The 141,386-nt window shown below is 47.5% G+C and overlaps 1 protein-coding gene across 2 annotated transcripts; it reads left to right on the top strand.

Moving 5' to 3' along the window:
* Positions 1–19,747: 19,747 nt before the first annotated feature.
* On the top strand, positions 19,748–77,456 carry LOC144479649 (insulin receptor-like). Of its 2 annotated transcripts, XM_078198622.1 has the most exons (18): positions 19,748–19,879; positions 21,014–21,228; positions 28,554–28,680; positions 31,539–31,783; positions 33,970–34,137; positions 38,112–38,313; positions 43,726–43,761; positions 53,738–54,012; positions 57,117–57,256; positions 59,563–59,728; positions 63,657–63,753; positions 67,688–67,755; positions 68,253–68,482; positions 69,111–69,221; positions 70,730–70,889; positions 71,907–72,036; positions 73,667–73,801; positions 76,598–77,456. In XM_078198622.1, exons 2-18 carry the CDS (start codon positions 21,102–21,104, stop codon positions 76,956–76,958), a joined length of 2,778 nt encoding a protein of 925 aa, XP_078054748.1. In that variant the 5' UTR covers positions 19,748–19,879; positions 21,014–21,101; the 3' UTR covers positions 76,959–77,456. The 2 variants fall into 2 exon arrangements, with proteins under 2 accessions (XP_078054748.1, XP_078054749.1); XM_078198623.1 differs by lacking the exon at positions 43,726–43,761.
* Positions 77,457–141,386: the final 63,930 nt, after the last annotated feature.

Raw genomic sequence — 141,386 nt, 5'->3', positions numbered from 1 at the left:
TGCTGGCTGATCAGAGTGCTGTTGGCAGCGATAGTGTGTAATGTCTATGACCTTAATTGCACTGCTGAAGGAGAGCTGGAACTATGGAGCTCCTACATAGCAACGTCCAGAGCTTGTATCAATATCAAATGTTCCTTTTCTTTTACACAAAGGAAAGATAGTTCCTTGTGCGTTTTTTTTTCAAATATACATTGCCCTTTATTCTCTGGTAGTTTCTACAGAACCTTGTGTTACCCGGGTCAGTAATGTTAAAATCAAGTCATCCAGTACCGGAGAGATCGCACATCCAATCATTAAACTGTGTAAGGTGACTGAGTGAGTGGGTGGGGGGTGGGGGGGGGGGGGGCCGAGTGAGTGGGTGGGGGGGGGTGGGGGCTGAGTGAGTGGGTTGGGGGGGGGGCCGAGTGGGTGGTGGTGGGGGGGCCCGAGTGTGTGTTGGGGGGGGGGGCGAGTGAGTGGGGGGGGGGGGCGAGTGAGTGGGGGGGGGGTGCTGAGTGACTGGGTTGGGGGGGGGGCCGAGTGAGTGGGTGGGTGGGGGGGGGCCCAAGTGAGTGGGGGGGGCCGAGTGAGTGGGGGGGGAGGGGGGGCCGAGTGTGTGGGTTGGGGGGGGGGGGCTGAGTGGGTTAGTGAGGGGGGCGAGTGAGTGGGTTAGTGGGGGGGGGCGAGTGAGTGGGTGGGGGGGGCGAGTGAGTGGGTGGGGGGGGGGGGCCGAGTGAGTGAGTGGGGGTGGGCTGAGTGGGGGTGGGGGGCCGAGTGAGTGGGTGTGGGGGGGCCGAGTGAGTGAGTGGGGGTGGGCCGAGTGTGGGTGGGGGGCCGAGTGAGTGGGTGTGGGGGGGGGGGGGGCGAGTGAGTGGGTGGGGGGGGGGGCTGAGTGAGTGAGTGGGGGTGGGCCGAGTGTGTGTGTGTGGGGGGCCGAGTGAGTGGGTGTGGGGGGGCCGAGTGAGTGGGTGTGGGGGGCCGAGTGAGTGGGTGTGGGGGGGCCGAGTGAGTGGGTGTGGGGGGGCCGAGTGTGTGGGTGTGGGGGGCCGAGTGAGTGGGTGTGGGGGGCCGAGTGAGTGGGTGTGGGGGGGCCGAGTGAGTGAGTGGGGGTGGGCCGAGTGTGGGTGGGGGGCCGAGTGAGTGGGTGGGGTAGGGGTGGCGGGTGATAGGTGGTAGGAGGTGCTAAATGACTGCCATTCCCCTTGGCTAAAGAGTGGGGAAATCATCGAGGGCTCCCACTAGCTACTGGATCTGGTGAGAATTCTGCGGGAGTACGTGTCTGCTGAATGCAGAATTGGACTTCTTGCTGTGGTTGGAGGAGTTGCAAATCTGGCAAAGTGAGCTCGCACAAGAGGTCGGTGTCTCAACCCCAGCGTGGCAATGGTCTTTTAAGAACATAAGAACATAAGAAATAGGAGCAGGAGTAGGCCATCTAGCCCCTCGAGCCTGCCCCGCCATTCAATAAGATCATGGCTGATCTGACGTGGATCAGTACCACTTACCCGCCTGATCCCCATAACCCTTAATTCCCTTACCGATCAGGAATCCATCCATCCGCGCTTTAAACATATTCAGCGAGGTAGCCTCCACCACCTCAGTGGGCAGAGAATTCCAGAGATTCACCACCCTCTGGGAGAAGAAGTTCCTCCTCAACTCTGTCTTAAACCGACCCCCCTTTATTTTGAGGCTGTGTCCTCTAGTTTTAACTTCCTTACTTTTCACCAAGGCGGTGTGTGCGTTGGTGGGGGTTTGAAGTGAAGCCTTTATTTCTCTTTGCATAATGTCCGACTGGTGTTTAACACCTGTCTTGTGTTCTAGTCTGGTTGCAGATTTTCTACAGATTTTATTTCCCACAGGTGCTGTGTCCTGATTTGATCATGGTTGCCTCTTGCTGTCCAATTAAAGCAGATTTATGCTGTCTGCTTCTACACACGAGGCTGTGAGTTAATGCTCCAATATCCGTACAGCTGGCAAAATAAACTCGTTTTATCCCTACAACCAGCATCAGATTCTCAACTTGCTGCTGTAGCCAATCCCTGTCGATTTCTCTTCACTTTCAACATCAGAAATTAGTTAATCTTTTATCTTTTGCAAGATGACAGCATATCCTGTCCAGCCTATCATAAAGGCTCATTTACTCAACTATAAATTGCATTTAATTGGGTGGTGTGGCAGCAAGGGAATGGTCATTCTTTGAGCATCTTCTACAGAATGATGACAAGCTAAGCTGATGGGGAAATTCAGCGCCTGGTCTGATTCTGACCATGCAGCCCAAAGGTTTCAGTTCCTGATCTGCCCCGAGTTAACAGATGCTGAGAGTCACCCCGAGGTAGAGAGGGGACAAATTGACTTTGGTTCTTGCTTCTGGTTGTGGGTGAAGTGTGTTTGCGTGTCGAAGGAAAACCCCAGCCAATCTCCAAGCATCCGATTCCACATGTTCCATTTCCTTTGTCATTTGCTGAAATTCCGTGTTGAAGATTTGAGTTTATGTAGCGCCTTTCACAACCTCAGACCATTCCAAAGGACTTTACAGCCAAGAACGTTCTCTTAACATAGTTTGAATGGGGAAAGCTTCCCTCCCTGGTGGGGAAGCTCCTCATTGGGCGGCACAGCGGTTTTCACGGCTGCCTCACAGCGCCAGGGATCCGGGTTTGAATTCCTGGCTTGGGTCGCTGTGAAGTTTGCACGTTCTCCCCGTGTCTGCGTGGGTTTCCTCCGGGTGCTCTGGTTTCCTCCCACAGTCCGAAAGACGTGCTGGTTAGGGTGCATTGGCCATGCTGAATTCTCCCTCAGTGTACCTGAACAGACGCCGGAGTGTGGCGGCTAGGGGATTTTCACAGTAACTTCATTGCAGTGTTAATGTAAGCCTTACTTGTGACACTAATAAATAAACTTTCAAATTTTCCTAAACAGCAGTGTGATAATGACCAGTGATTTTTTAAAACATCCTGTTGGTTGAGGGATAACTTCTGGCTAGCACACCAGAGAACTCCTTTGCTTTTCTTTCTCATGAGGTCTTTTGTGTCCACCTGGGAGGACAGACGGATGGCTTCATTTCAACGCATCGTCTGGAAGATGGCACCTCCAACGGTGCAGCATCCCCTCAGTCCGGCACTGCCTCAACTGAGATTTTGTCCTCCAGTCTCTGGAGTCTTCTGACTCAGAGGCAAGGGTGCTGAGACACATCAACCTGCTCACTCGTGAAGTAGATATGGCCACCTGGGTGAGGCACTGGTCTCACTCGCAACTGGACCCTGACCAGAGTCAGTGCCATAAGGATAGTAAATATTGGGCAGGGGGATGGAATTGAACTCAAAGAATTATGAAGACAATCCAAGTGGAGCAGCCTGGGGTGGCTGAGCGCTGCATCAGTGAAGTCGGTGTGGTTTTTATTGGAATGAATTTTTCATAACTTGTCAAATTTTAATATGATAATCAGAATTTATATTTTTAAATTCAGAAGAATGGAATTTGGTTGCTGCCATATCTCTTTCTAAGGTCGGGAAGCATTGTAGACAAGGCTATTCTTCTGGGACTGATGCAATGTGTTTATTTGGTGGGGAGCGTGGAACGGGGCGATGAGGAATTTATACCAATGACCCAACATGTCTGGGCTGGGGGATAGTCAGAAGCAAAGAAGCTCAAGGTTTTCACAGGGATCTTGAGTGAAAGTGGTTTGTAACATGAAGTGTTAGCAATTCTGTAATGCTCGGCTTAGAATCATAGAATCCCTGCAGTGCAGAAGGAGGCCATTCAGCCCATCGAGTTACCCCGACCATAATCCCACCCAGGCCCTGTTCCTGTAAACCCATGCATTTACTTTGCTAATCCCTCTGACATGAGAGTCAATTTAGCACGGCCAATCAACCTGAACCGCACATCTTTGGAGTGTGGGAGGAAACCGGAGCACCCGGAGAAAACCTACACAGACACGGGGAGAATGTGCAAACTCCACACAGACGGTGATCCAAGGCCGGAATTGAACTCGGGTCCCTGGCGCTGTGAGGCAGCAGTGTTAACCACCGTGTAGTTAACTCTACCTGAAGAAAGAACTTGAATTAATAGAACATCTTTCACGCTCTCATACTCTTCAGATGAGGGTCATTGTTATTTAGGAAACAAGTACCAGTAGTTTACGCAAGGAAATATCAACACAACCGCAACTTGTATTTATATTATTTTTTTCAACGTAATGAAATGTCCCAAGGTGCTTCACAGGAGCTTTACGAAACAAAGTATGACACAGAGCCACGTAAGGAGGTGATAGATAGGTCAGATGACCAAAAGTGAATAGTTTTAAGAAATGTTTAACTGAGGTAGCGGACGGCGAGGTGTGGGGAAGGAGCTTGCAGCCGAAAGATACAACCTTCCGATCTCACTAACCGTAAAATAAATGACTAGTTAATGTGTTCCGGTGGTGTGGTTGAGGGAGGAATGTCAGTAGGGTTTCTTTCACATTTTGCAGCAAAAACTCTCAAGTGGATGTACTGAGGCCATGTCAGGGGGCCACCGTGCGGGGCCAGAATGTGACTGCGATGGACACCCAGGGTACAGGACCCGCGTGTCCTTTGATATGCTGCTGGATGCCTTGTGCTGCCTCGGGCTCTGGCTCATGGACCTGGCACCTCGTGGCACCTGCACCCGGTGGCAGGGAAGGTCATGGCGACCCCCAACTTTTATGCCACCTGGTCCTTCCAGGCCTCCAGTGGGGGACTCTGCGGTATCTCCCAGCCTGCTGTGTATAAGTGCGAAAGGGGCGGCACGGTGGCACAGTGGTTAGCACTGCTGCCTCACAGCGCCAGGGACCCAGGTTCAATTCCTGCCTTGTGTCGCTGTCTGTGTGGGGTTTGCACGTTCTCCTCGTGTCTGCGTGGGTTTCCTCCGGGTGCTCCGGTTTCCTCCCACAGTCCAAAGATGTGCGGGTTAGGTTGACTGGCCGTGCTAAATTAACTTTAGTGTCGGGAGATTAGCAAGGTAAATATGAGGGGTTATGGGAATAGGGCCTGGGTGGGACTGTGGTCGGTGCAGACTCGATGGGCCGAATGGCTGCTTTCTGCACTGTAGGATTCTATGGATTACTAATTCTAAGAAATGTTGCAAATTTGTCCAATTTGGAAAAAATGCTTTTCCTGGAAGGGGATTGTAGCTGAGCTGTGTTCCTGAGTGACTCTGTTGACGTAGGGTTGGTTGGGTACTGGATTGAGGTCATGTTTTACATTTAATTTCCCTCTGGAGATGTGTCTAGCTTCTGCCTGGCAGCTCCCCACTGAGAACAGTAACTATCTCTGCGAGGAATCGCAGTGTAACCGCCTTGTGGTGAATGGCATCACGTTCTGACTTCCAGTGCGTGCTGCAATTAACCCCGTGCACGCTCTCCGCCTGGGCAGCCTTCTCCCCACTCTTGTTTGAAAGTTCATTGTGTTGTTCTGCTCCATTCCCACATCTATGGAAAGAAAGATTCCATCTGCCCGTAATTGCGTTCATCTTGTCCTGCGGGCAATGTTGCTTCTGAAACGTTTAGCTAATTTGTGGTTTGTGTCTAAACAGCCTTAATTTAAGCCAAGTTCTGGTTTTAACATCTGTGTAGACTGTAAAACAAGGGCAGGAACTAATCCCCATTAAGGCTGGGATTGCACCAACCTCCAGGCTTGCTTCTGTTTTTTTGCGGGGGGCTGTGGAGGTAGTTGTGGGGAGGAAGCTAAGTGGGGTTTTACTGACTCCAAGAACCTAACCTTCTGATAGAATTAGATAACAAAAGCCCAGCTCTCTCATGGCAAGCTCACTATGCTGACTTAACAGAATTGAACGCAAGGGTGCTTGGCCAGTCAAAACCACCGAACTCTGTTCAGATCAGCAATCTCCAGCCAGGGCTGCTGTGGCAAAACCAACTTTTTTGAAGTTTAAATTTTATTTATTTGTCACAAGTAGGCTTACATTAACAGCGCAATGAAGTTACTGTGAAAATCCCCCTCGTCGCCACACTCCTCCTCCTGTTCGGGTACACTGAAGGAGAATTTAGCATGGCCAATGCACCTAACCTGCACGTCTTTCGGACTGTGGGAGGAAACCGGAGCACCCGGAGGAAACCCACGCAGACACGGGGAGAATGTGCAGACTCTGCACAGAGAGTGACCCAAGCCGGGAATTGAACCCAGGTCCCTGGCGCGCTGTGAGGCAGCGGTGCTTGCCACTGTCTTAACTTAAACTGTGCACCGGCTAAAGATTGTAGGGAAAGGATTAGAAGATGGACGTGAATATGTGCTTGTGTCATCAACTTCACAACCATTGCTGAATCTGTTGCTGCTATCACCACCCAGTTCACTTGCTGTCTTTTTCCAGTCGATTCCCACCTGCAAAAACCACCTGCAAACCATCTTGCTGACCCTTTCCCCAGTGTCACAAGGAACCAGCATCTCATAGAATCATAGAATCCTACAGTGCAGAAGGGGGCCATTTGGCCCATCGAGTCTGCACTGACAACAATCCCACCCAGGCCCTATCCCCATGCATTTACCCTAGCTAGTCCCCATGACTCTTAAGGCGCAATTTAGCATGGCCAATCCACCTAACCTGCACATCTTTGGAGTGTGGGAGGAAACCCAGACACGAGGAGAATGTGCAATCTCCACACAGAAATCTTAGAAACCCTACAGCACAGCAAGAGGCCATTTGGCCCATCGAGTCTGCACCGACCACAATCCCACCCAGGCCCTACCCCCATATCCCTACATATTTACCCACTAATCTGTCTAACCTACACATCCCAGGTCACTAAGGGCAATTTTAGCGTGACCAATCAACCTAACCTGCACATCTTTGGACCGTGGGAGGAAACCGGAGCACCCGGAGGAAACTCCCGCAGACACGAGGAGAATGTGCAAACTCCACACAGACAGTGACCCAAGCCGGGAATCGAACCCGGGTCCCTGGCGCTGTGAGGCAGCAGTGTTAACCAGTGTGCCACCGTGTTGCCCCATATCCTGGGATTTATGTAACACCTTTAATCCGACGAAGACATTCCCCACACTTCACAAAGGTGTGAGAAAAATGGGTGGGGGGGGGGGGGGGGGGGCAAGGGAAAATTGGGAAGGGGCTGGTGAGTCAAACTCTAGCCCACAGAGGAGCTTTGGAGAAAGATCTTCACGGAGAAATCCGAGTTTGTGGATTTCCACTCATTTTAAGAATGTTTGCAGCTGTGGTCCAGGTTTTACGAGCAGTCCCGTCCTCTGTATGTTTAAGACCACTGGGGTTTGCAAAGCTGCTGATTTGCATCAGTCCGTTTGGAGCTGTTCCAGTTGTATTACTATAGAACAGTTTAATCTGCTTTTGTGAAAGTCAGACAGGAACATCTCCTTCTTAGGAACAGGTCTGATCTGTTGAGCAAGCTTGCCTACTTACATAATCGAGTTTTTTTTAGACTCCTTTTTTATTGGCTGCAGCACGTACAGTGAGTTGTTGACCAGTTGGTGACGTTAACTGCTAGTTAATGTCTTGCTGTTGTTTCCAAAATGAACTGCTGATGGTGGTGAGATGGGAGGGGTTTATTTTTATATTTTTTGCACAGTCTTTTCATGATCAAGACTTTCGGTTGATTTTTAACAGCACCAAACGTCAGAACTGGAGCAGCAATTTAATCTGTCACACAGCCCACCTCAGCAGAGCTGAAGCAATCAGCAGGCCGACCCAGCAGCAATTTCAACAAAAGTTAATGCCATTAACTCGTACTCCAACCCCCATCCCATTATTTTCCTCATACTGAACCGTCTCTCACTCTGACTTTAAGCCCCGATTGCAACCTCTCCACCTTTCACTTCATCATTGGGAGATCTGCCTTCAGCCCAGTGTGACTTCTCGCACTGAAATTTCCTTCCTAGAGCCCTCCACTTCTGGTTTCCTGGGGGAGGCACGGTGGCACAGTGGTTAGCACTGTTGCCTCGCGTGCCAGGGACCCGGGTTCGATTCCCGGCTTAGGTCACTGTCTGTGTGGAGTCTGCACGTTCTCCCCGTGTCCGTGTGGGTTTCCTCCGGGTGCTCCGGTTTTCTCCCACGGTCTGAAAGACGTGGTGGTTAGGCGCATTGGCCATGCTAAATCCTCCCTCAGTGTACCCGAACAGGCGCCGGAGTGTGGTCAGGGACCCGGGTTGGATTCCGACCTTGGGCGACTGTCTGTCTGGTATTTGCATGTTCTCCCCGTGTCTGCGTGGGTTTCCTCCGGGTGCTCCAGCTCCCAATCACAGTCCAGAGATATGAAGGTTAGGTGGATTGGCCATGCTAAATTGCCCTGTAGTGTCCCAAGATGTGTAACTTCATTGCAATGTTAATGTAAGCTTGCTTGTGACAGTAATAAATAAACTCAAACTCTGATGTCCTCCTTTAAAAACCACTGCTTTATCAAGCTTTTGTAGTCATTCTTTCTGATATCTCTTCCTTTGGCTCCAGATCTATTTTATTGCGCCTTACTGCTCAGTCATAGTTTAGTTGCTGCACTCTCACCTTGGGACAGAAAGTCCCAAGTTCAAGTCCCACTCCAAGACTTGAGCACAAAAATCACTTCAGTGCAGTACTCTGAGAGTGCAGCAGTGTCGAGGTGCCACCTTGCAGATGAGACATTGAGCCGAGGTCCTGCCTATGGTCTCAGGTGTACCTAATAGATCCCACGGCATTGTTGTGACGCAGAGCAGGGGTGTTCTTCCTGGGCCAATATTTATCCCTCAAAGGACTTGGCAAAAAACAAGATTATCTTGCATTTGCCTTACTTTGCAACGTCAGGGACCCGGGTTGGATCCCAACCTTGGGTCACTGTCTGTGTGGAGTTGCATGTTCTTCCCGTGTCTGCGTGGGTTTCCTCCGGGTGCTCCGGTTTCCAGAATCGCCGAGCAAAAACTGATAGCCAAGTTCTGCACACATAAGGACGGCCTCAATCGGGATCTTGGGTTCATGTCACACTATCTGTAACCCCCACGACTTGCCTGGGCTTGCAAAATCTCACTAACTGTCCTGGCTGGAGACAATACACATCTCTTTAACCTGTGCTTAACCCTCTCTCCACTCACATTGTCTGTACCTGTAAAGACTTGATTACCTGTAAAGATTCGCATTCCAACCATTATCTTGTAAATTGAGTCTGTGTCTATGTATGCCCTGTTTGTGAACACAACCCTTCACTCACCTGAAGAAGGAGCAGCTCTCTGAAAGCTTGTGCTACCAAATAAACCTGTTGGACTTTAACCTGGTGTTGTGAGACTTCTTACTGTTCCAACCACAGTCCAGAGATACGCAGGTCAGGTGGATTGGCCATGCTAAATTGCCCTGTAGTGTCCCAAGATGTGTAGGTTAGGGGGATTAGTGGTGTAAATGCGTAGGTTTCCGGGGGTAGGTTGGGTTGTGAGCCTGGGTAAGATGCTGTCGGAGAGTCGGTACAGAATTGATGGGCTGAGTGGCCTCCATCGGCTGTCTTTCTCCACTAATAAAACCAAGGTCCTGTATAATTTTTTAAAACAAACTTCTCAACTTGTCCTGCTGCCTTCAAACATTTGTGTACATCTGCTTCCGGATCTCTCAGTTCCTGCACCCCCTGAAATTTGTACCATTTAGTTCACATTGCTTCTCCTCATACTTCCTACCAAAATGACTCACTTCACACTTCCCTGCATTGAATTCCATCTGCCATGTGTCTGCATAATTCACCAGTCTGCCTATGCCCGACTGAAGTCTGTTCCCATTCTTCTCAATGTTTACGGCACTTAATTATTAAATGTGCAGATGACTTAAAACTATGTCCCAAGTACAGATTATTAATATTTGTCAAAAAGAGAAGTGGTCCCAATACCAACCCTCAGGAACAGCACAGAGCTTCCCCAGCACGGTGGCACAGTGTTTAGCACTGTTGCCTCACAGCTCCAGGGACCCGGGTTCGATTCCTGGCTGGGTCACTGTCTGTGCGGAGTATGCACATTCTCTCCGTGTCTGTGTGGGTTTCTTTAGGGTACTCCAGTTTCTTCCCACAGTCTGAAAGACGTTAGGTGCATTGGCCATGCTGAATTCTCCCTCAGTGTACCCGAACAGGCACCAGAGTGTGGCGACTGGGGGATTTTCACAGTAACTTAATTACAGTGTTAATGTGAGCCTACTTGTGACACTAATAAATAAGTGAAGTAGGTTAGGATTGTATTCATTGGAGTTTAGAAGAGTGAGAGGGGATCTTGTAGAAACTTTTAAAATTTCAACAAGATTAGATGGGATGGATTCAGAAAGAATGTTCCTGATGGTGCGGGAGTCCAGAACTATGAGCTATAGTTTGTGGATAAGGGGTAGCCTTTTAGGATTGAGGTGAGGAGAAATTTCTTCACACAGAGGGTAGTGAATTTGTGGAATTCGTTACCGTAGAATGTAGTTGAAGCCAAAATGTATGATTTCAAGAGGAAATTAGATATAGCTGTTGGGGCTAAAGGGATCATAGAATGGAATCATAGAATCCCTACAGTGCAGAAGGAGGCCATTTGGCCCATTGAATCTGCACCGACCACAATCCCACTTGGGCCCTATCCCTGTAACACCACATATTTACCCTGCTAATGTTGATGACACTAAGGGACAATTTATCATGGCCAATCAACCTAACCTGCACATCTTTGGGTATTGGGAGGGAGGGGGAGGGGGCATCAGGATATTGATTTTAATGATCAGCCATGTTCATAATGATTGGCGGAGCAGGCTTGAAGGGCCGAATGGCCTACTCCTGCTTCTAGTTTCTATGTTTCGATTATGTCTTAAGAAGAGGGCTTGAACCGACAATCTTCTGATATGGAAGGTGGGAAGCAACCATGGAGCTAAGTTAACGCTTGGGATTCGGCTACGCAGCTCCAGTGGGAGCAGACATTTCTCTCGTGACCAGATCTGAACGCAGTGCTCTAAGGTGCAGCCTGGACAGACTCCCTCGATCCCGAATGATGACCTCAGACTTGTGCAGCTCCTGCTAATCAGTATTTCTTTGTTGCTCTTTTCTTTGCCAGCCTCCTGTGTGTGCCTTGCACTGGTCTTTGCCCAAAGATTTGCTTGGTGAATGTGAAGACCATCGAATCCGTGACGGCTGCTCAGGAGCTGCGAGGTTGTACTGTCATCAAAGGCAGCTTGGTCATCAACATCCGCGGAGGAAGTAAGTGCCCCAAATCGTGTCGGTGTCTCAGAATGTTGTTTACGTTTCTCATCCACAGGTCTTCCCAACGTGAGCGAGCCTACAAACCAGTTTCTGAAGAAAACCTTCCAACTGCAAATGTCTAAGACTATAGCTAAGAGATGGTGTGCTGAATATAAGGAACAGAGATGACATATAATTTATTTTAATGGGGATGGAAAGTGGAAGAAGCAAACACTTTCTAACAGAAATCGAATCACAATTTGTGCTTTTAATTAAAAGCAGTTAATTACCTTTACCATTTAATTTGCTAACATTCCGATGATGTTGTCTATTCTGTGAAGATTTTCCATTGACGGTTGGATTGGCATCTACGCCTGGCAGGCTTCTTGTAACATTTGGAGGGTGATTCACACAATAACATTGAATTGAGTGCAAAAACCTCACGCTTGCTTTGGCTCCTGCCAGGAGTTTTTACTGTGATGCCACCAAATCATGGCCTATGTTCATGATGGGGACAGGAGTTTAAAGTTTATTTATTAGTGTCACAAGTTAGGCTAACATTAACACTGCAATGAAGTTACTGTGAAACTCCCTTAGTCGCCACACTCTGCTGCTTGTTCGGGTACACTGAGGGAGAATTTAGCACGGCCAATGCACCTAACCGGCATGTCTTTCAGACTGTGGGAGGGAACCGGAGCACCTGAAGGAAGCCCATGCAGACACGGGGAGAACGTGCAAACTCCACACAGACAGTGACCCAAACCGGGAATTGAATCCAGGTCCCTGGCGCTGTGAGGCAGCCGTGCTAACCACTGTGTCACCGTGCCAACCCGGGAGGAGGCCATTCAGCCCCTCAAACCTGGTCATTCATTCAGTCACCGAGTTGCCACGGAACAGAAAGAGGTTGTTGAGTCCATTGCTAGCTCCTAGTCACTCCCATTCCCCTGCTCTGTCCCAGTAAGTGTAGGTTGAGAACCTTTGAGTGACCGAAATCTCTGAGTGTAGTCCCTATGCCAATGCCTCTAGGGTTGACTTTATTTTTCATATGCGGCATTTGGGCATCGCTGGCTCGCCAGCATTTTTTGCCCATCCCTAGTTAAGAGTCCACTTTGCTATGGATCTGGAGTCACATGTAGGCCAGACCAGGTAAAGACAGCAGATTTCCTTCCCTAAAGGACATCAGTGAATCAGATGGGTTTTTCTGACAATCGACAATGGTTTCATGGTCATCAGTAGCTTCTTAATGCCAGATATATTTTATTGAATTCAAATGCCACCATCTGCCGTGGCGGGATTTGAATCCGGGTCCCCAGAACATTAGCTGAGTTTCTGGATTAATAGTCTAGAGATGATACCACTAGACCATCGCCTCACCTTAGTCAATAGGACTAAGCAGGTAGAAACCTTCCTCTGATTGGTATGACTCTGTTTATCTGCCTGAGCTCTATATCCTTTGATAGACTTACCTAACAAAAACCTGTCAGTAACAGCCTTCAAAACTCTAGTTGTTTCAGAATATGAATATTGAAGTTTGGTCAGATAAGTTTTTATAATTAAAGAGTGTGTGCAAGTGTGATAAGAGTCAAGACTGGGATGCTAAGTGAAGTCTCACCTCTGAGTTGTGTCCTTCTAGTGGGTCAACGTGAAGCTAGGCTTGGAGGGTGAAAGTTCAACAGAGCTCCAGCCCCTCAGTGTGAGGGACAGGGTGGATGTGCGAGACCGATGGGCAGATGTGGCTCACTGACTAAGAGGAATTAGAACAGAGCTGTCACAGTGAGAGTGCACAGGCCACCAAACCCAACCAGGACCTAGGTGGGATTGCACTGGACAGGAACAATGTAAAGGCTGTGCACAATATCCTTGATGGCCAGCTGATGGCAGTGGGTGGAGTCACTGGAAACCTGCGCATTGTTACTCTGTCTTAGTCAGGTTAACACAGGAAGGTTTTCCGCCAACCTGTTTGAGCCTTGTCAACCATGTGGTGCGCTTTCATAAGAGACACGCTCGGAAACTTGGATCACTCGAAGGTCCTAAACTTATCAGTTCACGGGGATGGACTGACTGGATTGTTCTACTAAGAGCCGGCATGGATTTAATGGGCTGAATGGCCTCCTCTGTGCCGTAATGACTCTGGCGAAATGAAGGGGAAAGGGCAGATACATTGGCAAGAAGGCAGAGAATCATAGAATCTCTACAGGGTAGAAGGAAGCCATTCAGCCCTTCGAGTCTGCACTGATAGAGCATCTGACCCAGACCCTATCCCTGTAACCCAATGTATTTACACCACCACTCCCCCCCTAACCTACACATCTTAGAACAGTAAGGGGCAATTCAGCATGGCCAATCCACCTAAACCACACATCTTTCGGACTGTCGGAGGAAGCTGGAGCACACGCAGACACGGGGGGAATGTGCCAACTCCACACAGACGGCCACCCAAGTCCGGAATGGACCATGGGTCCCTGGCGCAGTGAGGCAGCAGTGCTAACTCACCAAGGAGCTAGATCAGCTGGAATAAGAAAAGAAAATTTTAGGATGAAAGGTACAGCATGGCTTTAAGTAGAAGATACCTTAGGACGTTTAACAGATAATTAAAATTATTAAAGGCTATTTAAAATCGTTAGAGGATAATTTAGGTTTCTTAAAGGATATATGAAAATTGTGCGAGATTTGTAATGTCATTAAAATGAGGCTTAACATTCTGGAGGAGAGGGAAGGTGAAACAAGGGCAGTAGTGTTTGTGTGAACTGGAGTCTGAAGTCACTACTTACAACTGATCAACAGTAATTGTTTGCCAGACCTTTCTCGGTGTTCAAAAAATATTTTCCTTTGCAAAACAAATTGACAACTCACCAGGACCCTGCTATTTAATTATCGTTTCAGAACCGTAAATAGTCCTTAAGTGCTATTTGCCTTTGGTGACGGTATCATGACGATATCACTTTTAAATTGGTCGAATGTGTCACAGTTCAAACGGGGACAGTCATTAGAGGGGATCCGGCAAAGGTTTGAGACTTTAGATGACTATGCGTTTGGATAGGCAAATGGAAAACTGCCTAAAAGGTTTCTCATCAAGCTAAATAAGTTTAAGTTTATTTTATTAGTGTCACAAATAAGGCTTACATTAACACTGCAATGAAGTCACTGTGAAAATCCCCTAGTCTCCACACTCCAGCAGCTGTTCGGGTACACCTGAGGTAGAATTTAGCACGGCCAATGCACCTGACCAGCACGTCTTTCGGACTGTGGGAGGAAACCGGAGCACCCGAAGGAAACCCACGCAGACACGGGGAGAACATGCGGACTCCACACAGAGAGTGACCGAAGCCGGGAATCGAACCCGGGTCCCTGGAGCTGTGAAGCAGCAGTGCTAACCACTGTGCTACCGTGCAAATTTAATGGAATACGTGTGCATCTTCTAAATGTGTAATGAATGAATTGACAGAGCAGGACTTGAAGGATCCAGGAAAGAGGGCAAACTATATGCTTTCAGTTGTTATTTCAGTCCCAAGCCAGTTGAAGTATGAAGCTAGACATTAATACTTCTCTTGAAAAAGGGTTTATTTAGAGAATGCAGCATTGCACAAATCTGGTTCCACCTACTAACCCAGTGTCTCAGCGTGCTCTCTTTATAGGTGTCTGAGTACTTATTTAAAGAATAAATGGGCGGCACGGTGGCACATTGGTTAGCACTGCTGCTTCACAGCGCCAGGGACCCCGGGTCCGATTCCCGGCTTGGGTCACCATCTGTGTGGAGTCTGCACGTTCTCCCCGTGGCTGCGTGGGTTTCCTCTGGGTGCTCTGGTTTCCTCCCACAGTTTGAAAGATGTGCTGGTTAGGGTGCATTGACCCAAACAGGCGCTGGACTGTGGTGACGAGCGGAATTTCACAGTGACTTCATTCCAGTGCTAATGTAAGGCTTACTTGTGACTAATAAATAAACTTTGCTTTACTTTACTTAGAATGCCCTTCACCTATGTATTTTAGCAATGTAAGAGTTTTAACAACACCAGGTTAAAGTCCAACAGGTTTATTTGGTAGCAAATGCCATTAGCTTTCGGAGCGCTGCTCCTTCGTCAGATGGAGTGGAAATCCATCTGACGAAGGAGCAGCACTCCGAAAGCTAATGGTATTTGCTCCCAAATAAACCTGTTGGACTTTAACCTGGTGTTGTTAAAACTCTTACTGTGTTTACCCCAGTCCAACACCGGCATCTCCACATCATATCTTAACAATACCGTTAACATACTATAAACATCTGTGAACAGACAATGTGATGGAACAATTGCAAAACTCTGATGGCCTTGTATTTCACAGTTTTGCCATATTTCCTGCAAGTGTAGAGATTAGTTGCTGTGCGTTGGTTAGACTTTGCTTGAATTTCAGTGTTCAGTTCCTGTCACCTCACAAAGAGTAGGGAGTGAACAACAAGGGGAGAAAGGGTGATGAACTTTGCGTTCTAGAGAGATGGTGGCCAGAGAGGGTCCTCGTTAAAGGGTATGAAACATTAATTGGGGTAGAAAGGGAGGCACAGTACATTTTCAAAATAAACCAGGAGGGGAGAAGAGGATCAAAGCATTTTTAAAATAGTTATTAGGGGCAGCTAGTTTACACAGAGTGATGAATGTTTGGGGTAATCTGCCGAACAGGTTAGCAATAAAACGACTGTAGAACGACATTCCAAATGCAGTTGGATGCTGTAATGAACGAGTTTGGGTACGAGGGGTGAACTTTGAAGGGCAGGCGGTTGTTTCTTGTCCTTGCCTCTTGTACAAAGGGACGTTTATGTGACAAAGTCCTGGATTGCAAAACACTTTGGCTTCTCCTTTCAACGGCTGAACTATTTGGGGACTGAAAGCGCTACCTGTCCCCTGGTGTTTGATTGTGGAATTGCGGCTGATATGTGAAGATCGAGCTCTGTGGAGCAAAAACTGTTGTCTCCTCTCCTGAAGCATTCATCATTCTGCAATAGAAAAGAGCTTCATAACATTCATGATTCTATGAACATTCACTTTACCCCGTTCTCCCCTCTCGGTTTGTTTTGGAGCTATATTCTGCATTTACCTCCCTACCACATTTAATATCTCATGAAATCATAGAATCCCTACAGTGCAGAGGGAGGCCATTTGGCCCATCGAGCCTACACCGACAACAATCCCACCCAGGCCCCATGCCCATAACACCATGTATTTACCCTGCTAATCCCCCCTGATACTAAGGGGCAATTTAGCATGGCCAATCCACCTAACCTGTGTATCTTTGGACTGTGGGAGGAAACCGGAGCATCCGGAGGAAACCCGCGCAGACACGGGGAGAACATGCAAACTCCACACAGACACAACATTTTATATTGCTTAAAGAGGTTGCTACCCCTTTATCCACCTAAAAAAAAATCTACATTTGTAGCACTCACCCCAACCACTGGGAATCCCAAAGTGCTTCGGAGTTAGTGAAGTACCTTTGAAAGTCTCGTCACTGTTGCAGCGTAGGAAACAGGGCAATCGATTTGTGCACAGCAAGCTCCCACAAATGGCGATGATAATCCTTTTTGTGATGTTGAATGAGGATGAATATTGGGCAGGACACTGGGGATAGCTCCCCTGCTTTTCCTTGCAATAGTGCCCATGGGGTTTGTACATGAGAGGGCAGCACGGAACCTCAGTTCAACACTTCACCCAAAAGATAGCACCTCTGATAGTGCAGCACTCCCTCAGTACTGCACTGGAAATGCCAGCCTTAACTTTTGTGCCCAAATCCTGCAGTGAGATTTGAACCAACAAACGTCCGACTTGGGTCAGAAACTATGGGGAGATGGTGGCATAGTGGCAATGTTACTGGACCAGTAATCCAGAGACACCCCGGCTGGGGACATAGGTTCAAATCCCAACAGGGCGGCTGGTGAAAGTCAAATTCAATTAATTTTTAAAAAAGAATCTGGAGTTGAAAATTACAGAAATCATAGAATCCCTTCAAGTAGAAGGAGGACATCCGACCCATCGAGCCTGCACCGACAACAATCCCATTCGGGCCCTATCCCCAAAACCCCACATATTTACCCTGCTAATCCCCCTGACACAGTAAGAAGTTTAACAACACCAGGTTAAAGTCCAACAGGTTTATTTGGTCGATCCCCCTGACACTCGGGGACAATTTAGCATGCCAATGCACCTAACCTGCACATCTTTGGACTGTGGGAGGAAACCGGAGCACCCGGAGGAAACGCACGCAGACACGGCGAGAACGTGCAAACTCCACACAGACAGTGACCCAAGGCTGGAATCGAGTCCAGGTCCCTGGAGCTGTGAAGCAGCATTGCTAACCACTGTGCCACTGTCGCTGTAATGGTGACCATAAAACTACCCTAAAAACCCATCTAGGTCACTAATGTGCTTTTGGGAAGGAAATCTGACTTTCTTACGTGGTCTGACCTAAATGTAACTCCAGATCCACAGTGAAGGACCCTTAGCTGCCCACTGAAACGGCCGGGTAAGTCAGGCTTTTGGAGATGGGCAACACATACTGGGCTTGCCAAGTGACACCCACTTCTTGAGTGTGACTCACGCATCGCAGGTTATTTAGGGGTTCACCATCCTTTCCCTTATTTCCTCATTTTTATGGTGGGATAATTGGGAGTCGAGCAGAGAGGTTCACGTGAAGTCTGAGTCTCAAATCAGAGTGATTCCACTTCGCATTTCAGACCAAAATTTTTTTTTAAAATGTAGCTTTTGTTTATGATTTGTTTGTTTATTTGTTAGTGTCACAAGTAGGCTTACGCTAACACTGCAGTGAAGTTACTGTGAAAATCCCCTTGTCGCTATACTCCGGCGCCTGTTTGGGTACACTGAGGGAGAATTTAGCACGGCCAATGCACCTAACCAGCACATCTTTCGGACTATGGGAGGAAACCGGAGCACCCAGAGGAAACCCACGCAGACACGGGGATAACGTGCAAACTCCACACAGACAGTGACCCAAGGCTGGAATCGAACCTGGGTCCCTGGCACTGTGAGGCAGCAGTGCTAACCACTGTACCACTGTGCTAACGTTGTGTCACTGTGCTGCCCTGAGCCCACGTTCCACAGTTTTTTCCTTAGTTAACCTGCTCCCTCCGCTGTAAGTCACCCTGCTGAAGAGGTGTGGGAGAGTAGCATGTCTGCTATCAATTCCCAATGTATAACATCTGTTTCCATTTCCTACAACTGTTATGATCAGGAAGTGCTGTATGGAGCAGCATTTGGAGTGAAATCTCTCTCTCTCTCTCTCTGTCTCTCTGTCTCTCTCTCTCTCTGTCTCTCTCTCTCTCTGTCTCTCTCTCTCTCTGTCTCTCTCTCTCTGTCTCTCTCTGTCTCTCTCTCTCTGTCTCTCTCTCTCTGTCTCTCTCTCTGTCTCTCTCTCTCTGTCTCTCTGTCGCTGTCTGTCTGTCGCTGTCTCTCTCTCTCTCTGTCTCTCTGTCTCTGTCTCTCTGTCGCTGTCTGTCTCTCTGTCTCTCTGTCTCTGTCTCTCTGTCTCTGTCTCTCTGTCTCTGTCTCTCTGTCGCTGTCTGTCTCTCTGTCTCTGTCGCTCTCTGTCGCTCTGCCTGTCTCTCTGCCTGTCTCTCTGCCTGTCTCTCTGCCTGTCTCTCTGCCTGTCTCTCTGCCTGTCTCTCTGCCAGTCTCTCTGCCAGTCTCTCTGCCAGTCTCTCTGCCAGTCTCTCTGCCAGTCTCTCTGCCAGTCTCTCTGCCAGTCTCTCTGCCAGTCTCTCTGCCAGTCTCTCTGCCAGTCTCTCTGCCTGTCTCTCTGCCTGTCTCTCTGCCTGTCTCTCTGCCTGTCTCTCTGCCTGTCTCTCTGCCTGTCTCTCTGCCTGCCTCTCTGCCTGCCTCTCTGCCTGCCTCTCTGCCTGTCTCTCTGTCTCTCTGCCTGTCTCTCTCTCTCTCACACACTCCTACATGTACCTGCACACATACTGGTGTGCACAGACGCAGACCACATATACTCTCTCACACATACCCTCAGACACACTGGTGCACATACACCCTCGCGCGCACTCTCTCGTGCATGTGCATGCTCCCTTACTCGTACATCTTCGGTCTAATTGTATGTTCCACATGTCTACATGTTGTACCTTGGTAGTATCTCACATTAACTTCGGCTTGGTAAGCAAAAGTATATAATACGATGGTTCCCTCACATTTGTTTTGGCTTGCGAACCACGAAAAGTCTTATCAGCTGCTGTAGCAAAGAATACTAGCAACGTTAAGTAAGCAAAACCAAATCTCTCTCTCTCTCCATCCTCTCCCTCTTTGTGCTCCTGTTTCTCCCTCTCCTATCTGCACCCACACCAGGAACTCCTTTGCACGATTCTTTCTGTGTCTCACTGTCCTCCCTTCACTGGGCATTCATTCCACACTTTCTTTTCTCTCTCTCTCTCTGCCTCCTCTATGTTGATTGCTGCCAGGGGTAACAATTTACAGCCTGGGAGAAGTGAAGTTTTAGAAGATCCTACTCTGCTGTATTTCTTTGAAGTCCCGCAGATTTAGAGCTTGCTCTGTAAACACTGCCATCTGCGGTCCCTCCTGTCTGTGCGGGCCCTGGCGCTGTGGAAGTTGAGCAAATTGTAATTTCCTTGCTTGCCTTTTCAGCTAACATCGCGGCGGAGTTGGAAGCAAACCTGGGTCTGATCGAAGTGATCACCGGCTACCTAAAGATCCGCAGCTCCTACGCTTTGGTATCGCTATCTTTCTTTCGCAGCCTGAGATTGATTCAAGGTGAAACTCTGGAACCTGGGTAAGTTGTGGGACTCATGATGTGGAGATGCCGGCGTTGGACTGGGGTAAACACAGTAAGAAGTTTAACAACACCAGGTTAAAGTCCAACAGGTTTATTTGGTAGCAAAAGCCACACAAGCTTTCGAGGCTCTGAGCCCCTTCTTCAGGTGAGTGGGAATTCTGTTCACAAGTTCTGTTTGTGAACAGAATTCCCACTCACCTGAAGAAGAATTCTGTTCACAAGTTCTGTTTGTGAACAGAATTCCCACTCACCTGAAGAAGGGGCTCAGAGCCTCGAAAGCTTGTGTGGCTTTTGCTACCAAATAAACCTGTTGGACTTTAACCTGGTGTTGTTAAACTTCTTACTAAGTTGTGGGAACCAGTGGCCTTTTGGCTACACATTAAAAAAAAAAAGTACAAATATAACCTTTGTGCAATTGTTCGTCTCTTCCTTCATTTTCTCTTGCTACTGCACATTTTTCCTATTGGCTTATTGATCCCCAAGTCTGGATCCCTGTCGTACCTTTCACAGTTTGATAGCTGATAAGCCCTCGGTGTTAATTTGGCTTTTTACCCTGTCTGCTTGTCCGTACACAATACGATGTGAACACTGAACTTAAGATGGATAATTGACCAGACACTCCTGCTTCTGTTTAGCTCTAACCCCCCCCCACCCCCATGCTCCCACGGCAACCCCTCCCAGTATCGACAGTTCCAGTTCCATATACATGCTTGCATGTTAGATGCTGTTGTACTGTGCACCAGGTACATGTTCTCTCTATGGCAACTATTTGCCTTCAAGTCTTTGTGGCAATCACCTGATGTATAAAGTTTAGCTTATTTATTAGTGTCACAAGTAGGCTCACATTAACACTGTAAGAAGTCTCACAACACCAGGTTAAAGTCCAACAGGTTTATTTGATAGCACGAGCTTTCGGAGCGCCGCTCCTTCATCAGGTGGCCTGCTGCTGCATACAGCACGCAAAACGTTCACTAAGTTGCTGAGGAAGCTTTGATATTTGTCTCCCGATTCTAAATTTTTTTTTCAAACTTTTAAAATCCATTCAGATGTTGAACTTACCCCCTATTTTGGGTTCGCTGAGAATTGAAATTTGTTTTCAACGTGCCTTTTCCTTTTGAACCTGACATCCAGGAATTACTCGTTCTACGTCCTGGACAATCAGAACCTGCAGCAACTGTGGGACTGGAAGAAACACAACCTGACCATCTCCCAGGGCAAGATGTTCTTTCACTTCAACCCCAAGCTGTGCCTGTCCGAAATATACAAGATGGAGGAGGCCACAGGGACCAAGGGGCGACAGGAGAAGATGGACATTGCTCAGAAAACCAATGGAGACCAGGCATCCTGTAAGATTTCGAAACCACAATATACGGCCGAGTTACGAATGGCATGTTCGGAATAGTTGCGTTTCTATGTTTCTCTGGGGTGGGCACAGTAAGAAGTCTCACAACACCAGGTTAAAGTCCAACAGGTTTATTTGGTAGCACGAGCTTTCGGAGCGTTGCCCCTTCATCAGGTGAGACTCCGGTTGGACTGTAACCTGGTGTTGTGAGACTACTTACTGTGCCTACCCCAGTCCGATGCCGGCAACTCCACATCATCTCTGTGGTTGACAAGAGTACAAGTATCGCATTGTTAGTAATATTTACAGTGCTACTAATCCTTTGGTGTTAGTTAATCTGTATTGGGGTGGGCAAGACCGTTTGTTTTCTGTGGAAAAATTAAGATGGATGGATACCTCTTAGTAATTACATTGCCCTCAACCTGAACTCAGTTACTCATGCTGGGTGTTAGTCAGTTGATTTCAATAACCCTCACTCAAATGACCTCACTTAGTTTTAAAGTTTATTTATTAGGTTAACAAGTAGGCTTATATTAACACTGCAATGAAGTTACTGTGAAAATCCCTCATCGCCACACTCTGCCGCCTGTTCGGGTACACTGAGGGAGAATTCAGCATGGCCAATCCACCTAACCAGCACGTCTTTCGGACGGTGGGAGGAAACCGGAGCGCCCGGAGGAAACCCACACAGACATGGGGCGAATGTGCAGACTCCGCACAGTCAGTGACTTAAGCCGGGAATTGAACCTGGGTCCCTGGCGCTGTGAGGCAGCAGTGCTAACCACTGTGCCACCGTGCCGCTGATCCCCTAGCCAATCAAGAACCTGTCTATCTCTGTCTTAAATATACTCAATGATCTGGCCTCCACAGGCTTGTGTGCTAATGAATTCCACAGATTTACCACCCTCTGGCTGAAGAAATTCCTCCTTGTCTCCGTTCTAAAGGGTCGTCCCTTTATTCTGAGGCTGTGACCTCGGATCCTCGTCTCTCCTACTAATGGAAACTAAGATAGGGAGGAAAGGTTCTTAATCAGCAGGTCATGAGACAGCGTCCCCTGTTATCTCCCCTCTGGAGAATTCCTTGGCGGGCCAGAGATGAGGTTCACCGACTGGGAAAAGTCCCCGATTCAAATCCCTTTCTGTCCTGAGTTCGCTGAGATGCTCCTTGTGTGGACCGAGCGCCCTTCAAGTATTTTGCTTGGCATTTGCTGCCTCTCTTCCATTCTCCGCTAGCTCCTTAGCTCGTAATCGTCTGCCACTTTCTGTATGTGACTTGGCACCGAGGTTATTTTTTTCTAAAATGTTCTTTCAATTTAAGGTTTTGGCCGTGTGGTTTAACTTCGAGTGCCTGATGGTAGTAATTCTTGAAGTTTACTTTTTAGAAAAATAAAACTCATCGGGGCGCCTGTCAGGATCCTGTAGACGTCTGGGTTTGCAGCCAGGATGGCCATTCTCTGTCTCCCCTTGGATATAAACTATGTTTAATTATTCCAGGTCAAACCTGTTACTATTTTGAGCAACTGGAAGATGGATTTGATGCAAACGGCCGGAAAATACCTTGAATTTCTCCCTTGCTGCCATACCTGGATAACTCAGTGGTTTGCTAATTGAGTTGAGTCTTGCAACGGAGGACGGCTTAGCATCCAGCGAAATTCGCCCGGAGTGACAGAATTGTTACAGCGCAGGAAGAGGCCATTCAGCCCGTCGTGTTTGTGCCGGCTCTCTGAATGAACAGTTTACCTGGTGTCACCCCCCCCACCTACTACTCGTGGTAACCCTGCACATTCCTCCTTGGTTGTCCAGTCCTCTCTCCAGTGCCTCGATTTGAACTTGCCTCCACCACGCTCTCGGGCAGTACCGCGCTGCGTGTGAAGAAGTTTCTCCCCCTGTCACCATTGCTTCTTTTACTGAACACTTTAAATCGGTGCCATCTGGTCATCGATCCTTCCACCAATGGGGGCAATTTCTCTCTATGCAGACCCCTCGTGACTTTGATGACCCCTATCAGGTCTCCACTCAATTTTCTCTTTCCCGCTTCATACCTCTGAGACTTGGAGAGGGAAAAAACCCTTTCTAACTCCTGTTGTGAGGTGCCTGTATGAGGACATCCAATGAGGCGAATATGGGGATGGCTAATGATGCCCCGTTCCATGGCCCCACAAACCCTTTTGGCTCTCACGCATAATGAATAATCACTTGGATGTTTGAAGTTAGCAGTTAGAAAGAATGATAAAGAAGGAAAAAGTGGCATTTATGTATTGCTTTTCAACACCATCGAACATCTCAAAGCATTTAGGGACAAAGGAATTCAGGAATTAGGAGCAAGAGTAGGCAATCCAGCCCTTCGAGCCCGCTCTGCCATTCTATATGATCATGGCTGATCTCCATCTCATCCTAACTCCACTTCCCTACCTTTTCCCCATCGCCCTTTATCCCGCTTTTGATCAAATATTTATCTATCTCTTTCTTGAATCCATTGATTGATTCTGTATCCACTGCGCCCTGGGGCAGTGAGTTCCGTAGATTCACAACCCTCTGTGAGAAGTAGCTGCTCCTTATCTCTGTCTTGAACCTCCCCCCTCTTACTCTGCAACTCTGACCTCTTGTCCTAGACTGTTCTAGAAGGAGAAACATTTGGTTAACATTTACTTTATCAATCCTGTTGAGTATTTTTATGTACCTCAATCAAATCCCCCCTCATTATTCTGTACTCCAGTGAGTACAAGCCCAAGATACTCAACCGCTCCCCATACGACAGCCCCTTCAAACCTGGAATCAATCCAGTGAACCTCTTCTGAACCGCCTCCAGTGACACCACATCCTTCCTCGAAGAAGGTGACCAAAACGGAACACAATATTCCAAGTGTGGTCTCACCAATGCTTATACAATTGTAACAACACTTCTCTATTTTTATACTCTAAACCCTTTGCAATAAATGCCAAGATTCCATTTGCTTTCCTTATAACATTCTGTACCTGCCTACCCACTTTCTGAGACTCACGCACAAGGACACCCAGATCCCTCTGCACAGACGCCTTTTGAATCTGTTTCCCATTTAAATAGCAATTTGCCCTTTTATTTTTCCGGCCAAAATGGATAACCTCGCATTTATCCACATTAAACCCCATCCGCCAGATTCTGGCCCATTCCCCTAGCCTGTCAATATCCATTTGTAAACTTTTTATCTCCTCATCACATCCTGCTTTCCCACCTGTTTTCATGTCGTCAGCAAATTTCGCCATGTTACACCCTGTCCTGTTTGTAGATCATTGATACAGATTGTAAGTTTGAATTTAAATTGCTGTTGAAATGTAGGAAGGAAGGAGAGGAATTTGCTCACAGCAAACTCCCACAAACAACAACCTGATAATGAGCAGGTCATCTGCTTTTGTGATGTCAGTTGAGAGATAAACATTGGCCAGCCACAGGGGATAACTCCCATTCCTCCTCTGCGAGGTGGTCCCTCGGAACCTTTTAGATCCACCTGAGCTAGGAGACCCTCGGTTTAGCCTCTCATCTGAAAGATGGCACCTCTGACAATGCAGCACTCCTTCGGTATTGCCCTGGAGTATCAGCTTTGATCTTTGTGTCCAAGTCCTTGAGTGGGACGTGAACCCGGAACCCTCCGACTCCGAGGCGTGAGTGCTATTAGCTGAGCCACTGCTGTCGTCGTTGTCCCACAACCCTCACCAAGCATAATTCCGCACGTTGAAGGTGGAGGAACTTTAAAATAGTGAGGTTGGCTGAAGTCCAACATTAGAACTGTGCACCATTAAATATGAATGGAGAAGTGTCTTCTACAGAATAGGCTTTCTGCTCATTTCCCAGATGATGACCGTGATTGATGTCCCTGACATCAACGCAAGAGGAAGAAACACTGAGATTCACCCTCGCGGGTGGTCTAAAGGGTAGAATTAATGTTCACAGGCAGAATGTAACTTTGAACAGGAAGCCTGAGTTGAAATTATGATTTAACGTGGAATTGCAATATTGAGACATCGTGTGTAGATTTGGATCACCTCACCAACCTTGTTTGGGGAAAGGGCTGAGGATGATAGTGAAAAATCTGCAGCCAGAATGTGAAGACTGTTTGATCAAGACAACAATGGTGGCACAGTGGTTAGCACTGCTGCCTCATAGCGCCAGGGTCCCAGGTTCAATTCCAGCCTCGAGTCACTGTCTGTGTGGAGTTTGCATGTTCTCTCCGTGTCTGCGTGGGTTTCCTCCGCTCCTACAGTCCAAAGATGTATGGGTTCGGTTGATTGGCCATGCTAAATTAACCCTAGTGCCAGGGGGATTAGGAGGGTAAATGCATGGGGTTACGGGAATAGGGCCTGGGTGGGATTGTGGTCAGTACAGACTTGATGGGCTGAATGGCCTCCTTTTCGTGCAGCACGGCAGCACAGTGGTTAGCACTGCTGCCTCACAGCTCCAGGGACCTGGGTTCAACTCCAGGCTTGGGTCACTGGCTGTGCAGAGATTGCACATTCTCTCCGTGTCTGCATAGGTTTCCTCCGGACGCTCCAGTTTCCTCCCACAGTCCAAAGATGTGCGGGTTAGGTGGATTGACCAAGCTAAGTTGTCCATTAGTGTCCCAGGGTGCGTAGGTCAGAAGGATTGGCAGGGTAAATATGTGCAGTTACGGGGATAAGGCCTAGGTGGCATTGTTGTCGGTGCAGACTCAATGGGCTGAATGGCCTCCTTCTGCACTGCAGGGTATCTATATACGTTCTGTATACTATCGCCATAATTTTGCCACCACGCCATTCCCAATTGCGGGGCGGGCAAAGCTCGCAGAATGGGATTCTCCGTTGGCCTCGGGCAGGATTTAACGAGCCTGGTCCACCACGGTCATAAAATCCCGGCCTGTAAGTCAGTGTGAATTCAAGGCAGCTGTGCCTGATCCACCTTCAAGTGTTGACGGTGCAATTCTGGAGTAAGAACACCTGGATTGTGTCAGGGACCCGTTTTTATTTGAACCAGTGGGAGGGGTGTAAGTGTTACAAATCATCTTGCAGGATCACTAAGAAAAAACGTGTGTCTCTCACAATCACAGGACCTCCCAAAACTCCTTCCTGCCTGTCGTCACGGACACATGGTTATCCTCAATCAGTGATGCAGCGCTGACTAAAATTAAGCTTCTGTTTCAAAAAAATTTGAAACATGCTGGCGGTGGGAAGAAGGCTCTATTGACATGACTGTTGGAACCACCGTGCCTTCAAATGTGGACAAAATACGAAATTGGGTTACGTGGGGAGTGAACTGTTGCTTATGTTGTGACAATGAGAACATGTCAGAGGCTGTAAATTCTGCAGGGTGTTATTCACTTCCTGACCCACCAAAACTGTCCACCATCTACAAGGGAGAAGTTGGGGAGTGTGATGGAATACTCTCCATTTGTCTGGATGATTGTAACGCCAACAACACGCAAAAGTTCTGATGTGGAGATGCCGGCGTTGGACTGGGGTAGGCACAGTGAGTAGTCTCACAACGCCAGGTTAAAGTTCAATCGGTTTATTTGGTAGTACGAGCTTTCGGAGCGTTGCCCCTTCATCAGGTGAATGATGAAGGAACAACCTGATGAAGGGGCAACGCTCCGAAAGCTCGTGCTACCAAATGAACCTGTTGGACTTTAACCTGGTGTTGTGAGGCTACTTACTGTACTCAAAAGTTCAACACCAGCCAGGACAAACAAGCCCACTTGATTGGCACCCCATCCATCATCTTAAACATTCACTTCCTCCATCACCAATGCACAGTAGCAGCTGTGTGTGCCATCTACAAGATACACTGCAACAACTCTCCAAGGCTCCTTCAACAGCATCTTCCAAACCTGTGACCTCCAGCACTTTGAAGGATAAGGGTAGCAGCACCACTCCCTGCAAATTCCCCCTCCAAGTCACACACCACCCTGACTTGGAACTATATTGCTGTTCCTTCCTTGCTGTCACTGGGTCGGACAAGTGGAACCTGCTGTGGACCAGGCGATCTCTGAAGCAGGCTAATGCAGATGAGGGTAGGATGCTTGGGCATAAGGATCTAGGTTTATGTCAGAAGGTCGTCTGTAATATTATGGTCAAATATTAAATGATTTGGTGTAGACATGTTAAAGTCCCTCTATTCCCAAGTCACATTGAAAACCAATAAGTGTTCCAGTCCAGTCTGTTACGAACTGGCTTATGTAATATATAATAACTATCATAAATGGGTTATTTGTATCAGTAATTGCATAATTGAATTGAATCACTGTTGTAGTGTAGGGAAATGTGGTAGTTAATTTGGACATAGCATATGTCCTGTGAACAGCAATGGGTTGCATGACCAGGTCATCTGTTTGTGACGTTGGTTGTAGGATAAATATTGGCCAGGACACTGGGCGAATTTTCCTTGTCGTCTTCTGCCGCAATCTTTTACGTTCACCTGAGAAAGCCTCAGGTAATGAGCCTCATCCAAAAAAAAGGGGATGCCTCCAACGGTGTGGCACTTCTTTCAGTACTGCACTGAAGTGTTGGCCTGGGTTCAAGTCCCGCTCCAGTCTCTGGAGTGGGACTTGAACATTTTGACTCTGAAGAGAGAGAGTGCTCCCAACTGAGCCAAGACAGACGCCTGGGTTCAGATTACAGCCTTGACTAGCACTGGCTGGTGTCTAATCGATCGTAAGATGCCGGTATTCTGAAAACTAGTCAAGATTTTGGCATGTGGTCTGACGATTTTTTTTTTTAAAGCCATGTCTCTGACACAGCTCCAGTTCTTTTCATAATTACCCCCCTCTGCCGCAGGCGTAACCAAAGCAGATCGGTACGGGTCGTTTTGTGAGCCTCGCGACACACTCGTTTACAGCAAGTAGTTGTCTATAACCCTTTACCACTGAATCTTGACCTCAGGACTACTGGAACTTTGCAGACCTGCCCCTTTGACCTAATACGTCCCTCCCTTGAGAATCAGTGGCCCTGGGATTAGATCCAAATGACATTAGCTTATAAATAGATCTAACCTTTGAGTTAACATCTTGATCGCTCATTATTCATTAAACATTTCAAGCAGTCTGTGTTTTTATTCCACTTTAAAAAATTTTTAAAACAAAGGAAAGCGATGCAAAATTTTCCGCTGAAAGCCCTCTGGCTGAGTTACAGTTCCTCCAGAATCTTCCAGTTCTTTATCCATGTGCTCCTTTGGTATCCTGAGGCTATTCGACCAGGGCAGGCTTGACACTTTCTCCTTTGGGATTAGACGGAAAGTTGGTCGCTGCGTCGATTTCAGAGCAGATTGATAAGCACTGCAAAAGAGAAAGGAAATTCATGGTTGTTTTCTCTTCCTGTCCCTACTCAGGTGAAAGCCAGCTCCTAAGGTTCGTTTCTAATAAAACTGGGATTGATAAAATTATGTTGAAATGGGAGCCATACTGGCCCCCGGACTTCAGAGACCTCTTGGGATTCATGGTGTTCTTCAAGGAAGCGTGAGTATTGCTTTGGGGTTGTCTGTATGTTGAATATATGTTGGGCGGCACGGTGGCACAGTGGTTAGCACTGCTGCCTCACAGCGCCAGGGACCCAGGTTCAATTCCCAGCTTGGGTGACTGTCTGTGTGGTGTTTGCACATTATCCCCCGTGTCTGCGTGGGTTTCCTCCGGGTGCTCCAGTTTCCTCCCACAGTCCAAAGATGTGCGGGTTAGGTGCATTGGCTGTGCTAAATTGCCCCTGGGTGTCCTGGGATGCGTAGGTTAGAGGGCTTAACAGGGTAAATATGTGGGATTACGGGGAAAGGGCCTGGGTGGGATTGTTGTCAGTACAGACCCGATGGGCCGAATGGCCTCCTTCTGCAGTGTAGGGTTTCTATGCTTAAAGTTAGAAGTAGATCCAATGCACTCAGAGAGAGGGGGGAAATCGCGTTGTGGGAAACATATTGCAAATAACCACAGCTCCGTGCCTACGTTCTGATGGTGCACACACTGCTGTAAACAAAAAAACCACAATTTATAACTTGCCGTTGCTACTGCAGGTTAGTATTTTAATATTGAGCTAAAGGATTGATGAGAACAGTGGGTGGTATGGGAACAACATCACCTCCTAGTTACTCCTACACATTAACACAACAGAAAGCAAAGGCCTCAAACAAAAGCAGGAGATATGTTTGAAAAAGATTTCACAAGATCACACCTCCCTCAAAATGGGCATTCTCGGTATATTGGGATGTTAGTCAGCGGCAGCTAGCCAGGTACTGAACTAGACTAGGTACATAAATTGTGTGGCTACAAAGCAGGTCAGAGGGTGGGTATTCTATGGCAGGTGCCTCACCTCCTGACTCCCAAAGCCTTCTATCTGCCTGGCACAACAATTGTGTGATGGAATATTCTCTAGTTAGAATCATAGAAAGCTCACAGCACAGAAAGAGGCCACTCGGCCCATCATGCCTGCACCTAATCCCACTGTCCAGCGTTTGGTCCCTTGGCCCTGCAGGTTACGGCACTTGAGCTGCCTATCCAGACACCTTTTAAATGAGTTGAGGGCTTCTGCGTCCACTAATCTTTCGGCGCAGTGGGTTCCAGACCCCCACAACCCTCTGAGTGAAAACATTCTGCCTCATCTCCCCCCTAATCGTTCTCCCGATCACCAGTCATTGACCATTGGCTGAAGTAAATAGGCCCTTCCCATCCACTCTATCCAAGCCCCTAACAATGCATCTCAATCAAAACTTCCCTCGGCCTCCTCTGTTCCAAGGAAACTGGCCCCAGCCTATCCAATCTTTCCTTATCGCTGCAGTTTTCCAGTCCTGGGTGACAAGATCCTCGTAAATCTCCTCTGCACCCTCTCTAACGCAATTCCATCCTTTCTGTAATGACCTGACCAGAACTGCAAACTGTAATTGTGGCCTAACTAATGTTTTATGTAGTTTCAACATACCTTTCCTGCTCTTACATTCCATGCTTTGGCTAATAAACAAAAGGATTCCATTTGCCACCTTAACCAAAATATCACTCTGGCCTGCTGCCTTCAGGGATCTGTGAACATTCACCCCAAGCTCTCTGGCTTCCTCTACGCCTCTCAGTATCCTCCCATTTATTGTTTAATCCTTTGCCTTGTTTGATCTCCCCAAATGCGTCACCTCACACTTGCTTGGATAAGTGCAGCTCTACATCACTCAAGGAGCGCAGCACCACCCGGTACCAGTAGCCTGTTTGATCCACTGCTCTGTCATTCTCTTAAATTTCACCATCCCCTTCTCTTCTTAGACAGTCTTTTAGAGTGCAGGATGACTTGCTTCCAGGCTAAAAATGAGCTCCACACTAAAAGAGAGTCCACCACCCCCAATAAACGTCCATATTGGTGCACTGTGGTGGCACAGTGGGTTAGCACTGCTGCCTCACAGCGCCAAGGACCCCGGTTCGATTCCTGGCTTGGGTCAATGTCTGTGCGGAGTCTGCACGTTCTCCCCGTGTCTGCGTGGGTTTCCTCCGGGTGCTCCGGTTTCCTCCCACAGTCCAAAGATGTCCAGGTTAGGTGGATTGGCCATGCTAAATTGCCCCTTAGTGTCAGGGGGAATGGCAGGATGAATACGTGGGGTCATGGGGATAGGGCCTGGGTGGGATTGTGGTCGGTGTAGACTCGATGGGCTGAATGGCCTCTTTCTGTACTGTAGGATTCTATGATTCTACGTCTGCGTGGGTTTCCTCCAGGTTTCTAGTTTCCTCAACACAGTCCAATGATGTTCAGGTTAGGTGCTAAATTGCCCCTTAATGTCCCAAGATGTATAGGATAGGGGAATTAGTGGGGTAAATAGGTGGGGTTACTTGGATAGGGCCTGAGTAAGATGCTGTATCAGAGAGTCGGTGCAGACTTGATGGGCCAAATGGCCTCCTTCTGCACTGTAAGATTCTACATCTAAGATGTGTCCTATCTACAAGATACACTGCAGCAACTTACCAAGGTTTCTTCAACAGCAACTTAATGCAGCTTCCACCATATAGAAAGGCCAGGGCAGCAGGTACATGGGAGCGCCACTGCCTGTAAGTTCCCCTCCAGCGCTCACACCATCCTGGCTTGGAGCTATATTGTCATTCCTTCACTATCACTGTGTCAAAATCTTGGAACTCCATCACTGACGGCGCTGTGGACTCCAGTGGTTAAAGAAAGTGGAAGGGCAACAAGTGTTGGGTAATAAATGCTGCCTTTACCAATAACATCCACAAACTGAGAATTTCTTTTCAATGTAGGGGGGCATTCAGGTTATACCGTTGGGAGTGGGTGATGAAGAGAACCACCTGTCTTCAGTTGGGTGATGGGCCTGTCTCTATTTGTTTTCCGCTCCCTGGAACAGCCCCTATCAGAATGTGACTGAGTTTGATGGGCAGGATGCCTGTGGATCAAACAGCTGGAAGGTGGTGGACGTGGAGCCCCCCGGACGCTCCGAAGGGAAGCTCCAGAACCCGGGGACTCTGCTTCGCGGCCTTAAACCTTGGACGCAGTATGCGATCTTCGTCAAGACGTTGCTCACGATAAGTGATGAGCAGCACAATCATGGAGCCAAAAGTGAGATTGTATACGTTCGCACCATTGCAGGCAGTAAGTTTTTAAAACTCTACGTATTTAGTTTATGCAACTTTCACTGATGTTCACCTGCAAAGAAAAATAGTGCCATCGGCTTTCACTATCACAAACTCCAGTGTCCACATGCAAACTTGTGATATTTTCAGCCTCTTGCACTGTAACACCACAGTTTGACATTATCTAGCTCCTCTGCAGGGAATGTGCCATACCCAGAAGATATAGGAGCAGAATTAGGCCATTCGGCCCAGTGAGTCTGCTCCGCCATTCAATCATGGCAGATATGATTCTCATCCCCATTCTCCTGCCTTCTCCCCGTAACCCTTGATCCCCTTATTGATCAAGAACCTAGCTATCTCTGTCTTAAAGACACTCAATGACCCGGCCTCCACAGCTCTCTGTGGCAATGAGTTCCACAGATTCACCACCCTCTGACTGAAGAAATTCCTCCTCATCTCAGTTTTAAAGGAGCGTCCCTTCACTCTGAGGTTGTGCCCTCGAGTTCTAGTCTCTCCCACTAATGGAAACATCCTCTCCATGACCACTCTATCCGGGCCTCTCAGTATTTGGATTATTCAACTTATTCAACCTGAGCAGCAACGTTTTCCTGCTTATTTTTGCTGAGGTTCATTTAAACTGCAACCCAAGGGGAGGGCACAGGGAAACGAGCTTACAGGGACTAAAGTTGGGCACGGAATGAAGCACAACTGCATTTTCAACGGAACAGCCCAGGACGATGGGCCGAAAGGGCTTCTGTGCCCTCAAATTGGAAACATCCTCTCCACATCCAACCAATTTTTCTTTCCAAATTCCTGCATATTTTTGCTATTTAACTATAAATTGTATATGATTAAAGTTATGTGAAACTACATAGCTAGAAAGTAAGACTTTAAAATGTTGCCACAATATATTTACGTTCCTAAATATGCAGAATGTGCAGACTCCACACAGACAGTGACCCAAGCCGGGAATTGAACCCGGGTCCCTGGCGCTGTGAGGCAGCAGTGCTAACCACTTTGCCATTGTGCTGCCCCATTGCGTTGTTTATAGGTTATCTGTGCCTTGCACCTTTTAAACTCTTTGATGAGCTGTGGGTGTCACTGGCAAGACCAGCACTTGTTGTCCATCCCCAATTGCCCTTGAACTCAGTGGCTAACTGGGCCATTCCAGAGGGGCAGTTTAGAGTCGATTACATTGCCGTGGGTCTGGAGTCGCAGGTAGACCCGACTGGGTAAGGACAGCAGGTTTCCTTCCCTAAAGGACTTTGGTGAACCAGATGGGTTTTACTGAGACTGGAGATTATTGGAGATTAGTTTATTACTGAAAGTAGCTTTCAATTCCAGGTTTTATTAATTGAATTGAAATTCCACCGGCTGTCAAGATTTGAACTTGGAGAATTAGTCTTGACCTTTGGATTACTAGCCCAGTGACATTACCACTGTGTCCCCTCGTAGTTAGTAACTTTCAGCCCAACTGCATCAGAACCTTTACAATATTATTTTGTTTCGCCTTCCTTTCTTGTTGTCTTACAAATCCCACAGGACGGCACGGTGGCACAGTGGTTAGCTCTGCTGCCTTACAGTGCCAGGGTTCAATTCCAGCCTCAGGTCACTGTCTGTGAGGAGTTTGCATGTTCTCCCCATGTCTGCGTGGGTTTCCTCCGGGTGCTCTGGTTTCCTCCCACAGTCCAAAGATGTGCGGGTTAGGTGAATTGGCCGTGCTAAATTGCCCTTAGTGTCAGGGGGACTAGCTAGGGTAAATGCATGGGGTTGTGGGGGTAGGACCTGGGCGGGATTGTGGTCGGTGTAGGCTTGATGGGCTGAAAGGCCGTCTCCTGCATGGTAGGATTCTATGATAAGTACCAGCAACTCCCCAGCACTGTGTCTGTACATGTGAGCTTCAGATACTGTGTCGAGGCATGCTCAAGTAAGGCTCAGTCTGGCTACCCTACCTCTGATTATCATTAGGGACCACTGAATAGCAAATGGAAGCCCTGTATAAAGCAGTGTAGGTTTGAATAAAAGAAGGAAAATATTTATAACCTATTAGGTTATAACAAACTTGCTGTTAATAAGGGCGGATGTATTTACGATCAAGTTCGTGACAATGCAGGTGCCGTCAGATAGGTTACTTCTAATGGCTGCCATCCCCCCCCTCCCCCCCCATTTTGCACATGTTCATTAACCCCCTTGTTCTCTCTCCAGCTCCATCAGTCCCACTGGATCCGATATCCGTGTCCAACTCTTCCTCCCAGATCATCCTGAAGTGGAAGCCTCCGACGGATCGCAACGGGAATATTACCCACTACCTGGTGTTCTGGCAGCAACAGCCAGAGGACAGTGAGCTGTACGAGTTTGATTATTGCCAGAAAGGTAAGTGGCAACGTGGGCGTAAATTGTCAACGAGTATCGGGTGAGTGGGTCCCAGAGTCTGAGTGGGACCCAGTAAATCTGTTTCTGAGCTCGGCTACTGTCTGTCATGCAGCCCAAAGATGTAACATGTTCTTGTCCACTTGCCCATTTTTCTGCCTCCATTTTGCAAACATTCTTTTTGTAGTTTTGCAGGAACACGGGTGTAATCCCACCGAGTAAAAGCTGAATTTTACTTATTCAACCATGATATCATAGAAATCGTAGAGTCCCTACAGTGCAGATGGAGGCCATTCGGCCCATCGAGTCTGCACCGACCACAATCCCACCCAGGCCCCATCCCCATAATCCCACATATTTACCTTGCTAGTCCCGCTGACGTTGAGGGTCAATTTAGCACGGCCAATCAACCTAACCAGCACATCTTTGGACTGTGGGAGGAAACCGGAGCACCCGGAGGAAACCCAAGCAGATACGGGGAGAACGTGCAAACTCTGCACAGACAGGGACCCGAGCCGGGAATCGAACCCAGGTCCCTGGAGCTGTGAGGCAGCAGTGCTAACCACTGTGCCGCCCTGATGTATCAATGGTTGACCTGCCATTTTTACCATGTTTGTGCCCATGTCTCACTGATGGTACCCTCAAATCTGGCTCAGAAAGTCATGGGTTTAAGCCCCACTTCAGAGATTTTGGGTGGCACGGTGGTTAGCACTGCTACCTCACAGCGCCAGGGAACCGGGTTTGATTCCGGCCTCGGCTGACTATCTGTGTGGAGTTTGCACGTTCTCCCCGTGTCTGCATGGGTTTCCTCCAGGTGCTCCGGTTTCCTCCCACAGTCCGAATGATGTGTAGGTTAGGTGAATTGACTGCGCTAAATGGGGAGGTGGGGGAGGGCCTGCGCGGTGGGGGAGGGCTTGGGTAAGATGCCCTTTGGGAGGGTTGGTGCAGACTCAATGGGCCGAATGGTCTCCTTCTGCACTGCAGGGATTGTATGGAACACATAATCCAGGCTGGCAATTCAGTGCAGTACTGAAGGAATGCTGCATTGTCAGAGGTGCAGTTTTCGGGATGAAGCATTGAACCTTGCCTTCCCTCAACATTGGACAGTAAACATCCCATGGCACTGTGACAAAGAACAAGGAATTTCTTCCTGTTATCCTGGCCAATATTCATCCCTCAAACAACACGCAAGATGGACAATATGATTTGATAGATTCTTTACTGACAGGGGAGTCACAAAGTCCCGACAGTGCAGAAGGAGTCCTTTCGGCCCATCAAATCTGCACCAACAACAATCCCATCCAAAGGGAGAGTCAAAGGGTATAAAGGGGCACATGGGAACATAGAGACTGCCATGATCTTATCAATGGTGCAGCAGACCAGAGGGACCGAATGGCCTGCTCCTCCCAATTTGTATATTTCAGTGGTGTTTATGGGATCTTGCTGTGCAGAGAGCCGCAGCTGCATTTTACACAGTGACTGCACTTCAGAAGTGCTTCATACGTAGAGAGATGCATGGAAAATAGAAGCAGGAGTGCCCCCCCAACCACCACCACCATTGGCTGGACATCACAGCTCCAGCGTCCCGGGTTTGATTCCCAGCTCGGGTCACTGTCTGTGTGGAGTTTGCACATTCTCCCCGTGTCTGCGTGGGTTTCCTCCGGGTGCTCCGGTTTCCTCCCACAGTCCAAAGATGTGCGGGTTAGGTTGATTGGCCAGGTTAAAAATTGCCCCTTAGAGTCCTGGGATGCGTAGGTTAGAGGGATTAGTGGGTAAATATGTGGGGTGGGATTGTGGTCGGTGCAGATTCGATGGGCCGAATGGCCTCCTTCTGCACTGTAGGGTTTCTAAGATTTCTATGATTTCTATCACTTTGAGACTTCCTCAAAGGTGTTAAATAAATCCAAGCTCTTCTTTCTGTCAGCGTGGAGGTTTTTAGTGATAGATGGACACCTGCCATGTATGTACCGACCTTCCATCTGACCCCAGTGTTTCCTTCTCAACGATTGCATCTCTCACTTTCAGATTTATTGCTGGATAGGGACAGCATTTTGGTTTTTTGGAAGCTGTATCAGCCCACCTGGGTTTACGCCTGCTGTCGATGCCATTGACGAAGCACTTCTGCCGTCTTCTGACCTGTTGCATACATTTGCCACTTCATAGAATCATAGAGCCCGGAAGTAGGCTATTCAGCCCATTCTGTCGCTGCTAGCTCCGTGAACAATTCGGGCCACTGTCGCTCCAGCCAGGGAAGAGTTGTACACGGTGCCTTTCACATCCTGGGGACCGAGGGTACTTTACAACCAGAGGGAACTGTAATCAAAGGCATCATAGAATCCCAACAGCACAGAAGGAGGCCATTCGGCCCATCAAGTCTGCACCAAGCACAATCCTATCCAGGCCCTATTCCCGTAACTCCTCATATTTACCCTGCTAAGCCCCCCCGACACTAGGGTTAATTTAGCATGGCCAATCAACCTAACCCACACATCTTTGGACTGTGGGAGGAAACCGGAGCACCCGGAGGAAAGCCACGCAGACGCGTGGAGAACATGCAAACTCCACACAGACAGTGACCCGAGCCGGGAATCGAACCCAGGTCCCTGGCGCTGTGAGGCAGCAGTGCTAACCCACTGTGCCGTCGTGCCAGCCGCAGTTTCAGCTTTTTCGTATAGCTGGGTTCCACAAAGCTCGGTAAGATGAATGATCGACAGCGAGACAAGAGCGCTGCCGTTGATCCAGGATGGTTGGTCGAGATTCCTGAGTTCACTCAGTGGCTTGGGAAGTGACCAGAAGGTTCTGGTTCAATCCCCGACCTGTCGGGAGGCGGCCAGGGCAGCAGGTGGGGGGGAGTAGGAGAAAGATCTCCTGTCCAGGGTCGGAGTGTGTGTCAATGTCAGGTAGGGACAGGGTTCTGCAGTGATTCCCTGGGTTGAAACAACGTGCAGTGTGAGCTCTGCAATGAAAATGACCACTTAGAACCATAGAATCCCTGCTGGGCAGAAGGAGGCCATTCGGCCCATCTAGTCAGCACTGACTCCAAAAGGACATTTTACTCAGGCTAGTCCACTGCTTTGGACTTCTCACATCCTGAGATAGTCAGGCAAATGGAGCCACAGAACTCTTAATCAGAGACTGCTGGTGAAGCTCAGCAAGTCTGGCAGCATCTGCAGGGGGAGAGAAACAAGAGTCAGCGTTTCTGATGACCTGTCTGTTTGGCTCTTCAGAGAGAGGGAGGGAATAGACTCTCAATCTCTCTGCTCTCAGGTTCACTTTAGTGAGGAAATTTGATAGAGGTATTCAGAATCATGGAGGATTTGGACAGAGTAGATCGAGGAAAATTGTTCCTGTTGGTGTATTTTACCAAATGGGGCGACACAGTGGGTTAGCACTGCTGCCTCACAGCGCCAGGGACCCGGGTTCAATTCTGGCCTCGGGTCACTGTCTGTGTGGAGTTTGCACGTTCTCCCCGTGTCTGCGTGGGTTTCCTCCGGGTGTTCCGGTTTCCTCCCACACTCCAAAGATGTACAGATTCGTCATGCTAAATTGCCCCTTAGTGTCAGGGGAACTGGCTCGGGTAAATATGTGGGATTACGGGGATAGGACTGGGGTGGGATTGTGGTCGATGCAGACTCGATGGGCCGAATGGTCTCCTTCTGCACTGTAGGGATTCTATGAACAGTCGAGAACTAAAAGGCGTCGATTTCAGACGATTGGCAAAAAAAATAACGCTGCCTTGCGGGGAAACTCGGCGAGTGCGATCTGGAATTCACTGCCAGAGAGTGTAATGAAGACAGATTAATTTGTGGCTTTCTGAAGAGATTTCGCTAATTAGGTGAAGGAAAACAATTTTCAGGGCTGCGGGGAAAAGGCGGGGAAGCGGGAGTAGCTGAGTTGCCCTTGCTAGCACGGAGATGATGGGCTGAACTGCCTGCCTCCTTCTGTGCTGTAACCACTCTCCGATTCACTGATTCTAGGATTAAAGTTGCCATCACGAGCGTCGACGACACACACTGACCCTGAGGACAACCAGAAGCGGAACCAGACTGACGCCGGTCACATCCCCGGGGAATGCTGCGCCTGCCCGAAAACGGAGTCGCAGCTTAAGCGGGACGCGGAGGAGGCCGCCTTCCAGAAGACGTTTGAAAATTACCTGCACAACGAGGTTTTCATGATCAGGTAACTGCAGGCAGAGAATCAACTCTTTACGCCTCAGAACTCCCGAGGGTTAGAACGGCGCTGGGAGCACCTAACCAGTGGTATTGCAGTAGCTGCTTCCTGGAAGCGGTGCCCGGTACCCAGCCCTGATGTGGCCTTCCTGCGTGATACCACATTGCTGCCCGAGGCAGGTCTCCAGCCAACAGTCTCCTGATCCTTGACGTGACAGACTCTGATTTACCCACTGACAGACGACACCTCAGATCATTGGCTCGTTTCTAGGGGTCAAACCTAGAGAAGAAGAGGAACCATAGAATCACTGCAGTGCAGAAGGTGGCCATTTGGCCCATCGGGTTTGCGCTGACCACAATCCCACCCAGGCCCGATCCCCGTAACCCCACATATTTACCATGTTAATCCCTCTAACCTACGCATCCCAGGACACCAAGGGGCAATTTAGCACGGCCAATGCACCTAACCCGCACATCTTTGGACTGTGGGAGGAAACCGGAGCGCCCGGAGGAAACCCACGCAGACGCGGGGGATAATGTGCAAACTCCACACAGACAGTGACCCAAGCTGGGAATTGAACCTGGGTCCCTGGCGCTGTGAGGCAGCCCACCCAGTCCCTATTCCCATAATCCTAGCCAGTTCCCTGACACTACGGGGCAATTTAGTATGACCAATCCACCTAACTAGCACATGTTTAGAGTGTGGGAGGAAACCGGAGCACCCAGAGGAAACCCACGCAGACACGGGGAGAATGTGCAAACTCCACACAGACAGTGACCCGAGGCCGGGAATTGAACTTGGGTCCCTGGCGCTGTGAGGCAGCAGTGCTAACCACTGTGCCACCGTGTTGCCCATAGAAAAGGCACAGAAAGGAAGCACTGTCTTTCTATGCAGGGCATTGCATCCTGGGCAGACCACGGTCATTTTTATTTTTTTTTAGCAATCCCTCAGTATCGTCAGGTTTACTCAGGATGCCCCCGTCGTAGTGCTGCTCATAACGCGGATCTGAATTGGTTTGTTTCTGGTGTTAGTGTTCCCTCTTGTGTCTGTAATAAATACTGCAGCGATTCTGGGTTTCTGACGGGCCATTGTGCACCTTTCACCAGCAATTTTAAAAGGAGGTTCCTTCCTGCACGCTGTATCTCAGACCTAGTTACAGCAGGGAAAAGTTAGCGGAAGAGTAAGTAAGGTTTGGATTCGCAATGTTTCTCTCAATTGTGCGTGTGTTCATTCAAATGCAAGATGGTTAAAGTTGCACACAGGCGTGCACACTGTTTTAAAAAAAGAAATCACTTTATGAATCAATCTACAGAATAGCCAGACAGATTACGTAGCGGCCAGACTCCATACCACCCACTTACTTGCTTTCCCCATTCTGTAGAGATAAGCATTCAGGATGGCTTGAACTTCACAAAATTCGGATTGATCCAAAGCCAAAGTGGCGAGAGAGAGAGAGAGAAAGAAAAGTTTGGGAAGGCTCAGAGTTTCCCGTAGACAGACTGGAAACAAACAACACAGAATGGGACTTGAGCTGCTATGGGACAACATGACAAATATGCAGACAAGACACAGAAAAATTGATGTTAAGATAAATTCCGGGTTGCCGCTGTCCACACAGCTAGTGGCACAATTCCATAAAACACTAAGTTGCCAGCATCTTTCCAAAATGTATCGCAAGTGCAGAAAGGCAAATGCTCCACCGCTGTTTCATTGTATATTTATCTCCATAGCAATCACCGCCCATTGAAGTAATGCACAATGTGTTAATGCTTTGGCATCCCGATGTGTCTGCTTGCGTAAACAGATCTAAGTGAGGGGGTATCCCAGCGACCCCAGGTGAACTGTTGACAGGGTCTTAATATTTGTGTGGCAGGTTCAGGAGGTTGCAGTGAAAATGAATCTCTGAGTTTTCGTGGTGCAACTAAATATTTTGACCTGTTTTTTTTGTGTGTTGTTTTCTGCCCATCTCCTGACGCTCCTTCAGCACCTCCTTCCTCTGTCCAGCAGGGTCGATGGTTTGACCTGCTATACAGACTGTGAGCCGTTGGCTGGGGTGGGAGAGGGGTCAGGGGGTGAAAGCAGGGGAGACTGTCCTTTAGAAGTGGATTTTTTTTCTGAGTGAAACAGCTGAGTGAAATGTTGAGCATGGGCAGTAGAGGGACAGGAGAGAGCCATTTATCTCCTATTCACACCGCTGTGTTAGATCCCCGACCCCATTTCCGAATTTCCGCCATTTCTTGAAGCTGATGCCAAATGTCCATCTCGGCGTCGAAAATTCCCACTGATCCACAGTGATTTTGGGGGAGCGGGCATTGCACTAACGGAATAGTGAACGAAAGCTTCACTGCACCAAGCTGTAGAGTGCTCAGACTCAAACTTGCACCTTGCTGTGTTTTCCAAGATTCAGCTAAACTACGCTTAGGAGTCCATGTGCAATCTTCCAAAGTGTTGGTGGGGGTGAGGGGGAGAATTTGTAAGCCCTTGGTCCTATCTAGTGTAAGTGGAGGTGGTGGCGTAGTGGTATTGTCACTGGATCAGAGACCCTGGGCAAGATCTGGGGACCCGGGTTCAAATCCCACCACAGCAGAGTGTAGAATTTTAATTCAATAAAAATCTGGAATTAAAAGTTTACAGAAGACCATGAAACCATTGTTGATTGTTGTAAAAACCCATTGGATTCACTAATGTCCTTTAGGGGATGGAAATCTGCCGTCCGTACCCGGTCTGGCCTACATGTGACTCCAGACCCACAGCAATGTGGTTGACTCTCAACTGCCCTCGGGCAAATAGGGATGGGCAATAAATGCTGGCCAGTCAATGACGTCCACATCCTCTAAATGAATTAAAATAAAATATCTCGGGTCAACTACACAGAGTCAAACCTGAACTTCAGACACAGCTGCACAAAAAGCCACATGGGGATTAATAAGCAGAGGCCCCCAACAAATCTTATAATCACAAGAGGAGTCTCCGTGCCGAAGTTAATAACCCACAATATAATTCTGTCCGACAGTTAAATGTTTGTTACTGGTTGCTGAATCTGTCATCAGCTAAAGTATGTCTCTGCCTGTTTTTTAAAAAATTAAGTCCACTGTCTAGACTTAACTATGGCATTGTACAATAAAACACACATCTATCCAAACTAAAGCCTAGTCATACAGCGCAGAAAAGGCCTTTTGGCCCATCGGGTCTGCAATGACAATAACTACCACTAGTGGGCGCACTAATCCCATTTTCCTGCACTTGTCCCGTATCCTTGAATTTTAGGATATTTCAAGTGCTCATCCAAATATTTTTTAAAGGTTCTAAGGTTTCTGGCCTCCACCACCACCCCAAGCAGCGCATTCCAGATCCCCACCCACCCTCTAAGTGAAAAAGTTTTTTCCCAAATCCCTTCTGAATCTCCGGCCCCTTACCCTAAAACTATGCCCCCTCGTGATTGACCCCTCGACCAAGGGGAACAGTTGTTTCCTACTCACCCTGTCTATTCCCCCTCATAGTTTTATACACCTCAATCATGTCCCCCCTCAGCCTTCTCTGCTCTAGAGAAAACAATCCAAGCCTATCCAGTCTCTCCTTGTAGCTCAAATGTTCCATCCCAGGCAACATCCTGGTGAACCTCCTCTGTACCTGTCCTGCACTTTCTTCTCAATGGGAACTCACTTAGCTGAAAGTTGATATCGTACAGTACAACGAGATTGCGTCGTGGTTCAGTTAACCCTTTCCATAAATGGGTTTGGCAGAGTGTGAGGAGCAGGCTGAGCTGTGGAGGCACCGGGGATTCATAGATCATAGAATCCTACACTGCAGAAGGAGGCCATTCGGCCCATCAAGTCTGCACTGACCACAATCTCACCCAGGCCCTATTCCCATAATCCTAGCTAGTTCCCTGACATTAAGGGGCAATTTAGTATGACCAACCCACCAAACTAGCACGTCTTTAAGAGTGTGGGAAGAAACCGGAGCACCCGGAGGAAACCCACGCAGACACGGGGAGAACGTGCAAACTCCACACAGACAGACCCAAGCCGGGAATTGAACCTGGGTCCCAGGAACTGTGAGGCAGCAGTGTTAACCACTGTGCCACCGTACTGCCCCTGATTGTGGGTATAGAAGCCTTCTGCCTGCCTGTATTGGTGGATACTGCCATCTCTGTAAATGGGCTGAAAATTTTGAGATAATTTTCTAAGATGCTAGCTTGTTTGGGTGTTTTGAACATGACAAGACATACAGGTATACTGCATTCAGAATTCAGAAGAATGAAGAATGGGGGGAGATCTTATAGAAACATACAAGATTATGAAGAGAATAGATGAGATAGAAGTAGGGAGGTTGTTTCCACTGGCGGGTGAAACTAGAACTAGGGGGCATGGCCTCAAAATAAGGGGGAGCAGATTTAGAACTGAGTTGAGGAGGAACTTCTTCACACAAAGGGTTGTGAATCTGTGGAATTCCCTGCCCAGTGAAGCAGTTGAGGCTACCTCATTGAATGTTTTTAAGGCAAGGATAGATACATTTTTGAACAGTAAAGGAATTAAGGGTTATGGTGAGCGGGCGGGTAAGTGGAACTGAGTCCATGAAAAGATCAACCATGATCTTACTGAATGGCGGAGCAGGCCCGAGGGGGCAGATCGCCTACCCCTGCTCCTAGTTCTTATGTTCGTATGTAAATGACCACATGTATCTTGCAATTTTGAACTGGGACTGCCCTATAACTCAGAGATTCACTTTACAAGATGGTAGGTAGCTCAGAATGTCTTGGGTTTACTACTACAGATTGCTTCTTGAAAGGACATTCCTTTATGCTGTGTCACAGATCACCTGACCCTGATAAGTGATGGTTAGGGCAAGTTTGAGTTTGGTCGGGTGCAACGTCCTTTATGTTGCTGCAGGGAAGGGGTGGTGCAGTTCTGTACATGGAAAGTCCCGGAAGCAGTGAAAGTGCCAGTTTCTGAGAATGCAGAAGGGATTTAAGTTTAATTATTAGTGTCACAAGTATGCTCACATTAACAGTTATGAAGTTACTGTGAAAATCCCGCCACACTCCGGCGCCTGTTCAGATACGCTGAGGGGCAATTTAGCACGGCCAATTCACCTAACCAGCGCGCCTTTCGGACTGTGGGAGGGAACGTGAGCACCCGGAGGAAACCCATGCAGACACGGGGAGAAGGTGCAGGCTCCGCACAGACAGTGACCCAAGCCGGGAATTAAAACCTGCACCCCTGGGGCTGTGAGGCAGCAGAACAAGTCACCGATACTAACACAAGTATTTTCACTTGCCCTGGATTACTTAGTGTTTTTTTTTAATGAATGCAACAAAACCAGAAACTTCGGCCATCCAGGAATCAAACCCCAACGCAAAAGCTTTTTTTAAAAAAAAAAACACAAAACCCGTTTAAAGTGGATGTTTTACTTTTACAGACCTACACCTCACGAGAGTGGTGCTAAGGACAGTAGGTAAGGGAGTGTCTGAGTTCTGTGCTTTTGAATCACGCTGGGTGGTGTGCAGGTGACCATGTTTATAATTGTTAATAATTTTTAAAAGAATGGGGGGGGGAATCAAAAGGAATAAAAGATCAAGTTAAAATTGTTTCGACAGCCCTTTGTTTGAAAAGCGTTTAATTCTGCTTTTGCTTTACATTCTGTGAATAATCAATGTTATAGATAAATATAACCCGAGAACTGTTGTCTTGGCCATGGTTATTTACACAACTAACTGCATCATTAAATGAATTTTAGGCTCCAGTTGTATGTATGTCAAGAGCTCCCACTATTCATGAGTGGCAAATGCCTCATAGCAGCAGCTTCAGCATCTTGGTGTTTGAGCTGGACACCCAATCCCTTCCTTTGCTCCATCGCAGCCTGCCCTGCAATTCGAGAATCATACAATCTCTACAGTGCGGAAGGAGGCCATTCGGCCCATTGAGCCTGCACTGACAACAAACCCAGATCCTATCCCCGTAACCCCACATATTTATCCTGCTAATCTGCCCTGACAACTAAAGGGGAATTTAGCATGGCCAATCAACCTAACCCGCACGTCTTTGGATGTGGGAGGAAACCGGAGCACCCGGAGGAAACCCACGCAGATATGAGGAGAACGTGCAGACGCCACACAGGCAGTGACCCGAGGCCGGAATCGAACCCAGGTCCCTGGCGCCGTGCTGCTGTGCCGCTCCTGAAGTTAATCCCTCTCTGGGGTACAGTGCTGTCAGCTCCTCACCTCTGAGCCCGGGCAGTCTGTGCACGGCAGCCGACTGCTCACCCCTTTGGGAGCAGAGTTTGGAACCGGAGTACACCCTTGCCCAGTGATTCTCCTGAACTCGCTTTCCAACAGGATTCATTGACCAACAGCCGGAGACTGGAGCTCTGGCTGATCCCAGGTGCTCAAACTGGAGCTGAATATCTAAGTGCTCTTGAATAACCCTGCCACCTTGATCATGTACATCATTTCCAAGCTTCTTTGTGCCAAACTCGGCTGGAAAAGCCTTTGGCCCAGGGGAGAGAAACAATTTTCATGATTGATGCTGGATTTCCCTTGTACATATTTTTATGGCTTTTTTTTTCTGAATTACGTCTTCTAAGACAGAGCTGAGCAGTGCACCTGGACAATTATTGGCATCTCTCACTCCACTTGTGCTTAACCGTAATTTAAAACGATGGCTAGGTGTCAGGGTGACACTTTATGTGATAGTAAGCTTGTTGGATTAACCCTCCAGCCTACTCTTTTCTTCTCTCCCCCCCCCCCCCTTTTGTTCATTCATGGGGTATGAGCATCGCTGGGAAGGCCAGCAATAATTGCCCATTCCTAATTGCCCTTGAGAAGATGGTGGTGTGTGTCACCTTAACATACCGCTGCAGTCTGAGGTGTGTGGGTACATGCACTGTTAGGAGACAGTTCTAGGATTTTGACCCAGCGATAGTGAAGGAACGGCGATATAGTTCCGAGTCAAGATGGTGTGTAATTTGGAAGGGGGTGTTCCCGCGAACCTGCTGCCATCGTCCTTCTAGATCAGTGGTTCCCAAACTTTTTTCACTGGACCGCACTTTCGGAAAAAAAATTTGCTCGCACCACACCAAATCTTTTATTGATAAGAAATACATTCAAAAACAAAAAAAACCCAACTCCAAGCAGTGCTTGATTCATAACATAGAACACAACTACTTTATAATATGTTCATGGGACATCCAGAAAGTATAAAACAATGCTTGTTTAAACCATGTTTAAATGCTTCTTTGAGTGTCCTTGTATCTTCCCGCCACACTTGCCATCCTCTCTCGCCGCACCAGTGTGGCGCGCCGCACCCTTTGGGAACCACTGATCTAGATGGTAGAGGTTGCTTGTTTGGGCTTGTTGTTGAAGGAGCCTTGGTGAGTTGCTGCGGTGAATCTTGTAGATATGGTGCACAGACGGCAGTCACTAAATAAAGCGATAAAGAAAGGAAGGATAGACTATGAAGCTAGGCTAGCAATTAATATAAAAAATGATAGTAAAAGTTTTTATAAATATATAAAAAGGAATAGAGTGGCTAGAGTGAATGTTGGACCCTTGGAGGACGAGAGGGGGGAGTTAATAGTGGGAAATGAGGATATGGCTGAGTCTTTAAATACGTTTTTTGTGTCGGATTTCACGGTGGAGGACACAAATAGTTTGCCAAATATTAACGATAGAGGGTTGGCAGCAGGAGAAATACTTGATACGATTAATGTTACCAGAGAGGCAGTGCTGGGTAGACTAATGGGACTGAAGGTGGACAAGTCCCCGGGTCCGGATGGAATGCATCCCAGGGTATTGAAAGAAATGTCAGAGGTAATAGTGGATGCGTTAGTGATTATTTATCAAAACTCGTTGCATTCTGGGGTAGTGCCGGTTGATTGGAAAACGGCTAATGTTACGCCGCTGTTTAAAAAAGGAAGGAGACAAAAGGCGGGTAACTATAGGCCGGTCAGCTTAACGTCTGTAGTAGGGAAAATGCTGGAATCCATTATTAAAGAGGAGATAGCAGGGCATCTGGATAGAAATGGTTCGATCAATCAGACGCAGCATGGATTCATGAGGGGAAAGTCGTGCTTGACGAACATGTTGGATTTTTATGAAGATGCGACGAGGGCGGTTGATGGAGGAGAACCGGTGGATGCGGTGTTTTTGGATTTCCAAAAGGCGTTTGATAAGGTGCCCCATAAAAGGCTGCTGAAGAAGATTAGGGCACACGGAGTTGGGGGTAGTGTGTTAAAGTGGATTGGGGACTGGCTATCCGACAGGAAGCAAAGAGTCGGCACGGTAGCACAGTGGTTAGCACTGCTGCTTCACAGCTCCAGGGTCCCGGGTTCGATTCCCGGCTCGGGTCACTGTCTGTGTGGAGTTTGCACATTCTCCTCGTGTTTGCGTGGGTTTCCTCCGGGTGCTCCGGTTTCCTCCCACAGTCCAAAGATGTGCGGGTTAGGTTGATTGGCCAGGTTAAAAATTGCCCCTTAGAGTCCTGAGATCTGTAGGTTAGAGGGATTAGCGGGTAAAATATGTGGGGGTAGGGCCTGGGTGGGATTGTGGTCGGTGCAGACTCGATGGGCCGAATGGCCTCCTTCTGCACTGTAGGGTTTCTATGATTTCTATGAAATGGGTGTTTTTCCGGTTGGAGGAAGGTAACTAGTGGCGTGCCGCAGGGATCGGTACTCGGGCCGCAACTGTTTACCATTTATATAGATGATCTGGAGGAGGGGACGGAGTGTAGGGTAACGAAGTTTGCAGACGACACAAAGATAAGTGGAAAAGTGAATCGTGTGGAGGACGGAGAAGATCTGCAGAGAGATTTGGACAGGCTGAGTGAGTGGGCGAGGATATGGCAAATGGAGTATAACGTTGAGAAATGCGAGGTTATACACTTTGGAGGAAATAATAACAAATGGGATTACTATCTCAATGGAAACAAATTAAAACATGCTACCGTGCAAAGGGACCTGGGGGTCCTTGTGCATGAGACGCAAAAGCCCAGTCTGCAGGTACAACAGGTGATCAAGAAGGCAAATGGGATGTTGGCCTATATTGCGAGGGGGATAGAATATAAAAGCAGGGATGTCTTGATGCACCTGTACAGGGCATTGGTGAGGCCGCAGCTGGAATACTGTGTGCAGTATTGGTCCCCTTATATGAGGAAGGATATATTGGCATTGGAGGGAGTGCAGAGAAGGTTCACCAGGTTGATACCGGAGATGAGGGGTTTGGATTATGAGGAGAGGCTGAGGAGATTGGGTTTGTACTCGTTGGAGTTTAGAAGGATGAGGGGGGATCTTATGGAGACTTATAAGATAATGCGGGGGCTGGATAGGGTGGAGGCGGAGAGATTCTTTCCACTTAGTAAGGAAGTTAAAACTAGAGGACACAGCCTCAAAATAAAGGGGGGTCGGTTTAAGACAGAGTTGAGGAGGAACTTCTTCTCCCAGAGGGTGGTGAATCTCTGGAATTCTCTGCCCACTGAGGTGGTGGAGGCTACCTCGCTGAATATGTTTAAAGCGCGGATGGATGGATTCCTGAGCGGTAAGGGAATTAAGGGTTATGGGGATCAGGCGGGTAAGTGGTACTGATCCACGTCAGATCAGCCATGATCTTATTGAATGGCGGGGCAGGCTCGAGGGGCTAGATGGCCTACTCCTGCTCCTATTTCTTATGTTCTTATGTTCTTACTACTCTAATCAGGCAGCGCTGTATAAATTTAAACATTCTTTTTCTAATGACGAGTGGAGTTTGTATGGGCTCTCTGCTCTCAATCTGCCTTTGATCATTTTTGAGTTGCTGTTGACTGTAGGCACCTGGTTCAATATCAACCGAGTGGGTCCCATGGTAGGTCACTGGTATACTAGCGTACCCTTTTATAATGTCAGAAATGTGAAACTGTGTGTAATTCCTCTGCTCAGGTGTGTTTCAGGTGGTCTGGCCCTTTAGAGCAGTGGCTTAATTCCTGTTAGTAGACTTGACGTTGGTGGGAGTTTAGTTGTTTGGTGAGGGAAGCTTACAGATTGGAAGGTGCTTGCAGATTCCTGGCTTGAGGTCAGAGGAAAACAGACCAGAATGACAGCTGTTAATTGTGTTAAAGCCTTTTTTTATTAAGTGTGATATCTGAAACGTGTCAAAGTGCTCTCAAAAGCTAAACCATGGACCTGACAGCCGAAAAGCACTGAGCGGATTCTGTTCCCCCTAAATCTTAGGCTAGACTAGAAGCATGAATGAAAAGACAAATGAAGCAGGGGAGAGTGGTCCATGGAGGATGCAGATCTTCATTCAGTTCAAACTATGGCGAGGGCCTGCTTGGTTTGATGTGCCATAGAGAGCAGTGAAAATTAACTGAAGATTGAAAAAAAGAAAGTCACCCATCACTGAAGTTCCCTTTTTTCCCTTGCTGCTGCTGTTCATTTTACGGCACAGTTCCTATATGTTTTTTTGTATGGCCACAGGACAATTTGAGAGTGGTCTGCGAGGTTATCTTCCCAGTCGCTGCACATCAGTGCACAGACGCACCTTGGAGGGAATCTTTCTCACCATATTCGGGGTGGGGGGGGCGGGATGGCTGGGTGGATACAGAACTGGCTTGGTTATAGAATAAACCTCACGATGCTCCGCTTCTCCATCTTCCACCCCAAGCATGTTAAAGAAGCCATCCCCTACGGACAAGCCTGTCATTAAAGTGCTTGGTTTGAGGTTTGGGATGAACCCTGTTGGAGGTGAGAACATTGGGATTATTTAAGGAACACTTGAATGCTGTGGTGAGGAGACCAGGTTTCTTTTTGAATAGACAAACTGCGTTGGGCCAGATAACATCGTATCTGTCTTGTGATATTTGCAGGATGGCCTGAATTAGATCTAACTACTCTGTATCTTTGTCCTTTTGCCCAGTTGGGCCTTGGCCAGTAAACTGGCTTTTAAAATGCACATTTCAAGGCATTACCACAAGCTGCAGTAGGTCTGTTTGTTTCCAGAGATGCTGTAGTGACATGACCAATGAGAAGACTTGGGTACAGTGTTTTTGTGATGTGATGGGGACATATGGAATCAGCTCTGGGCTTATTTTGCAATCAGTCAGCTTTGGAGAACACCACACTGAGCTGGGCACATTGTACCTACATAAAATTCAATACCTTTCTTATTAAAAACCCAGACCCCAGTTTTGTTAACTCCCTTCCAATCACGGCAAAATTCAAGATGGCCTTTTGCTGATTTCTCCTTTAGTTTGGGTTTGGATGTTCTTGGCAAGACTGTGGCCTCTGAGCCAAAGGGTAGTGGGTTTGATTCCCATTCTAGCCCCTTGAGATCTTGTATTCTGGGCTCACATTCCATCACGGTGCTGGAGGAGTGCCACATTGTCAGAGGTGCTCCTTTCAGATGAGACAAGAAATCGGGGCCCCGTCTGCTTGTTGAGCTGGATGCCAAAAGTTTGAAGTCCTTATCCAGAGAAGACAGAAAGTTTTCCCGATGCCTTGCACAGTGTCAGTACCCTTGGCCAACATCAAGAACAGCTGAATTGGCCATTTGATGTTTGTGGGATCTCCCTATGTGTAAATTGGCTGTCGACTTTTCCTGCGTAACAGTGACTATTTCAAAAGCAATTCGCGATTTGTAAATGGTATTCGGCGCCCTGATAAGACACTGATTGATTTGATTTGATTTATTATTGTCACATCTATTAACATACAGTGAAAAGTATTGTTTCTTGCGCGCTATGCAGACAAAGCATACCATTCATAGAGAAGGAAACGAGAGAGTGCAGAATGTAGTGTTACAGTCATAGCTATGGTGTAGAGAAGTATCAACTTAATGCAAGATAGGTCCATTCAAAAGTCCAATGGCAGCAGGGAAGAAGCTGTTCTTGAGTCGGTAGGTATGTGTTTTCAGATTTTTGTATCTTTTTCCCGGCGGAAGAAGGTGGAAGAGAGAATGTCCGGGGTGCGTGGGGTCCTTAATTATGCTGGCTGCTTTGCCGAGGCAGCGGGAAGTATAGACAGAGTCAATGGGTGGGAGGCTGGGTTTGCGTGATGGATTGGGCAACGTTCATGACCCTTTGTAGTTTCTTGCGGTCTTGGTCAGAGCAGGAGCCATACCAAGCTGTGACACAAAGAATGCTTTCTATGGTGCATCTGTAAAAGTTGGTGAGAGTCGTAGCGGACATGCCAAATTTCCTTAGTCTTCTGAGAAAGTAGAGGCGTTGGTGGGCTTCCTTAACAATAGTGTCAGTCTGGGGGGACCAGGACAGGTTGTTGGTGACCTGGACACCTAAATACGTATTTGAAAGCACGGTCTTGAAGCTTGTTTAACAAGGATGAAAAATAAGCAAGTTTGTGCTGGGCTGTCGCCAGAACTCCAAGCTAATCGTTCTTATAATTAAGTTATGTGATAGTTGCTGTTGCAAGTAAGTACAGGACCCCAACCATATCACAGTACATTGCTCAAGTGAGTTTCAACAGCCGTTTAGCCATGGAGGAGGCAACACAGCTAGGTTTGATCATGTCCTTCTGACTTGTCCACTCTCGCGCACTCTAGCCAAAACCTCTGAATAGTGATTGGAATCCTGGCTGGCTTTGTTTCCCTATGTATCTCTCCTTGCCATGGAGCACTAAGGCATCGCTCCTGTCTCCTACTGGGGGTGGGGGGGGGGGGGGGGGGGGGGGGGGTGGATGCAGGGGGTGAGTGCAGGGGGGAGCGAAGTCTACTTTTTCATTACAAAATCATGCTGGAAATTTGAAATGTAAAAAAAAAACCCAGGAAATGCTCAGTAGGTCAGGCAGCGTCTGTGGAGAGAGAAACTGAGTTTATGCTTCAGGTCAGTCAGTGACCTTTTTATCAGAACTTGGTACAGTTAGGAAGGTGATAGGTTTTGGGCAAGTGAAGGGGGAGGAAGAAGAACTAAAGCGAAGGTCTGTGATAGGGTGGATGGTAGGAAATTTTAAATGAGACAGAGGTTTCATTGTACAAAGCCAGAGGGAGTGATAAAGTAAAGTTTATTTATTAGTGTCACAAGTAAGGCTTATATTAACACTGCAATGAAGTTACTGTGAAATTCCCCTAGTCGCCACAGTCTGACACCTGTTCGGGTCAATGCACCCTAACCTGCACGTCTTTCAGAATGTGGAAGGAAGCCGGAGCACCCGGAGGAAACCCACGCAGACACGGGGAGAATGTTCAAACTCCACACAGACAGTGACCCAAGCTGGGAATTGAACCCGGGTCCCTGGCGCTGTGAAGCAGCAGTTAATCACTGTGCCAATAATGGGACAAGAAGCAAAATATGTGTCTAGATGAGGTGTGGATAGCCATATTCTGAACACAAAGGAATTAAAAGAGGTGGGGGAGAGAGAACCCAACAAATAAAAATTAAACAAAATGGGGGCAGAGGTTATGATGTTAAAATGTTGAACTCACTGTTGAATCCAGATGGCTGGAAATTATTATTAGCTCTTGTTGGTAGCTACTCTTGTCTTTTGTTTTTGGGGAAAAAAAGTGCTTTTAATCAATTCTGCTGATGTTGACCAGTAATGTATTTGCAATATCACCTTGATTAGTAGGGGCAGCTGTTGTAAATGACCTTCTGTATGAGACTGAGATAAGCACATCCGGATGTAAGCTCTTGAGATCCCACATTCTACTCCAGGGACCACTGGGGTTTAGATCTGCGATACTGAGTGAAGGTGTTGCACAAGGGAACGGTTCTCACTATAACTTGTCTAATTGATGTCAGTTGATTTGATAAGTGTTGCTGTCAGAACCGCAGCTTACCATGTGTGCATTTCGAAGAGAAAAATTAATTATCGCGGAATCTCTCCTCGCCATAGCGAAGGGGGCTATTCGACCACAGTAGCCTCTATCTTTCCTTGCCTGATGGACGCACTTGTGCACATTTCATTAAAGGTTGCCGGTTCGCAATTGGTTAAAAACCCGGAAGATTCATTTCCCCTTCCCAAGCCAAGGCACGGAAGGCATTCAAAGCATTGAAGCTGCCTCAGATGAGGCCCATAAATCTAAATAATTGAGTGGTGTACCTCCTGGAGTTGGCTGTCCATTTCCATGCCATGCTCTGCCCTTGGCCATTGAGCAGAGCCCCACCTATCTGTTAAATAAAAGTGACATGCTGCATTGATTAATGAAACATGCCAGAGACAGAAACACATGCAAGTGTACCTGCCTTTTCAGTTTATATTTTCAGTAAAGTCTACATATCCAGTTAGTTCCTTTTTTAAAGGACGCACTGCATCAGAGAAAGCAACTTTGCATTGCCATGACCTGGTTTTATCTATACCCTATAGCACTTTAACATGGAAGTTTAAAACTGTCCTTAAAACATTTTAAATATCCAGACAACTGTGCTTTTGGTTCTGAGTTCCTTGATTTGTGTGTCTAGTTTATCCCATTGGATTACCTGATTATTACCACTCTTGCCAGGTTAAGTTGTTGCAGGGTATAAAGGCTTTAATGTGTCGCTTTTGCCACTCATGCACTTGCACCCTTGCTGTTGTGTTCTCACTGGCTGGAAGCCCCTCATTCACTCGGCATAGCTGCAGTAATAGCGCTGCCTGGCACCCTGAAAGGGGCAAGTTAACTGCACTAAGAATGAACCAGAGTGGCTCGTTGGTCTGTGATGAATTCATTCAAGCCAAAATACTTTAATCCTGTGTTTTTCTTTTAAATGAATTTTATGGGTGAGGATGGCAAGAGAGCGAAGGTGCAATCCAGGATTCCCATGCTCCCTGTTTCCCCTGTGCAGTGTACTGCTGTACCTTGATGGACTTGGAGGTGACTCAGTCCTGCCTCGGAACTCTGAGATTTTGTACCGCTGTCTGCTCGGCAGATTCCAAAAATATTTGGGCCTTGGGTGCCATTGGAGTTGGGAATTTCCATTGTTTACCTTGTCCAGTGCTTGGAATGCTTTGGTCGCCACACTATTCAGGCAGAAACCACCACAACTATCCTCTTACTTCCCAAAAAACATATTGTATGCTTTCCTACCTTTCCCTGGACATGGTAGTATAGATGTAACATGACGTGTTTCTAATCCGGAGAAACAAGAGTTCATATTCCACCATGATATTCTGAGAAATTTAATCCAAAGCACATTCCTAGCTGTAGAAGTGACCTTGAGGCTCTTGTAAAGAACCCAATTGGTTCATTAATGTTTTCGACAAGAAGAAACCTATCCTTATCCAGCCTGGCCTACAGGTGACTGGAGTCTCTCACCAGTGCGGTTGAACCTTACCCGTCCTTTGATGTGGCCTAACAGGCCTCCCAGTTGTAATTTACTCCAGGGAACATAGTGATGGAAGCCTTTCCAAGAGTGAATTTTTTAAGCTATTCTGGAAATCACGTTGCCCCCCCCCTCCCCTCCTCCGCTGCCATCTCTGTGCACGCTTATAGCATTAAAACAATGTTTTAAAGCTTCCTCCTTGTTGGTTTTAGACCTTCGCGGAAACGTAGGGAACTGGGAATCTTTGCGAATTTTAGTGTTCCGGACGTGACCACGCCGACCTCCACGAGCAACGCGTCTGCCACAAAATCGCCGGAGGAGGAGTATCCAAAATTATTGGAGAAGGTTTGGATGAAGGAGTCTCTGGTGATCTCCAACTTGCGTCATTTCTCGGGATATCGGATTGAAATCCATGCGTGCAACCATGATGTGGAGACCGGAGGGTGCAGTGTTGCAGCCTATGTCAGTGCAAGGACCATGCCTGAAGGTAGGGGAGAAACTATTGTTCAAGTTCCTGTAGCTTCTACTTGGTTGCGAGTGAAAGGAGTTCCCAATGTACAATGATACACAAATTTTTACTTACATAACGTCCAAGCTGGCAACCGAGTTGGGGGAGAAAAAGAGAGATGTCATGAATTCACAACACAGAACCACAAGTGGGGAGAGACTGCAAGTACATTGTGACTGTTGACAGAGCAGCATTGAATAGTGAATGTTGATATAATAATTCAGAATAAGTAACGTTGGCAGCGAACCCTGACCAAAGGTTAAGGTTTGTGATGTTGTGCATCTGTCTTACAGAAATCTCAGGACTGCCAAAGATTGGTGGGGGGTCAATGAATCAAACTGCAGTGTGATTAGTAGACAAGTGGATAACACCGCTGTTTGGGTTGCTTCCTCTTGAAACGTACAGGATTATTCTTGTAAAAGTAAAGTTTATTTAATAGTCGCAAGTAAGGCTTACATTAATACTGCAATGAAGTTACTGTGAAATTCCCCTAGTCACTACAGGCCGGTGCCTGTTCGGGTCAATGCACCCTAACCAGCACCTCTTTCAAAATGTGGGAGGAAACCGGAGCACCTGGAGGAAACCCACGCAGACACGGGGAGAACGTGCAAACTCCACACAGACAGTGACCCAAGCCGGGAATTGAACCCGGGTTACTGGCGCTGTGAGGCAGCAGTGCTAACCATTGAGCCACTGTGTCACCCCTACACTCTGGGCTGACCCTGAGGCGTGTCCAGGATATTAGCAATACAGAATGATGAATTTAATTGAACATCTTGGTGGCATTTTTACTTGATTAATGCTGATTTAAATTTTATTTTTAATTCAACTTGCTGGTAATTGGGTCATCACACACAAGCTAATTTTGCTCTCTGTGGAAAGAATGAATGAGCTTACATTCACAGTCATTCATGTTTCCGGAGTCTATGAAATACCTATGAAATGTCAGCAGATGCAGGAGCCTGTTGATGAGGTTCCTCAAGCAGTAATGACATTTTTATTATTGGGTGACTAAGGTGAGTAACCCAGTTGTAAAGTCCAGGGCATCACACGTGGCAGAGATGCCCAACTAGCTCAAGTAGTAGTGTACATCTTGAACTTTAAATGTTTTCTGGAATATTGGAAAGACGATAGAAAGACTTGCGTTTATGTAGCATCTTCCAGAAGTCTCAAAGCTCTTTAACAGCCAATGGAATACTTATAAGTTCATAAGATATAGGAGCAGAATTAGGCCATTCGGCCCATCGAGTCTGCTCTGCTATTCGATCATGGCTGATATGCTCCTCATCCCCATTTTCCTGCCTTCACCCTTCACCCCATTACCAATTAAAAATCTGTCTAACTCCTCAAATTTACTCACTGTCCCAGCATCCACCGCACTTTGGGGTAGCGAATTCCACAGATTCACAACCCTTTGGGAGAAGTAGGTTCTCCTCAACTCTGTTTTAAATTTGCTACCCCTTATCCTAAGACTGTGACCGCTCGTCCTAGAATGCCCCACAAGAGGAAGCATCCGCTCCACGTCTACTTTATCCATACCCTTTGTCATCTTGTATACCTCAATTTGATCTCCCCTCATTCTTCTAAATTCCAGAGAGTATAGGCCTAAACTGTTCAACCTCTCCTCATACGACCAACCCCTCATCTCTGGAATCAATCTAGTGAACCTCCTCTGAACTGCCTCCAATCCCGCTACATCTTTCTTCAAATAAATGAACCAGGTTCCAAAAGGACCTGCTACGGGTCTGTTCCTCATGTTTAACTGGTGAGTTTGTGGTTGCATTATCCACACAGCAAGTTCCATCCCCAGTTGCAGAGCTGTCTGGAAGTGTTGAAAAGGTCTCCCCTCGGGGATTGTGGTCCTGGAACCATGTTCCGAGTCCCTGTAAACAGGGCAATCTGCTCCGTGTGATATGATGTGCTGTGTCCAAACAAATTCCCCAAATGGCTATGAATGTGCACCAAATGTACTGACATGTCGAACCATAACAATCGGACTCACTCCTGCTCTTCAGTCTGTTTTAGAATCACTCAGTTGTACAGTTTCCTATCTTCCCTCAGCAAGAAGTCTCACACCCCAGGTTAAAGTCCAACAGGTTTATTTGGTATCACGAGGTTTCGGAGCGGCTTTATTCATGGGTTCAAGCCCCACTCCAGGTCTTCTGCACAAAAATCCAGGTTGACACTCCAGTGCGGTACTGAGGACGTGCCCGAGATGCCGACTTTTAGATGAGACTGGCGCTGTCTGCCCCTTCAGGTGGATGCCAAAGATCCAGCGGCACTATTGTGAAGCAGAGCAGTGCAGATATCCCAGGTGTCCTGCTCAATATTCATCTCTCGACCAACTTCACACAGTCAGATTATCTGGTCATTATCACACTGTTGTTTATGTGAGCTTGCCATGTGTAAATTGGCTGCCAGGTTTCTGATATAACAGTGACTACACTTCATGTAAGTATTCCATTGGCAGTTAAAGCACTTTGAGACTTCTGGAGGTCGTGGAAGGTGCTATACAAATGCAAGTCTTTCTGTCTTCTTTCCAATATTCCAGAAAACGTGTTCAAGATGTTTTTTAAAAATAAGTTTATTTATTAGTGTCTCAAGTAGGCTTACATTAACACTGCAATGAAGTTACTGTGAAAATCCCTAGTCGCCACATTCTGGCACCTGTTCGGGTACACTGAGGGAGAATTTAGCACGGCCAGTGCACCCTAACCAGCACGTCTTTGGATTGTGGAAGGCAACTGGAGGAAGCCCACGCAGACACGGGAAGAACGTGCCGATTCCACACAGACAGTGTCCCAAGCCAGGAATTGAACCCGAGTCCCTGGTGCTGTGAGGCAGCAGTGCTAACCACTGGGCCACCGTGCCGCCCTACATGTACACTACTACTTGAGTTAGTTGGGCATCTCTGCCACCTGTGATGCCCTGGACTTGGTTACTCACCTCAGTCGCCTAATAATAAAAATCTGAATTTGCATCTTGAGAATGCACCTGATTTGTTGCTGAACTGTGGTTTATACCGTGTCATTGTGTCCTTGGGGCTGTTCAGTTGAAGTGAGATATTTTGTTTTCTTTTACAGCAAAGGCTGATGACATTGTGGGCCCAGTCACACACGAGGTAATTGACAAAGTTGTTCATATCAAGTGGGAGGAACCGAAGAATCCGAATGGCCTCATTGTGCTTTACGAAGTGCATTACAAACGCCTTGTGGACTCTGAGGTGAGTGAGAAACATTCTGAGTATAATTATCGTGTGCCAGCTATTGAGTTAATCGGACCAGCCGTGCAAGTACAATGGCAAGTCAGAAGCTTTGGAGCGACTAACGCGCTGCCGTTCTGCCTAAAGTCTGATCATGATGTGGAGATGCCGGCGTTGGACTGGGGTAAACACAGTAAGGAGTCTAACAAACACCAGGTTAAAGTCCAACAGGTTTATTTCACAGCGTTTGCTACCAAATAAACCTGTTGGACTTTAACCTGGTGTTTGTTAGACTCCTTACTAAAGTCTGATCACCGTGTACGAGATACATGACAGGAGTGGTGATGGAATGATCTCCAGTGACCAACAACACTCAAGAAGCTCCAGGACAAAGCAGCCTGTTTGATTGGCACCCACACACCACTTTAAACATTTATTCCCCCCATCACCAACACACGGAGACAGCAAAGGAAAAAGAACAATACAGCACAGGAACAGGCCCTTCGGCCCACCAAGCCTGCACCGATGCACGGTTACTATCCCTCCGTTCGCCTCCTGTTCATGTGTCCATCAAGATACTCTTTGAACGTTGGTAGTGTGACTGCTTCCACCACCTCCATTGGCAGAGAGTTCCAGGCACCCACCACTTTCTCTGTGGAAAAACATGTTTCTCCTAAACGTACCACCTTTCACCTTAAACCTGTGCCCTCTGTATGTCAGTGCTCTTAAGGGTTCTGTCATTTAACGTATAATTCGCACCTGATTTGATCTTCTAAAATGCATTACCTCGCATTTGTCTGGATTAAACTTCATCTGACATTTCTCTGCCCAAGTCTGCAATCTATCTATATCCCACTGCATCCTTTGACAATCCTTGTTACTATCTGCAACTCCGCCAATTTTTGTGTCATCCGCAAACTTACTAATCAGAACGCCTGCCTTTTCCTCCAGATTATTTATATATACCACAAACAACAAAAGACCCCCGCATCGATCCCCGTGGAACACCACTAATTACTGATCTCTATTCTGAAATGCACCCTTCCATCGCTACTCTCTCTCCAGTGTGTACCATCTACAGGAAACACTGCAACAACTCCCCAAGACTCCTTAGACAGCACCTTCCTAACCCGAAACCTCCAGTGACTAGATGAAGAAGGGTAGCAGATGCATGAGAACGCCACCATCTGCAAGCTCCCCTCCAAGGCACGAACCATCCTGACTTGAAAATACATCACTGTTCGTTCACTGTTGCAGGGTCAAAACTCTGGAATTTTCTCCCTCACTATATTGGGGTGTACCTGCGCTGCAAGGGCAGCAGCAGTTTGAGAAGGTGGCTCATCTCCTCAAAGGCACAGTAAGAAGCCTCACAACACTCACCTGATGAAGGACCAGAGCTCCGAAAGCTCGTGATACCAAATAAACCTGTTGGACTTTAACCCGGTGTTGTGAGACTTCTTACTATGCCCACCCCAGTCCAACGCCGGCATCTCCACATCATTGTTCTCAAAGGCAGTTAAGGGAGGGCATTAAATCCTGCAGCGGTACCCATATTCTGTAAGTAGATTTCAGAAATGTCCACATGGTCAGTTTATTTTCCTAAAATGATGGGAGTGGAGTTGGGAGACGTTTTTCAAAAACTCAACTGCACACTGCCATTTATTGGTCAGAGGACGCAACTGCACCTTACTGACAAGCGTCTACATGTGTGCTTTGTGTTTTTAATTCTTGCGTTTAAGTTTATTTATTATTGCCATAAGTTAGATTTACATTAACACTGCAATGAAGTTACTGTGAAAATCTAGTTGCCACACACTCCGGCGCCTGTTCGGGTACACTGAGGGGGAATTTAGCATGGTCAATGCACCTAACCAGCACGTCTTTCGGATTGTGGGAGGAAACCGGAGCATCCGGAGGAAACCCACGCAGACACGGGGAGAATGTGCAAACTCCGCACAGACAGTGACCCAAGCCGGGAATCGAACCCAGGTCCCTGGTGCTGTGAGGCAGCAGTGCTAACCACTGGGCCAACATTTCACAGTCGGATATTGATATGAAAGTATAACCAAAACTTGTGACAGCAGGAAATTGAACAGGAATTGGGTTAATGTATGATTTTTATAATGTACAGATCATTATCAATAAAACTTCCTGCTGTCTGCACCATGTGGAGCTGCTGTATGTTATTATGTCGCTATTAAATGCGGATCATGTGTTGCTGCTGCTGGTTACTGAACTTGCTTTTATTAAGCCCAAAGTGAAAACACTTGTTTCTTACATCCATGAGAACTGACATTCAGTATAGTTTGCTTTGGTCTTTAACGCAGGAGATGCAACAATGCGTGTCTCGCAAAAGGTACCTGAACGAACAAGGCTGCAAACTGAAAGTGCACCATCCTGGAAACTACACTCTGAAAGTACGAGCCACCTCACTGGCTGGAAATGGCTCGTGGACTGAACCTATCTCCTTCTGCATCCAAGATTCAAACACTAGTAAGTTTCCTCCGGGAAGCCAAGTGGCTCTGTCCTTAACCCTGGCTCAAACTCCGATTTGCAGTGCTGTGATAATGAGATCCAAGTCTTCCTAATAATAACTCCTGAGGGTTCCCAGTGAAATCTATGGGGCAGCATCTCCCTTGATCCTGAGCTTGTTCATTATTCCGGCATGAATGTCCTTGATTTGATTTATTATTGTATTAGTATACAGTGAAAACTATTGTTTATTGCGCGCTATACAGACAAAGCATACCGCACATAGAGAAGGAAAGGGAGAGTGCAGAATGTAGTGTTAAATTAACTAGCTAGGGTGTAGAGAAAGATCAACTTAATGCAAGGTAAGTCCGTTCAAAAGTCTAATGGTAGCAGGGAAAAAGCTGTTCTTGAGTCTGTTGGTACGCATCCTCAGACTTTTGTATCTTTTTCCCGACGGAGGAAGGTGGAAGAGAGACAATGTCCGGGGTGCGTGGGGTCCTTAATTATGCTGGCCGCTTTTCCGAGGCAGCGGGAAGTGTAGACAGAGTCAGTGGGTGGGAGACTGGTTCAAATGATGGACAGGGCTTCGTTCACGACCCTTTGTAGTTTCTTGCGGTCTTGGGCAGAGCAGGAGCCCATACCAAGCTGTGATACGTCGAGAAAGGATGCTTTCTACGGTGCATCTGTAAAAATTAGAGAGAGTCGTAGCTGACATGCCACTCCCTCTATACTGCTAAGAGGCAAAATGTTATTGGGAATAATGGTTATGTTTTCTGATCAGCTCTTAAGAACTTTGAGCCAGTGAAGGTAACTTTTAATTTGTAACTGATGGACATCAAAACTTGCATAAGAAAATAAATTACAGGCCCATTATATGTTCATTCTGGTTCATCCAGGGTCTGGAGCGGAATTGAGTAGATGACCCTGATCCTGCTGAAGTGCTTCCTGAGGAAATCCTGGCTAAATACCGATTGTATGTTAATGGCCACTAGTTTCAGCTTCCTCCACAAGTGGAAACATCTCAATATACACTCTCTGGAACCTTTTTATAGCCTTAAAGACCCCTATCAGGTCATCGTTTTCTTGAGAAAAGTGTTTTCCTGTAATATCTTCATTCTGGTAGCAGTGGTAAACCGAGCTGTATGTTAACAGTGGATTGCTGATGTCAAATTGCTTGTAGATTTCAAGTTCCCAATCAGAAGAACCCCGGATGATATATCAACACCCCCCCCGCCCGCCCACCCAACCCAACCCAACCCATCACTCCCAATTTTAAATTATGTACCAGCAGATTTTCTATAGCATTATTTATTGTAAGGCACAGTGGTTAGCATTGCTGCCTCATAGTGCCAATGACCTGGGTTCGATTCCCGGCTTGGGTCACTGTCTGTGTGGAATTTGCATGTTCTCCCCCGTGTCTGCGTGGGTTTCCTCCGAGTGCTCCGGTTTCCTCCCACACTCCAAAGATGCGCAGGTTAGGTGGATTGGCCGTGCTAAATTGCCCCTTGGTGTCAGGGAAAGTAGCTCGGGTAAGTGCATGGGGTCATGGGTGGGATTGTGATCAGTGCAGACTCAATGGGCCAAATGGCCTCCTTCTGCACTGTAGGGATTCTAAGCTGAATAGAATGACCGTCTGAAGATGCTTTGCATTGCAGTGGCGCCTGCGCCCTTCATCCTGTATGCTGGGTCAATGGATTGAAATGCTTTTAGTATGTCCCCTGTGCCAGTGTAGCAACATCTTGGTTACTCACTGGAAGAGGGGGAAGGGGGGAGCTGGATCTGATGGATTCTGGCTAAGTTTACGAAGCTGTTGCAACACTCACGGTTAGTTCACACTGGACTTGTGCCAATCCACCTAACCCACACATCTTTGGAGTGTGGGAGGAAACCGGAACACTCGGAGGAAACCCACGCAGACACGGGGAGAACGTGCAAACTCCACTCAGACAGTGACCCGAGCCGGGAATCGAACCTGGGTCATTGGCACTATGAGGCAGCAGTGCGAATGACTGTGCCATCGTGCCACCCCCACTGTGCCTTACCATAAACAATGCTGTAGAAAATCTGCTGGTACATAATTTAAAATTGGGAGTGATGGGTGGAAGGGGGGGGGGGGGGGGGGAGCCCGATATATCATCCGGGGTGCTTCTGATCGGGAACTTGAAATCTACAAGCAATTTGACATCAGCAATCCACTGTTAACATACAGCTCGGTTACCACTGCTACCAGAATGAAGATATTACAGGAAAACACTTTTCTCAAGAAAAGGATGACCTGATAGGGGTCTTTAATGCTATAAAAAGGTTCTAGAGAGTGTATATCGAGAGTGAAGGGCTGTGCTGCTTTAGAAACACAGGTCAAGACATATGTACTGTGTAATACATGATACTTTCCTCTGCTGCAGTCAGCCTGTGTCACTTTAAAGCCGCTGTGTCTGATTGATGGCAGCTTCAGTTCGCTTGTCAATCGGAGTTTAAACGTTTGCTCTGGAAGTTTTGCGGACTGAGCTTACCTGGCTTGGGTGAAACCGTGATCAGGCAGGGGGCGAGGCTGGCCCATTGCACTGGGGGGTGTGGTGACGCCTGCGATGGTGGTTTGCCCAGGCGAGGGTAGAGTAAAGGATCAGGGTTAGCCAATGAGGTTAAACTGAGGCTTTACCTGAAACAATTTTTCAAAGCCATCTCGGCGTTTTGGCTCAGATGCAACTTTAGATCAAGCCCGAGTGGGGATGTCTCTTCAGAAGGAACTCTTCAAATGCAGACAATAAAAATATAACAAAGCTGACTCCAACTTACAAATCAAAGAAAGGGTTTAATAAAGAAACTTCATTATTCCAAACCTCAGGCCTTGCTCTGGGCCAATCCAACCTCTTCACAAGTCCCAACATGTTCTTATTTATACTGATTCAGCTGGTCAGCTGACCATCACATCATTCGGTAATTGGTTCCATGGTTTACTGGGTCAGCTGACTCTTACAGCGCGTTACCATTGGTCACATTACATCCAATACAAAGTTGTCATCGGTCACATTCTGACAGGAGGTGCAATGCCTCATCCTGTCGGCTTGGATCGTGTTTGATCGAGCCCAGATCCCCCAGGCTAGGGGAGAGTCAATGATCAGGTAGCCAATGAGGTTCAACCGAGGTGCCACCTGATTCAATTTTTCAAAGCCATCTCGGCCCTTTAGCTAAGATGAAGCATTGGATGAAGCCCAGGATGGGAGGGCAATGCCTCATCCTGTCAGCTTGGATCTTGTTTGGGACTCTTGTGAGGATCTTGAATTGGATTCAGTTGGAATTTGAATTTGGATTTAATAAAAACGGGGGGAGGGGTGGGATTCTCTATCGGGTCATCTTTTAATCTTCTCTAGAGAAAACGATCTTTCCTGACAGCTGTAATCAGGTATCTGTGGTAATCTGAGTTGGATATATGCTTGGTACAATGCACCAGCTTCCTGTGTCCTCTCTCCTAAAGCTGGCCCTATTAATTCAGTGAATGGAACTCACGTCTACAACAGGGAAATTGCTCATTCTCCTCCTGCCTCGCGAGATGATGCAGTAGATTTTACCAAATGGGGTGGCAGGATGGCACAGTGGTTAACGCTGCTGCCTCGCAGCGCCAGGGACCCGGGTTTGATTCTGGCCTCGGGTAACTGTCTGTGTGGAGTTTGCACGTTCTCCCCGTGCCTGCGTGGGTTTCCTTCGGGTGCTCCGGTTTCCTCCCACAGCCCAAAGATGTGCGGGTTAGGTGGATTGGCCATGATAGATTGCCCCATAGCGTCAGGGGGATTAGTAAATATGTGGGGTTACGGGAATGGGGCTTGGATGGGATTGTGGTCAGTGCAGACTCGATGGGCCAAATTGCCGCCTCCTGTAGTGTAGGATTCTATGATCTAAATCAAGTTCTGACCTACTAAATATTTTTCTTTCCTCCTGTGTTTGTCCACAGACCGTGACAGTGACTACTACAAGATAATTGGACCAGTAATCTTCATTGGTCTGCTCGTCATCCTGGTCCCAGTCGCCTTCATGGTAGTGAAGAAGAGGTAAGGACAAATTAGAATGTAGTTTTCCCAGTGTTATATTAACATTTTTATTGTGGCCCACCTTCCTCGCGTCTTTGTTCCAGGCTCCCAGCTCGCTCAACGTTCAGGTGTATGACTGGGTCCTTACAAGGTCGGAAACTGGTTTCTGGAATATGTCAGTACCATAGGGGACCTAATAAGGTGCTTTGAATCAACATTGCACTGCTGCACAGTATCACCTTGAATATAGACTTTGCTCCAGAGGAGTGAGAGCAGAACTTTATTTTCCCCAAATAAAAGTACATTACGTGACCGTTAAAAGTTGACATTTACAGAAAGTGCAAATCAAAACTGTAGTTTGCTTACTACAGAGAAAGCTAGCCTCAGTTATGGTGACTGTGACAACTATCAGGGAGGTGACGGCCTAGTGGTATTATCGCTAGACTGTTAATCCAGAAACTCAATGAATGTTCTGGGGGCCCGGATTCGAATCCCACCACGGCAGATTTTATCATTGAATTCAATGATAAAATATCTGGAATTAAGATTCTACTGGTGACCATGAAACCATTGTCGATGTCGAAAAAACCCATCTGGTTCACTAATGTCCTTACCTGCCGTCCTTACCTGGTCTGCCCTCCATGTGATTCCAGAGCCACAGCGATGTGGTTGACTCTTAACTTCCCCTGTGAAATGGTCAGGCAAATCGCTCAGTTCAAAGGCAATCAGGAATTGGCAACAGATGCTGAACTTAACCAACAGCACCTACATTCCAGGAAATAATTTTTAAAAATTAAAAGCATGATAGCTACAAGATTCACTGCAGGAACTCTCCAAGATTCCTTAGACAGCACCTTCCAAACCTACAGCCACTACCATCTAGAAGGGCGAGGGCAGCTAATACCTGGGAACACCACCACCTGGAGGTTCCCTTCCGAGTCACTCACCATCCTGCCTTGGAATATATCGCTGTTCCTTCACTGTCGATGGGTCAAAAGTCTTGAACATCCTTCCTATCAGCACTGTGGGTGTACCTACACCTCAGGGACTGCAGCGGTTCAAGAAGGCAGCTCACCACCACCACCTCAATGGCAGCGAGGGGTGGGCAATAAATGCTGGCCTAGCGTTTTCTGTTTTTCTGACAATCGACAATGGTTTCATGGTCATCAGATTCTTAATTCCAGGTTTTTTATCATTGAATTCAAATTCCACCATCTGCCGTAGCGGGATTCGAACCCAGACAGAACATTAGCTGAGTTTCTGGATTATTAGTCAAGCGATAATACCACTAGGCCATTGCCTCCCCGATAGTTGTCATGGTCACCATACCTGAAACTAGCTTTATATGACACCCCCATCCTGTAAATTAATAAAATGAAATTCATTACGTTCAAAAAGCGCAGCCTAAAGAGCTGTACATGGTTTCCACCCCCTCAGTCTACTCTGGGTTGGAAGTCTTTGGCATTGCCCTGTCCTCGTTGCACCTCTTTGGTGGCTGCCACAATCTTCAGTGCTTCCCTCAAGCACCTGGGCCTCGAAATGTGCAAATTGTCACCAGCAGCTTAGCTGCATCTGAAAACAAATAAGTTTTGAGTAGCCAAAAGACCGTCTTTCACTGAGTCGCTGGCCTTCCAGCAGCAGTAGATGTTTATCTCATTGTGTGCTGCTGGGAAGAGCGCAGAGTTCTTTATTATGGAGCTGCTGGAGATGAACTTTGACAACATCAACTGCAGTGAATCCAGAAACTGCCCACCAAACTGAGCGGAGTAAAGAGGGTAACGTTTCAGGCATACCCCAGCATCAGACTGACAGAGTCGAGCTGAACTAGCCCTTTCGTTTTATGGGATTGACAGTAACAATTCATCACTGGCCAAAAATGTGCGTTAATCATACACTTCTTAGAATTAAACTTTAAATTTTAGTGTTAAGGGCTTTAGATTTTCTTAAATAATAAAATCTGACCTGCCAAAATCGGCTTGGTTTCTGCTGAAACTTTTAACTTAAGAACCTTTGTTATCATAGAATCCATACGGTGCAGAAGGAGGGTATTTGGCCCACCGAGTCTGCACCGACTCTCTAACAGAGTGTTTTACCCAGGCCCTCTCCCTCCCCCTATGCCCGTAACCTCACGTATTTACCCCCCCCCCCCCAATCCACCCCAACCTATACATCTTGGGACACTAAGGGGCAATTTAGCTTGGTCAGTCCACCTAACCTGCTCATCTTTGGACTGTGGGAGGAAACCGGAGCACCCGAAAGAAACCCACGCAGACACGGGGAGAACGTGTAAACCTCACACAGACAGTAACCCAAGGCTGGAATTGAACCCGGGTCCCTGGCGCTGTGAGGCAGCAGTGCTAACCACTGTGCCACCGTGCTATATGTGTTCGAAGATGATTGGCAAAAGAAGCAATGGTGACATGAGGATTTCTTTTTGGCGTAAGGAGCACTTGGGATCTGAAATGCACTGCCCCAGGATGTGGTGGAGGCAGGATTTAATCATGGCTTTGAACGGGGAATTGGATAGTTATCTGAAGAGGGAGAATTTACAGCGGGGAGCGGCAGTGGTGAATTTACTCTTTCAGAATGCCAGCTCAGTTACGATGGGTGAAATGCAAACCTTATGCTCTGAGCATTCTATTTTGTGCAAGATCCAACTCCCAAAGTTGCAACTTCATGCGGGTTATTATGACCTGGGAGTGCAATTTCATCGCCAGAATGACGCAATGAGCTTCTACCATCAGTGACGCAACCAACATTGCTACCAATTATACAGTGCATTTCTTTAGTCAATTTCCTGCTGTGATGTTCCTCCAGGAAGCTACTAACTACTTCACACACAGCTTAGTGAATGTGTAGAACAGGCTAGCCAGGAAGGTTGGGTAGTGACCATAAAACTCGGGAAAGAGATGGTTAGTTTTTCTTTCAGGCAGAGGGAAACCGCTTGGTGAGGTCAAGACAGAGTGAGGGAGTCAGTCTGGTGGAATAGGCTGTTCAACTTGAGCAGTAAAAACAGAAAACGTTTGAAAGGCTTCTTAGACAGCACCTTCCAAACCCACAACCAGAAGGACAGGGCAGGGAATGCATGGGAACACCACCACCTGAAAGATCCCCTCCAAGTCACACACCATCCTGACTTAAAGTTTATTTATTAGTCATGAGTGGGCTTACATTAACACTGCAATGAAGTTACTGTGAAAATCCCCGAGTTGCCACACTCCAGCGTCTGTTTGGGTACACTGAGGGAGAATTTATCACGGACAATGCACCCTAACCAGCACGTCTTTCGGACTGTGGGAGGAAGCCGGAGCACCCGGAGGAAACCCACGCAGACATGGGAAGAATGCGCGGACTCAGCACAGACAGTGACCCAAGCCGGGAATTGAACCCGGGTCCTTGGCGGCAGCAGTGCCACCGTGCCCACTTGGAAATATATCGCCGTTCCCTCAGTATCGCTGGGTCAGAATCCTGGAACTCCTTCCCTGACAGCGCTGTGTACCTGCAATACATGGACTGCTGTGGTTCAAGAAGGCAGCTCACCCCCACCTTCTCAAGGACAATACATTCTGGCCGAGCCAGCGACACTCACATCCCTTGGGTGAATAGAAAATATACTCAAAGTCTGGCAGCATCTGTGGAGAGAGAAACCGAGTTAATGTTTCAGATCTGTGACCTTTCATCATAATTACAGGGGGGCCTTTTGTAATCTATTTGTCCTCGTGCCACTAAATATTGTTCACTGGCCCTATTTTTAAAGGATTATTGTTGAAATTTGCGTGTCTCATTATTTTGGGGACTGAACAGAAACTAAAACATTCAGATAATAAAATGAATCAAATGATAGAGTGATGAGAGAGTTGAAAAGTCAGTCAACTCTAAATGTGTTCTGCTCATTGGGAAGTTCTGTTACTCTGTGGTTACTGCAGATGTTTCATTCAGCATTTCTTGCTTTCAGACGAACTGAAGGACCCACTGGAATATTTTACACATCTTCAAATCCAGAATACATCAGTGCCAGCGATGGTAAGTTTCTGAACTCTCTCAGTTCCCCCAACCTACCCCTCTTCCAACTCCCCCTCTCCTTCCCCCTTCTTCCCCTTCGTCCCCCTCCCCCGCCCCCTCCCCCGCCCCCTCCCCCGCCCCCTCCCCCACCCCCGCCCCGCCCCTTCCCCCACCCCCGCCCCTCCCCTCCCCCGCCCCCTCCCCGCCCCCTCCCCCACCCCCTCCCCCGCCCCCTCCCCCACCCTGTAACATTCTTATTGAGTGTCTTAGAATGTTTTACCTGCATAAAGGTGCGATCATTAGGTGGCTCTCTCCTCTATAAATCAATGAATGCGTATTAAGAACTTGCTTCTGAGCAAAGCTTAGTTTCAATTAGGTTGATTCTCATTCTGGCTTTTCTTATCTTCAAAGATCTAGATAGGATATATTAGTGACTTCCAGCATTCTCACAGGCTGTCTTTATTGTGGATGTTTGCTCAGTGTAATGACACTAAATGTTTGTGACGTTATTTCTCCAGTCTACGTTCCAGATGAGTGGGAGGTTTCACGCGATAAGATAGAGCTTCTGAGAGAGCTGGGACAGGGTTCCTTCGGCATGGTCTACGAAGGAATTGCAAAGGATATTGTGAAGGGCTGCCCAGAAACTCATGTGGCAGTGAAAACTGTGAATGAGTCGGCCAGTCTGCGAGAACGCATAGAGTTCCTGAACGAGGCGTCCGTGATGAAGGGGTTCAGCTGTCACCATGTGGTATGAGCTTTATATTCTCTCCAGTGTTTATCAATGTATACCTGTGGCTAATCGTGGAATCCCTACAGTGCAGAAGGAGGCCATTCAGCCCATCGAGCCTGCACCAGCAACAGTCCCACACAGACCCTATAACCATAACCCCACAATTTTACCCTGCTAATCCCCCTGACACTAAGTGGTAACTTAGCACGGACAATCAACCTAACCTTTTACCCTCTGGGGCCCCTTCCCTCTGGGGCCCCTTCCCTCTGGGGCCCGTTCACCCTGTCATGTACACACGGGCACACAAGTGCATTTTTTAGATTCCCAGCATCTATGTCCTGCGTGGAAGCATTTCACAGATGCCTAATCAGACGACAACACAGACCGAAGTTGTGTTGGGTTAGGAGGCGCATGCTTGTAATATGTAGCTCTGCAAATAAATGCATATAGAAGTATGTAAAGATTAGCTCCAGTTCTCTCCTTCTGGAGAATAACATGGATCCTCCTTTCCCCCCATTCATTTTTTGGAGTTTCTATTAAAGATGGGGTTGTTGCTGTCTGGTGGAGTTCAGGCTGCATGGAGCTGTTATTGAGCATTTTTCTTGTTGCGTGCGGGTTGTGCTGAAACTTGCGTTGGCCTTTACAGGTGCGTTTACTCGGCGTTGTATCAAAGGGGCAGCCGACTCTCGTTGTCATGGAGCTGATGACTCACGGGGACCTGAAGAGCTACCTGAGATCCTTACGGCCAGATGCTGAGGTAACCTCCCAATTTCATCCCCACCACTTTTTTTAAAAAATGTTAAATTGTCCAGAGAAATGCTAAGTGAGGGAGCAGGTGAAAGGGCAGTTGAGAATTAAGTGAGGGAGTGGCTGAGAGGAAAGGGAGAATGATATGAGGGAGCAGGTGAGAGACACACCGACAGTGCAGCGCTCCCTCGGTACTGCATTGGAATCACAGCACTAATTTCTTTGTGCTGAAGCTCTGGAGTGGAATTTGAATCAGGAACCTTGTGATTCAGATGCGAGAGTGCTACCAACTGGGTCATGGCTGCCATTCACACCTGAGGGCGGGGAACTACGCAAAAGAGAAAGGGAGCGGAGAGTGGGGATTGATTGGAGGGAGTAACGGGAAGGATAAATGTGAGGTGATTCATTTTGGTAGGACTAATTTAAATGTGGATTACAGGGTCAAAGGTAGGGTTCTGAAGACTGTGGAGGAACAGAGAGATCTTGGGGTCCATATCCACAGATCTCTAAAGGTTGCCACTCAAGTGGATAGATCTGTGAAGAAGGCCTATAGTGTGTTAGCTTTTATTAACGGGGTTGGAGTTTAAGAGCCGTGGGGTTATGCTGCAACTGTACAGGACCTTGGTGAGACCACATTTGGAATATTGTGTGCAGTTCTGGTCACCTCACTATAAGAAGGATGTGGAAGCGCTGGAAAGAGTGCAGAGGAGATTTACCAGGATGCTGCCTGGTTTGGAGGGTAGGTCTTATGAGGAAAGGTTGAGGGAGCTAGGGCTGTTCTCTCTGGAGCGGAGGAGGCTGAGGGGAGACTTAATAGAGGTTTATAAAATGATGAAGGGGATAGATAGAGTGAACATTCAAAGACTATTTCCTCGGGTGGATGGAGCTATTACAAGGGGGCATAACTATAGGGTTCGTGGTGGGAGATACAAGAAGGATATCAGAGGTAGGTTCTTTACGCAGAGAGTGGTTGGGGTGTGGAATGGACTGCCTGCAGTGATAGTGGAGTCAGACACTTTAGGAACATTGAAGCGGTTATTGGATAGGCACATGGAGCACACCAGGATGATAGGGAGTGGGATAGCTTGATCTTGGTTTCAGATAAAGCTCGGCACAACATCGTGGGCCGAAGGGCCTGTTCTGTGCTGTACTGTTCTATATTCTATGATATAGGAGAAAGAGGAAGGAAATGAGGAGCAGCAGGTGGTATAAGAAATGGTGCAAGTGAGTAGGAGAGAGGCATCCATAGCACGGTGAGACTGAGCCTGGACAGGTGAGTTCACAGTCTTCCACCACACTGACTGACGGGTGAGACCACTTTGAACCTCAAAATAGTACCTTAGAAAACTTCTATGCAAATAAATGCAATAAATAGGTGCCCTTAAGTTGGTCAAAAGGTCCTTGTTCAGGTCTTTTTCAAGTCCTTATCAACAAAGCTTTTGGAGCCTTAATGATCTATTGTATCTGTAAATGGGTGAATTAGACTGTTGAGCGTTGTGCATTTTGTTGCCCTGTCAGAATAACCCAGGACGCCCACCACCTACCCTGAAGGAGATGATTCGGACAGCAGCTGAGATTTCGGATGGAATGGCTTACCTGAACGCTAAGAAGTTTGTCCACAGGGACCTAGCAGCTCGTAACTGCATGGTGGGAGAGGATTATACGGTGAAAATTGGAGGTAGGAATTGGTGGGAGACTTTTTAAAAATTGTTCAAGGGATGTGTTCGTGGGTGGCACAGTGGTTAGCACTGCTGTCTCACAGCGCCAGGGACCCGACCTCGGGTCACTGTCTGTGTGGAGTTTGCACATTCTCCCCGTGTCTTGGTGAGTTTCCTCCCACAGTCCAAAGATGTGCGGGTTGATTGGCCATGCTAAATTGATCCTAGTGTCAGGGGAATTAGCAGGGTAAATATGTGGGGTTATGGGGATAGGGCCTGGATAGGATTGTGGCCAGTGCACACCTGATGGGCCGAATGGCCTCCTTCTGCACTGTAGGGATTCTGTTCTATGATTCTATGTGGATGTCGCTGGCTTGGCCAGCATTTATTACCTATCCCTAATTGCCCTTGCAAAAGTGGTGAGGAGCTGCCTTTTTGAACCGTTGCAGTCCACATGTTGTAGGAACACCCACAGTGTTGTTAGGAAGGGAGTTCCGGCGACAGTGAAGGAGCATGGTTCAAACGAGGATGCAGTGTGGCTTGGAAGGCAACTTGCAGATGGTGGTGTTCCCCAGCACCTGCTGCCCTTTGTCCTTGTAGGTGGTCGCGGGTTTTAGAAGCCGCTGTTGACACAATGCAGGTTTACAGCATGGGGAGGAACTGAAGAAGCGATGCTTTAATATCACTGGCTGCCTGGTAAGAGAAGGAAAATGTGGGTTATTTACTAAAGAACTAAACTGGCGTTGAAGCAAATGAAATGAGCCAGGCACCTAGGAAAAGGAATTAGATAAAATCGGCAATTGGGCGAGTGGTCTGAGTATGATTGAGCAAGACACAATCTGAGACCCGCTCGAGAGTCAGCTAGGTGACATGAAAGGAGAAAGTAGGTTCCTTATTCTCGCTGAGGAGACAGAGAGGGTGGGCCCAAATATCCTCTATTTAACTTGCAATCTAGTTGGCATATGCAGACAATCTCATAGTGGAGCTGGTCGCTTCAATGTGATGTGAATTGTGATGCATTTATTTTATTTAAATAGATTTTGGAATGACCAGAGACATCTATGAGACGGATTACTATCGTAAGGGTGGGAAAGGGTTGCTGCCTGTGCGATGGATGGCTCCGGAGTCCTTGAAGGACGGAGTGTTTACTACATACTCTGACGTTTGGTGAGTTTGCCTTGCTGGATGCAACATGTCTGCACTGTGATCGAGAAGCTCTTGATTTTCCCCAAGCCTTCACAGGGTACGGCTTACCTTGGGCCACGACACACAATCTGAATTGAAACGCAACTCTCCTTTCTCAAGGCAGAGCATAAAGTTTACGATTATCCAGCGTCTTATTTAGTGTCTCACTTCTTGGACAGTGAATTGCGTTGAAGCATATTGACTCGTGCTTTGTGCAGACATGGTAGACGGTTTGCACACGAAAAGGTCTCTTAAACTGTAGTTTCACGAAAGAATACTTGATCAGTTTTTCTGAAACGGTGGAAGGTGCTGCATGCGAGTTGGTGTAGGCCGTTCAGCCCCTTGAACCATGTCTCTGGTTAGCACTGCTGCCTCACAGCGCCAGGGACCCAGGTTCGATTCCCGCCTTGGGTCACTGTCTGTGCGGAGTTTGCACGTTCTCCCCGTGTCTGTGTTGGGTTTCCTTCGGGTGCTCCTTTTCCTCCCACAGTCCAAACGACGTGCTGGTTAGGGCGCATTGGCCATTCTTATTTTTCCCTCAGTGTACCCGAACAGGCACAGAAGTGTGGCAACTAGAGGATTTTCAGAGTAACTTCACTGCAGTGTGAATGTAAGCCGACTTAAGACAATAATAAATAACCTTTAAACTTTATAAAACCAGCACGGTGGCACAGTAGTTAGCACTGCTGCCTCACAGCGCCAGGGACCCGGGTTCAATTCCGGCCTCGGGTCACTGTCTGTGTGGAGTCTGCACATTCTCCCTGTGTCTGCGTGAGTTTCCTCCGGTGCTCTGATTTCCTCCCACACTCCAAAGATGTGCAGGTTAAGTTGATTGGCCGTGCTAAATTTCCCCTTGGTGTCAGGGGGATTAGCAGGGTGAAATATATGGGGTTATGGGGATAGGGCCTGGGTGGGATTGTTGTTGGTGCAGACTCAATGGGCCGAATGGCCTCCTTCTGCACTGTAGGGATTCTATGATTTGACATTTTAGTAAGATAATGGCTGATCTACGTTCTAATTTCATCCACGGCTTTTAACTCCACATACTAAAAAAAATAAACTCTTTAAAGAGCATTACTAGTCATTATGGCAGTCATGGTAAACTTTCATAAATCATTGGTTAGGACCCACCTGGAGAGTCGATATAAACTAAAAGGTACAGCCCTGGACAGGGTGTGGACGAGGTTTGCCAGGGTGATACCAAGGATGTGGAGGAATTGGAGAAACCGATTAATCTCTGATGCGAGAAGATTGAACCTTATAAGGTTATTCAAAATTATGAGCGGAGTGTTCCGTTAGGCCAAGGAGGGAGAAACTGTTCCCTCCGACAAGTGGAGCAGCGACTAGAATCAAAGATTTAAAATAATTGGCAAAAGATCAGAAGGGGATTGCAGAGGAATCTTCTCACATACGGGTTTGTTGAGATTTGGAATGCACTACTGGAAAGATTGGAAGAATCAATTTCCATGGGAACTTTCAAAGAGCTGTCCAAAGTACAGTGGGCTGAATGGCCTCCTTCGACAATATCTGATGAAAAGAGCATGGAACTTAGCAGGGTTTTCTTTTAGTCTTATTTTGTCTTTTTTAAACTCTGTTTTTGTTCCACTGTCAGGTCTTTTGGAGTTGTGCTTTGGGAAGTCAGCACTCTGGCAGAACAACCGTACCAGGGGCTGTCGAATGAACAAGTTCTGAAGTTTGTTATGGACGGAGGCTTTTTGGATCGGCCAGATAACTGCGCGGATAGATTGTGAGTATGATTCATTTGGGCTGTTTTTTTCCCTCACCAACTTTCTCTTCTACCCGTCTTCTCCTGCCAGTGTTGACCGCTGACTTACTGTGCTAGTAATGATTTTTGATTTGATTTATTGTTGTCACGTATTAGTATACAGTGAAAAGTATTGTTTCTTGCGCGCTATACAGACAAAGCATGCCGTTCATTGAGAAGGAAACGAGAGAGTGCAGAATTTAGTGTTACAGTCATAGCTAGGGTGCAGAGAAAGATCAGCTTAAAAGTCCTCAGACTTTTGTATCTTTTTCCCGATGGAAGAAGGTGGAAGAGGGAATGTCCAGGGTGCGTGGGGTCCTTGATTATGCCGGCTGCTTTGCCGAGGCAGCGGGAAGTGTAGACAGAGTCAATGGATGGGAGGCTGGTTTGCATGGTGGGACTAACATTTGTTCACGACACTTTGTAGTTTCTTGCAGTCTTGGGCAGAGCAGGAGCCCATACCAAGCTGTGATACAACCAGAAAGGATGCTTCCTATGGTGCATCTGTAAAGGTTGGTGAGTGTCGTAGTTGACATGCCAAATTTTCTTAGCCTCCTGAGAAAGTAGAGGCGTTGGTGGGCTTTCTTAACCATAGTGTCGGCATGGGGGGACCAGGAACAGTTGTTGGTGATCTGGACACCTAGAAACATGAAACTCTTGACCATTTCCACTTCATCCCCGTTGGCGTAGACAGGGGCATGTCCTTCACTACGCTTCCTGAAGTCGATGACCATCTCCTTTGTTTTGTTGACATTGAGGGAGAGATTATTGTCATCGCACCAGTTCACCAGATTCTCTATCTCTTTCCTGTAGTCCGTCTCGTCATTGTTTGAGGTCCCACCCGCTATGGTAGTAATGCCAGTTATGGCAGCCTTGGCATTGCCCTGGATTAGATGAATAAGCGTATCTCACTGTGCAGATCAAACCGAGGATGTTATTTGTGATTAGGGTATCCCAGCGCTTCACTCATCCAAGACTGGGCTTTTCATGCAATCCAAATAATTTGCAACCCTAATCTGCAATTTTCTTCCCCCAAAGGGCGGCACGGTAGCACAGTGGTTAGCATTGCTGCTTCACAGCTCCAGGGACCTAGGTTTGATTCCCGGCTTGGGTCACTGTCTTTGTGGAGTTTGCACATTCTCCTCGTGTCTGCGTGGGTTTCCTCCGGGTGCTCCGGTTTCCTCCCACAGTCCAAAGATGTGCGGGTTAGGTTGATTGGCCATGCTAAAATTGTCCCTTAGTGTCCTGAGATGCGTAGGTTAGAGGGATTAGTGGGTAAAATATGTAGGGATAAGTGGGTAGGGCCTGGGTGGGATTGTGGTCGGTGCAGACTCGATGGGCCAAATGGCCTCTTTTTGCACTGTAGGGTTTCTATGATTCAAACTCTTTTTCTCCCCCACCTGCCCCTCCCCCCAACAAACAAACCTTCCCTCAAGTTTGACACTCTTGCCCTTCTCCTTGCCTCCTTCCTGTAAAATCCTCCTTTCCTGACCCTTAAACTGTTTTGCAAGCAATGAAGTACCTTTCATGTGTAGTCACTGTGGTAATGTAGGAGATGCAACATTTTGCATAGCAACTTGAGACCCTGCAACATGAAAATCTAGAGACCCTTTTTTTAATGGTGTTGATCAAGGGTGCATATTAGGCAGAACATCCAGGGAGAAATCCTTCACTCCTTCAGAAATTACCGAGGAATGTCTTGTGTTCACCTGAGAGGGCAGGTGGGGGCCGCCGCTTAATGTCTCATCCGACAGACAGCACCTCTGACCATGCTGCACTGCCTCGCCACTGCACTGAGGGTGTCTCCAGAGTGGGCCTTGCATCGTACTGAACTCTCAACCTTCTGACCCACCAACGGAGCTGACACGGCTGCAGCTGGAAGTGAAGAACTTCTTCACCTTAAACCATGCACAGGGATGAGAGCGGGGAATTGGGGCCAGTGTTGGATTGCTGTAACAAAGAACCATCATTGACAGTAATAGGCCAAAATGATTGATCTCACTCTTGCTCTGTAAAACTCTACAATTTTATTTATCACGGTCATAGGGCAGCACAGTGGTTAGCATTGCTGCCTCACAGGGTCCCAGGTTCAATTCTGACCTCGAGTCACTGTCTATGTAGAGTTTGCACATTCTCCCCATGTCTGTGTGGGTTTCCTCCGGGTGCTCCGCTTTCCTTCCACAGTGCAAAGATGCGCAGGTTGGGTTGATTGGCCATGCAAAATTGCCCTTTAGTGTCAGGGGAATTACCAGGGTAAATACATGGGGTTACGGCTTGATGGGCTGAATGGCCTCCTTATGCACTGTAGGGATTCTATTCTATGATTCATAATTGCAGACTTTAATCTCCACGCCCTGAGTGGCAGCACAGTGGCACAGTGGTTAGCACTGTTGCCTCAGCTCCAGGGACCTGGGTTCAATTCCTGGCTTGGGTCACTGCCTGTGTAGAGTTTGCGCATTCTCCCTGTGTCTGTGCGGATTTCCTCCGGGAGCTCCGGCTTCCTCCCACAGTCCAAAGATGTGTAGGTTAGGTTGATTGGCCGTGCTAAATTGACCCTTAGTGTCCTGGGATGTGTAGGGTCAGAGGGATTAGTGGGGTAAATGTGTTGGGTTGTGGGGATAGGGCCTGGGTTGGGGATTGTTGTTGGTACAGACTCGTTGGGCCAAATGGCCTCCTTCACTGTAGGGTTTCTATGATTCTAATAACGTTTTGTTTTTAGTTCCTTCTGTATCTGCCATGGTCCAGTAACCGTTTCCTGTGTTCCTTCTGTTACTCCAGACACACCCTGATGCAGATGTGTTGGCAGTACAACCCGAAAGCAAGACCCACTTTTTTGGAGATCATCGAGATGTTGAAGGACGATCTCCACCCAAGCTTTCACGATGTCTCCTTCTACTACAGCGAGGACAACAAGCCCCCCGACACGGAAGAATACGACATGGATTTTGAGAACATGGAGAGCATTCCGCTTGACCCCTCCTCATACTCACAGACAGAGACTCCCCTCAGTCACAGCCGGGACAATGGGCCCACCATGGGCCTGAGAGGCAACTATGATGAACACATACCGTACACACACATGAACGGAGGGAAGAAGAACGGGCGAATATTGTCCTTGCCAAGGTCAAGCCCTTCATAACATTTCTTCTACCTCCCATTTCTTTCTGGTTTTCATTTGTTGGGCCCGTAGAATCTCAGGACTCGATTATGGCTGCCACAGTTCACTGCACCAGGAAAGGACCTTTGCCTCTGTCTAAAAAAAAAACCCTAACAAGTGGCTCGTTATCAATGAATCAAACTGTGAAGAAAGAAAACACACATTCTATGACAGTCGAAATACGTACACGGACATACTGTGCCTACATGCATGTACAGATATTACATCATGCAGACATACATGTGCACCCGTACAATACAATGTAAACAGTACACACACACGCACACACGCGCATGTACATAGACACACAAAATCATATCAGTGAAGCATTTCCAAGGCTGCTATCAACATAGCTGTGGTTACCAGCCAGCAGGCGACCTTTTGAACTTTCATCTGTGGAGTGCTTGAGGCTGAGGTTTAGGCCCAATTTTTGGGGAGAAAAAAAACTTTTTTTTTTTCTTTAAGAGGTTAAACACAAAAGGCACCTACAGTTCAAAACGACAGAAGTCCAATTTTATTTTCCTGAAACGTGAACTTTATTACAGTGGGAATCTCGCGGAACACAGAAAAAAAAAAGCAAAGTAAACCCGAAATCTTCTTTCAAATTCCAAACGCCCAGACACTGATGTATGCTTCTAAAAAAAACACAAGAAAATCACAGCTAGAAGTCATTTTAGATGCAATGGTTGGATAACAGTTCCTCAGACCAATAGCTGCTGCTGTCTCTCTTCTGTGTGTTTTAGGAGACAGATTGTGTACTTTTAATGTTTTTTTGTACATAATTGATGTTTGTTGTATTTTCTCTTCACCAAGAACAGCTTTGCAATAACCAGAAGTGTGTTTCTGAGGATCAATAGTCCAAGAGGCACAATTTATTTTTGTAAAGTTCGGACTAGCATACCTGAGGTGGTTTCCTTCCCTGACTTGTAAGGGATATTGTGTCAGGGGACGAAATATTGACAAGAACACAACTCTGGGTTTCAGATTCTGCTCTCCCCAGGCCCCTTGGAAGCTTTATACCGCTTGCAGCTTTTGAGATGCCACAAAGTCGGTGGATGATCTCAGCGGCGAGGCTAGTGTGTCAAGCGATCTGATCTTAAGGTCATCTTGGTGCCTAACCATGTTGAAGGGGCTGCAGCTGAGCAGGAGGAAGCATGGGGGGGTGGGGGTGGGTGTGTGCTTGAAAGGAGATTAATTCTGTCTCGATTAGGGTGGGCGAACCATGTGTCGGGAAAGCAAGAGGACAGGAAGGTGCAAAAAACTGGAAGAGAAATTAAACTTGCGGCTTTTGGTGATGTTTCAGGTGTTTTCGAGGGTCCCAGTGAAGACCGTGGTTCTCTTAGGATTGACGATGTGAGCAGGTCAGGGGAGAGAGGGATGACATGCCCTATTGTAGTAAGAGTCAGCACATCCCTCAGTGGCAACGTAAAGCCAATTTGGTTGCCTTTTGTCACTCATTCTAAAGCCACCAAGTGACAATCCAGGCTGGAGTCAGAGTTGAAGGAAGGGTTGGGTCAGTATGAAAGTATCTTGCAATTAATATTGTGACGCCAGCACAGATAGATTCGGAATAAGATTATTTCCCGCTCCAGAATAACTGTTTGCCAGCTGTTTGGCTGGCTGTTTATTCTAGACGTGGGTTTGGTTGGAGCTAGGAAGAGCAGAGGGAAGAGGGAGAGGCGAATAAGATCTTGCCTCTGTGAGAGGGAGAGAGATGTTGGCATTTTAGTCCCTTCATCAGTGGAGAAGGGATGAACATAGTCCCAGATGTTTGCGCCTATCTAAAATCTGAAACCCGGAGAATTAACTGGTCATTGGCTTGCTCAAATTGCACATCACCTCATGGCTTGTAAAGCTTCTGTTTTTTAGTAATCTACTAGCCCGACAGAGGAAGAAAATGTGTGGCTTTGAGTTAAGTACATTGTAGGGTCAGAGACTTCTAAACACCAAGGCCTCAATCTTACCCAAAATCCTCACGGCCAAAATTGATTTTTTTTATTTTGCCTGAACTCTCCGGCTGTGTTGGGGGGACAGTGTTTCCGTACTCCCCAATCCAAGATCTCTCTCCTTCTCTCACCTCCCCCACCTCACCCCCACCCCTACTGCTACCATCAAGTAGCGGGGGGGTGGGAGGGACTGAAACAGAAAACCCCCTGGCCTGTGTGCCCTGTGGATGATGGGGGAGATCTTGTGTTGTTCCTGATAACCAGTGGCAGGCGTGTGTTGGGTTAATGGTTTCAGGACAAGATTGGATGAGCTCCCGGTGGGGGATGAGACTGCCTGGATTGCTCGACAGAGAACCAGCATGGATTCGATGGGCTGAGTGACTCCCTTGTACAGGTTAGAGTTGGGGCTGGGGTGTGCTAAAAATAACATCAAGTGGGAAGCTATAGTTGAGGCTCAGAACATCACTGTAGCATGTACTTGTATTTAATGCAAAGACCTCCAAAACAAGCAGCCACAATCGTGAAGACAAAACAGGGAGTGGAATAACAAGCACGGTGAAAGCTTTTAATGTAAATAAGACTGATGAAGTGCCACATGCTTCTTGTATCAGTATTGTGCTTTACCTCATGTCCAAGCTCCACTGATAGCTACGTTCCGGCAATGTCTCTGTCTTTGTAAATAACTTTCCTGCTTTTGCTCGACACAGAGCCTGTCCAGGGAACCCCCTCACAACCGGGAATTGTGCGATTAATGTCCTTGCCCAGCTCAGAGTGCAGGGATTTGGATAGGGGGAGGAGAGAGTCTTGTGAGAGAGGAAATGTTGATTGCCACCTTAGACAATGCATTGACTGGACAGGCCGAACGGCCTCGCTCCGGGCTGTTGATGACTCTGTGCCCTGTGTCCAGATCGACTGGCTCGCGTAGGGTTTGAAAATCTGACTGGATCATTCGAACCTGAACGTCAGTCGTTGAGACTTTTGGTTCCTCTGCGTGTTCAGGTTAAGCTCTTGTTTTTGTTTTTGTCGAGTGTCGGGTTGCATTTCCCAGGACTCCAGATTCTGTCGGTTTGAAATGGGGTTTGTTCCACCGCGGGGTTTTTTTTGTACATTTTGAGCGTCAGTAACGTTGGCCTTCACTGCGTTATCCTCTCCTTAATTTACAAGTGCATCTGTCACCGGTTGCTGGATACTGGTTTCCACCAGGAATCATATAGAACAAAAAAAACGTTCATGTCATTCAGACCGCCACACTCCACAGTCTTCCCTGAACACCCAAGCAGGGATTGTAAATGTTTTTCCGTGACTGTGCTCAGATTCCAGTTCAAGCCCGATGCAGGGAGTGTGAAGCAATCACTCTGCTATCAGGCTTCACCCTAGATCCTCTGCAGCAGCAGAGCTGGTTCCAGGACACCAGATTTGTACTCCCGCACACTGCTACCTGACTTGTCCTCTTAATCTATAATCTGACAGGATTTAATCACCTTCCTTCCCGATCTGCAGTAGCAATTTTCTTTGCTCTGAAAAAAATCCGTAACAATATCTTACCTCCTGTCATTGTGAAAGCAATCCACAGATTATAGTCAACCTAGTCAGCATTGCTTGGGACTGGGGAAGGTGGGCAGCAGGGTCTGAGTGTAGCTGAGGGAAGGGATCCGGTGCTGTAAGAGATGCAGGGAAAATGGGAAATTGAGGCTATTTGCGAAGGATGTTTTACTCCCCGCTGTGGCTCAGTCTGTGGTCACTTTTTCTCATCCCTTTAGCTTGTTTGAAAGTACTTGTTGCATTCCTCCTCTCTGCTTTACTTATTCAAGCTAAAAAGTACCCAACCAGCTGGTCAGTTTTTTTTGGACTGACCAGGGACCAGTTGGGAATCTTGCGCGTAGGGTAGCAGGGGCAGACGCTGGGAAACTGGCACTTTGAGACAAGACTGATGACCTGTGTGCTCGTAGATGCGGGGATCCTTGGCGAGGCCTGGCATCTAGTGCCCACCTCTAGTTGTCCATTGATGGTGGGCCCGGTAGCTGCTTCAGACTGTGTGGAAAAGTTGTTTTCACCGCGCTGTCAGGTGGGGAAGGGTGGCGTTTGGGCGTGGTGGGTGGCGGTTGTTATACCATCGAGTGAAACTTGCCCCTCAACAAATCAAACCCTCGAAAAGCTAAAGGGAGATTGGGGTGGTGTCCGCAGCTGTTGAGAGTTATTACATCCACTGAATCGAAGCTGGTGTGCGGCTTCCATAGAATATAGAATCCCTACAGTGCAGAAGGAGGCATTTTGACCCATCGAGTCTACACCGACTCTCTGAGAGAGCTTCTTACCCAGGCCCACCCCCTTACGCTATCCCAGTAATCCTGCGCATATACCATGGTGAATCTATCTAATTTATATATCCTTGGACACTAAGGGGCAATTTAGCATGGCCAATCCACCTAACCTGCACAGATTTGGACAGTGGGAGGAAACCCACGCAGACATGGGGAGAACGTGCAAACACCACACAAAAAGTCACCCAGGGCCAGAATCGAACCAGGGTCCCTGGCGCTGTGAGGCAGCAGTGCTAACCACTGTGCCACAGTGCCGCCCTTACCTCACCATTCTGGGCCAGACTAAAATGCGTAAATTTCTTGAGGGGTACGCTAGAGGAAAGGAGAGGGGAGGGACAAACGACTCGAGGTCGGGAGGGGTGGGGGGGGGGGGGGGGGGCTGGGTGGTCTTTCAAATGTATAAATTGTACTGCCTTTGGGTGGGTGGGTGGGTGGGGGTTGTCAATGGTTAATAGTGAATGGGGGGGTGGGGGAATAATGAGCTTATTAACACAATTTGCTTTGTTGTATATAGTGTGAAGTTGTTTGCTCTTAAGGTGCCTAGATCTCCTTCTGTGTAGCGTTAAAAAAAATACCTAGCAGAAACCAAGACAGCCCCTCACTCTGTACACCGCGTGGCTGTTTCACACTACAATAACCAGAGAAAAAATTCACACACTTTTGTAATTTTGAAGATTTTCTTATATTCAAAAAATTAATATTTTATTTATTTTTATTAATGTTATAGAGATCACTGTACAGAATCCCAATTTACAGTCTACACAAAACAAAAACAACAAAAAAAAAAGGTTTAGGGTATGAAAATGTATTGTTGCTGATGAGGAAGTGGGGAGAAGGAAGTGGTGCGATGTAATTTTCTGGGACAATCTACCTCAGTGTTTCTTTTGGATATTAGTACATGTTGCTACTCTCAGCATTTCTCACAGTATTCTGTTCTGGATCTAAATACATTTACAGTTTGTTTTTTTTCTCTTCCTCCTGGACGTTACAGGGCTGACTGATCACTGATCTAATCGGCACGCACGGTGCTTTCTGTTGCATTTTGGGAGAATGCCTCTCGTTTTCGGCCAAAAGTAATTCCACCTGTGTGTGTGTGTGTGTGTGTGTGTTCGAACCGGAAACGGCGGGAGAGGGAGGTGGGGAGTGAGTGAGGAAGGAATTAAATATTCCCACTCAGAAATGCAGAGGTGATTGTAAAGGGCTGAATGGTAGCGTAAAATACAAGGGGGTGGGGGTGGGGGTGGGGGGAAACATGTCCCTGGACTTTAAACATATATGTTTTTGTACTTTTAAAAAATAATTAGAAATTTTGGCGCAGAAAGTCACATTTTAAGGTTGCAATGATTAAGTCAACAAAAGAGACACAGTAGGATTCAATCCTGTGGCTTGTTTTGTTCAGAAAAATTGTCAAGAGGGAAAAGATGCAGATTGTTTAATTTTTAATTGTCAGGGGTATGAGGTAAAATTTGATAAATTTCCAGAGAACAAGTTTAGATTCTTTTTCCCCCCATGAATGCTTTCTCCATGGCAACACCTTGGCCAATCAAAGTTGATTTGCCAGCCAACCAGCAGCACTCTCTTCCCCTGTAGTAGGAATTGTTGTGACCGTTTGAAATTTGGTGTTCTTGGGTTTGTCCTGATGAGTGAATGACGGAAAGCTTCAGCAACATGTCTCTCTCTCTCTAGCCAAATTGATTTGTATTACCTGGTCCAAAATTGGAGAGGCAGCAACGCTGAACACCTGGGGGGAGGGAGTTACTTAACGAAACTCAGTTGAGGGAGGAGGGGTGGGGTAAAGAATTTGCAGATGTTCAACTGCCGGGGGGGGGGTTCTTTTTTGTTTGTTTTCTAAAATGAGTGGTGCAGGTAAATCATCAGTTAGCAAAAAGCAAAATAAAGAAGCATATTTTTGCCAATTATGTAGCAGTCGAGAGCCCAGTGATCAGTCAGTCCTCCTGTACTCCAGCGTGTGCTGTGATCTCCAACAGCTCCAATAGTGAAGGAGAGAGTGTAACCGTTGCGTTAACCTCTTGTGAAGCAGGCAGTCGATACACAGCGTGTGTCTCAGTATAGACAACACACGCCTACAATTGAACAACACCAGTTGAAACAGCATTGTTCCTTTGCAAATAAAATTATACTCTTAAGTGTGTGTTAAGACTTGCTCCAAAAATCCTTCTCTTTTTTTTTCATTGCTGCTAACTACCCTTGCTCCAGTTATACAACCCCACTAACAGGACTTGATCAGATTTTTCTTTTTGCTCCAACATATCTGCTTTCGATAAATTCCTCAACTTTAAAAAAAAATTGTGTGCCATTGACCATGCAAATTGTGCCATATCATCAGAAAGCTGCATCTCATCATCACAAAATTTCCTTCATTCAGCTTTTCTTTTTAAAGAGATACAGAGAAAAGAATCCAACATAATTCCAGTCTTTGTTGGTGAATGCCACAGTGCCATTGGCAAACTCCAGCATTATTATTATCCGCAGTTGGGATTAGTAGCTGGATGTTGTCACTAACCAGGAGCTGTGTCAATTAACCAACTGCCCTTCGGAACAAAGCCCATTCCTAGTGTTAAAATTTAGATCAGGAAGATCATTATTTATTTTTAATTTTTAGACATTAGCCACCCTCTGAAGATTCAATTATTTAATCAGTTGTCGAATATACTGTAGACATTTGGGCCTGGGATGGCTACTGTGAACTAAAATCCTTATCACTTTACTCCAGTTTAAAAAAAAAGGGGGGGCTAGTGGTGAATTTTTGATGGGTCTGCCCACTTTAGCTGAATTTAATTTCTGGTGTGGTATTTTGGTCCTCGCCATTCTGTTTGGGTTGTGCAATGAGGATTCAGGATGCCTGCAAGGCTGCGTATTGAAAGGACCCTCTCACGGCTGAACACACAGATCTAGACTGGACCCCTTAACCCCGACTCACCACGTCCGTGAGGGAATATTGGGGTTGTATGTTCCTCTAAAGTTTACGCAAGTATTGGTGCTTTTAACTCCGGGTGGCAGCACCAGAGGCTATAGATATAAACTTAATTTGAAAAAGTAATAAACCTCCCCATAGATATCAGGAGGAGTTTCTCACAGGAATTAGTGGTAAAGTCCCGGTTAATTAGACAGGAGGTGAAAACAGACCTTAAGGGCATTTGAAAATCAATTGGAATGCTAAGATTGAGAGTTAATCAATACAAAAGACATGTTTTAATGGCTGAACTATTGATTTTTATCTAGGATACGAATTATTAATAAAATAGACATGGTGGCACAGTGGTTAGCACTTCTGCCTCACAGTGCCAGGCACAGGTTCGATTCCTGGCTTGGGTCACTGTCAGAGTTTGCACGTTGTCCCCGTGTCTGCGTGGGTTTCCTCTGAGTGCTCAGGTTTCCTCCCACAGTCCGAAAGACGTGCTGGTTAGGTGCATTGGCCGTGCTAAATTCTTCCTCAGTGTACCCGAACAGGCGCCAGACTGTGGCGACTAGAGGATTTTCACAGTAACTTCATTGCAGCGTAAATAAACTTTAAACTTAAAATTAAAACAGACATGTCCATACCATATTTATCCCTGTGCTTGCAAGGATTCCAGTAAAGTTTATTTATTAATGTCGCAAGTCGGCTTACACTTCAATGAAGTTACTGTGAAAATCCCCTTGTCGCCACACTCCAGCGCCTGTTCGGGAGAATTTTGCATGGCCAATGCACCTAACCAGCACGTCTTTCCGACTGTGAGAGGAAACTGGAGCACCCAGAGGAAACCCACGCAGACATGGGGAGAACGTGCAGACTCCGCACAGACAGTGACCCAAGGCTGGGAATTGAAGCTGGGTCCCTGGCAGCTGTGAGGCTGCAGTGCTGACCACTGTGCCACACATGATATGATGGGGAGGGGAGGAACCACACAATGGGGAATCGTGAACCACACAATTTTTTTGATACTCTGGTTACCAAGACTAATAACCCCTTGAGTATTTTTTTTTGCTTAACTTCATGCAAATTCTCCAGCCACGTTTTGGAGAGTTCTGTGCCAAATCTGATCAGGTCCTTTCGGTATCTCCTGGAGCTGGGGTAGATTCTAGTTATCAGGGGTGTTTTATATGCAAACCAAGCAGGGCCATGAAAACAGATTTCTCTCTTTTTAATTATTGAAACAAGTCGGACTTTTATGGATTTTTTTTTGGCAAGAATTTAAATGAAGTGATTTTAATATATGTGATGTAGCGCCTGAACGGGAGGGAGCCGGGTGCAGTCAGTCTTTTGTGTAAATATTAACTTGTCTTTTTACCAGAAAAAAAATACTTTTATTTCTCGTGCAGGAAGGACAACAAAATATAAAGTATCAGTAAACGTACAGATTATGTGCACAGTTTTATTTTTGCATCTGGAAACAAGACCAGGGGAGAGTACTTGTATAAAATCATCGCTGATCCAAGCGAGAAGTTACTTCTGCCTAAGTTGAAATGATGGCAGTAGGCACAAACGAAATGTATTTGAGAAAAAAACAATGTGTTGGCTTTTACAGTATGTAAATATACGTCTGGTGTAAAATAGCGAAAGAGAAGTGTGTTTTCATTAGAATATGGGGTATTAGAGCAACTGCATTGATACAGGTTACAGTTGCTGCAGAGTCTTTGTAACTGTGAGTTACAGTGTTACAAGCTACACGTATCTCTGCAATTCCGGCAACATTTTTTTTGCATTTTGTTTTTTTTGGGGGAAAAAGATAAAAGAACTGGAACAATGTTTATATGGAACTGAGAAAGGGCAATCCCTGTGCAGTCACGGCAGCCAGATGCCTCCAGAGTGAGCGCGCTGCGGGGCGAACTTAACGATTTCAAAAACAACATTGGAAGTGTCCGAACTTGCGAATTTTCCAATGCCCCAAGCTCTGCCAGGCTCTGCCAGCCCGCAGCCCTCGCTCTTAGACTTTGATGTCAGTTCACCAACGTGCCGCTTCCCCCGTCGCCAGATTTGGGAAGAGAGAATGTTGACCATGGGACAAAGAGGGGGTCGGTCGCCCTGGAAAATTGGTTAACGCATCCGTCTCCCCATCTCTCTCCCTCCCTCCTCAGAGTGACACAGACACACAAGGGGAGGCGGTGAAGAGATGACGAAGGCTGCTGCACCCGAACTTTTGAACCGTTTTTTCTTTGCTATCTGAAACTGGCACCTTTTTATTTTGAGGGCTTAAAGAGATTCACTTCTTGGAGTTTTCAGCAAACGGGAAATGATTTAATCTTTTATTTGTGTATTTTTCGAAGAAAAAGCAAAAATTTAAGTCGGTTGTTAATACTGTACTTGGCTTGTTGTTACTGTAGTAAAAAAACGCAAAACTGATTCTTGGAAGGGTAATGTCTCAAACTGGCTTATGTGGCGTCTGTTGTGTGACAGTGAGTAATGTTTGGCATTATCTGTCTCTAACAACATCTACTGGGGGATCCTTGATGATGACAAAATAATTTAAAGGTCACTGCTTCCGGCCAATGGTGGATTGGCCATGCCGATTGGCCATGCCGATTGGCCATGCCAATTTGCCCCTTAGTGTCAGGGGGACTAGCTAGGGTAAATGCATGGGATTATGGGGATAGGGCCTGGGTGGGATTGTGGGCAATGCAGATGTGATGGGCCGAATGGCCTCCTTCTGCAATGTAGGTATTCTATGAAAAGGCAGCATGCCCACTTTCCAGCTCAGTTTAAAGCGTTTTTATTAGTGTCACAAGTAGACTTGCATTAATACTGCAATGAGGTTACTGTGAAAACTTCTCCCTCAGTGTACCGAACAGGCACTGGTGTGTGGCGACTAAAGGATTTTCATGGAATCATAGAATCCAACAATGCAGGAGGCCATTCGGCCCATTGAGTTTGCACAGACCACAATCCCACCCAGGTCCTGTCCTCACAACCCCACGCTTTTACCCTAGCTAGTCCCCCAACACTAAGGGAAAATTTAGCATAGCCAATCCACCTAACCAGCACGTCTTTCTTTCGGACTGTGGGAGGAAACTGGAGCAGTCGGAGAAAACCCGCGCAGGCATGGGGAGAACGTGCAGACTCCGCACGGATAGTGACCCAAGGCCAGGAATCGAACCTGGGTCCTTGGCACTGTGAGGCAACAGGGCTAACCGCTGTGCCACCATGCCCCTCTCCCTTCTATCTCTCTCTCTCTCTCCCCCGCCCCCCACGTCATATCTCTCCTCTCTCCTCCTTTTCAGTGTTGGAGTTTCAGCTTTATTGTTGCTAATTCCTCTTGTCTCAGGTTTGCAATCGAATTCTCTGGCCACCAGTTTTAACATTTTGAGTCCCCTCGTATTCAAGTGAAAGTCTAATTCCAATACTTTAGTGATACTTTTTAACCCTTCGACAGACAGAACCTTTAACTCAAAATTAATTTCTATCTGTTCTACCTGCACTGGCATCAAAGATGGATATTTTTGTCAGCACCATACACAAAGAAACCTGGACTGGAGTTTTAAAATTTATGTCTAGGGTTTAATTTACTTCCCACTTCCAATCACACTTGTGAATTCCAATCCAGATGTCAGCCCCCTGTGCCTTTTCTTGCTTTTAAAAAGTCCTTTTTAAACAGTTTGATATATGTTAAAGTAAAGTTTATTTATTAGTCACAAGTAAGGCTTGCATTAACACTGCAATGAAATTACTGTGAAATTCCTCTAGTTGCCACAGTCCGGCGCCTGTTCGGGTCAATGCACCCTAACCAGCACGTCTTTCAGATTGTGGGAGGAAACAGGCGCACCCGGAGGAAACCCACACAGACACGGGGAGAAAGTGCAAACTCCACACAGACAGTGACCCAAGCTGGGAATTGAATCTGGGTCCCTGGCGCTGTGAGGCAGCAGTGCTAACCACTGTGCCACCCCTATGTTTGAGCAGCTGTTTATTGCTACAAGTCACATCATAAACTCACTATCGGAGTGGTTCTCTGTAAAGTCAGGAGTTTGCAGGGCTGCGTAATGTCAACAAAACTTTTTCTTACCATCATTGATCATGAGAAACACCACGTCAGACAGACCCGGAGGCATCCAGTGGACCCTTTCCTCCCACCTAGAAGATCTGGTCTTTGCAAATGACATTAAAATGAGAATTTCAGAGGTTTCAAGGTACAGGGCAATTGCCCAATGCAAGTTGGATCTTCCCAGGCAATTCTTGTGCAGTCTTTGCATGAGGACTTGGAGAGTTCCCCCAGCACATCTTCCAGGCTACAAACCCCTGGAGAATGGAAATTCAAGACCTTAATGTCATAAACTAAGGGTTAATAAATAAATTAAGACTATTAAATCCAGTTGGAAATTCAGGCAATATTCCTTTAGCCAGGGACTGGTTAGAACTCACTACCACACAGAGTGGTTAAGCAAATAGCCTTTTGCATTTAAGAGGAATCATAGAACCCTACAGTGCAGAAGGAGGCCATTTGGCCCATCAAGTTTGCACCGACCACAATTCCACCCAGGCCCTATCCCCATAACCCCATGCATTTACCCTAGCTAGTCCCCCTAACATGAAGGTGCAATTTAGCATAGCCAATCCACCTAACCTGCACATCTTTGGACTGTGGGAGGAAACCAGAGCACCCGGAAGAAACCCACGCAGACACGGGGAGAATGTGCAAACTCCGCACAGACAGTGACCCAAGCCGGGAATAGAACCCGGGCCCCTGGAGCTGTGAGGCAGCAGTGCTAACCACTGTGCTACCGTGCCGAAGTTGGATAAGTAAGTGGGAAAGAGCAGAAGGTTGTTCTGATAGAGTTGCAAGGAGACGGGTGGGAGGAAGCTCATGTGCAGTACAAATGCTGATGTAGAATTGTTGGGCTGAATGGCCTGTTTCTGTGCTGCAGTCTTGAGATATTTCAATAGTTCAGTGGTGTTTCTCACTAATTCTCTGTTGAGGGCCACATTCCTGAGCTGTGAACTGACCGAAGCCACTCCCAGGAACACGGCAATGATTTGCGATTCAGGCCTGTGCTCAGATGAGGAACTACTGATGAAACCAAGTGGCCCTCATGGTATTCTGTGCTATGAAAACAATGCTTAACGGTCCTCAGAATAGAGAGCAGTGTCGGGAGAGGGAATCCATACTGAATCTCTGCAGCCACATTTAGAAAACAAATGAAGGTTCAGGTACACAGCAACAGCGCACAGGGAGGTTTCCACCAACAATCCATGTTGCATAGGATATTACTGTATTGTTAAAGGATAAAAGAGTTGCATTGATATTTGCACTTTTCACAACCCCAAGGACCCCCCCAAAAGTGCTTTATAACCAGTTGAGTACTTTATGAACTGTTGTCACTATTTTAGAAACATAGAAAATAGAAGCAGGAGGCCATTCAGTGCTTCGAGCCTGTTCCACCATTCATTTTGGTAATGGCTGATCATAAGATTCAGTATCCTGATTCTGCCTTCCCCTCCATATCCCTTGATTCCTTTAGCTCCAAGAGATAGATCTAATTTCTTCTTGAAATCAACTTGAAAACGGTTTCCTCCCACAGTCCGAAAGACGTGCTGGTTGGTGGATTGGCCATAGAATCATGGCAGCCCTACAATGCAAAAGAGGCCATTCAGCCCATCGAGTCTGCGCCAACTCTCTGACAGAGTATCTTACCCAGGCCCTCTTCCCCCCGCCCCCACCCCCACCCCACCTCCCCCCAACTCCACACATTCACCATAGCCAATCCACCTAACCTGCACATCGTTAGACACTGAGGGCGGCACGGTAGCACAGTGGTTAGCACTGCTGCCTCACAGTGGCAGGGACCTGGGTTCGATTCCCGATTCACTGTCTGTGCAGAGTTTGCACATTCCCCCCGTGTCTGCGTGGGTTTCCTCCGGGTGCTCGGGTTTCCTCCCTCAGTCCGAAAGACGTGCTGGTGAGGTGCATTGTCCATGCTAAATTCCCCCTCAATGTACCCGAACAGGCACTGAAGTGTGGCGACTAGGGGATTTTCACAGTAACTTCATTGCAGTGTTAATGTAAGCCTACCTGTGACACTAGTAAATAAACTGTAAGCGGAAGAAATGCAGCAAGGGAGAGAGTGGATGTTTTAATTTTTAATTTAACTTATTTAAATTCATTTGTGGGACTTGGGTGTCGCTGGCTGGCCAGCATTCATTGCCCATCCCTAGTTGCCCGTGGGCAGTTGAGAGTCAACTACATTGCTGTGGCTCCGGAGTCACATGTGGGCCAGAGCAGGTAAGGACGGCAGATTCCCTTCCAAAGAAGACAGTGAGAAGGAGAGATGAGACTGTCTGAACTGTGTATGGAGATGGAGGCTGAAGAATAGAACTCCCAAAAAGTCAAGGACAGTCTGCAGCAAGGCTGAACATGCTGAAAGCCAGCAGGAATCCACAAGAGGTTTAGAAGTCCTATTGGGGGTGATAGAAGCAGGAAGTTGCTGAGATGCAGGGAACTGGCAGATGTTCAAAAGCCCTATAGGGGACGGTAGATCCCATGAGGGCTGGAGTAGCCGGACCAGTAGAAATAAAATGAGTCAGGATAGGCTCTGAGAGAGTTACTGTAACTAGGGGCAGCCATTTAAATTCATAAGGGCTAAAGCCAGACCAGCTGAAGTAAAAGAGGGTCCGTGAAGGGCCCACAATGGTTAAAAAAAGAGGAAGGGGAGGGAATGCACCCTAAAACAAATAACTCTTGTGGAACCCACAGGAGGAATATCAGTGAAACCCAGGCCGGGTAACCACTGGGAAACAAAATGACGTGGAGATGCCGGCGTTGGACTGGGGTGAACACAGTAAGAGTTTTAACAACACCAATCTGCAGATTTCCACTCCATCTGACGAAGGAGCAGCGCTCCGAAAGCTAATGGTATTTGCTACCAAATAAACCTGTTGGACTTTAACCTGGTGTTGTTAAAACACAATGAACCAGACCACGTTTCAAGCCTCAACAAGCCCAGCAATGTCGAAGGAGAATTCACCAAAAGGTGAAGTTCCAGGCGCCAGTCCAGAATTCCTACAGGAGGCAATAATCAAATCTCAACCCACCAACCCCCTAGAAATCAGATTTGTAAAAGTGGTTGGATTCCAGCTATTTAATTCACGGGTTATAGAGTTGGACAGCGAAGAGTGAAAACTGATCAGAGCAGAGCAGACCAGACTGGAAATCGGGAAAATTCCCATCGTGAGAGCCACTGTGAGAAACATTCTGGGAGCAGAGCAAATGGGAGGTGCTGAATTCCTCGACCACCACAGGTAACCGAGAGTGGATTGGCTGTTACTGGTAACCTGGGAGTTAACAGCGATTTAAAAGGAGCAAATGGGCGGGTGAAACTAGAACTAGGGGCATGGCCTCAAAATAAGGGGAAGCAGATTTAGGACTGAGTTGAGAAGGAACTTCTTCACACAAAAGGTTGTGAATCTGTGGAATTCCCTGCCCAGTGAAGCAGTTGAGGCTACCTCAGTGAATGTTTTTAAGGCAAGAATAGATAAGTTTTTGAACAATAAAGGAATTAAGGGTTATGGTGAGCAGGAAACAGGCACAGGTTTCCTGACAGAATTATCTGTCACACCAAAAGAAAAGCAAATTCTGAACCCCCAATGCAAGACTCAGGGGTGGCGCAGTGGTTAGCATTGCTGCCTCACAGCTCCAGGGACCCGGGTTCGATTCCCAGCTTGGGTCACTGTCTGTGTGGAGTTTGCACATTCTCCCCGTGTCTGCGTGGGTTTCCTCCGGGTGCTCCGGTTTCCTCCCACAGTCCAAAGATGTGCAGGTTAGGTGGATTGACCGTGCTAAACTGTCCCTTAGTGTCCTGGGATTCCAAAGTTAGAGGGGTTAGCAGGGTAAATATGTGGGGTTCGGGGGATAGGGCCTAGGTGGGATTGTTGTTGGTGCAGACTTGATGGGGGTGGGGAGTGGGTTAAAGGGGAAGGGAGCTGAGCAGCTGAGGGGAGATGGGGGTGGGGAGTGGGTTAAAGGGGAAGGGAGCTGAGCAGCTGAGGGGAGATGGGGGTGGGGAGTGGGTTAAAGGGGAAGGGAGCTGAGCAGCTGAGGGGAGATGGGGGTGGGGTAGGGATTTTATGATTCTGTCAGGGACTGGTCCAGTAGCATGAACAGAATGCTGTCCGAACATCTAAATAAACTCATTTCCAATAAGTGTTTTAGCCGCAATAATCATATAGCTAATTATAAATGTTGTTAAAGGAACTTGACTTCTCCGTTCCAAGAAATGCAAAGTGATAGAAACTGGGCAGGAGTGCGAAGTAAGTGATATCAGATTGGCTGCCTGTCCATTCACACCAGGCTGGTATTGAATTCCACTGACTGAGTTCATTAAAAGCAAGTGGGGGAAAGGGATCTGGCGAGGTGGTTTAAAGGAAAGCACACCAACACAACCTGGGTGGGCTTGCATGGCCCGTCTCTGCTAATAAAAGCAAATTACTGCAGATGCTGGAATCTGAAACCAAAAGAGAAAATGCTGAAAAAGCTCAGCAGGTCTGGCAGCACCTGCAAGGAGAGAAAAGAGCTGACGTTTCGAGTCCAGGTGACCCTTTGCCAAAGCTTTGACAAAGGGTCATCTGGACTCGAAACATCAGGTCGTTTGTCTTTGTTAATGTTCTCCCAGTCAGGAGGGAATTAACGATTAAAGGTCTAAGTTTTGGTGAACATTTCAGGAAGTAAAGGGCTGAATATTCGGTTATTAAATATTCCATTCTCAACGGTGTTGCAAAGAAAGGGGGTGAAGGTGGAGTGGACCTTCTGGAAGGGTCCATGTAAGCGAGGAGTTTGGTGGCGGAGGGGCAGAGCTGGAGGGGAGGTTGTTGATGTAGGTTGGGCAAAGCCATCAGGGAGTTTGAGAAGTCTTTCAAGTGATGGCATTGGTGGGCAGGAACCCAGTGGGTCAAAGACATGATTCATGTCTGTGTCCCTGCCATTGTAAGATATATATTGACTGGCATTTCCACTCTGAGTTCTGTGCAGTTCTGGTCGCCGCATTATAGGAAGGACATAAACGCACTGGAGGGGGTGCAGAGGAGATTCACCAGGATGCTGCCTGGGATGGAACATTTAAGTTATGAAGAGAGGTTGGATAGGCTTAGGTTGTTTTCTCTGGAGCAAAGAAGACTGAGGGGCGACCTGATTGAAATGTTCAAGATTATGAGGGATATGGACAGGGTGGATAGGGAGCAGCTGTTCCCCTAAGTTGAAGAGTAGGTTACGAGGGAACACAAGTTAAAAGTGAGGAGTGGGGGGGTTTAGGGAGGATTTGAGGAAAACCTTTTTTACCCAGAGGGTGGTGATGGTCTGGAATGCGCTGCCTGGGAGGGTGGTGGAGGCGGGATGCCTCACATCCTTTAAAAAGTACCTGGATGCATACTTGGCACATCATAACATTCAGGGCTATGGGCCAAGTGCTGGCAAGTGGGATTAGGTGGGCAGGTCAGGGCCTTTCACGCATCAGTGCAGACTCGATGGACCGAAGGGCCTCTTCTGCACTGAGGTATTCTATGAGTTTCTCACCCTCACCTGCTCAGCTCCCTTCCCTTTTAACCCACTCCCCACCCCCATCTCCCCTCAGCTGCTCAGCTCCCTTCCCCTTTAACCCACTCCCCACCCCCATCTCCCCTCAGCTGCTCAGCTCCCTTCCCCTTTAACCCACTCCCCACCCCCATCTCCCCTCAGCTGCTCAGCTCCCTTCCCCTTTAACCCACTCCCCACCCCCATCTCCCCTCAGCTGCTCAGCTCCCTTCCCCTTTAACCCACTCCCCGCCCCCATCTCCCCTCAGCTGACAGTTGACAAGGAGTCCGAAAGGTTCATCATGATGATTCTTATGAAGAGAAGATGTCAGGATGCTGAGAATCGTGTGATGAACACTCAGAACGAAGACAACACTCCTGTGGGATAAAGGTTGAAATTCCACACACTGATTTGTCCCATTACGGAGGGATCCCGAGCTGGGTCAGAGGCTGCCTCGCGGGAAGGATGACCATCCGTGTATTTCTGTTGTCGGCCTCAGAATATCAGCTCAGTAATGGTACCTTTGGGACAGGTCAAGATGTCAAAGTTTGCAGCCGCTCCGACCACAGGGAATCTCCCACACTCTTTAACTTGCACTCAGGGATTGCCAATCCTTTCCGGAGTTTCCAGGGATTAGTGATTCATCTCCTGAACACTGATGTGAACAACTTTGGGAGAAATTGTGTTGCGGAGAAAGTGTTAATGTGCTGTCAGTAAAGTTAAAAGTTTATTTATCAGTCACAAGTAAGGCTTACGTTAACACTGCAATGAAGTTACTGTGAAAGAATCTTGCTGAGGTAATGGAGAGTTTGGACCATTAGAACCTGGCGCTCACTGTCAGGGAGTTAGTGTGAGAAAGTTCTTCACTTAGAGGGTTGTGAATCTTTGAAAGTCTCTACCCCGCGGGTCTGTGGAAGCTCAGTCATTGAGTCTGTTTGAAACAGAGCTTGACAGACTTCTGATTAACAATGTAAAGGGTTTTGGGGATAATATGTATGAAAAAGGCATTAAAATGTCCAATCAGCCATGATTGTATTAAATGGAGGAGCAGGCTCATAAAAACAGAAGCAGGAGTAGGCCATCTGGCCCCTCGAGCCTGCTCCGCCACTCAATAAGATCATGGCTGATCTTTTCGTGGACTCAGCTCCACTTACCCGTCCGCTCACCATAACCCTTAATTCCTTTACTGCTCAAAAATTTATCTATCCTTGCCTTAAAAACATTCAATGAGGTAGCCTCAACTGCTTCACTGGGCAGGGAATTCCACAGATTCACAACCCTTTGTGTGAAGAAGTTCCTCCTCAACTCAGTCCTAAATCTGCTTCCCCTTATTTTGAGACTCTGCCCCCTAGTTCTAGTTTCACCCGCCAGTGGAAACAACTTCCCTGCTTCTATCTTATCTATTCCCTTCATAACCTTATATGTTTCTATAAGATCTCCCCTCATTCTTCTGAATTCCAATGAGTATAGTCCCAGTCTACTCAGTCTCTCCTCATAAGTCAACTCTCTCAAATCAAAAATCAATCTAGTGAATCTCCTCTATACCCCCTCCAGTGCCAGTATATCCTCTCTTAAGTAAGGAGACCAAAACTGTACCCAGGACTCCAGGTGTGGCCGCACCAGCACCTTATACAGCTGCAACATAACCTCGCTGTTTTTAAACTCCATCCCTCCAGCAATGAAGGACAAAATTCCATTTACCTTCTTAATTACCTGCTGCACCTGCAAACCAACTCCTTGAGATTCCTGTACAAGGACACCCAGGTCCCTCTGCACAGCAGCATGCTGCAATTTTTTACCACTTAAATCATTGTTCATTTTGCTGTTATTCCGACCAAAATGGATAACCACACATTTACAATGGGCTGAATGGTCGGTCTCCTGTCCCTATGTTCCCAGAGGAGGCCAGTTCAACTCACCAAGGCTCCTTCCAAACCAGCGACCTCTACTACCGGGGAGGACAAGGAGAGCAGACACATGGGAACAACCCCACCTGCAAGTTCCCCTCCGAGTCACACCATCCTGACTTGGAAATGTATCGGCCGTTCCTTCATTGTCGCTGGGTCAAAATCCTGGAACTCCTTCCCTAACAGCACTGTGTGTGTGCCTACACCACATGGACTGCAGCGGTTCAAGAAGACAGCCCACAACCACCTTCTTGAGGGCAATTAGGGATGGGCACTAAATGGTGGCCCAGCCAATGATGCCCACATCTCATAAAGGAATAAAGGAATTATCAAGAGACTGCCTCTGGGTCTAATTAAGGATGGCAGGTGCCTCCCTGAGGCCGTAGGCCCAGACAGAGAGCCTGTGGCATGTGGATGTTGGCAGGCTCTCTGGCAGCATTGGGTATTGTGTCTGCAGCATGTCCACTATGAGGGTACCTCCATCTTAGTCACCTTCCACAACTGCTGGACCACCCATGGAGAGGGAAACCCCTCCACAGGATGGCCGGTGACCACAACTGTGCCCCCCAACCCCCGCCCCCTTCCTCCCCCACCAGTCAAGGCTGCTTTGGGGGGAGGGGTGAGTGTCGGAGGCTTCCTGGGCTAGGGGGAAGCAAGCTGTCTCCAAGCCCCTGCCAGGTTTGGCCCTCTGTGGGAAGGAGAGGGGGGCCCATAAATAGGCCGCAGTGATGCAGGTTGGCAAACCACTGCTGGGCACATACCCTGTGCCCTGTACTGGTGAGGAATTGTATCTGGGAAGATCGCCAGGAGCCCCTGTACCCATTGACCCAGCAGCAAGGTTTGTGATTCCCATCCCAGTGCTGCCTTCAGACGCACCCCTGAGCGATCCCACCCTGAGTGCTCAGCTACCGTCCAATCAAGGACTCTTAAAGATGGACATGTTGTCTGACCAATAGCGTATTGGTTGGAAGCTGGATCATGTGACAATATCTCCCAAAGGACATCCAATCAGAGCTGCAAACTCTGCCCATGCTCACTCACTCACTCACTCTGAGTCTCACTCACTCTGAGTCTCACTCACACACACACTCACTCGCACTCACTCACTCACTCACACACTCATTCACTCGCATTCACTCACTCACAAACACTCACTCACACACACAAACACACTCTCACTCTCACTCACTCACACTGTCACTCATTCTTCCTCACTCTCTCTTACCCCCTCACACATTCACTCACACTGACTCCCATTCACTCACACACTCTCTCACTCTCACTCACTCACTCACACACTCTCTCACTCTCACTCACTCACTCACACACACACTCACTTGCACTCACTCACTCACTCACACACTCATTCACTCTGAGTCTCACTCACTCACACACTCACTCACTCGCATTCACTCACTCACAAACACTCACTCACACACACACACAAACACACTCTCACTCTCACTCACTCACACTGTCACTCATTCTTCCTCACTCTCTCTTACCCCCTCACACATTCACTCACACTGACTCCCATTCACTCACACACTCTCTCACTCTCACTCACTCACTCACTCACACACTCTCTCACTCTCACTCACTCACTCACTCACACACTTGCTCACTCATTCACATACGCTCACTTTCACACATTACATTCTTACTCAGACTCGCTAGCACCTCACTCATTTTCTCACTCATTCACTCACTTCCTCACTCACAAAGTTACACTTACACATACATTTACACTCTCACTCTCTCACACGCATTCTCACTCTAACACACACACACACTCACACACACACTGTGGCTCGCTCTCACACTCTCTCAAACTCTCACTCATGTTCAGACAAATTTGCGCACTTGTCCTTGTTTCCATTCACTCCCGCACACTGAGATATACCCCCCACACTGAGATATACCCCACACACTGAGATATACGCCACACACTGAGATATACCCCCCACACTGAGATATACCCCCCACACTGAGATATACCCCCCACACTGAGATATACCCCCACACTGAGATATACCCCCCACACTGAGATATACCCCCCACACTGAGATATACCCCCCACACTGAGATATACCCCCCACACTGAGATATACCCCCCACACTGAGATATACCCCCCACACTGAGATATACCCCACACACTGAGATATACCCCACACACTGACATAGACCCCCCACACTGAGATATACCCCACACACTGAGATATACCCCCCACACTGAGATATACCCCCCACACTGAGATATACCCCCCACACTGAGATATACCCCACACACTGAGATATACCCCACACACTGAGATATACCCCACACACTGAGATATACCCCACACTGAGATATACCCCCCACACACTGAGATATACCCCACACACTGAGATATACCCCCCACACTGAGATATACCCCCCACACTGAGATATACCCCACACACTGAGATATACCCCACACACTGTGATATACCCCCCACACTGAGATATACCCCCCACACTGAGATATACCCCCCACACTGAGATATACCCCCCACACTGAGATATACCCCACACACTGAGATATACCCCCCACACACTGAGATATACCCCACACACTGAGATATACCCCACACACTGAGATATACCCCACACACTGAGATGTACGCCACACACTGAGATATACACCACACACTGAGATATACCCCACACACTGAGATATACCCCACACACTGAGATGTACCCCCCACACTGAGATATACCCCACACACTGAGATATACCCCCCACACTGAGATATACCCCCCACACTGAGATATACCCCACACACTGAGACATACCCCCTACACTGAGATATACCCCCCACACTGAGATATACCCCCCACACTGAGATATACCCCACACACTGAGACATACCCCCCACACTGAGATATACCCCCCACACACTGAGATATACCCCCCACACTGAGACATACCCCCAACACTGAGATATACCCCCCACACTGAGATATACCCCCCACACACTGAGATATACCCCCCACACACTGAGATATACCCCACACACTGAGATATACGCCACACACTGAGATATACCCCCACACACTGAGATATACCCCACACACTGAGATATACCTCCCACACTGAGATCTAGCCCACACACTGAGATATACCCCACACACTGAGATATACCCCACACATTGAGATATACCCCACACACTGAGATATACCCCACACACTGAGATATACCCCCACACACTGAGATATACCCCCCACACTGAGATGTACTCCACACACTGAGATATACCCCACAAGCTGAGATATACCACACACTGAGATATACCCCCACACTGAGATATACCCCACACACTGAGATATACCCCCCACACTGAGATATACCCCCCACACTGAGATATACCTCCCACACTGAGATATACCCCCCACACTGAGATATACCCCCCACACTGAGATTTATCCCACATACTGAGATATACCTCACACACTGAGATATACCCCACACACTGAGATTTATCCCACATACTGAGATATACCTCACACACTGAGATATACCCCACACACTGAGATTTATCCCACATACTGAGATATACCCCCCACACTGAGATTTATCCCACATACTGAGATATACCTCACACACTGAGATATACCCCCCACACTGAGATTTATCCCACATACTGAGATATACCTCACACACTGAGATATACCCCACACACTGAGATTTATCCCACACACTGAGATATACCCCCCACTCTGAGATTTATCCCACATAGTGAGATATACCCCCCACACTGAGATTTATCCCACATACTGAGATATACCTCACACACTGAGATATACCCCACACACTGAGATTTATCCCACATACTGAGATATACCCCCCACACTGAGATATACCCCCCACACTGAGATATACCTCCCACACTGAGATATACCCCACACACTGAGATATACCCCACACACTGAGATATACCTCCCACACTGAGATATACCCCACACACTGAGATATACACAACACCCTGAGATCTACCTCACACACTGAGATATACCCCCCACACTGAGATATACTCCACACACTGAGATATACTTCACACACTGAGATATACCCCCCACACTGAGATATACACCCCACACTGAGATATACCTCCCACACTGAGATATACCCCACACACTGAGATATACACAACACCCTGAGATATACCTCACACACTGAGATATACCCCCCACACTGAGATATACTCCACCCACTGAGATATACCCCACACACTGAGATATACCCCACACACTGAGATATACCCCACACACTGAGATATACCTCACACACTGAGATATACCCCACACACACTGAGATATACCCCACACACACTGAGATATACCCCACACACACTGAGATATACCCCACACACACTGAGATATACCCCACACACACTGAGATATACCCCACACACACTGAGATATACCTCACACACAGATATAGCCCACATATTTATGTCCTGTAAAATACTGCATCTAGCCTGGCTATTTTTCATTTATTCTCGGGATGTGGGCATCGCTGGCAGTTATTGTGCTGCCCTTGACAATGTGGTGATGAGCTGCCTCCTTAAATTCCTATAGTCCGTCTGGCGAAGGTTCTGTCGGGAAGAGATTTCCAGCATTCTGACCCAGCGACAGTGAAGGAATGGTGAAATAGTTTCAAGTCAGGATGAGTGTAAGTTAAAGCATCATAGAATCCTACAGTGCAGAAAGAGGCCATTCGGCCCATTGAGTCGGCACCGACCACAGTCCCACCCAGGCCCTATCCCCATAACCCCAGGCATTTACGCAAGCTAGTCCCCCTGACAATAAGGGGCAATTTAGCATAGCCAATCCATGCAAGTCTTTCCATCTTCTTTCCAATATTCCAGAAAACGTTTAAGGTTCAAGATTTTTAAAAAAATAAGTTTAAAACTTATCTAGATAGCCACATGAACGGAGTGGGAATGGAGGGATACAAAAGAATGGTCTAGTTTGGACCAGGGAGCAGCGTGGGCTTGGAGGGCCGAAGGGCCTGTTCCTGTGCTGTATTGTTCTTTGTTCTTTATATATAAAGAGCAAGGACAGGGAAGGGAATCTATGCGTGGAGCCAGAGGAAGTGAGTACTTTGCATCAGCATTCACCAAAGAGAAGGACTTAGTGGATGGTGAGTCTGGGGAAGGGTGTGTAGATAGTTTGGGTCATGTTGGGATCAAAAAGGAGGAGGTATTGGGGTTATTGAGAAACATTAAGGTAGACAAGTCCCCAGGGCCTGATGGGATATACCCCAGAATACTGAGAGAGGCAAAGGAGGAAATTGCTGGGGCCTTGAGAGAAATCTTTGCATCCTCACTGGCTACAGGGGAGGTCCCAGAGGATTGGAGAATAGCCAATGTTGTTCCTTTGTTTAAGAAGGGTAGCAAGAATAATCCAGGTAATTACAGGCCGGTGAGCCTTACGTCAGTGGTAGGGAAATTATTGGAGAGGATTCTTCGAGACAGGATTTACTCCCACTTGGAAATAAATCGATGTATTAACGACCTGAAATAAGTCTACAAGATTATGAGGGGCATGGACAGAGTGGATAGTCAGAAGCTTTTTCCCAGGGTGGAAGACCCAATTACTAGGGGGTACAGGTTTAAGGTGTGAGGGGCAAGGTTTAAAGGATATATATGAGGCAAATTGTTTACACAGAGGGTGGTGGGTGCCTGGAACTCTTTGCCGGGAGAGGTAATAGAAACAGATACAATAGTGATTTTTAAGGGGCGTCTTGACAAATATATGAATCGGATGGGAATAGAGGGATATGGTGCCTGGAAAGGTTGGGTGTTTTAGTTCCATCGGGCAGCTTGGTCGGTGCAGGCTGGGAGGGCCGAAGGGCCTGTTCCTCTGCTGTAATTTTCTTTGTTCTTTGTTCTATTAATTAGTGTCACAAGTTGGCTTACATTAACACTGCAATGAAGTTACTTGGAATTCCCCTAGTCACCACACTCTGGCGCCTGTTCGGGTAAACTGAGGGAGAATTTAGCGTCATCTAACCAGTACGTCTTTCAGACCGTGGGAGGAAACCGGAGCACCCGGAGGAAACTCACGCAGACAACTCCGCACAGACATTGACCCAAACTGGGAATCGAACATGGGTACCTGGCGCTGTGAGGCAGCAGTGTTAACCACTGTGCCATCGTGCCGCCCTAGCTGGAGGGAGGTTTTGTTGGCAATGGTGTTCCCATGCTCCTACTGTCCTTGTGCTCCTTGGTTGTGGAAGTTGCAAGTTTGGATGGTCTTTGCTCACACTCTGATATCACAAATACACAGAAAAAGCCTCGACACTGTACTTTCAGGGTGTTTATCAGCCTGAGCAAGATTTGCTATTTTAGCAGTGTGTATAAGGAAGTTGCCGTCTTGTGTTATGACATCCGTATAGACCAATAACTTTGAAAAAGAAAATTGAACTCCGAATTAACAGCTGAAAGAAAGAAACAGAAAATTACACGTTTTAAAACTTTTATTGTAACAAATGAAGTCGCCATTGAATAAACATTATTTTCTTTTTGTGTGCAACTTGTGCTTTAAACTACAGCGAGGAACATTTCCCTTTTATACTTATCTATCTCACTCTCCGTGGAATTATTGTCTTTATAGCAAACAGCCCACAATGTCTCCTTCTTTTAATGACTTTCTGAATCCTCATTTCTTTTTTGATTTGATTTGATTTATTATTGTCACATGTATTAACATACAGTGAAAAGTATTGTTTCTTGCACACTATAAACAAAGCATACCGTTCATAGAGAAGGAAAGGAGAGAGTGCAGAATGTAGTGTTACAGTCATAGCTAGGGTGTACAGAAAGGTCAACTTAATGCGAGCTAGGTCCATTCAAAAGTCTGACGGCAGCAGGGAAGAAGCTGTTCTTGAGTCGGTTGGTACGTGACCTCAGACTTTCGTATCTTTTTCCCGACGGTGGAAGAGAGAATGGCTGGGGCACATGGGGTCCTTAATTATGCTGGCTGCTTTGCTGAGGCAGTGGGAAGTGTAGACAGAGTCAATGAATGGGAGGCTGGTTTGCGTGATGCATTGGGCTACATTCACGACCTTTTGTAGTTTCTTGCGGTCTTGGGCAGAGCAGGAGCCATACCAAGCTGTGATACAACCAGAAAGAATGCTTTCTATGGTGCATCTGTTAAAGTTGGTGAGAGTTGTAGCTGACATGCCAAATTTCCTTAGTCTTCTGAGAAAGTAGAGGCATTGGTGGACTTTCTTAACTATAGTGTCGGCATGGGGGGACCAGGACAGGTTGTTGATGATCTGGACACCTAAAAACATGAAGCTCTCGACCCCTTTCTACTTCGTCCCCGTTGATGTAGACAGGGGCATGTTCTCCTTTACGCTTCCTGATGTCGATGACAATCTCCTTCGTTTTGTTGACATTGAGGCAAGTTGTTACTTTGAGTGACTGAATCCAGTTGAAAGAGAGCTTCTTAAATTCACTATCAGCAGTAAATGTTGTTTTAATCTTCCAGAGAAGGTTGCAACTCGAGACTGCTTCCCTCTTGCATCTGGCTGGGGTAGCTTGCTCGGTCAAGCAGCCTTTCCTATCTGCTGACCACACACCTGCTGTCCGTCTGTGTTATTCACTAATTTGTAGGGAAGCCTGTAACCTGATCTGAAAAATGGATTCCTCTGACCTCTTCCTCACAGCAATATGAAACACCTCAACCACATCACGAGGCAGGAATGCTAATTCGCTACCCTTGAGCTCATGCTTTGTATCTTAGAAGTAAACAGACTGTTTACAATATAACCGTTTACAAACTTCAACACTTTTTTGGGGCTTTGGGAGATGCAGAATCTATTCAGCACAAACTCGGGCGGCACGGTGGCACAGTGGTTAGCACTGCTGCTTCACAGCTCCAGGGACCTGGGTTCGATTCCAGGCTCGGGTCACTGTCTGTGTGGAGTTTGCACATTCTCCTCGTGTCTGCGTGGGTTTCCTCCGGGTGCTCCGGTTTCCTCCCACAGTCCAAAGATGTGCGGGTTAGGTTGATTGGCCATGCTAAAAATTGCCCCTCAGTGTCCTGAGATGCGTAGGTTAGAGGGATTAGTGGGTAAAATATGTAGGGGTATGGGAGTAGGGCCTGGGTGGGATTGTGGTCGGTGCAGACTCGATGGGCCGAATGGCCTCTTTCTGTGCTGTAGGGTTTCTATGAACATTCTATGAAAACTCAGTGACTGTTGCCACTCAGAGACTGCTGTCATTACCTCCAGTGTAAATACCTGGCACTGTCTACCCAATCAAACAATCTCAGCCCCTCTTTGACTCCCAACAATCAAAGCATCTGGGCTTACTGTTAGAGAGACTGAAGGACAGGTCACATGTCACCTCTCCATTGCCATAAGTTTAAAGATACTGCCCCAGACATTATAATCTTATAAACCCCACTATTGTAACACCTGTGCAGGCTTTTCCTGCATTCATTTAGCCACATCTAGATTACTTGTGGACTGGATCTCCTTTTAATTGAATATGTAATGATTTTTATTCATGTGGGGTCATCATTAATTGCCCTTGAACTGAGCTAGGCCATATCAGGCGGCATTTAGTGTCAATGATGTTGCTGCTGTGGGTCTGTGGTCACATTCTTTCTGGTTGTATCACAGCTTGGTCTGGGCTCCTGCTCTGCCCAAGGCCACAAGAAACTACAAAGGGTCGTGAATGTAACCCAATCCATCACGCAAACCTGCCTCCCATCCATTGACTCTGTCTACAGTTCCCACTGACTCGGCAAAGCAGCCAGCATAATTAAGGACCCCACGCACCCCGGACATTCTCTCTTCCACCTTCTTCCTTTGGGAAAAAGATACAAAAGTCTGAGGTCACGTACCAACCGACTCAAGAACAGCTTCTTCCCTGCTTCCGTCAGACTTTTGAATGGACCTACCTCAAAGAAAGAACAAAGAACAGTACAGCACAGGAAACAGGCCCTTCGGCCCTCCAAGCCTGTGCCGCTCCTTGGTCCAACTAGACCAATCGTTTGTATCCCTCCATTCCCAGGCTGCTCATGTGACTATCCAGGTAAGTCTTAAACGATGTCAGCGTGCCTGCCTCCACCACCCTACTTGGCAGCGCATTCCAGGTCCCCACCACCCTCTGTGTAAAAAACGTCCCTCTGATGTCTGAGTTATACTTCGCCCCTCTCAGCTTGAGCCCGTGACCCCTCGTGATCGTCACCTCCGACCTGGGAAAAAGCTTCCCACTGGTCACCCTATCTATACCCTTCATAATCTTGTATACCTCTATTAGAGCTCCCCTCATTCTCCGTCTTTCCAAGGAGAACAACCCCAGTCTACCCAATCTCTCCTCATAGCTAAGACCCTCCATACCAGGCAACATCCTGGTAAATCTTCTCTGCACTCTCTCCAATGCCTCCACGTCCTTCTGGTAGTGCGGCGACCAGAACTGGACGCAGTACTCCAAATGTGGCCTAACCAGCGTTCTATACAGCTGCATCATCAGACTCCAGCTTTTATACTCTATACCCCGTCCTATAAAGGCAAGCATGAATTTTGATTTTTCTGTACACCCTAGCTATGACTGCAACACTACATTCTGCACTCTCTCCTTTCCTTCTCTATGTACAGTATGCTTTGTCTGTATGGTGTGCAAGAAACAATACTTTTCACTGTGTGCTAATACATGTGGCAATAATAAATCAAATCGAATGAGGATGTCAGCCAGACCAGGTAAGGAGGGCAGATTCTGTTCCCTCGGGGCATTAGTGAACCAGATGGATTCTTTAAAATGACAATTGGCTTTTAATTCCAGACTTTTTAATTGGATTCAAATTTCACCGTCTATGGGATTCGAACGGGGATTGCCAGAGCATTGCCCAGGGCCGCTGGATTACTAATCAATGCCACTACCCCACCCCGTGCCCCTTTAACCTGAAAAAGAAAGCGGCTTATTGTATCCTGCCACTGTGTTCGGCTGTTTCAGATTGATCATTGAGATTGGGGACATACAGAAGCTTCACAAACATAAACCCCCCCAGAATGCAGCAAAGTTCCTGCCACTTACACCATGAAAGCTTCTCACATACACACACTTACATCAGGTAGAAAAAGACTTGGGTTTTTATAACACCTTTCACATTGAAGGTGCTTTTTGCAGCTAATGGGGTACTTTTGAAGTGTAGTCACTGTTGTAATGTAGGAAATTGTGACACCCAATTTGTGCACAGCAAGATCCCATGAACAGCTACGCGCCAATGACCAGCTCACCTGTCTGTCGGATGATTTAGCAACCAACCTGGAAATAACAACCCCTACTCTTCTTCGAAATAGTGTCAACTGACCTTTTAGATAGAACTGTAGAATCGCTACAGTGCAGAAGGAGGCCATTTGGCCCATTGAATCTGCACCGACCACAATCCCACCCAGGCTCTATCCCCATAACCCCGTGTATTTACCCTGCTAATCCCCCTGACGCTAAGGGGCAATCTATCATGGCCAATCCATCTAACCCGCACATCTTTGGACTGTGGGAGGAAACCGGAGCACCCGGAGGAAACCCACGCAGACACGGGGAGAACGTGCAAACTCCACACAGACAGACAGTCACCCAAGGTGGAATTGAACCCGGGTCCCTGGCTCTGTGAGGCAGCGGTGCTAACCCACCGTGCCGCCCTGAGAAAAGACAGGGCCTCAGGTTAACGGCTCACTTGAAAGACAGCAGCTCGGATGGTGCAGCACTCCCTCAGTAATGCACTGGACTGTCATCTTCAGGAACTGGAGTGGCTCCTGAATCTCCAACCGTCTGACTCAGAGGCCAGCATGTTACCAACTGACATACTGCTGACAACGAAATGGAAAAGGGAGCGGTAGCTGAAGAATCTTTGTATTGCAAAGACAAATAGTGCATTTACTATTTGTCTTCATCATAGATGTTTTGTTTAATTCATCCGTGGCACATAGAAACCCTACAGTGCAGAAGGAGGCCATTCAGCCCATTGAGTCTGCACCGACCACAATCCCACCCAGGCCCTACCCCCACATATTTACCCGCTAATCCCTCTAACCTACATATCTCAGGACTCTAAGGGGCAATTTTTAACCTGGCCAATCAACCTAACCCGCACATCTTTGTACTGTGGGAGGAAACCCACGCAGACACAAGGAGAATGTGCAAACTCCACACAGACAGTGACCCAAGCCGGGAATCGAACCCAGGTCCCTGGAGTTGTGAAGCAGCAGTGCTAACCACTGTGCTACCGTGCCGCCCACATGGGCATCGCTGGCTGACCAGCATTTATTGCCCATCTCTAGTTGCCCAAGGGCAGTTGAGAGTCAACCACATTGCTGTGGCTCTGGAGTCACATGTAGGCCAGACCAGGTAAGGATGACAGATTTCCTTCCCTAAAGGACATCAGTGAACCAGATGGGTTTTTCCGACAATCGACAATGGTTTCATGGTCATCAGTAGATTCTTAATTCCAGATTGTTTTTTTAAAATTCAAATTCCACCATCTGCCGTGGTGGGATTCAAACACAGGTCCCCAGAACATTAGGTAAGTTTCTGGATTAATAGTCTAGTGATAATACGACTAGGCCATCGCCTCCCAGTGACTTGGGTGCAGTATACGGCATTCTAAGTAAGCTGGCCACCCTGTACAGACCTGTGCAGCTGCTAATTAACTTAAAACTCTGCTGATTGCAGATAAAGTCAGTCAACATAACAGTGTAGTGCGGGCAAATCAAACTTTTTACAATGCTACCGCAACGCGCAGTAGGATCTGTAATAATGTGCTGTCCGTTACAGTCTGGGTGAGAGACATTCCAGAGATTTGAGCGCAAGCTCTAGCCTGAGGGCTCCAGTATAGCTCTGAGGGAGGGCTGCACTGTCAGAGGTGCCGTCTTTTAGGGAGTGTCCTTTGGACAGCACTTTCCAAACCTGTGACCTCTACCACCTCAAAGAAACGGCAGCACATGCGTGGGAAGATCGCCACCCAATGGCGGATTTACCATGAAACAAACCGTGCGGTGGCATGCCACACACCAGCCCCCCCCCCTCACCCACCCCCTCCCAAAGGACAGGGGCTCCCAAAAATACAGGACAAATCTGACAATCCAACGAGAAAACAAAATTGACTTTGCTGCATACTGCATGCGCAAGGGAGGTATCAAGATGACATTTACTGGTTCCCTTTGCAAAGATAGACAGTAGAATGTACCACAAAAAGAAAAAGAAAATACTGTGGATGCCGTAAATCCGTAATAAAAACAGAAAATATTGGTTGCGACGATACAATGCCTTTAAGAAATGTATTTGTGTCAGGTTTCTTGAGCAGGTTTTTTTTAGCAGTCCGTTCTATTTATCAGTGCTGCTTTGTCTACAGCCAGCAAACCCTGTTGGCACTGCAGCAGCATAATTGATCTTAATTGCTGGAATGTTTGTTTTAATCTGGACTAATGCAGGGCTATACTAGTGTTTTCCTCTGGGGTTTTTCAGAGTAGGGTTTGATTAGACTTTTGACAGGAGAAGTCATGTGACTGGGGGGGGGGGTGAGCACGGCTAGGCCCACAAACAAGCTCGGTTGCTGCTTGGGAACTGTAGAGAGAAGTAGCTCTTCCTCTCTCTGAAGATTGGAGACTAGGATCAGCAGGAAAATAGGTCTCTTTCTCTGAAGTTCTGCTGTTTGAAATTAGATGTTTCTCTGGAGGCTGCTGTATGGGAATCAGAAAATAGGTGTTCTTCTGTATCTGTCCAGAGGTGTTAAAAGGCTGTAAGTCTGGTGTCCATGTGAGCTATATGTTTTTGTGATTCTGAAGAAGGATGTATGTTTGTGAAAATATTGCTTAAATTGGAACTATAGCAATAGCTAGCTGTTTGGAATTGTACTGTGTCATGTTTAAGTATTTAACTTGGTAAATGTTATGATCATTCTTTTTGTTATATTGTAACTGTGTTCTTAAATAAAGTTTGTTTTAATAAAATCTTCCCAGTGGGTCACTGGAATCATACCTGGAGTGAAACTCTTTATGCTCACCCTAATGCCAAAATCACATAAAGTTGGGGTCCAGGCTAACTTCATAACATACCCTGGAGTTTCAGATCTGATCCCTAACATGGGTAATTTCATCTCTGGAGAGAAAAACAGAGTTAATGTTTTGACTCCGTATGATTGTAATTCAGAGCTAGAATGTGAAATAGGAATGGTCTCGAACCATACAATCCCTACAGCATAGGAGGAGGCCATTCGGCCCATTGAGTCTGCACTGACTCCCCGAAAGAGCATCTCACCCTGGCCCTCCACTCTGCCCTATCCCTGTATCCCTGCTGATTTACCATGGCTAATCCACCTAACCTACACGTCTAAGGCTGTGGCTTTTTGCGTAACGAGAAATTTCTAGCTGTGTGTTTGAGTGCCCGTGTGGGTTGGATCCTGATGGGTGGGGGTGAGGGGTGGAGGTGAGGGGAGGGGGAGGGGGAGGGTGGTAGTGGTGGGGGTGAGGCTGAGGGGTGGGGGTGGGTATGGGGTGCAGTGTGTGGTTGGGAGTGGGTGTGAGGCTGGGGGTGGGTTGGGGGTTGGGGGTTGGGTGTGGGGTGGGGATGTGGGGTGGGGATGGGGGGTGGGGGTAGGGGGTGAGGGTAAGCAGTGGGGGTGGGGGTGGGGGGTGAGGGGTGGGGATGGGGGGTGGGGGTGGGGTGGGGAGCGAGTGTTGCTGATATTGTGTGTTTGCAGAGCGCAAGCGGGAAATGGTAAACCATCTGCTTCTCTCTCAGCTTCACAACAGCGCATTGCCCACCCGGTCCTGTGCTTCCCCGGCCTCCCTCCCCCACCAAGACCCCGAGACCCGTCTTTCTCCCTTTAACACACTGACACCTTCCTCCTCCACCTGACGGCCCCGGGATCACCCCTCCTAGCTGAGTGGTAAAAACTGGGCGGCATGGACAAGTTGGGCCGAAGGGCCTGTTTCCATGCTCTAAACCTCTATAACAACCTGTTTTAAAATGTTTTTTGGGTTAGAATCCCCACAGTGCAGAGGAAGGCCAATCAGCCCAACGATTCTGTATGATCACAATCTAACCCAAACTCTATCCCCATAACCCCATGCATTTACCCTAGCTAGTCCGCCTGACACTAAGAGGCAATTTAGCATGGCCAATCCACCTAACCCACACATCTTTGAACTGTGGGAAGAAATCGGAGCACCCAGAGGAAACCCACACAGACACGGGGGGAATGTGCAAACTCCACACAGACAGTGACCCGAGGCCGGAATTGAACCCGGGTTCCTGGAGCTGTGAGGCAGCAGTGCTAACCACTGTGCCACCGTTGCTGTTCCTTTCCCAATATTTAAATTCCTGTACTCTGGTTTGTTTTTTTATGAATGGGCTGAAGCAAGAGCCCTGGACAATGTCTGTTTATGGGATGCTCACGGAGCACTGGAGGAAGCCATTCGGCCCGTCTGGCCAATGCTACTTTCTGGAAGGACCATCGAGTTGCCAGGGCTCATGCTGCCTCTTCCACACACACTATTCATCTCCATTTCACTCAAAAACACACACAGCGTGTGCGTGTTGGACTAATTCTGATGAGTTCCGATGATCCTATTTTTGGTAACAGTTTAATCTGGTTTATCCTGGAGCAGAAAATGAAGTTTCGCCTGGGGCCCCATTGCCTCTAAATCCATCGGTACCATCCCGTAAAAGATTCCCTCCAAGCCACTCACCATCCCGACTTGGAAATGTATCGCTGTTCCTTCACTGTCGCTGGGTCAAAATCCTGGAACTCCCTCCCTAACAGCACTGTGGGTGTACCTACACTACATGGACTGCAGCGGCTTCAAGAAGGCAGCTCACCCTCATGTCAATTTGGAATGGACAATAAATGCTGGTCTAGCCAGCGACACCCACACCGGTGAAGAAATAAATGGAACAAAATGGAACAAAATGGCGGCCCTGCCTGCCACCTTCAGCTATGAGAGCCCATAGCCGCGGTCATTGTCCCTTTTAGGACCCAACGGTAGAGTAAGGGTCACATGACTTGGGGAACCAATTGGAGAGCAGATTGGGGAATCACCCTGGTGAGCTTGGGTTTCTGTTCCAGAACCTTCTCAGGAGCTGACTGGCTGGCGTGAGGTTGTAAGCCTCTGGATTATAGTTAAAGGTAAATAAACGTTACAGTTGTAATTTACCAAACTGGCGTCCAGGAATTATAACAGTGGCGTGAGTGGCAAGAAGTGGAGGGCAGCCCTCCCCTACGTCTGGCCCTCAAACAAGAACTAAGGGTGGCACAGTGGCACACTGGTTAGCACTGCTTCCTCACACTACCAGAGACCTGGGTTCGATTCCCAACTTGGGTAACTATCTGTGTGGAATTTGTACGTTCTTCCCGTGCCTGTGTGGGTTTCCTCCGGGTGCTCCGGTTTCCTCCCACAGTCCAAAGATGCGTGGGTTAGGTGGATTGGCCGCGCTAAATTGCCCCTTAGTGTCGGGGGGACTAACTAGGGTAAATGAATGGAGTTAATGGGGATAGGGCCAGGGTAGGATTGTGGTCGGTGTAGACTCAATGGGCTGAAGGGCCTCCTTCTGCACTGTAGGATTCTATGATCTAAAACAGATTATCTGGTCATTATTTCACTGTTGTCGGTGGGAGTTGCTGTCTGTGTATTGGCTGCCGCATTTCCGACATCACAACAATGACTTCAAGTTCATTGGTTGCAAAGTGTTCTGTTATGTCATACAAGGGGCTATATAATTGCAAGTTTTTAAGTTTTAAGAGATACAGCCCATGGAACCCCCCCCCCCCCCCGCCCCCCGAGTGAGAGCGAACAGCCTCGGCAATGAGGGGAGAAACCTGGGGGAGGGGGGGGCTGAGAGGAAAACGGGATTTTGTGAAATTCACGGTGACATCTTCTGCTGTAACTCTGCAGCTGAACACCGGCTGCGAGGCACTCGGCCGAGGGCGCCTTGCAATCTTCACACTTTCCACAGGAAGCGGTCTTTCTGCAGTAACTCCGGCTCAGAGGAGGCCCGAGCTCGCCTGCAGCTCCGCGAGACTTCCTCAAGCTGCTGCCGTTAATCACCTTCACCCGGGTCACCCCCACACACGGGCGCTGCCAGGATGCAGCTTCAGTGGGGAGGGGGTAGCACAGGCCGCCTGTATGTACCAAGTGTCAATGAAACTCTAAACTTTGCGCTATAAAAGCCCTTCAGACTCTGTGTGCAGTTATAATTGACAAGTTAGAAACTCAGTGCACCAGATCAAATCACCTTCTTTCTCAGTCCACTTGGTGCAATATTCTGTTTCCTCTTTTGTTTCCCCTTCAATCTCTTTTCCGTTCCTTAAAGAATAAACAGAGTCTTTCACAATCTCAGGAGTGTTTCATCGCTACTGAATTGATCTTGATCAATTGGGCCAGTGGGCTGACGAATGGCAGATGAAGTTTAATTTAGACAAATGCGAGGTGATGCATTTTGGTAGATTGAACCAGGGCAGGACTTACTCAGTTAATGGTAGGGCGTTGGGGAGAGTTACAGAACAAAGAGATCTCGAGGTACAGGTACATAGCTCCTTGAAAGTGGAGTCACAGGGGGACAGAGTGGTGAAGAAGGCATTCGGCATGCTTGGTTTCATCGGTCAGAACATTGAATACAGGAGTTGGGACGTCTTGTTGAAGTTGTGCAAGACATTGGTAAGGCCACACTTGGAATACTGTGTGCAATTCTGGTCACCCTATTATAGAAAGGATATTATTAAACTAGAAAGAGTGCAGAAAAGATTTACTGGGATGCTACCAGGACTTGATGGTTTGAGTTATAAGGAGAGGCTGGATAGACTGGGACTTTTTTCCATGGAGCGTAGGAGGCTGTGGGATGATCTTGTAGAGGTCTATAAAATAATGAGGGGCACAGATCAGCTAGATAGTCAATATCTTTTCCCAAAGGTAGGGGAGTCTAAAACTAGAGGGCATAGGTTTAAGGTGAGAGGGGAGAGATACAAAAGTGTCCAGAGGGGCAATTTTTTCACACAGAGGGTGGTGAGTGTCTGGAACAAGCTGCCAGAGGTAGTAGTAGAGGCGGGTACAATTTTGTCTTTTAAAAAGCATTTGGACAGTTACATGGGTAAGATGGGTATAGAAGCCAAACGCGTGCAATTGGGACTAGGTTAATGATAAAAACTGGGCAGCATGGACAGGTTGGGCCAAAGGGACTGTTTCCATGCTGTAAATGTCTATGACTCTAGGGTACAGGGAGAACCCTCCCGCTTTTCTTGAAAACAGTGCCAAGTGATCTTTTGTGTCCAACTGAGACAGGGCCTCGACTGAAGCAGCACCTCCAACAGTGCAGCACTCCCTGCACTGGGAGCATCATAGATTCACAGAATCCCTACAGTGCAGAAGAAGGCTATTCAGCCCATTGAGGCTGCACCAACCGTCTGACAGAGCATCTCACCCAGGCCGTATCCCCATAACCCCACATATTTCCCATAGCTAATCCTCCTAACCTACACACCTTAGGACATCCAACTGATCTGCTCAACTTTGGAGTGTGGGAGGAAACCAGAGCACCCGTTGGAAACCCACCAGACGCAGGGAGAATGTGCAAACCCCACACAGACAAGGTCGGAATTGAACCCGGCTCCCTGGTGCCGTGAGGTGGCAGTGCCAACCACTGTGCCACCGTGCCACCCAGATTGGATTCTGTGCTCAGCCTCTCTTGAATGCATGTCCTTTGGTCTGCGATGTGAGATTGTGATTACTGACCCATGGCTGACACTGACCTTTCTCTGCGCCGGTGACAAGAATTATTTTGTCCTGACTGTCAGTAAACTATCTGATGGTGGGGATGCTTCACAGTGAATCTTCATTCCTAGTCTCATGGAATAGTGTGTAGGTGAAAACTCTTGCAAAGCAACAGAAGGGCGGTGTTTCCTCTGATATTCCTTTCTATTCACCCTCCCGAGTGATCCGGGGCCGGAGGAGGTCACAGAGATAGGGAGGGTCGCTGGGGCTTGAGGAGGTTACAGAGATAGGGAGGGGGTGTAGGGGGTTGGAGGAGGTTACAGAGATAGGCAGGGTTGTAGGGGGTTGGAAGAGGTTACAGAGATCGGGAGGTTTGTAGGGGTTGGAGGAGGTTACAGATATAGGGAGGGTTGTAGGGGTTGGAGGAGGTTATAGAGATAGGGAGGTTGTCGGGGCTGAAGGAGGTCACAGAGATGGAGGATTGCTGGGGCTGGAGGAGGTTACAGAGATAGGGAGTGTTGTAGGGGTTGGAGCAGGTTACAGAGATAGGGAGGGTTGCTGGGGTTGGAGGAGTGATAGGGTTGCCAGGGCTGGAGGAGGTTATCGAGATAGGGAGGGTTGTAGGGGGTTGGAGGAGGTTATAGAGATAGGGAGGGGTGTAGAGGGTTGAAGGAGGTTAGAGAAATAGGGAGGGTTGTAGGGGGCTGGAGGAGGTTATAGAGATAGGGAGGGGTGCCAGGGTTGGAGGAGGTTACAGAGATAGGGAAGGGTGTAGGGGGGTGGAGGAGGTTATAGAGATAGGGAGGGGTGTAGAGGGTTGGAGGAGGTTACAGAGACGGAGGGCTGATGGGGCTGAAGGAGGTTATAGAGATAGGGAGGGTTGTAGGGGGTTGGAGGAGGTTACAGAGATAGGGAGGGGTGTAGGGGTTGGAGGAGGTTACAGAAATAGGGAGGGTTGTAGGGGGCTGGAGGAGGTTACAGAGATAGGGAGGGCTCTAGGGGTTGGAGGAGGTTACAGAGATAGGGAGGGGGTGTAGGGACTGGAGGAGTTTACAGAGATAGGGAGTGTTGTAGGGGGCTCGAGGAGGTTACAGAGATAGAGAGGGTTGCTGGGGCTGGAGGAGGTCGCAGAGTTTATAGTTTATTTATTTAGTTATCAGTCACAAGTAAGGCTGACATTAACACTGCAATGAAGTCACTGTGAAATTCCCCTAGGCGCCACACTCCGGCACCTGTTTGGGTCAATGCACCTAACCAGCACGTCTTTCGGACTGTGGGAGGAAACCGGAGCACCCGGATGAAACCCACGCAGACACGGGGAGAACATGCAGACTCCACACAGACAGCGACCCAAGCTGGGAATCAAACCCAGGTCCCTGGCGCAGTGAGGAAGCAGTGGTAATCACTGTGCCACCTTGCCTCCCCAGAGATAGGGTTGCCAGGGTTGGAGGAGGTTGTAGAGATAGGGAGGATTTCTGGGGCTGGAGGAGGCTATAGAGTTAAGGACGGTTGTAGGGGGTTGGAGGAGGCTACAAAGGTGGAGGGTTACTGGGGCTAGAGGAAGCTACAGTGAGAGGGAGGGCTGTAGGGGCTGGAGGAGGTTACAGAGATAGTGAGGGTTGCTGGGGCTGGTGGAGGTTACAGAGATAGGGAGGGTTACATAAGAACATAAGAGCATAAGAAATAGGAGCAGGAGAAGGCCATCTAGCCCCTCAAGCCTGCTCCACCATTCAATAAGATCATGGCTGATCTGATAGTGGGTTCAGTTCCAATTACCCGCCCGCTCCCCGTAACCCTTAATTCCCTTAATGGTTAAAAATCTATCTATCTGTGACTTAAACACACTTAACAAGGTAGCCTCTACTGCTTCATTGGGCAGAGAATTCCAAAGATTCACTACCCTCTGGGAGAAGAAGTTCCTCCTCAACTCTGTTCTAAATTGACTCCCCCGTATTTTGAGGCTATGCCCCCTAGTTCTTGTTTCCATTGTAAGTGGAAATAACCTCGCTGCTTCTACCCTGTCTAGCCCCTTCATTATCTTATATGTCTCTATAAGATCTCCCCTCAACCTTCTAAACTCCAATGAGTACAGGCCCAGTCTACTCAATCTCTCCTCATAAGCTAACCCCCTCATCTCCAGAATCAACCTGGTGAACCTTCTCTGTACCCCCTCCAAAGCTAATATATCCTTTCTTAAATAAGGGGACCAAAATTGAACACAGTACTCTAGGTGCGGCCTCACCAGTACCCTGTACAGTTGCAGCATGACCTCCCTGCTTTTATACTCCATCCCTCTCGCGATAAAGGCCAACATTCCATTTGCCTTCTTGATTACCTGCTGCAAACTGAGTTTTTGTGATTCATGCACAAGGACCCCCAGGTCCCTCTGCACAGTAGCATGTTGTAATATTTCACTGTCTAAATAATAGTCCATTTTACTATTATTCCTTCCAAAGTGGATAACCTTAGGGGGTTGGAGGAGGTTACAGAGATAGGGAGGAGTGTAGGGGGTTGGAGGAGGTTACGGAGATAGGAAGGGTTGTAGAGGGTTGGAGGAGGTTACAGAGATAGGGAGGGTGTAGGGGATTGGAGGAGGTTATAGAGATAGGGAGAGTTGTAGGGGGTTGGAGGAGGTTACAGAGATAGGGAGCGGTGTAGGGGGCTGGAAGATGTTACAGACATTGGGATGGTTGTCGGGGCTGGAGGAGGTTACAGACGTAGGGAGGGTTGCTGGGGTTGGAGGAGGTTACAGAGATAGGGAGGGTGTAGGGGATTGGAGGAGGTTACGGAGATAGGGAGGGTGTAGCGGATTGGAGGAGGTTACAGAGATAGGGAGGGTTGTAGGGGATTGGAGGAGGTTACAGAGATAGGGAGGGTTGTAGGGGGTTGGAGGAAGGTTGTCGGGAATGATGATGGACACGAGTGGTCCTTCCTCAGAATCTCAGCCAAAAGCTGGACTCAAGTTGCAGGCCTCTGTGTCTCTGTAACTGTCTAAAGATCGATGTGACCCTGCAGTTCCTCGTCACTGCATTTGCGGACGAAGCATTCTGGAACTGATTCGAATTAGGAAGGAACACTCATTTAGTGTCAGACAAGAGACTGAACCCCAACCAATAAACACAAACTAAACTCTGCTGACCAGTTCATTCCTTCAAATAGATACACTCTTTCTTCCTCAAATTGTGGAGAGATTGTGGGGAAATTCCTCACTCTCACAACAGACCAGTTTAGACTGAGTTCAGTTCCCCTGTTGTAACAAAGGCTTGCATTTATATAGCACCTTTAATGAGGTCAAATGTCCCAAGGTGTTTCAGAGGACTGTTATAAAACAACATATTCTGTCATCTTTGACTCTGGTTCAAGATTCCAGTTGCCCCCCATTAGCTGCTGCTCATAAACTAACCCCAAAGTCAACATTGCAACAGAGTTCCGGAATCTTCTTCATAAAACCTTCCCGAGGCATACAGGCACCAGAGTAGACACAATTTAGAAGGCTTTTCTCATCAAAAAATATCGAATTTACTAAGCAAGTGACCAGAGTACACTAAGGAAACTAATATATTGTTCAGTACAACTTTTCAAAGTTAGTTTTCAATAATTTTGTTTTAAACTATTCACAAGTCGGTGGGGGGGAGGGGGGGGGGAGGGGGGTGAGATTGGAAGACAATAGCAACAGTGACAATGCTGTGCCTGTCAGGAATGTATTTGAGTCATATTTCTTGTGCAGGATCTGTTGTAGCATTTTGTTTTATTATCGCTGCCGTTGGGGCTATAACGAGCACCCTGTGTTACTGCAGCAACATAATTGCTCCTAATTGCTAGAATGTTTGTTTTAATCTGAACTAATGCTGTTCTGCTGATTTCAGTGGTTTCCCCGGGGCTTTGCAGAGTAGGATTTGATTAGGATGATTGACAGGGAACAAATCATATATATGACTGGGTGGAGCTAGGCTTATACAGAATATTCAGGTCAGCTGCTGCCTGGAGTTATTAGAGAGCAGCACCTCTTTTTATTCCTCCTTGAAGTCTGGAGACTGGGAGCTGCCAGAGACTAGGTTTATTTCTATGAAGTTCTGTCTTTTCAGGATATATCCTTCTCTGGAAATTGCTGTCTGGATCTCTGTTAAGAGGTGTTAAAAGGCTGGAGATCTAGCATTCACATGAGCTTCTCTGTTTTTGGTGCTAACTGGTTCTGAAGAAGGGATTTACGTCTATGGAATGCTGCTTACAATTGGAACGACAGAGATAGCTAGCTGTTAAGAATCATACTTTGTCATGTTTAAGCATTTAGATTGGTAAAAGTTATGCTAATTCTTTCCGTTATATTCTATCTGTGTTATTAAATAGAGTTTTTTTTTGACAAAAGCTTCCGAGTGGGTCACTGGAATCATACCTGGAGTGAAACACCTTATGATCAGACTAATGCCAAAATCAAAACTTAGGGTCTAGACTCGAGATGCCTGGTCTGGAGGATGTTGGCTATGAGGAGAGGTTGAATAAACTAGGATTGTTTTCACTAGAAAGACAGAGGCTGAGGGGAGACCCGATAGAGGTCTACAAAATTCTGAGAGGCACAGACAGGATGGATAGTCAGAGGCTGTTTCCCACGGGTGGAAGTGTCAATTACAAGGGGGGCACAGGTTCAAGGCGAGAAGGGGAAAGTTTAAGGGAGATGTACGGGGAAGTTTTTCACACAGAGAGTGGTGGGTGCCTGGAACGCGCTGCCAGAGGAGGTGGTGGAAGCGGACACATTAGCAACACTTAAGAAGCATCTGGATGGGTACATGAATAGGGATGGAATAGAGGGATACAGACTGAGTAAGGACAGAAGGTTTTGTTTTAGTTTAGTTCGGGCATCATGGTTGGCACAGGCTTGGAGGGCCGAAGGGCCTGTTCCTGTACCGTACTTTTCTTTGCTTTTCTTTGCTCTAACTTCATTACATACCTTGGAGTTTCTGAGCTGGTCCCAACCACAACCAATCGCTCTCCGACAGCAGCTCAGTATGAAGAATCAGTGGACAATGAGCCAAGGAGCTGCCCTCAGGCACAGCACTTATGAAGAAGGAAGGATCAAAGCTGTGTCAGTTTAGCTCAGTTGGCTGGATGGCTGGTCTGTGAGGCAAAGCAATGCCACTAGCATGGGTCAATTCCCATACCAGCTCGGCCTTATTCATGAAGGCTCTGCCTTCTCAACCTTGCCTGAGGTAAATCACCACCAGTCAGCTCTGCCCCTCAAAATGGAGGGCAGCCTATGGTCACCTGGAACTGTGGTGACTTTGCTTTGTTATATGTTAAATCTGTGTCAGTTATACCGGAGATACATTTGGAAAGAGTGAGTGATGGCAGAACAATAGCGGTGAGTTTATTGTACTGTGTGGCGACTCGGAAAGTTTTAAATTTGTGATTATGCAAATGATTTTTAGTGGGAACTGTAACCAAAACAGCGGAATTCTGCCCTCCCTACCACCCCCCCACAACACCCCCCACACAACACCCCACACACAACACCCCCACACATAACACCCCACACACAACATCCCCCACAATGCCCCACACAACACCCCACACAAAACACCCCCCACACAACACTCCCACACAATACCCCACACAATACCCCACATAATACCCCCACAAAACACCCCCAAACAACACCCCCACACACAACACTCCCACACACAACACACCCACACACAACATTCCCACACAATAACCCACACAATACCCCACATAATACCCCCACAAAACACCCCCATACACAACACCCCCACACACAACACCCCGACACAACACCCCGACACAACACCCCTCACAGCACCCCCAGCACAATACCCTCCACACAATACCCCTCACAACACCCCTACGGCACCCTCTGTGTCTCTGTGGATTGTCACCCAAAGTTACAGTGAACAATTTGTTAACAACCACCCAATGAAGTCTCGCGCCAAAGAGATGCAACTCCATCAATAGGAATTAACACCCCATTAGAATCCACTCCTCGATCGCGATCCACTCCCCGATAGAGATCCACTCCCCAATAGAGATCCATGACCCATAGAAATCCACTCTCCAATAGAAATCCATTCCCAATGGAAATCCACCCCCCCAATGGAAATTGACCCCCTCCAGTGGAAACAGACCCCTCCATGGAAATCCACAAACCCTCAACAAATTCCTTCCCCGACCCACACAAAACCATCTCCCCCATGGAAATTTACTATCTGGTGCCCCTTCCCCCTCCTGCACCTCCCAAGTCAATATTCAATTCTTTGGTGTGCGTGTTGCGATCTCTGTCTTTGAGCTCCAAGGAACAGTCGAATCCCATTGGCTGAGTTCACTGCCCCTCTGCTCTCAATCTCCATTCAGATTTTTAGCTCCTGTGCTGAGGGAAACGTTGGAGCAGTTTTTCAGTCCCACTTAAGGGTTTGTGAGGCCTGCCTTTCTCAACCCCAAGTGCGAGTGTTCATCCAAGGAATAGGCCTGATCTGGAATCGTCCCGAAGAGGGGTGAGGATTAGAATCCACTGCTGTTCCAGGGGAGTAACGTTACGATACAGGTGCTAATATTTATTATTTTGGAGGATTCTCACCTGTTCAGTCACAATAACGTTTGAGTCAGAAGATATTTGATTCAAGCCCTCCATTGAGTTGAGTGTATAATCTAGGTTGATATTCCCAGTGCAGTACCGATGGAGTGCTTCACTGTTGGAGATGCTAACTTTCAAATAAAGTGTTAAACTCATGGCTCTGTCTGTTCTCAGGAGTACTTGAGTACCACACGTGCGGGCGGCACGGTGGCACAGTGGTTAGCACTGCTGCCTCACAGCGCCAGGGACCCGGGTTCGATTCCCGGCTTGGGTCACTGTCTGTGTGGAGTTTGCACATTCTCCCTGTGTCTGCGTGGGTTTCCTCCGGGTGCTCTGGTTTCCTCCCAACACAAGGTGATTGACTCACCTGATGAAGGAGCAGCGCTCCGAAAGCTCGTGCTATCAAAAAAAACCTGTTGGACTTTAACCTGGTGTTGCGGGACTACTTACTGTGGCACAGTGGTTAGCACTGCTGCCTCACAGCACCAGGGACCAAGGTTCAATTGCCGGCTCGGGTCACTGTCTGTGTGGAGTTTGCACATTCTCCCCGTGTCTGCGTGGGTTTCCTCCGGGTGCTCCGGTTTCCTCCCACAGTCTGAAAGACGTGCTGGTTAGAGTGCATTGGCCGTGCTAAATTCTCCCTCAGTGTTACCCGACCAGGCGCCGGAGTGTGGTGACTAGGGAATTTTCACAGTAACTTCGTTGGAGTGTTAAGGTAAGCTGACTTGTGACATCAGAAAATAAATAAACTTTAAAACTTTTGACAGATTTGGTTCAAACATGTGTTATGATCCCAGCTCACTTGATTGTAACTTTAGAGATGTGAATAAACAGAGTCCCAGGGTTGCCGATTAACTTTTAACAAAAGAATAAAACATTTATTGAAGATTAACTATAATATGCTACCGCATGACACAGTGGTTAGCATGGCTGCCTCACAGCTCCGGGAACCTGGTTCGACTCCAGCCTTGGGTGACTGTCTGCGTGGAGTTTGCACGTTCTCCCCGTGTCTGCGTGGGTTTCCTCCGGGTGCTCCAGTTGCCACCCACATTCCAAAGATGTGCAGGTTAGGTGGTTTGGCCATGGTAAATTGTGGCTTAACCTCCCAAAATATGTAGGTTCGATAGATTAGCCATAAGAAATGTGTGTGGGTTACGGTGATAGGGTGGGGGAGAGGGCCTGGGTAAGATACTCTGTCAGAGAGTTAGTGCAGACTTGATGGGCCAAATGGCCTCTTCTGTACCATAGGGATTTTATGATTCATCTCAGCCATATCCATAGACATGTACACAAATTTGTAAGGATAACACAAATTACAAAATACATCAGATACTTTAATGTTCTCAGGAAGTACAGTCTATGTAAACCAATAGTCAAACTGTTGTCAGACACACCACATTCTGAAAGCAAGTGTCAGATGACACCCAAAATAACTTCTGTGGATTTCTCACCAAATCCCCCCAGATGCTTGTCTCACGGAGAGTCAAATAGTCACACTGGAAGTCTGTCTTTCACATGAGGCTTTCCAATCTCCACACTCGAAGAACACACTTTGGAATCTTCTCTTAAACAAAGCTTTCTCTCTAATGCCTTTACCAAGGATCCACATCTAGGATTTCAACCTCTCCCTTCGGGATTCCTCTGCATTCAAGCTTCCACATAATCTCTCGGATACCCAGCCACGCCAACAGAATACCACTGCTTCACAGGCTGTAATAGATCCTAACCTTAGGATCACAATGGATGTCTGCCTTCTCGCTAGCCGACTTCACCAGGTCTGTACCTCGCAGTTCTGTCTTTGAGTGGAAGACTCTCTCTGCCCCTTTTGTACCCTGTTCAGATTCCTTTTTTTTGTCCCTTTGACTTCAGTTTTTTCGGGACTCTTCTTTTTATTTCCTGGTTTCTGGAACTTTCTGTTCTTTAGCTTCTGGAACTTGCTTTCTGCCCCTTATGTTATTGTGCTGTCTGAATTGGCCATTTTGGTGGGAGCCGCCTTCCTTCTCAGTTGCCTGGTTCGAACTGAACTTTAACGCTTCTGCTTTTCAGTGTGGACCTCAGGTTGCTGAGCAGTCGCTTAGTCTTTTAAGCCTCTACAATTGCTTTTACCTCATCAAACCTCAATAGAAATGCAGGTAAAGTTTAAAGTGAAACTCAACTATAGACTTGCAGGCCGCTTTGTTTAACTAAAGCCTAATTGAGGTTTTAACCTTTTCTTAGCACACAAATACAGTAATACAAATTAAGCTTAAACTTAAAACAAAAAAATACAAATGTAAGTTACTTAAACAATCTTTATTATCTCACACATGGACAAAAGGGTTGTACCACAGAGGTGAGGTGAGAGTCACTGCTGACATGAAGGCAGCACTTAATCGAGTATGGCATCAAGGAGCCTAGCAAAACTGCGGTCGATTCTCCACTGGTTGGAGTCGTACTTGGCATAAAGGAAGATGGTTGTGGTTGTTGAAGGTCAATCATCTCAGCTCCAGGACATCTCTGCAGGAGCTCCTCAGGGTGAATGTCCTAGGCCCAACCATCTTCAGCTGCTTCATCAACGACCTTCCTTCCTTCATAAGGTCAGAAGTGTGGATGATCGCCGATGATTGCACAATGTTCAGCGCCATTTGCAACACCTCAGATACTGAAGCAGCCACATCTAGATGCAGCAAGACCTGGACAATTTCCAGGCTTGGCAAGTGTCAAGTAACATTTGCACCACACAAGTGCCAGATAATGCCCATTTCCAATAAAAGATAATCTAATCATCTCTCTTTGACATTCAATGGTGATACCATTGCTGAACCGCCACTATCAACATCCTAGGGGGTTACCACTGACCAGAAACTGAACTAGATTAACCATATAAATACTGTGGCTACAAGAGTAGGTCACAATCATAGAATCATAGAATGATAGAATGCTACAGTGCAGAAGGAGGCCATTCGGCCCATTGAGTCGGCACCGACCACAATCCCACCCAGGCCCTATCCCCATAACCCCAGGCATTTACTCTAGCTAGTCCCCCTGACACTAAGGGGCAATTTTGCCAATCCACCTAATCCACACATCTTTGGAAAAGCTATGGAATCTTGCAGACAGTAACTCACCTCCTGACTCCCCAAAGCCTGTCCACCATCTACAAGGCACAAGTCAGGAGTGTGACGGAGTACTCTCCGCTTCCCTGAATGGGTGCAGCTCCAACACTCAAAAAGCTTGACAGCATCCAGGTCAAAGCAGCCCACTTAATTGGAACCCATCCACAAACATTCACGCTCTCCACCACTGACACACAGTGACAGCCGTGTGTACTATCTACAAGATGCACTTAAGGAACTCACCAAGCCTGCTTAGGCAGCACCTTCCAAACCTACAACCACTATGATCTAGAGGGACAAAGGCCGAAGGTACATGGGAACACCATCACTTGCAAGTTTCCCTCCAAGCCACGCACCATCCTGACCTGTAATTGAAATAACTCCTCCGAGGCTGGTGTCTCTCCACCAAACTTCGATTTATTTACATAGCTGGCAATACTCAGACAGGCACTTCCTCGTACAGAGTATAAACTTGGATTGCCAGTAACCTCGACACTCTACATTATATTCACAGGCAGGGCTCCCTGATTGGACTAGCATTTCTGCCTTAATCAGGGAGCTCATACTCTAAGAGCTCCACATCGTAGGCCCTGGTAAAGTCATTACAGTAACTATATCACCATTCCTTCACTGTCGCTGGGTCTAAATCCTGGAACTCCCTCCCTAACAGCACTGTGGGTGTACCTACCTGCAGCGGTTCAAGAAGGCGGCGGCTCACCATCACCTTCTCAAGAACAATTATCGATGGCCAACCAATGCTGGTCTGGCCAGTGATGCCAGCATCCCATGAATATCGTTTTTAAAAAATGGCTGCAAAGTGCTTTGGGAAGGACCGAGGTTGTGAAAGGTGCTATATGAATGCAAGTTCTTTCTTTCATTCCACCCATTGAGTTGGTCCAAGTCAGAACAGGAGTAAACACAGCTTTTAGAGGGAAGAGTGTTTATTCCCTGTGCAAAGAAGCCATTTTCGATACGGGGACACAGCGACTGAGAGCTGCACGGTGGCAGAGTGGTTAGCACTGCTGCCTCACAGCGCCAGGGACCCGGTTCAATTCTGGCCTCGGGTCACTGTCTGTGTGGAGTTTGCATGTTCTCCTCGTGTCTACATGGGTTTCCTCCGGGTACTCCAGTTTCCTCCCACAGTCCAAACATCTGCGGGTTAGGTTGATTGGCCGTGTTAAATTGCCCCTTCGTGTCAGGAGGATTAGCAAGTTAAATGAGGGTTACTGGAAAAGGGCCTTGTCTGCGTGGGTTTCCTCCGGGTGCTCCAGTTTCCTCCCACAGTCTGAAAGATGTGCTGGTTAGTTGCATTGACCCAAACAGGCGCCGGAGTGTGGCGACTCGGGGAATTTCACAGTTACTTCATTGCAGTGTTAATGTAAGCCTGACTTGTGACTAATAAATAAAGTTTAACTTTTGGTGGGATTGTGGTCGGTACAGACTCGATGGGCCAAATGGCCTCCTTCTGCACTATAGGGTCTCTAAGAGCTCAGGCTCAGAGGCAGAGCAGAGCGATGGTTCTGCAGGTTCAGCCAGGTTCCTGCCTGGCGTTGACCATAGTGGGAGCGCCGTTCCTGCAGGTCACTAACAGTCCACAGGTCAAACACGGGTTGGCATGAGCAAAATGCTGAAGGTATTAGCTGGAGAGGAAGCTGCACTGCGCTTTCCACTCACAGTGAGTGACTTCGCACCAGCTTCTGTTTCAGAGTCTGGTGCAAACTCAAGTTTAAAAAAATCAGCTAACCGCAAGTTTCCTCTGGCTTTCTTTCAACAGAACGGACACACACGGGGCGGGCGGGCGGGGGGGGGGTCACGTGAGGAGATTCAAGTCTTTCCTGTCATTAATCAAAACTCTCAGCAGTCAATCGATGGTACCGGTGAGAAATGATAGATCGGTGGACCAGGCTCTGATCCCGTTGGTGAGTTATCTCTTAACAATCGACAATAGCATGGCTCTCGTGTGGGTGAATGTTTTGTACAATGCTGAACCCAGAACCTCTATCTGAAGAGGTGGTTAGTTGGTGTGTGTTTGAGTAGATATATTCACCTCAGGTCCTCTATCATCCACCTCAGGTTTTTGGACTTCAATTTGAACAAATCCCAGAGTAAGTTCAAATCTGTCCTCCTTTGCAACTCTTTAAAGGCCAGGGAACTGATTTGGAAGAGTGAGAGGGGATCTCATCGAAACTTATAAAATTCTAACAGGGTAGATTTGGGAAAGTATGTTCCCGATGGTGAGGGAGTCCAGAACTAGGGGTCATAGTTTGAGGATAAGGGGGTAAACCTTTTAGGACTGAGGTGAGGAGAAATTTCTTCACCCAGAGGGTGGTGAATGTGTGGAATTCACTATCAGAGAAAGTAGCTGAGGCCAAAACATTGTGGGGTTTCAAGAAGAAATTAGGTATAACTCTTGGGGCTAAAGGGATATGGGGAGGAAGGGGGGATCAGGATATTGAATTTGATGATCAGCCATGATCATAATGAATGGCAGAGCAGGCTCGAAGGGCTGAATGGCCTACTCCTGCTTTTCATTTCTATATTTCTATGATGAATATTGATCAAAGCATCAATATTTCTGTTCGTGTTTTGAATCATTGGCATTAATTTCCAAGGGGTTGGTTTCAATGCTGAACATTTCTAGTGGATTTTGATGACCTCTTTTCTCAGAGGGGTCACTGAGACAGGCCACTGAGGGGGGAATCTAGGTGACATCATGGCGATTGGTGATTTGATCCTATCAGTGGTGGTTTAGTTCATCTCTACCACTGGGCCGAGCTGCTATCTTTCTCGACTGTTGTGTCGTCAGTTCCACCTGTTTAAGCAACTGTATTAAAGTAAAATGGATCAGAGGATGTTACTGGAGCACAGGAAATGCAAATTTGGCTTTCACGAGGGCCCTTACAATTTTACAGATAAACAGAAGTGAGTTACAGGCTGCAGAGACTGAGTAAATTGGAACGATGTTCTCTGGAGTTGAGACAAATGATCTTGCTAAAACATGCAATGCTCTGAAGGGACATCCACAATGGGCTATAAGGTCTATCTCTGCTCCTATTTCTTATGTTCTTGACAGGGTAGACACTGAGAGCTTGTTTCCATTGGTCAGGGAATCTAAGACACGGCGGCAGAGTCTCAGGATAAGGGGCCGATCATTTAAGATTGAGACGAGGAGAGATTTTTTCACTCGGAGGGCTGTGAATCTTTGGAATTCTCTACCCCAGAGGGTTGTAGGATTTTGGTTACATTGCAGAAAATTTTGATGAAATCTTCATGGTCTTTGGCAGGTTAACAAAGTGTTTATTAACTGCTAGAACTCTTTACAAATATAGAGTAAATGGTACAAGTTAGGAATAGTTTCCATGCTTATTTCTTCAGCTTTGTCCATCACCGTACTGACCCCTAGGTGTAGGTTATGACCTCTCTTACAACACTGTGTGGGTGGTACTTGACTCAGTCCCAAATTAACCCTATACATGCCAGACCCTTATACACCTCCCCAAGTCTTTATCCAATGTATAAAGTGCTATCGTAGTTTACTTTGTGCATTATGCTGCTTTAAGTACATTCAAAATATTACTACGTCATCACTCCCCCTTCTCCCGTCCTTGAGATCAAAGGTCTGGCGGTCTGGAGGATTATTAACCCTTCCATATCTTGTCTGCACTAATGTCAGAGGGGCAGACAGGATGTGTGGGTTAGGTGGATTGGCCATGCTTCAGTGCCCCTTAATGTGTAGGTGAGGAGGATTAGCAGGGTAAATGCGTGGGGTTAAGGGAATGGTGTTGGGGGGGGGGGGGGGCGGGGAGGGTGGGCCTGGGTATGATGCTCTGTCGGAGAGTCGGTGCAGACTCGATGGGCCAAATGGCCTTCTTCTACACTGCAGGGATTCTTTGATTCTGTCATTGCTGGTTCTCTCTGTTGGTTTGTAGTTGTTCTTGCAGCTGGGTATCTTTTAATTCATTTTCTTCCGTCCCTTTGTGCTGAGCCGCGCTCGATCAGCCCAGCTGGATGGTGCTTGCTACTCTAGCTTGATTCTTGCCGGGTGGACCAACATAATGTTCATTCCCTTGTCACTTCATTCTCTTTCTCTGTGTGGCTTGTCTTGTTGTCCCTCCGTGGTGGAGGATGAGCATTCTCCCGTGATGAGAATGAGGTTTAGCGAAACGCTCACCTCTGCATTTCGCTGTCGGCAATGGAACGGCTCTTATCTGGTTCCAGCAAGTCACGTGACTTTGGCGTGCCAGCTGGGAGTTTCAGAGCATGCTCAGTGTTGACCTGCTGTACCGTCATTGGAGCCAGAGGTTGAGGCTCATTGGACAGCCCGTCGCTCCCTTTTGCGTCCTCCACTGGAGGGGTCATGGTTGCCTCCTGGGTGGTTTCGCCATTGAAGGTTTTTCAGCCCCTGTAACAAGAATGAAAAAACCTGCTACGCAAAGAGAGACGCTGCTTGAGAGCTGAAGTCCCGGCCTCCGCACTCTGTAGCATTTGGGTTCTCTGGAACTTTCAGTTCTGTGTGATTAATGACAGTGGTTATCTTGACATCCCCTGCCACTTTGAGGAAATCCAAGGCTACACAGGCAGAGCAAGGCTGCTTACGGATGATGTACATCAGCTCCAAGATTTATTGGCCGCCATACCTTACTGGTCCCAGGATCACACAAGTGATTGGGTATCAGATTCCTCCAGGCCTACAGAATGGTGTGGTTGCTGTTCCAAGCCAGTGATCTTTCAGCCAAGGTTCTCTGTCCATGAGGACTCTTGCACCGGCTCCTCAATCTAATTTAACATTTATTAAATGGCCATTGACGGAAATGTTCATGTTCCGAAATGAGGAATGAAGATCTTTGATCTCACCCAGGAAGCGTGGATGTGTATCTTCCTGTTTTGCAGTCTCGGCCTTGTGGGGAATCTTTGGGGTCTCTGTGCATTCAGAGTTTTTGACCTGCACAGTTTGCTGTAACGTCCAATCCTGTTGGAGCATTGGGCTGAAATTGCAGGACATTGACCTTGCCTCTGGGGGCACTTCACTCCACAACATTGCCATGCTTGCTCCGCTGGCTGGTTTGGGCATTGCTTTCCCAGACTTTGAGCGTTCCTGTGTCTTTGTTGCTTAACTAACTGGACTGTGGGTTGGTCTCTGCACTATGGTTTAATCTTTCCCTTGAACATTGGATGTATTCAAGAGGCGGCTGGATATAGCACTTGGGGCGAATGGGATCAAAGGTTATGGGGAGAAAGCAGGACTAGGCTATTGAGTTGGATGATCAACCATGGTCGTGATGAATGGTGGAGCAGGCTCGAAGGGCCGAATGGCCTCCTCCTGCTCCTATCTTCTATGTTTCTATATTTCTATGTAAAATGCTCCCCTGTTGCTTACAGAATTCTGGCTGTCTAAATACCTGGATTGTCTTTTTCCGAGTTAGATCTTCCTTTGCTTGTATGAAGTTAAAGAGTGCGCCATCCGCTTCTCCAACCGTTATTCAGACTCCGATGAGTTCCAATTTTAAATTTCCATACTTGCAATCTTCTACTATCCTGTACAGTTCGTTGATGAATGAAGAACAGCTTCTCCTGGCTGTTGGAATCTCTTATTGAATTTAGCTACTTTGAATATTTTATTGCTTCTTAGATTTAAAAAGACATTGAATGATTTTAGTGCCTCCTTGATTGACTAATTCCATGTCTTGCGACAATGTCTTTTAATCGCTAAGGTAGGGACATGTTCGGCACAACTTTGTGGGCTGAAGGGCCTGTATTGTGCTGTAGCTTTTCTATGTTTCTATGTTTCTAATGTCATCTGCGATTGGGCCCACTGAGTAAACTAGTGTGTTCACCTGCTTCTGTCTTCGTATCTAAGCCTGACGCGAAGCTGTTTCTTAAGAATCTCTTTCTCCAAAGTTCCCAATTTTGAGATTGATCCGGGACTTGGATTATTCCGATTGATGTGGAATTCCGATCTAAATTCTATTCAGGATTTGAAAAGTGTACATTCCACTTAAAAGCTGCCTGAGTTTCAAAATGGCCTTGCGTGCACTCGGAGACAAAGGAATTTCCTGCACAGGTTCTGCAAAAATTGAGTAATAAGGAGAGGCTGGATAGACTGGGAATTTTTTCTCTGGAGCGTAGGAGGCTGAGGGGTGATCTTATAGAGGTCTATAAAATAATGAGGAGCACAGATCAGCTGGACAGTCAATATCTTTTCCCAAAGGTAGGGGAGTCTAAAACTAGAGGACATAGGTTTATGGTGAGAGGGGAGAGATACAAAAGGGTCCAGAGGGGCAGTTATTTCCACACAGAGGATGGTGAGTGTCTGGAACAAGCTGCCAGAGGTAGTAGTAGAGGCGGGTACAATTTTGTCTTTTAAAAAGCATTTAAACAGTTACATGGGTAAGATGGGTATAGAGGGATATGGGCTAAATGTGGGCATTTGGGACTAGCCTAATGATTTAAAAAAAAGGAGTGGCTTGGACAAGTTGGGCCGAAAGGCCTGTTTCCACGCTGTAAACTTTTATGACTCTAAATGCTGATGTTACCCTGCTTGAAATAAGATGGTTTTAACAATGGCTGCCTGTATACTCCTCTTGTTCAGTGTTTTACTCTTTTGACTTGCGGATCCCTCGAAATCGAACTTCTGCTTGACTTTCACTGAGTTGAACAGCCATAATGTTCCTGAAATATTTAATTGCCTCTTTTTGTTTCTGAGGAGCTTGGACACCATTCGATGTTCAGGCTCCGATTCAGGAATTGGATTTAGAATCTGTTTCTCCCAAACTGTTTTTCCGTCTCTCAATTACTTCCAAGATTTCCCAGGACTTTCTGCAGCCTGAATTTTTAGAAGATTTAGCTCACCTTTGCAAGCTCTGCCGATTCTGCTTTTCTTCCAAAAGAGATTCTTTGGAGTCTTCCCTTCTGTCACAGTGAGGAATTTTACATTTCTACCTTCAGCTTCCAAGTCAGTCTTTGGAGCTTTTTCCTGGCAAATTTTCCTCTGCGCCGCTGATTCTGGAGCTTCCTGTCAGGTTAGGGTGCTTTTTTGAATTTTTCCTCAGTTTTTGGTTTATCTCTGAATTTTTGGGAGATTTTGGGTTTGTTCCATGAACTGCCACCATATAGTTGGGTGCAGGTTACATCTTAGGGGCGGCACGGTAGCACAGTGGTTAGCACTGCTGCTTCACAGCTCCAGGGACCTGGGTTCAATTCCCGGCTTGGGTCACTGTCTGTGTGGAGTTTGCACATTCTCCTCGTGTCTGCGTGGGTTTCCTCTGGGTGCTCCGGTTTCCTCCCACAGTCCAAAGATGTGCAGGTTAGGTTGATTAGCCATGCTAAAATTGCCCCTTAGAGTCCTGAGATGCGTAGGTTAGAGGGATTAGTGGGTAAAATATGTAGGGATATGGGGGTAGGGCCTGGGTGGGATTGTGGTCGGTGCAGACTCGATGGGCCGAATGTACTGTAGGGTTTCAATGATTTTTCTATTATTGTTTAATGAAGTCTTCATAGTCTTTATTGGGGGTTGGTTTCACTCAGTTGGTTGTATGGCTGGTTGGTGATGTAGGACAATGCCATCAGCGCAGGTTCAATTCCCGTACTGGCTGAGATTATTTATGAAGATCCCGCCTTTGCAACCTTGCCCCTTACCTTAGGTGTGGTAACCCTCAGATTAAATCACCACCAGTCAGCTCTCACCCTCAAAGGGGAGAGCAGCCTATGGTCATCTGGGACTATAGTGAGTGGCACGGTGGCAGAGTGGTTAGCACTGCGGCATCAGAATGCAAGAGACTCGATTCCCAGCTTGGGTCACTGTCTGTGTGGAGTCTGCACATTCTCCCTGTGTCTGCATAAGTTTCGTCCGGGTGCTCCGGTTTCCTCTCACAGTCCAAAGTTGTGTAGGTGGATTGGCCATGCTAAATTGCCCCTTAGTGTCCCAAAATGTGTAGGTTGGGGGGAATGGGGAGTAAATACGGGGATAGAGTTTGGGTGGGATGCTCTGTTGGAGAGTTGGTGCAGACTCAATGCCAGCTTCTACACTAGACGCATACTATAGGTTCACTAATGTCCTTTAGGGAAGGAAATCTGCCATCCCTTACCTGGTCTGGCCTACATGTGACTCCAGAGCCACAGCAATGTGGTTGACTCTCAACTGTCCTCAGGCAACTAGGAATGGGCAATGAATGCTGGCCAGCCGGAGACACCCATGTCCCGCGAATAAAAAAAACTATAGTGACTTTTACCTTACCTTTTAGTCCTTAAATACCAGAACTACTTACAAATATACAGTAAAGAGGCAAAGCGAGGTAGCTGCTGTCTCCATGATTGGGCCTTACACGGCTCTGAGCAGCACCGCACTGACCCCTCGGTGCAGGTCATGTTTCTCACATCACTGTGTGGGCAGTAAGATACACAGTCTCACATTAACAAAATGTTGCCACAGCCACAGATGACCATAGACTGCTCTCCCCCTCAGAGGGTGACTGGTGACAATTTAACGTGAGGTTTGCCACACCTCAGGCAACGTTGAGAGGGCGGGCTCTTCATAAATAACCTCAGTCAGTTTGGGGTTTGAACCCACAGTGTTGGTGTCGCTCTGCATCACAGACTGGCCACTCAGCCAATTGAGCTAAAGCAACTCCCCTCAATGTGCCAGACCTTGATATTATACCGAGGGTTACGGATGCCCTGTTTTTGCTCCCTGAAGGAATTAAGGGATATAGGGAGTGAGCTGGTGAGCAGTGTTGAAACTCACGATCAGCCGTGATCATATTGAATGGTGGAGCAGTCTCGAGGGGTCATGAGGTTCGCTCCTGGCTCGATCTCTCATGTTTTTATGAAGCCAATTTAGGGGTTTGGGTGGGTTAGTTACAATAATCAGCAGACAATGCAGTAATACAGGGGGGACGATGCCTAGTGATATTATCGCAAGACTATTCATCCAGAAACTCAGCTAATGTTCTGGGGGCCAGGGTTCGAATCCCACCACGGCAGATAGTGGAATTAGAATTCAATAAAAAAAATCTGGAATTACGAATCTACTGATGACCATGAAACCATTGTCGATTGTCGGAAAAATCCATCTGGTTCACTAATGTCCTTCACAGAATCACAGATTACTACAGTGCAGAAGAGGCCCTTCGGCCCATCAAGTCTCACTGATGCATGATCTGCCCAACTAATCTCACTTGCCAGCACTTGGCCCATAGCCTTGAGTATCATGGCGTGCCAAGTACTCATCCAGGTACTTTTTAAAGGATGTGAGGCATCTCGCCTCCACCACCCTCCCAGACAGATTTCCTTCCTTTAGGGAAATAAATCTGCCATCCTTACCTGATCTGGCCTCTACGTGAATCCAGAGCTGCAGCAATGTGGTTGACTCTCACCTGCCCTCCAAGGGCAACTAGGGATGGGCAATAAATGTTGGCCAGCCAGCGACACCCATGTCCCACGAACGAATAATTTAAAAAGAAATTGAACATCGGGCGGCTTTCAAAGGCTTGAGTACAATTTGGACACGTTCCCACCAGGGCGAGAAAAGGGCGTCCAAGACTAGAGCTCCCTGGATGGCTAAAGATATTGAGAGTTAGAATGAAACAGAGAAGGGAGATTTATGATAAATGCAAGGTTTTTAATTCGATAGCGAACCAAGTAGAGGGGAGCTCTATAACTCAGCATAACTGCTGCAAAGAGAGAGAGTGTGGTGACTGATTGACAATCAACATAAAAAGGACACCAAAAATATTTGAAAGGTACATTAATAGCAAAAGGCTGGTGAAAGGATAGGTGGGGCCAATTCTCGGGGCGAAAAGGGAGACCTTTTTATGGCTGAGGTACGAAGAAAACTTTGCATCTTCATTGGAGAAGCGGAAGTTGCAAACACGACGGTAAAGGAAGGAGGTAATATTGATACTGGATAAGATAAGATAGATACGCAGGAGCTGCTCGAGAGGCTGCCACTACCCAGAGCACAAACTCATCCCCGGGTTGCTAAGGGAAGTGGGATGGAAATTGCAGAGGTCACAATCTTCCAATTTGCCTCAGACAGGGGGAGCTTGTTACCAGAAAACTGGAGGGTTGCAAACAGAGTCAAAAGAGGGGAAGTTGGGGAAGTTGGGGGGGTGGGGGGATAAAGTCAGACACTGGGCTAATCAGCCAAACACCAGTAGCAAGAAAACTTTGAGAGCCAAGAATGAATTGATGCTGGGAAAGATTTGGGCTCATAAAGGAAAGTCTGTGTGGATTTAATTACAGCGAATCCACCTTAATGGTCCTCATTGATGAATTAGCAGAGGGTCGATGAACTTTCCAAAGGCATTTGAGAAAGTGCCACATAGTTGGTGTGCGGAACCCTGAGGGTCCAGGGGAACACCACCAGCCCCCCAGGAAAGAGGGTCATCAGGCTCCCCACCACTCAAAACACAGGTCCCCTCCCTCCCTCCCCTTCCCCCAAGTCCACCCCGCCCCCCCCCCCGCCCCGACACCATGCAGGCATATGGGTGACCTGACCCAACAACACCCCCACAGCCCCCCTTCCCCTCAGCCCCCCTCCCCCCTTCAACCCCTCTTCTCCTCAACTCCCCTTCCCCTCAGACCCCTCCCCCCTGCAGCCCTGCTCCCCCCTCGGGCCCCCTCCCTGTCAGACCCCCCCCCCCCCCTCAGCCCCCCCTCCCCCTCAGACACCTCTCCCCTCAGCCCCACTCCCTGTCAGCCCCCCTCCCCCTTCAGACTCTGTCTCCCCTTGGACCCCTCTCCCCATCAGACCCCTCCACTCACAGCCCTGCCTCCCTGACCCCTCCCACTTCAGCTCCCCTCCCCCTCAGACCTCTCCTCTCTCAGACCCCTTCCCCCTCAGCCCCCCTCCCCCCTCAGCCCCCCTTTCCCCTCAACCCCCCTCCCCCGTCAGACCCCACACTCAGGCCTTTTCAAAATGGCAGCTGATCTCTGAAAAGTGGGTGTGGTTGACGGGTTCCCCCCAAAACGGGCTCATCAGCATCATTCGGCGGGGGAGCGAATCCCACCTGACAGACGCTGCCAGCGCCAATGGGAAACACTCCCGTTCTCCTGTCGGCGCGGGTACTTACCCTCAAAACAGGGGAATTCCCCCATTGTCTTTCTTTAGGATACTGGCAGGAATTCTCCAGCCTCGCCCATGGCTGGGATTCTCCAGTCCCGCTGCTGTGAATGGAGATCTAACTGAACGACAAAAAATTCTCTGTTGTGGCTGGCAGCGGGTGGCGAGATCGGAGAATTCTGGCCATCGACCTTTGGAGTTGGGATGGGAAGGAATCAGAGAATGTCAATGTTTGTGCTTGGCAGAACCCTAATGATTTTAATATATTCTGTATATAGAATAACAAAATACTTGGGAGTGAGCTAAAGGCTAGAATCCAGTCGAGGCTGGATTAGATGGTTTACATATAGAATAATAGAAAATGGAAATGGGTTAGAATCTAATCAATGGCTTTGTGTGTAAGATTATCCAGGAACAATCATTGGGTCTAATCTAACCGAATTATTTTGATAAGATCATAGACTATCTGAGTGCTTTCTGAGTGATTTGTAACTATTGTCTGAAACCAGATCTCCCCAAATCAGTCTGGGGTCCCGTTATCTGACTGGACATTTTGTGATGTACCAGAATAATGCTTAGACTCCAAAGATTAAATTCAAAGGCATGATTTGGGTTGTATTCCCTGGAATTTTGAAGATTAAGGCATGATTTGATCAATGTTTTCAAGAAACTAAGGAGAACGGGTCAGGGTCGATAGAGAGAAACTATTTCCGTTGGTAGGGGATTTGAGGAAAAGTGTGAGATGATGCATTTTGGGAGGACTAACAAGGCAAGAGAATACACAGTGAATGGTACAACCCTAAGTACAGAGGACCAGAGGGAACTTGGAGTACATGTCCAGTGATCCCCGAAGGCAGCAGGACAGGTCGATAAAGTGGTTAAGAAAGCATGTGGGATACTTGTCTTTATTAGCTGAGCATAGAATATAAGAGGTTATGATGGAGCTGTATGAAATGCTGGTTAGGCCACAGCTGGAGTACTGTGTGCAGTTCTGGTCACCACACTATAGGAAGGGTGTGACTTCACCAGCGAGGGTGCAGAGGAGATTCACCGCCTGGGCTGGAGCGTTTCAGCTATGAAGAGAGGCTGGTTAGGCTGGGGTTGTTTTCCTTGGAGCAGAGAACGCTGAGGGAGGATCTGATTGATGTGTACAAAATTATGAGGGGCATAGTTAGGTCTTCATAGAATCTGTTCCATTTAATCCCTACAGTGCAGAAGGAGGCCATTTGGCCCATCAAGCTTGCACTGACAATAATCTGACCCAGGCCCTATCTCCTTATCTCCACATAGTTACCCTGCTAGTCCCCCTGACACCAAGAGGCAATTTAACATGGCCAATCAATCTAACCAGCACATCTTTGGGCCGTGGGACGGAACTGGAGCACCCGGAGGAAACCCACGCAGACACGGGGAGAACGTGCAAACTTCACACAGACAGTGACCCAAGGCCAGAATTGAACATGGGCCCCTGGTATTGGGAGGCAGCAGTGCTAACCGCTGAGCCACCGTGCCACCCATGGATTGGGTAGATAGGAAGAAACTTTTCCCCTTAGTAGAGGGAGCATAGATCTAAGGTAAAGGGCAGGAGATTCAGGGGGGATTTGAGGGAAACCTTTTTCCACACAGAGGGTGGTGGGAATCTCGAATTCTCTGCCTGAAAGACCGGTAGAAGTGGGAATCCTTAAAACATTAAGAAATATTTAGATGAGCACTTGAAACATACAAGACTATGGACCAAGTGATGGAAAATGGGATTAGAAAAGATGGATGTTTGATGGCCGTCGCAGACACAAGGGGCTGAAGGGCCTCTTTCTGTGCTGTAACAATCTATGACTCTATGACTAGGGAACATCGTCTAATAATTAGAGACAGACCTATCAGGAATGAAATTAGAAAACATTTCTTCACACAAAGAATACTAAATGTTTGTATCACTTTTCCACCAATGGAAATTAATCAATTGTTAATTCTAAATCTGATATTGATAGATTTGTGTTAATAATGGTTTAAAGGACGTGGGGCAAAGGGTGTATGGAGTTAGGTTGCAGATCAACCATGGTATTGTTGAATGGCGAACAGGCTTGAAGGGCAGAGTGGCCTCCTCCTGCTCCTCTATGATAATGGCCAATGAAGGAAATTTTGGGCCAAAGATCCTTGAGAAGGGGGTCAGATAGGTAGCGGATAACTGCACCTGACATTCGACCAATTCATAGTTAATGAACACCCTAAGAAATCCCCATTGTATTCTCAAACACTCTCTCCTCGTGTCGAAATGGGAAGCTTTGTAAACTGGAAGATCCCTAGTTTGGTCCAAGTTTATGCTGAATTGTGTATCTCAGCTGTGGACAAACCTGGGGTTGCTGTGCAGTTACCCACTAATGGATGGGGAAAGGGTTGGCACTGTCAGGGTGCCAGGGTGGCACTGCCAGGGTGGCACTGGCAAGGGGCAGGGCCTGAAGGGGGTGCCTGAAGGGAGTGGGGCCTGAAGGGGCTGAGCTGTGAGTTCCCTCTGTGGTAGCAGAACTTGCAGATCAGGATTGGCACATGAAGAATGGCCCCTTGTCTGAAGTAATTCCAGGAGACCTTAAATAGGAGCAGGAGTAGGCCATTCAGCCCATTCAATCCTGATCCGCCGTTCAGTAAGATCATGGCTGATCTTCCACCTCACCCCCACTTTGTCCCAGTCTACCCTCGATTCCCTTAGTGTTGAATATACACCAGCTCTCTGGCTAGAAGGATTGGAGAATAGCGTGAAACCCTGGAAAAACAGCCAACAAGACCCAGTGCTTCGGGGGGGGGGGGGGGTTGGAAAAGGGAATGAGTAAAACGAAAGAGTTTGATAGGAATCCTTTGCCCTTTGGTTCCAGTGCAGGTGGACACTCACTAATCACTCCGTAGTTGAGATTATTTCACTTATTTTTATTTGTTTGTGGGACGTGGGCAACGCTGGCTGGGCCAACATTTACTGCCCATCCCTGAGGGCATTTGAGAGTCAACCACATTGCTGTGGATCTGGAGTCACATGTAGGCCATACCAGGAAGGACAGGTGGCACGGTGGCACAATGGTTAGCACTGCTGCCTCAGTGCGCCAGGGACCCGGGTTCAAATCCAGCCTCGGCTGACTGTCCGTGTGAAGTCTGCATGTTCATTGTGTCTGCGTAGAGTCATAGAGGTTTACAGCATGGAAACAGGCCCTTCGGCCCAACTTGTCCATGCCACCCTTTTTTTAAAAAACCCCTAAGCTAGTCCTAATTGCCCACATTTGGCCCATATCCCTCTATACCCATCTTACTCATGTAGCCGTCTAAATGCTTTTTAAAAGACAAAATTGTACCCACCTCTACTACTACCTCTGGCAGCTTGTTCCAGACACTCACCACCCTCTGAGTGAAAGAATTGCCCCTCTGGACACTTTTGTGTCTCTCCCCTCTCGCCTTAAACCTATGCCCTCTAGTTTCAGACACCCCTACCTTTGGGAAAAGATATTGGCTATCTAGCTGATCTACGGCCCCATTATTTTATAGATCTCTATAAGATCACCCCTCAGCCTTCTTTACCTCCAGAGAAAAAAGTCCCAGTCTATCCAGCCTCTCCTTATAACTCAAACCATCAAGTCCTGGTAGCATGCTGGTAAATCTTTTCTGCACTCTTTCTAGTTTAATAATATCCTTTCTATACTAGGATGACCAGAACTGTACACAGTATTCCAAGTGTGGCCTTACCAATGTCTTTACAACTTCAACAAGACGTCCCGACTCCTGTATTCAATGTTCTGTCCACTGAAACCAAGCATGCCGAATGCCTTCTTCACCACTCTGTCCACCCGTGATTCCACTTTCAAGGAACTATGAACCTGTACCCCGAGATCTCTTTGTTCTGGAACTCTCCCCAGTGCCCTACCATTAACTGAGTAAGTCCTGCCCTGGTTCAATTTACCAAAATGCATCACCTTGCATTTATCTAAATTAAACTTCATGTGCCATTCGTCAGCCCACTGGCCCAATTGATCAAGATCCCGTTGCAATCCGAGATAACTTTCTTCACTGTCCACTATGCCACCAATCTTGGTGTCATCTTCAAACTTACTAACCATGCCCCCTATATTCTCATCCAAATCATTAATATAAATGACAAATAACAGTGGACCCAGCACTGACCCCTAAGGCACACTCCGGTCACAGGTCTCCAGTTTGAAAAACAACTCTCTACAACCACCTTCTGGTTTCTGTCATCAAGCCAATTTTGTATCCATTTAGATACCTCACCCTGGATCCCATGAGATTTAACCTTATGCAACAACCTCCCATGTGGTACCTTGTCAAAGGTCCATGTAGACAACATCAACTGCACTGTCCTCATCTACCTTCTTGGTTACCCCTTCAAAAAGCTCAGTCAAATTTGTGAGACATGATTTTCCACTCACAAAGCCATGCTGACTGCCCCTAATCAGTCCTTGTGTCTCTAAATGCCTGTAGATCCTGTCTCTCAAAATACCTTCCAACAATTTACCCACCACAGATGTGAGGCTCATCGGCCTGTAGTTTCCAGGCTTTTCCCTGCAGCCCTTTTTAAACAAACATTTGCCACTCTCCAATCTATAGGCACCTCACCCGTGACCATCGCTGATTCAAATATCTCTGCTAGGGGACCCGCAATTTCATCGCTCGCCTCCCATAATGTCCTGGGATACACTTCATCAGGTCCCAGTCCAAAGATATGCAGGTTAGGTAGATTGGCCAGACTCAATTGCCCCTTAGTGCCAGGGAGATTAGCTGGGTAAATACCTGGGGTTACAGGGATAGGGCCTGGGTGTGGGATAGTTGTGCAGACTAGAAGGGTTGAATGATCTCTCTCTGCACTGTAGGGATTCTATGATTAGCTGGAACTGTAAACATTTCATTCTCATCTCTGACCTCAAGGAGTTATTGGTGGGACTATTTTTAGCCGATTGCCTGGTGTAAATTTAGGAACCTTCATTTGGGGAAATCATCACAAAAACCAGCAGCCAGTCCATGAACAGCAGTGATTGTAATCGAGGGACTGTGACGCAGTGTGAGCCACAGTGTGTGTGAGAACTGAGACTGTGGCCCTGGTGGAGCTCTGAGCGACAACTCTTCTATATCCAGCTGCCACTCCAAAATAATCCGGGTGTCACCTATCAGTGATGGCGTTATTCATTCATGGATCCCAGCAAACTCTGTCCAGGTTTACTTTTGGATTGGGAAGAACTGCGTTCCTCTGAGTTACAGTAAGAAGTCTCACAACACCAGGTTAAAGTCCAACAGGTTTATTTGGTAGCACAAGCTTTTGGAGTGTAGCAACACTCTGAAAGCTCGTGCTACCAAGTAAACCTGTTGGACTTTAACCTGGTGTTGTGAGACTTCTTACTGTGTTTACCCCAGTTCAACGCCGGCATCTCCACATCATTCCTCTGAGTTAAGCTGTGCCTCTGGTCCATGTTCAGTTTGATCATTGATTTGATTTGATTTATTATTGTCACATGTACTAGCATACAGTGAAAAGTATTGTTTCTTGCGCGCTATACAGACAAAGCATACCATTCGTAGAGAAGGAAAGGAGAGGGTGTGGAATGTAGTGTTACAGTCATAGAATTCTTACAGTGCAGAAAGAGGCCATTTGGCCCATCAAGCCTGCACCAACAACTGTCCCATCCAGGCCCTGTAACCCCACATATTTACCCTGACACTAAGGGGCAATTTAGCATGGCCAGTCCACCTAACCTGCATATCTTTGGACGGTGGGAGGAAACTGGAGCACCTGGAGGAAACCCACGCAGGCACGGGGAGAATGTGCAAACTCCACACAGATAGTCACCTGAGGCCGGAATCGAACCCGGGTCCCTGGCACTGTGAGACAGCAGTGCTAACCACTGTGCCATTGGGCCGCCCATAAAGGAGACCATTCGGTGTATCAAGCCTGCACCAACAGCAAACCCCTCCCAAGGCCCTATCTCCATTACCCCATGCATTTACCTTAGCTAATTCCCCTGACACTAAGGGGCAATTTAGAATGGCTAATCAAGCAAACTCACAGGTCTTTCGGACTGTGGGAGGAAACCGGAGCACCCGGAAGAAACCCACGTAGACATGGGAAGAATGTGCAAATCCACACAGTAACCCAAGGCCGGAATTGAACCCGGGTCCCTGGTGCTGAGAGGCAGCAGTGCTAACCACTGTGTTACCATGTCGAACAAAGCTGGGGTGTAGAGAAAGATCAACTCAGTATACGGTAGGTCCATTCAAAAGTCTGATAGCAGCAGGGAAGAAGCTTTTCTTGAGTCGGTTGGTCCATGCCCTCAGATTTTTGTATCGTTTTCCCAATGGAAGAAGGTGGAAGAGAGAATGTCCGGGGAGTGTGGGGTCCTTGATTATGCTGGTTGCTTTTCCGAGGCAGCGGGAAGTGTAGACAGTGTCAATGGGTGGGAGGCTGGTTTGCCTGATGGACTGGGCTTTGTTCACGACCCTTTGTAGTTTCTCGCGATCTTGGACAGAGCAGGTCATCGTCTTAAAGGTTCATTTTGAACCAAAGTATTTAGCCTTCGAGACTGGACTCCACCCCGTTCTCCAACCCCACACTCTTGTCCATCCCAATGGCATCACGGCCCCGAGAGCAATTTAAACCTGAGTCTTTATTGGTCTTTGTGTTCGGGAAGCCCTCACCTGATTAATCTTCGGAGCGGTCGTGTTAGTTTTCCTTTGAGTCATTAGTGGGCACGATGAGAGTTTCAGTCGCAGGTGGTGAAATGACGATGCACCTTTTTAAAGGTCACCAGTGGCAGTAAACCTGGGCCACGTTCTGTGATAGTCTGGAACCTTTAACTTTGAGCCTCTGTGTTCTGTGCGGAGTGTGCTGGGTGAGTGAGCTCTGGCAACACTGACCCCTTGGCAACATTTCGGCCGGTGGGGGGTGGGGGGGGGGGGGGGGGGGCGGTGGCGGTTTAGTCTTTCCCAGTTTGCGACCAGCCGGGTGCGCTGACCTCTCCAGCCTAAGATGTGATCAGTACCTTTCTTCAATGTGGATTGGCCATGTCTGAATGGGCCTATCAATCCCATGTAGGCAGTAACCACAATTACCCGGCAAGTAAATCACACAAAGTGCAAAAGATAAGGCTGAAACATTCGCAGCAATCTTCAGCCAAAGTGCCGAGTGGATGACCCATCTCGGCCTCCTCCAGTAGTCCCCAGCATCTCAGATGCCAGTCTCCAGCCAATTCGATTCACTCCACGTGATATCAAG

This window comes from Mustelus asterias, chromosome 26 (genome assembly GCF_964213995.1).
Source record: "Mustelus asterias chromosome 26, sMusAst1.hap1.1, whole genome shotgun sequence".
In the NCBI taxonomy this organism is placed as follows: Eukaryota; Metazoa; Chordata; class Chondrichthyes; order Carcharhiniformes; family Triakidae; genus Mustelus; species Mustelus asterias.
This window is presented reverse-complemented; position numbering and strand designations above follow the sequence as displayed.

What these genes read in the sequence shown, in the direction of transcription:
- LOC144479649 (XM_078198622.1), top strand. Translation starts at nt 21,102, where the DNA reads ATGTTCTTTCACTTCAACCCCAAGCTGTGCCTGTCCGAAATATACAAG. An exon ending in ATGGTGTTCTTCAAGGAAGC is followed by an intron (nt 28,681 to 31,538) that starts GTGAGTATTGCT and finishes TCCCTGGAACAG; the next exon opens with CCCCTATCAGAATGTGACTG. An exon ending in TGCAAGGACCATGCCTGAAG is followed by an intron (nt 54,013 to 57,116) that starts GTAGGGGAGAAA and finishes TTTCTTTTACAG; the next exon opens with CAAAGGCTGATGACATTGTG.